Source organism: Marmota marmota, unplaced genomic scaffold (genome assembly GCF_001458135.2).
Source record: "Marmota marmota marmota unplaced genomic scaffold, marMar, whole genome shotgun sequence".
Classification (NCBI taxonomy): domain Eukaryota; kingdom Metazoa; phylum Chordata; class Mammalia; order Rodentia; family Sciuridae; genus Marmota; species Marmota marmota.
The window spans coordinates 1,001,266-1,145,444 of record NW_025999961.1 but is presented as its reverse complement, the minus strand read 5'-3'; the positions used below and the strand labels follow the sequence as shown (position 1 = coordinate 1,145,444).

Sequence of the window (144,179 nt, the reverse complement as noted above, 5' to 3'; positions counted from 1 at the left end):
AATCTGTCACGCACTGTCCCACCTTGGGGTCTCTGCACAGTTGCTTCATCACCTGCCGGTTTTCACTGCATGTATTCAGGGTCCCATGTGGACGCTGGTGGCACACTGAGAACAGGATGGCTTGAGCAGGATTTACTATAAACTATTTACAGTTGGGCTGTTCCCTAACTTGGAAGCAACTGGTTGGAGCCATTAGTGTCTCACATAGCCTCAGCCCCTGGGCTATCCGGACACCTGTCCCTGTGGTAATTCCAAAAGAGGGCTTCATGGTATCTCTAGGATGTTCTTCCAGTTGTCACCTCCACATTCTGCAAGTTTTGAGGGACTCGATGGATCTTGCCAGGTTTTCAGAGAGCAGCTAGGACTCGTATTCCTGCTACCTGTGGTCCTTAGGTGCTCTGGGGCCTGAAACACGAAAAATGGCAGTTGACCAGTCAAATTGTTGGAAATAATACAGTTTTCCTGGTTATCTGCAGGGCACACATTCCAGGACTCCTAGGGATACCCCTGAACCAGTGATAGTACCAAACTCTGCATCTTCAGTGTTTTCATATACTGTGTATACATATCTGTTATTGCAGGGTGACTAGCACCCCACCAGGGTTAAGTTCCTTCTCAGAAGATGTGAACCGCCTGAGAAATGAAAAGTCTGAAATAATTAGTAAGAAATAGAGACAGAGCCAGAAATCAGATAGAAAGGGGAGCTCCTGATAGGTCCTCCAGTCCTGATAGGAGTTGGAAATGGACAACTTAAAAATGGCCCTGATTCTTTATTTAAGGGGGAGTAAGTACATCAAAGGCAGGGGTAAGGTTTCAGTGGGAGGAGTCTTGGCTTGGTGCTTGCTTGGTGCTTGCTTCTCTGCGTGGCAGAGGCCTTGCAGTAAACAGGTTGATTGGCATTTTGGCAAGCCACATCCATCTCCAAGAAGCTGTGTGGCTCCAGAAGGTCACCCCATCTCCCTTGCTGTGTTGAACTTGCGATGGAGCTAGGTCAGAAGCCAAATGAACCAAGTGTTCTGCTGGGATTTCCCCATACCAGACTTTCCTGCCTAATGGCTTCAACAGTGTTTTAGTTCAGTTCACAGTTCACATGGGTGGCCTCTGGTAACCCATGAGAAACTTTAATTTGTATATTAAAACTTGTAAGACATTGACACCAGCAATAATGGAACAGAACAACTGTAACACAAACCATAATCAAAGGTAAAGAATAGAGTTACCTTAGATTAGGTATAGAGGGAAGTGAAGGGAGGGGAGGGGAGGAGACATGGGCATAGGAAGGATAGTACAATGAAACAGATATCATTACTGTATGTATACATGTGACTACATGACCAATGTGATTCTACAACATGTACACTCAGAAAAATGAGAAATTATATCCCATCTATGTATGATATATCAAAGTGCATAAATGCATTCTACTGTCATGTATAACTAATTAAAACATATAAAAATTTTTAAAAGGTATTTAAAACATAAATTATTTATTTCTGGGATTTTCCCTTTCATGTCTTCATACCGTGGTTGACTGTGGGTGACTAAAACTCAGGGATGAGAAACTGCACATAAGGGGGACTACTGTGGGCACTTTGCTCATGGACAGTGTCCACTGCATCACAGGTGCCACCTGCCCAGTGCATGTCAGGATGGATGATAGAGAGAGCAGGGAATGTGAGTGGCTGCTGCAGGCAGCCTGGGATTCACAGCCCAATGGGTATGAGAGAGAGTGGGCATGGTGCCATGGACAAGACTACCCCGAAGATTCCTAGACTCTCCTGTGACACCCAAACCACAGTCATCCATGAATACTCATATTACGCAGGTCTTACATGACAACTTTTATTCATTAATATCTGCTTACCTTTAAATGGTAGGTGGCTTCTGAATTGTACTGTTGAGCACTTCTGCTCCTATAACTGGTTTAATTTTTGTGACATGTGAGTATTTTATTTAATGGGGAAAGTTCAAGCTTTGGGAAATATTTAAAATAATACTTTCATAAAGAGAACATCTGGCAATGTGCACCTCACCCTCTGAATCATTTGCTTTTAAAAGCATGAGCTGCGATTTCCTCCCACGGTGGCCCCTGTGCTCCTCAGATGGTGTGTATGTGAGGAGGATGGGACAGAGGGATAGGAGAGAGGTGGAAATGAACTGCTCAATGGGTTCCAGGTTCTTTACTCTGAGCATTTACCTTTGCTTTCCCCTTGATTTTGAGCAGAAATTATGTCCTCCTGAATTGATCTGGACTCTGACTTTGATATTTGTTTATACCAGGAACTATTCAAAATTTTAAGTAGAGATTTGGGGGAGGTACGAATTGATGTGTTTGCCAAAATTAAAAGGTAGCAGGAGGTAGTGCTAAAGGAACATGAGCAAGCCCTGTGCTTTACAGGTCTTTGCTACTGTGTCAGATGGACTCACCCCTAAGAGGTTTGATCACTTTGGGGTAATTTATTGGTGTGGTTTACCCTATTTCCTGCCTTTATTTTTTTTGCATTTATCTCTAAAATACTAATTTAAAAAAAGAGAGAGTGTGGGCAGTGAAAATTGATGCTCTAGCTTACTGTGTTTCTAGCTTTTGATGAAATCCAGGTGGCTGGACAGAGGTAAAAATTGGATTACAATGATTTGTTTCATGCTGCTCTGCTGAGTCAGTTTGCAGAAGAAAAGTGAAATTTAATGCTTCCCCTGACTAATACATTTATTATAAAATTAAGACCAGATTAGCCTTTTTGAGGTCATCCAGGCTCACTCTTCATGCCCTCAGATTGTCCTGTGATCAAAGTGCCTGATGAATCAGTGAAGCTCAGTGGCCTGTAATTTACAGCCCTCTTCTAAGGCAGGAAGAACCGGAAATTATGTTGAACAATGAAACACTGACTGTCTCCTGATAGAATGTGCTAACTTTTCTTGGGTTGAATTTTAACAAGGGGGAATAGGGAAGAATGGAAATGCTCCTCTACAGAAAAATAATTTAAATTCAGCTCCTTTGAAATTGTGGTATTTGTTCTCTTCCTAATCAGAGGCTGTTTTTCATATTTAACTCCTGTTTTTCTTCTTTACCCTTCTTTTAAAAATTATTTATTGGTATTTTTAAAAATGTATTGGCTATTTTTAGTTATACAAAACATTAGGATTCGTTTTGACACAATTATAATAAAGAAACATGGTATATAATTTGTTCCAATTCAGTCTCTGAGACTTCTCCTTTCCCTCCTGTCTTCCCCACTCCTGTTCCCTTCCCTTGAGTCTACTGATCTTTCTGCTATTTACTTAGAGTGTGTTTTTAAAATTAGTGCCTTGTGGATATGCATAAAGGTGAGATTCACTGTGGTATAGTCATATATGCACATAGGAAAGTTAGGTCAGATTCATTCCACTGTATCCAAAAATCTAAAATCAGCATACTACAATAATGCAGCCACATCAATGTTTACAGCAGCACAATTCACAATAGTCAAGCTATGTAACCAGTTGAGGTGTCCTTCAACAAATGATAGATAAAGAAAATGTTTGTACACACACACACACACACACACAGTGGAGTATTACTCACCATAAGAAGGATGAATCATGGCATTTGCTGATAAATGGATAGAATTGGAAACCATCATGCTAAGAGAAATAAGCCAGACCTAGGACATCAAAGGTTGAATGCTTTATCCTTTTTATCAACCTTTGCTTGTTTTGAGTGAATTAAAGAAACTGACTGATCAGTTATCCATTGCCACTAAGCCTCACACAACATTAAGTTTTCATGGCTGTTACACCTGGGGTCACTGGCTCTGGGCTGGGGCTGACCAGCTTCAGGCTGTGTAGGCTGGCCTCAGCTGGAGCAACTGAGAGGACTCTGCTCCACTCCCTTCATCGCTCATTCTCCTGGCTTCATTAGGGCACAGAAATGCTCTCTTCATGTCAAAGGTAGAAACACAGAGCAAGCAGAAACACACCAGGGCTCTGGAGGCCCAGCCTCCTAAGAGGCACACTATCAATTGTGCCTTATTCACAGGCAAAAAAAAAAAAGAAAAGTTTAATGAGATGGGGGCATGTGTGTTCTTCCTCTGTTGAGGGGGCTCCAACGTCATCTGACAAGAAATGAGGATCCAAGGTGGGGGAAAAATGGGAGCCTTTAATGACACCATCTACCACGATGGGCTCTAAGAGACCTCTTGTTGTTAAAGTAAATAAAATCTCCCTTCTTGGTAATTTATCTTTTTCAGGATACCTGGACCTATGGCTCTCTTTGCCATCTTTCAGAAAACATTCCTCTTGTCATTGCTGTCCTGGAGAACTTACCAGAGTGAAGGTAAGAAGTGGAAAGAACAGTAAGGAAACAGGTCACTTAGAAAAGATGAGGTCACTGGTGTTTTGGAGAAAAGCAGTTTTCCCCCCACCTTTAGGAATTACCTGCAGATGATATGTAGTTCACAAGAAGTGATGTGTCAGTATCTCAAAGCAACAGTTGCCTTGGTCTTCCTTCCTCTTCCTGTGGCTCATTGCAATGCCTTAATCCTAACTTCCTGATCAATGCCTTGGTCACTAGCACAGTTGTGACCAGACCCAATCTGGGTGAAGTTCATGATCAATGTATTTACCAAGGCCATTGCCAAAGTAGTTCCTTCTCACCTTACTGGGCACGGAAATGGAGTGTGCCAGACCAGTACTGGTTTCTGAGTCAGAACATGCTGTGGTCCTTCAGCCATATTTATTCAGAAGCTGTCAGCTTTGTAAAATATAGGTGAAAGCAACAAAATTTCATGAATCAAAGGAACCCAGTCAAATCTCTGCAAGATATTAAACTTCATGCTGAAAAGCTGTTTATAGATAAAGAAATAAAATTTGTCCATTTACTACTTGCCAATAGAGGGTATTTTGAGATAAATCGATTTTGTAAATCAGGTCAAGAAAAATTCAACACTTCTCAAAAGTTTACGGACTTTGAACTTGTTTAAAAGGAGATCGACTTGAGAGAGTTTCTGTTGGTTCCTAAATTTCCATTGCCTTCATCCCTATTTTCCGAGACTTTACATTTCCTCTTCCTCTGTTTATTCTGTGCTGGCTTTGTAACAGAGAGTACAGCTCTCTCCTCTTAGGAATCACCCACCCAATTCCTGTCCGTGGATCCTGGAAAATGATACTTCTAAGGAATGTGCACAGAATTTCTCATCATTTCTTAAAACTTCCAAATAAAAAGCTGTTTGGGAAAAGGAGATTTTGTTCTGATAATAAATAGCTCCGTTCTCTGCCTGATGTGCTTCAGATCTCATTTGTTTTCAGTCCACGACACAAGGGGAGATACTACTTCTTATGACTTCTTAAAAATAATTATCTGTTGATTTCTCCTGTGATCTGGGCTATGAGGTGGCAAGAGGATTTCTCATTTGGAGCACCTTGACCTCTCTCTCGAGAGCAGGCTGAGATTTGCCAACTGAGTGGGGAGCCTGCCCAGTGAGAATGCTTTGTCCTCCGTGCACCTGATTCTGAGACAGTCCCACCACCCCAACTCCAGGCTTTCCAGGCCACCCCCGCCATCAGCCCCAGGTTTTTGGCACAGCTTTTTTCTCTAGAGAAGTCTCACTACCTGATTCACTATTCACTATTGACGCTGGGCCTTCGGCTCAGACCCTCTGCTCTCAGAGCAGGCCCTGCTGCCCACTCTTCCAGCTTCTTTTGTTAGATCAGTCCTGCATTTCCCTGTATTCCTACTGGTCAGGCTTCGCTTCTACTGCCTGCTCGTCTGCCAAGCAGGACTTCTTTGGTCAGCTGGTCTGGTCTTTGTCCTCACCTGTATGGTTTGGATTTCTTGTTTTGATTTCTGCGACATTTGCCCAAGCACCTACTAAACCTTCACTCAAATGAGTGGGGTTCCCACTCAACCATCCAGGTGCAGGTCTGAGAATCTCCTTCAGATAACCTGGCCAAGCTACCCGCAGTGAGACAGCACAAAGACTCTCTTCAGTTAAGCCTGGGCACATGTTTCCATCCACCAGAGGTTATGACTGCAGCATTTTGGTGTATTTTCCTCCACTTCTGTGTCTATATTCCGTAGAGATGCACATATGTAGTTTATAAAATAAAAGTTACATATATTAACATGTTTGTATATATATATGTGTGTACACACACACACACACACACACACACACACACATATACATATATATCTTGGGGGTGTTTTGGTTAGTTACACAATGAATACAGCTTGGGTGAGTGCTTCACTTTGATACTAAATTGCCATCTAGAAATAACACCCTACTTCAGTGCTACATGGCATCCCACCTTGTGAATGGACTGCAGCTTCTTTCCTCAAGCAGTTCCAGGCCAGCCAGGGAAACAGTGGGAAAGCAGGAGGAGAATCAAGTCCAGGTCTGATTCACAAGTCTGGCTCCATTCCAGTGTGATGCAATGGGAGCCGGAGCTGGGAACCAGGAGCCCTGGGTCTGGCCTGGTGTTTGACCTTGGCAAAGTCACTTCCTGATTTTTAACCTCACCTCCCTCATCTGAAGAACCAATAGGATTGGATTTAATAATTTTTATGGTTCTTTTAGCTCTCAGACTTTACCTGGCATTTTATTGCTTTTGACCAAATTATTTCCGATTGACGCTACCGAACAACCCGAGTACTGCTGGTTGCCTAATTTAAATTATGAAGCTTTCCGTATGTCAAAAGCAACATGTCAGAATTTTCTAGAGCCTTTGGAAATAAAGTCTGTAATGGTAATTGACCCACTCATTCTGCAACCAATCACAGAATGTCTATACTGGTATGGTATTAGTCTCTGTTTTCCTGAGCTGAGTAAGTCTTAGTCACACCCTAATTTATGTCATAGCCTACTGAAGACAAACACAGAGGGTAGCCTATGATGACATGCTGTTATCAGTGCTCCAAACAAGGGGTGTGAAAAACCATGGCACAATGATGTATTCTGAAGTACCATTATAAAAGAGCAAACCTGGTGTTTTAAAACAATATTTATTTTCAAATATAACATATTATGTGATTATTAAACTAATACATATTTCCAAAGAACATTTGCCAAAACATTTGAAGAAATGTGCAAAGAAGAAAATTAAAATCACTCAACCTCATCATTTAGAAATAATGACTGTTAACATTTTAGTTTTACTTTCCTTTGTAAGTTAAAAAATAACTTATCTATTTTTTAAAAAAAATTCAAGATGGGGTGCCTAATCCAATTTTTTTAGAAGTATGTTTGTATTAGTCCATTTCTGTTGATAAAAGAAAATACCTGAGACTGGGTACTTTTTTAAGAAAAGAGGTTTAATTAGTTTACAGTTTGGAAGCTAAAAAGTCCAAGATCAGGAAGACCCATGATGTAGGTGTGGAGAGAGAGAGATTATATAGTATGACAGAAAACCAAAGAGATTCAGGGAAAAGGCTCACACCTTCTCCCACAAGGCCACACCTCTTCAAGGTTTCACCACTTCTTAACATTACCAACCTGGATATCAAGCTTTCAATACAAGACCCTTTGCTGGACATCCTCAAACCATAGCAGTATGGAAAAGTTTGAGAAAAACATGATTTAAACTTGGTGACAGAGTGAGAATGGAGTTGGTGGGATTATAGGGAAGGGGCTCAACTCCTATAGTATTTCAACATTTTATCATGATTATGTGTATTTAACATTTTTGAGGTTATATTCATATAACATAAAATTAACCATTTAATAATTAAAGTGAGTAAATTATTGACATTTAATATATTCACAATATTATATAAACATAACATTTAGTTTCAACACAAATCCGTTGCCTCAAAAGGAAACCCTATGAAACAGTTACTGATTCCTCTCTCCCCAGCCTTTGGAAACTACCAGTCTTCTTTCTTCTCTACGGATTTACATATTTTGGATATTGCATATAAGTTGAATCATACAATCTGAAACCTTTTGTGACTGGCTTCCTACACTTAGCATGTTTTTTGAATTTCATCTAATTTGTAGCATTATTCATTTTCCTTCCTATGGATGAGAGTCCTTTGTATGGACATGATCCAGTTTATTCATTCATCCATCCACTGATGCACCTTTGATTTATTTCTACCTTTTGGCTGTTATTAATGATGCTACTACAAACATCCACAGGCAAGTATTTGTTTGAATCCCTACTTTTAATTCTTTGGAATATAGTCCTAAGATTGGAATTGCTGAATCATACTATAATTCTCTTTTAATTTTCTGAAGAGCTGGCAAATATTTCCCATAATGATGAGCCATTTTACATTCCCATCAGCAATGTACAAGGGTTGCAAGTTTCTCCATATTTTCTGCCAACAATTGTTATTTCCACTTTCTTCTTCTTCTTCAAACCATTCTGTGGGTGTGAAATGGTATTTCCCTGTGGTTTTGATTTACCTTGCCTTCATGACTAATGATGTTGAGCATATTTTCATGAGCTTGTTGGCAATTTGTATATCTTCTTTGGAGAACTGACCATTCATGTCTTATGCCCACTTTTAAACTGAGTTCTTAATCTTTTTGTTGCTGATTTCTAAGGGTTGTTTATATTATGTAGATGCTAGAACCTAAGCAAATATGTTATTTGCAATTATTTTCTCCCATGTGTAAGTCACCCCTTTACTTTCTTGATAATGCCCTTTGATGCACATTTTTTTTTAATTTTAAGGTAGGTCAATTTGTATGCTTTTCTTCTGTTGTTCGTGCTTTTAATATCACATCTAGGACTCACTGCCAAATCCAAGATTGTGGAGTCCACCTTGAGCACTCCCACCCTCCCCATCTCCTCACCTTTACAAAATGTCCCAAGGGATGGGTTACTTTCTGTGAAAGTAGCTGTTGATGACTAATGTCCTTCGTTTTATGGTTATTCTTCTTAATTTTACTTCCCTAGAATCTCTTGTCTGGAGTTTTCTCCCACATTCTGATGGTAATTCCTTGTCTGGATCTGAAGCTTTGTGCCAAGTGGACCAGTCAATGAAGGAGCTTCCTTCTTGTCTCAGCTCCTCAGCTTATCTGGCTCCATCCAGAGCCCCATCCTGTCGTCTGTTTCCTGAGTGTGGGAGTGTGGCAGGACATTGGTGGAGCCATGAAGTATCCCTCTCAGACATTCCAAACCATGAGACCTTTGATTGGACAAATTTTCCTGTCTTGACTGTTGGGGGACAGTAGAGCAAAGGGCAGCACAGGTGCAGCATTAAACTGATCACGGTTTAAATTCCATATAAATTTTTTGAAGTTGTTTAACCTCATGGAGCTTCAGTTTTCTTAGTATTGTCAGCTGGGTGCAGGGGCACATGCCAGTAATCAGAGTGACTTGGGAGGCTGAGGCAAGAGGATCTCAAGTTCAAGGCCAGCCTGCATGACTTAGCAAAACCCTGTCTCAAAAATAAATAAATAAATAAAAAGTGCTGGAGGTGTAATTCAGCAGTAGAGCCCTCCTGGGTTCAATTACCAGTACCTCAAAACAAAAACAAAATTTAAAAAAAGTTCCTGCCTTACAGTTTTACAGTATTACATGAGACCACATAATATAAAGCAGTAGCGTTGTGCCTGGCAAATAGTACATGTTCAATTGTGTTATTATGTTTCCTTTCCAGTTTTTTTAAAAAAAAAGCATATCACAAAAATTTGGGGACTCTCTTCAGTATTGGAGATAGTGTCCATTTTTGTTGTACAAAGAGACACTCTCCTCAGTTTTTTTTTTAAGGGAGCAGATGCTGAGAATTAAACTCAGAGCCTTCCTCATGCTGAGCACATATTCAACCACTGAGCTATCCCCTCCCCAGTCCCTCTCTTGCCTTTTAAACTACATGCCAGAGCGTTTCATTTCACTAGAGCAAATTCTTAAGGTTCTAGAAAAATGAATGCCTAGCAGGTGGTACCTGTTATACCATCGGTGATCAGACACCAGCTGATTTTGTCAAGTCTTTATCTTTTCAATTCCTTCCCACCATTCCCAGCTTACCTCAGATCCTTTCAGTCCAACGATTGAAATAGTTGAACCAGCAACACACAATTCTTTTCAAATCTATATGGCATGCCCTCCTCCTGAGTGGAAAGCCATGTTTTGCTGCTCTAAGAATGAGCAGCAACTTAACTCACTCAGGGCTCATCTTTTCTCTGCTACCAGAGTGGTCACTGCCAGTGGTGCCAATAATGGTTTAAAGACAGTCAGTTTGAGAACTATTGGGCCGCTTCCCAAGGTTAATGACCTCCACAAATCTGTTCAAATTTGAATTTTTTTTTAATTCTATGCTGGGGATCAAACCCAGGGCCTCACAAATAGTAGGCAAGCACTATACCACTAGGTTATATCCCCAAGCCTGAATTTCCTATTTTTTTACAAACTCTATCATACCACCAACTACCCTAAACTATAGTGTCTAATCTTTCATGTGAATTTGTCTTTTCTTTCCACCGAAGTTCTTCCTGCAAGCTAGGAACCTTATCATAAGTATTTTGTTTCATACCAAGTGCCTCATATACTGCTGGTCTCATCCAAAGAGTTCAGTAAATTCTTTCTAGAGGGCTTTTAAATTCAATACACCAAAATGCAAGGGTCCATGTCTAGAGATAGGCTATGCATCCACTTTATAGCTTTTTTGTAAACATTTTAATTCTGGAAATATGAAGTTTATAGCAACATATTCTCTTTCTTTATTTAGCCCTGTTATGAATTTCAAACCAATTATATTGTCCAATTTAGATTCTCTTGTTTTGTCTGTTTATTAGTTTATTAACTTGCTGTGTACAGCTAAGCAAGTTATTTCATTCATCGAAATCTTAATTTCTTCCTCTGCTAAGTGGTTTCTAAATTTCTTCCCAACTTTTCAAGGTACCTGATTCTAGGTTGCCCAAGTGAGGAATATTTTTCTAGACCAAACAATGGTGATATGGAACAGTTTAACTATCTATGATTATTCACCATGCTGCTATTAAATGTCATTTTGTACCTTTCTTTGTACTTTCAGTCTTGGCTGAATATTTATCATTGACTCCTGAATCACTTAAAGTCTTCCCCAATTCTGCATGTCAGTGTTTGCAGTTACAATGGAATGTCCACGGAATTCCTTATCATCAGGAATTGAAAATGGTATTTCAGATGGAGATCAGTAGAATTAGACCATCCAATGTCATCTGGGTGGTAAGTATTTTTCTTGGGGGCTCAATATTTTTAATATCCTTCCATGATTTATCTTTATAACATCTACAAAGTCTGCAAACACATTAACAGCTCCAAACAGTTTTTCTAAACAGTTGCATTTCTGTGTTTTTGGTTCAGAGAATATCCAGGACAAAGTAACAATGGCCACTTTGGTTTGATGGGATGTTTTATAAAAACAGATTGTTTTCCCAGTTCTGTTCTTTCCCATAAGAAGGCTATTAGGCCCATTCTTGTGAGTACTAGATTCCTAAGATCCATGAAGATCATTCATCTTTCTTCCCTTTTTTCTTCTTTGTCCACCACAGATTTTCATGAATGTTTTATTTTGGTAACATTTTTCTTGCCAGTGTGGCTTCCTGTCACTTTCGTTGCTTATACCATGTTGAAATGCAAAGAAAAGTAAGTAACAGTGCTTCATGTTCGAGCCAGCAAAGAGGTTCTCTATGGGCCCAGTTGGAAAATAACTTAGTGTTTTTTGTCTCCTTCCCTGTGGGTTTTCTACCAAAAAATTAAGTTAAGAAAATCTTAATTTCACTCCTTTTCTCTTTGGATTATTTGGAGTAGATTTTCACTCAACGTGGTTCAAATTAGGGTCATGTCTGTTGTGCCTGACACTTCTAGTGCTTTGGGACACACTACCATTTCTGCTCTGGGAAACCTTAATAACAGAAGGGTCTGCTATTATCATGGAAGGTTTAAGGACAGTGGGATGTTCTCTTGTTGAAGGAACCTGAGATTTTCCCTGGAAGCACAAGACTGCTTGGGACCTTCCTTAGCCCAGTAGAGGTCCACCTTCTCTCAGGCAGAGGAAACCTTGGGTGCAGGGATCCAGGATGTTAGTTCCTTTAGTAAAGCCCAGAGGTTACCATGTTCCAAGGCTTCAGCTGCTTTCTTTCTCCATTGTTGTATTTGACATCCAAGCAAGTAGCCTGTGATAAGTAAAATCCACATAGGACTCATACCAGGTCTATAACCGACCACTCCAAAGTCAATTTCCTCCAATGGGAGTTGTTTAGTGTGCTGATTTTAAACAGTGGTAATGCTGCGTAGCTGTCCACTTCCACCATCAGCTCGCCTTCCCACCACTCCCCTCACATTCAAGTCTGTTTTTTTTTTTTTTTTTGTGGTTTTAATGCATAAACTGGTTGTTGATTTGGACTGGAAAAACATTGAACAAGGGTCTTATTTAGGCTAAGAATGGTCCAAGAAAAAGAAATGTGGGGGGAGTCCTGGAGGGATTTTAAAAAACTATCCCTTATTGCTGTTAACAATAATAACATTGACCCTGAAGCAAGTGTATCTTATGCTGTACTTTTCTAAAGGACAGTTCCTATCTGTTGTCATGTCAGTTGCAGTGTTGGCCGACCGGATCCCCCCTTTTCCCCCACAGCAGTTTTTCATGTCTGTTTTCACATTAGATCCATGCAGTAGTCTCTTTGCAAGGTAGAGCAGCTTGTGGAACCAACTTCTCTAACTTATTAGGATTCAAGATCTTTAAGACAAGATTTTCCTTGTCTGTTGTGTTGTTCTCACAACACCCAGCCCAGCCTGATGACCACAGAGGAGAAAGTCACAGTCCAGAGAGATTTGCTGTGTTCCTCAAGGTGACAGAGACAGGGTGGTGTCATCATGTGTCTACCCAACAGGGGGCACAGCCACATCCCCGGGCCATCAGTGGATAACAGAATAACAGATGTTGCCATGAGAAGCCTTTGTCTGACTCTCTCATGCCTCAAGTTGAGGTAAGACATAGGATTCTTCCCCAGTTACAGAAGAGGAAGAAAGCCAACCAAGCCAGAGAGGCTGCTTCCATATGGACAGTATTCTCCTCCCCTTAGGGCAGATTCCACAACACAGGCCTGACAGAGCACCCTCACTCATGCTGAGAGGAGCACTGTTTCAGATTACTGTGTTCCCAAATGAGACAGAAGAAAGGCATCTTGATCCAGGTGCCTAGAGCAGGACCAGGGCCACCTCCTGGACAGTGCTGGCCATGCAGAGCCCTGCTGGCAGACTCACTACATCACCCTGCCCTGGGCCAATGTTCTGCCCTTCCCTTCCAGCCAGTTGCCATGTGATTTTGTCAACAGCAGGAATAGGCAGAGTGACAGACAGCTTAAGCTTGGAAGGAGGCCCAGAGTGTGAGTCAGGGATAGAGCGCATGCTTCAGCAATGAATCAGGGACCTCAGTGAGACTTCTGTGTCAATGTGTGTCTACCCATTACTAATGGCACCCAGTGCCAAATTAAACTTGCCCCTTCAATGAATAAAAGTGGCCCAAAGGCAGTTCATTATACCCAGTCTGCCCAGTTGTCCAGTCTGGTCTTGAACTTGTGATCCTCCTGCCTCAGCCTCCCAAGTCACTGGGAATTCACACATGCATCACCACATCCAGCCATCATATTTTTTACAAATCACTGCATTGGAGCTGGGGATATAGGTCAGTGGTGGAATGCTTGCCTGGCATGTGTTTGATTCTCAGAACTGTGTTTGATTCCCAGCACTGCATATAAATAAATCAAATAAAGGTTCATTGACAATTAAAAAAAAATCACTGAATTTCTGTATCCAAGGATTGTTTTATCCTTTACTTACAAGTCTGTAAAGACCACAAAGCACAAGTTGAGATGACAAACAATCCACACAAAGTCTCTTGGAGAAACACAACACTGCAAATTAATGATGTAACTAAATCACTCATTACACAGTATTTATAAACTCTGGGTCCAGGTAGAGCATTGTGCAAGGTGGGGCATACCGGTGCTGAGCATGCCAGCAGAGAAAAGGGGATGCACATACAAATAGACTGTTCTAAATGTGGGGTGTGCGTGCAGGTCATTGACAGGCACTGTGGGACTGGGGTTGACCTCCTGCAACTTGGATGTAGGGTTGTTTGAGCCAAAATATGAAAGAGATCTGGAAGTAATTTGGTGGGGAATGTGGAGAAAGACTGTCTGGGAAAATCTGATGAGTGGGATCAGAGGCCTTAAAGTGGGGTGGCGGCTGGAGAACTGCCAGGCCTGGATTCAGGGTGCTGTGTGGGAGCTCTGACCATGTGGGGACAGGCCAGGACAGGTGGGACTGGGGCCTCACTGCACAGAGCCATGGGAGACACTCAGGTTTTGCTTCTTATCCAAGAGCAATAAATATAAGGGCAGTGGCAAGATCTGATTTGAGTTTTTTAAAAGCCCGCTCAGCCGCACAGTGGAGAACAATTAAGAGAAGCAGGAGAAGTAGCTGGGAGGAGTGGGCTTCAGGGTTGGGCCAGGGACAAGAGAAGGGGCTGAATTTGAGGGAGTTGCAGGAGGTAAAATCCAGTCTGTGACTTGTTGACATTTAAAGGACTATTGGTATCATTAACATAATTCTTTAAAGTTCTTTTCTTTCTTTCTTTTTCTCTCTTTCTTCCTGTATTTGCTTTTATATTAAACATGTGTCTTATGATCTAAGAATAAAATCATTCAATAAAGTGAAATAAGCACTTAAAAAATCACAGTTTGTTACAGAGTAAAAAAGAAGTATACAATTCAGTGCCACTGAGTGGGCCAGGGTGTCCTGATTCCAGAAAAACTCCCAGAGAAAGATTCCAGAGAAAGTCCCAGCTGCTGTCTCCAGGTGGTATGTGAAATGCAGGTCACCCCAGCCTGTCCATTGAGAGTTATTTTCCCTTAGATATGTGGGTGCAGATGCAGATTCAGGTTCCCCAAGGAAGTGCAAAGTATGTATTGCTTCTATTCCCAGTTGTGGGAGCAGAAAGCAGAAGTCATGAGAGAGGTACACTGAGAAGAATGAGTGCTGAAAGCCATGGGGGACACAAACAATAAGGAAGCATAGTCCCTGCTGTTTCAGGACCATCCTAGAGTCACAAATCAATACCAAGACCCAAACACAATTTTCTTGAGGGCTTCAAGGAAGTGGAGGTTGGAGGAATTAAGAAGAAAGAGCAAGAAAGGTATAACCCAATAGTAGAATGCTTGCTTAGCATGAGCAAGGCTCTGGGTTCCATGTCCAGCACCACTGGAAAAAGAAAATCTCATCAAGGAGATAGGGCATGACCTGGAAGTCAAGAATGACACTGATTCTTAATGCAGAGGGAAGTAGGGTAAACTAATCCAGAAACACTGCATGAACAAAGAGCAAACACCGAGTTGTCAAGGAACAAAGCATATCCCAGATATGTTGGAATATGGTTCCAGAGAGAAGATTCTTGAGAGAGAGAGAGAGACAGACAGACAGAGAGAGAGAGAGAGAGAGAGAGAGAGAGATTGGTGGATCCGGTTTGTAGACGACCTTGAATGGCAGGATAAGATGTAATGGAGCCATTGGAGCTGTTGAACTTGAGAACAGAGACGCCAATGTCTTGGAAAGATTAAGACCAAGGGCTGTGCCAAAAGACCAAGTTACAGTTCAACCTGGACAAGCTTCTCAAAGAACAGTGTAAGACATTCTATGTGATTGACATCTCTAGGAACAAAGATTCTGACAGATGAAGTTCATCTTGGGGTTATTGGTCCACACATCCACCATATCTGAAAGACAGAGAAAATCAAGGGTGACATGGAGAGGTATCTGTTGACTTCTGGAGACAATGAAACTTCTAGGGTGCCATGAAGGACTGTTCTTTCTACTGAGATTTGGCCAATATTAATCTAATCCTGGTTAAAAATGAATACTTAAAAACAACTCAGTGACAAAAAAATGACTCAATTCTCTAGTTTTCGGGAATCTTCTTTGCACGTTCTCTAACTGGCTCTAAGAACACCTTCTGTTGCTAATCTTCTCCCCAAGACTTGAGTGATTTCTGTTTCCTCTCCACTTGCTTCACATGGTCCCCTGGAGTTGGAAAGCCATAGGGATTGAGAGCTGAGTTTTCAAGAGGCAGGAGGCCAGTTTCCCACTGCTGAAGCATCAGGGTCAGGGAGATTGACGGATTGGGAACAGACTTCATTTGTACATGTGGTGGAGTTGTAATGGGGTATAAGTTTGTGCTTTGGGGTAAGTCAGGTTGAGCTCCTTTTCAGAACAGGATGGCTATATGATTCCAAATATTTCCTTTACTTTCAGGGGAATTATAGCACCACAGTGAAGCGGGACCAAGTTCTGCACTGGAGATGGGAATCCGAACTCCCTTTGGAATGTGCAACACATTTTGCAAGAATACAGAGTATGGTGGACGATGACAAGTTCCCCAAACTGAGTATCTGGAGCAACTGGAGCTCATGGGAGGAAGTTCATGGTAAGAAGTGAGGTGGTTTTTGAGCTGGGCATAGTGGCACATGCCTGTAATCCCAGAGGCTTGGGAGGCTCAGGCAGGAGGATCATGAGTTCAAAGTCAGCTTCAGCAATGGTAGGCAGTAAGCAACTCAGTGAGACCCAAAATACAAAATAGGGCTAGGGAAATGGCTCAGTTGTCAAGTGCCCCTGATTCAATCCCTGGTACCAAAAAAATAAAAATAAAAAATAAAGCTAAAGCAACATCAACAAAAACCTCAGATATCTGTCTCTCCACAGCAAACTTTACAACCTTGCTTTTAGTTCTAATATAAGCCAATCTTCCCACCCCGTTGTTTTAAGGTAGCAAGAATAGCATGAAGTAAGATGCAGATACACTCGACTCTGGGCCTCCCACACGGCTGCTCTCTATAGAGCTATTATGTTCACTTAAAAATGGCAATAATACAGGAGTTGGCAGTGGCACTGGTAATGTGCCATCTTTGGCAATAAAGGCAACAATGGTGGTTTTAGTGTGACAATAGGAGCCATGGTGAAAGCATTGCCTTATATGAACCAAAGGATATTGGTTTTGGTGTAGAAATTTAGACTTCTATTTTCCCCAGGAAGTGAAAATAGCTAAAGCCATCTTCTGAGGGTGAGGTAGGAGGGGTTTGTCTCAAGTTCTAAATGAGATTCTAACCAAGCTTTTTTGTCTTGCAGTTCAAGATTATCCTGGACCAAGTACATTGTTAGTATTTCCTAAAAATAAACTGGTAGAAGAAGGCTCCGGTATCACTATCTGTTATATTTCTGGGATTAATCACAATAACATAACCTGCTACTTGCATAATGAACTGATTCATGGAGAACAACTTGATCCAAAGGCTTCTGCATTCAAGTTGAATAATGTTTCTTTTTTTAAGAGATCAGGGACAAATTTCTTTTGTAAAGTGAACCAAACAGACATTCAAAATGGCACCACTTTCTTTGTGTCAAGTAAGTGTACAAATTTTGTTTCCCCCTCTTCTCATTTTCTGTGGAGTGTACTGACTCTCCTTTACCAGAAGACAAGTAAACATTCCCGTGAATGATCTTAGTTTCCTTTTGTTTCCCAAGTCTTCTAGGAGAGATTCTGAAAATGGAATTCCAAAGCAATGTTTCCAGGATTTCCTGTTGTTTCCTTGCCCATACAAACAATTTTATTCCTAGAAACTGACAGCCCTAAAAGAGAGAAAGCTCAGGTCATGACCTGGACTTCTAAGGAAATAGCCGACTCTGCCTCAGCTGGAGTGGAATCAGTTATCTCAGGACCATGGAGGGAGGAGGGGGCTGCACATCATCTGACCACAGCAACACAGTCAGGGTGGTGGCCCAGAAGACGTGTGTCCAAATCGTGCCCTGGCTGGGCCTGTGCTCTTGGCCAAGTTTTCTAGCCTTTCTGAGCCAGTATGGGGGTGATGGTGGTTGGGGGGTTTATGACCATGGGCAGTGCCAGGCCTCATCGCACTGGTGGCATATACCAAAATTTCAACAAATGGTGGCCATTCTTGTTCTAAATTGTGGGGAAAGTTGACTCTGTGGGCTATATCAGTAGAGTGGGGACATGTTGACATTTCTGCAGGTCTCTTGTGTGCCCACTCAGTGGCCTCCTGTGCTTTGTCTTAAGTGCCTCATTTCCTTGTACTGTAGGACAATATCTGTGACAGCTCTCTTCCTCCTTCTATTGTCAAAGTGGATAATTCCAGTGTCTTGGGATTATCTGTGTGCCTTAATGTGGACACTGGGAACAGCAGTGGCTCCAGCATCTGAGAGGTGCTTTGCCATTTCTTGGGACTCTCAGCTCCCAGCTGTTGAGTTTATCCAGGTCACAGAGTCTGACTTTCTAGCATCTTCTGGGCTTTCTGTAAGTCACATCACCCAAAATGAAACACCAAACAGGCACTAGGGACACATCCTCTCAAATGGACATGGTGCCAACCTCTTACATAACACTGACCACCCATTCCCGTGATACCCCAGAAAATCACAGAAGAGGGGCTTCGGAATGATGAGGTGCCTGTGATGTGACTTTATTGGGCTATTGATATGTGGACTTCCACTCTGAGTTTTCTTCATTGTTCTGAGTAACCCTATGGCTTCAGATCCCGAGCAGAGCTTTCCATTTAATCTGTCTTTCAATAAAAGTGTTTAATTAGGTCTTTCATCTGTTTCTTTGTTCGGGTAGAAGTACTTGAGGAACCCAAGAACTTTTCTTGTGAAACTCAGGACTTCGAGACCTTGAAATGTACTTGGTATCCTGGGGTGGACACTGGCTTGGATTGGAATATACAACATTCCCAAAGCTACACTTTATTTGAATCGTAAGTTATCTCTAGTTGTATTGACAGATTCTTCCTTGTTTGTGATGTAGGTGACAACAAGCTACACTTAGATGTTGTATACAAAAATGTTAGAAAGTTGATACAAATGTTTCCAATTACCTGCCAGGGTCAGGAGGAAATCTTTAAGTGATCACAGGTGTATCATACTCTCTACCTGAGGGGTTTCTTTTTCTTCAAAAATATGTACCATAGAAATAAGAAAAATAGTTCATACTATATCTTTATGTGAAAGTAATCCCATCTGATGATCTGTCTCTATCTCATTTTCCAACTTTTTAAGACTGCTTAAATTTAATTGATAGAGTTGCGCATGGTAGTGCACACCTATAACCCCAGCTACTCTGGAAGCCGAGGCAAGAGGATAAAAAAATAAAAAGGGCAGGGAATGTAGCTCAGTGGTAGAGCATCCCTGGCTTAAATCACCAGTAGCACACACAGAAAGCTGATTGATGTTCTCCCCTCTGAATGAATCAGCAATTCATTAATACATTTAATCAAATATAGCAAATACATAGAAACGGTGTTTTCATTACTGGTATCTTAGTGACGGATCAATGCCAATATGTGGAATATTGTTTTAAAGTCACTCCCAAGGGACAGGGAGAGACATCTGCTTTGACAAAGGAGTAAACCCTTTAATTGTTGTTTTGTTTTGTTTTGAAGATTTTCTGGGAAAAAACAAAGTTGCAAACACAAAGACTCGTGCGATTGGAAAATAACTCAAGATTCACAAGAAATGTATAATTTCACGCTCACAGCAGCAAATAACTTAAGGAAGAGAAGTGTTAATATTATTTTTAACCTGAGTCATCGAGGTGAGAATAGATTTGTTACAGCAACTGTGGCCACCAACATACCTGACTGTACGATCGAGTAAATGTGATGTAGGATTTTTGCCTAATACACAGCCTAAGTGAAAGTTATAATTTATACCCTCTGTTCATGCCACACTTACCCTTGAAGATGCATGCACCCCTATTAATTGTTTATTTGGATAATGTTTTAAGCACCTAGTAGCTTACTAACCAACTTAAAAACCAGGACTCTGACATAAACTTATTTCATGATCTATTTCACTGCCTCCCTACTGGTCTCATTCCACCAAGATTATTTTTTGTTTAAATTGTGTATAGGTGTGTTTGTGTGTATTCTTATTTTTTATTTAATTCTAAAAATAATTCAATTTTGTTTGGTTTTAATGTGTATGAAGGATGTCAATCTGTGTGTAAGAATCTAGTAACTGCTTTTTATAGAATATTAAATGGCTAAGATTTGCTCATATTGTTGAGTCTTCCTAGTCCATCCATTTACTACAATATAGCATTTCATGTAAATATACGATATTTTATTCACTTATTTCTTTGGATGGATTTCAAGTTGTCTCCAGGTTTTTACTTTTGAGTACCATTTTAGTTAATGAGCATTTAACACACGTGTTTTAGTATACATATGCAAATGTTTTTCTTGAGTAATGTACCTGAGGATAGAATTGGCAGAGGTATAGAGTATCTGAATGTTCACCTTATATGAGATAATATCAAATTATTTCCAAAGAAATTGTCCCAATGGAACCATCTTAGGGATGCACATATCTCTTCACATTGGTTATTCTTGCTTTTCATTTTTCTTAGGGCTGAGTATCTCTTCCTATGTTTTGAACACATCTGCTTTCTCTTTTATAAAAATATTTATTCATGCTGTTTGTTACTTTTCTATACATTGTTTATGCTTTAATTGACAAATTATCTGTATATTCTTGATGCTGATGCTTTTTGTTCCTATATATTACTAATATCTTCTCCAGTTTGTACCTTTTCATTATCTTATACATGCCTATTGATAGATAAAAGCTCTCAATTTTCACATAATTATCTCAAAATATTTTAAAGAAATCCTTTCCTGTCCTTTGATCAGAAATCTAGTCACCTGTAATACTTTACTAAGAATTTTTAAATTGTTTTTTAAATTAAACCCCTGATTTTTTTCAATTAAATCCATGTGGAACTGATTTTTATATATTAAATAAGGTAGAGATATAACACTGAATTTCTTAAGTTTCAGATGAGTCTCAACTTAAGGTAAATATCTTCCCTCTTCTTGGCCAAATATATCCTCATGATTCTTGGTGCTGTATTCTTCTATATAAACCTGAGAATTGATACATCAAAGTCTATAAAAACCCTGTCGATTTTTTCATTGGATTTATGATTAACCTACAAATGTAGCCTGGATCACTCTCTTTATGTTATTACATCTTCCTATGCATGGAGATGGTATATTTTTACATTTATTTTGGCCTTTGTTAATGTCTGTACATAAGGTTTAAAAATCTTCCCACAAATTACTTCCTGCATGGTTTTTGTGCTACGACCATGAAAACAATTTCTAAAAACAATTTAAACTGTTTTAAACATTTAATCTCCTCATTTTCTTTCCTATAATTTTGATTTTTTTTAAAATTGGGAAACCCCTCCATTTTAAAAAAATAGTTGTTTATTTTCTTTAAAATCCAGTCATTTTACTCTACTCTATCTCCCCCATCAAAGCATATAGATATTACATATTAGATCCATCTCTCTTCTAACCTTTACTGAATCTTTTTGGTCTATAAGTAACTATATATTCTTAATGTTCCACCACCAGTTCTTATGCAAATGCTCATCTATTCAGTTTGGTTATTTGAAGTTCATGCTTGTGGGAACAAGAGTCCAGTGAATTCTTGAATGTCAGTCAAAGTTTGACTCTGGTCTTTGTATTTAAAAGTCAGTTTGAGTGAATACAAAATCCTTTAACTTGCATTTCCTCCCTTGAGTGTCATAAACTGCATTTCTCCATTTTCTCCTGGCATATAGCAATGCAGACAAAGGCCGCATGGTCATGGCAATCTGTTTATTTTCCACTAGAAGCAATGTGATCTTGTTACCTAAATGCCCAAAGGATTTTTTTTTCCTCTTTAAAATTCAGTAATTTTATTATGGTTTGTCTTGATGTTGTCTATTCTAGGTTGATATTTTTGGTAACATGATATGTTCCTTCTGTGTGTAGCTACAAATACTTTGAAAGTATTTGTTGTTTTTTGTTGTTGTTTTGTGTTTGCTAAACTATCTACCATGTTGACAGGCAATAAACGTCAGGCAAAGGTTAAAGGGCAGACCCTAGTCAGTTTGCTTCTTTTGGTTTTCTTTCTCAGAAATTGCTAGTTTCCACTTATTGGGCCTTTTTTTCAATCTTCAATATGTGCCACTTTCCCTTGAATTATTTTTTATCTCTTCGTTTAATTTAGATTATTAAAAGTTGTCTTCTTTTACCTTCTCTCTACTCAAAGGAACGATCGGTTGTGTTCATTTGCTCTTGGGCCTTCTCCCAGTTTAGTTTTCATTTCTAATTCATTTTTAAAATTTTTGTATTTATTTCTTTTTTGAGTTGTCCCTCAGTTATGACTTTTCTAAATCTGAGTTATATTGTTCTTTAATACCTTGCATCACTTTTTCCAAGTCTTTTGGTCTGTTTTGAAATAGTCTGTTATCTCACTGGCTCTTGCATTACCCATGGTTACATCCTCTTTTCCTTACAAGGTGGGGTTTGCCCATGCCCTTGCTATCATTTCTCAATCTGCTAGGAGTTTAAGTATTTGGGCTTTTTTCCCCAAAAAACAAACAAACAAATTTGGCTTTAAAATATTCTTTTAATTGTATCTTTCTTTGCTAATTGAATTTCTTTTTTTTTTAGAGAGAGAGAATTTTTTAATATTTATTTTTTAGTTTTTGGTGGACACAACATCTTTATTTTATTTTTATGTGGTGCTGAGGATTGAACCCAGCGCCCTGCACATGCCAGGCGAGCGCGCTACCGCTTGAGCCACATCCCCAGCCCAGCTAATTGAATTTCTGCTTTTATTTTCATTATCTGTTTTCTTTTGCTTCCTTGGATTTATTCTGATGTTCTTTATATTTTCGTAAGTTGGATACTGGTTCACAAATACAATGCTTAAAGACATAAATCTCCATTGAAATATCAATTTTATCATCTAAAATAATCCAGTAAATGTTGGCACTAGAATTCCTTTTTTATAATGAGCTATATATGATACCGTCTATAATCCATGAATTATGTGTTTTAAATTTTACTAATAGAAGAATGTTTGTCTCTTCATTACTAATTTCTAACAGATTTCACTGTGATCAGTAAAGCTGTCTATGTAATGCAGGTTCATTGAACTGTTGAGCTTTGTTTTGTGGTCTTATACCTTGCCGTCAGCATATGGTCTGTGGATTGAAGTGTCTGTCACCTGGGATCTTTGTGGAAGTGCAGAATTTCAGGCATCATCTAGCATGCATGCATTGTAATTGTTCTGTGGATCTATGAGATGTGTTAGTTGTGTTGCTCAGATCTTTTATATCCTTGAGTTTTGCTAATCAGTCTACCAATAATTGGGAAGTATTTACAAAAATTACCCACTGTTTATAGAATCATTTCTCCTTATAGTAACGGTAAATTTTGTCTTAAGAATTTTGTGGATATTATCAAACTTACATTTTAAAATTGCTATACCATTTGTATGAGACTTCCTATATCTTTAAAAAATACTCATGTTGCTTATTTAAAGTTCTCAGTCTATTTGTTCTAATACCACTTGTCATGGTTTAGATCTGGAATGTCCCTAAAAGTCTCATATTTTGAAGGTATGGTCCCCAAAGAAGCAATGATCAGAGGTGAGGCTTTTAGGAAACAAATAGATCATGAGGGCTTTAACCTCCCTGAGTGGATTAATCCACTTGATGGATTAATAATTTGAATGGATCTCTGGGAGGTGGTGGAAACTATAGACAGGTAGAGCGTGACTGGAGGAAAGAAGTCACTAGGACATGACCTTGGGGACTCTATCTTCTCTCTGGATGCTCACCAACCCCCTCCTTCCTGGATGTCATGATCTGAACCACTTTTCTCTGCCATGCCCTTCTGCCACGATGTTCTGCCTCACTTCAGGTTCAAAACAATGGAGCCAGCCCACGATGGACTAAAGCCTTTGTAACCAGGAGCCAAAATGGACTTTCATCCCTTAAGTTTTTTATATCAGGTATTTTAATCACAGTGATGAAAAGCTGACTAACACCACTGCTACACTGTTGACTGTAGATCAATTGGCTGTATTCCTGTTGCGCAGATCTCTCATTATTTTGGCATGTGAGCCTGACTTCTCCTACAAGTGGTGTCCAACAACTTGGACTTCTCCTAAAAGTGGATGCCATGTTGTCAGGGCACACTTATCAGGGGAAGATGTAATAGCCTGGGCCAAGTCTTGTGGGCAGGTGATGAGCTGAGGATCAGGAGATAGAGGCCCTAGGAAACCAGAATTAAGCACTCCTCCCTGCACCAGACAGCCCTTCAGCTCAGGGTTTCATGCTCATCCCTCAAGCAGCAGCATCAGGAGGTTAGATGGCAATCCACCAGCCTGGGGGTTCAGGGAAGAGGAGTGGGGAAGAGACTCTGCAGGTCTGTTGGCTCCATGGGTTTCCCTCAGCTGCTTTTAGTGTTCTGCCTCCCCTAACCTTACTCCTGGGGATTCCTGCTCCAGTGGTCTGAGTTTCTGCCAGTGTGTGTGGAAGGGAGGGTGTACAGAATTCCTTAGTTTTCTCTGAATCTTTATCCAGTGTTTGGGGGGAGGGAGCCATCATCCTGTCCTGGTTCAGTATTTCATTAGTAAGTCTTCTTTCCTTATCTCCCTTGTCATCTTCTGTCCAACTATTATAGGTTGGCATTTGTGGTGGCCAGACAGGATCTATATTTGATATCATCATACCTGAAGGCTTTCAACTAAGGCAGAATCATCATAGCAACAATTTTGCTATGCTCTCTTAACTAGAATAAAAAACTGGCTTTTTATTGAAGATCCCAAATCAGGTTGTCTTTTGTAGGTAGAGATACCCAAATCCTGGTTTTATTCTTACCTCTCTAGTTCCTGCTTGTCTTCAGAGGCTTAGCCTTCTCTGCCAGACACCAATATTTGCAGTACCTCAAGTCTTGCCCATATGCTTTTTCTCTTACCTAGTGGATAATCTGACATGCTTGTGGCTTTAGTAACTTTCTGTATACAGATGAAGTTCTCTGTCATGATCTGAACCAATGTAATTCTGCATATCTGAGTATATTCTTGACACTTCAAACATGCCTTATACCCTAAGTTTAAAAACTGAACTCATGCTATTGCTTCTTTCTCATACTTGGTTCTATTCTAGCATGTTCCATCTCTGTGAATGACGTGGCCTATAATCTGATTTTCTGCAAGTCAATTGTGGGAATCATCTTTGCACTTTTCTTTCTTTGACCACTCACATTTACTCCACCTACAATTACTATTTATTTTTTGCCTAAATATGTTTTACACCTACTCGCTTTTTTCCATCTGTACCATTACTGTTCATCCAGTCCACTACCCTGCTCACTTGAACCACAGCTATGGCTTCCTCCCAGGTCTAGAAGTATCTTAATGTTCTTCACACCTTGGCAAACTGGTCATCTCAAAACCAGATTTGATCATGTCACCCCTGCCTCCCCGCTTCAAACTCAATGAGGAATTTTTCTCATGATAAAGACAACATCACTTACTGTGACCTTGATGGCCTTACACAGAGCAGCTACTACCTTTTCTTTTCCCTCTGCTATCAATGTGAGGTCATGAACCTTCTCTCTCTTGCAGGTGTCTCACAATCTCTTCTGATGTAGAATTTTTGTTTTCTTAGGATTTTTTTTTTGGTACTGGGGATTGACCTCTGGTGTGCTTTACTGTTGAGTTATATTTCCAGTTCTACTTTTTAAGGGTTTTGCTAAGTTGTTGAGGGTCTCACCAAATTACTGAGGCTGGCCTCAAAGCTTTCTGCCTCAGCCACCCAAGTCACTGGGATTGGAGGTGTATGCCACTACTCCCAGCTTCATTTTACCTTCTGATCTCTTGCCTATCTTGTAGATCAGCTTATTCACTAGGCCACCTTGCAGTACAGAGTGACCAAAACTGAGTAAGCTTCCCTAATAAGCTCAAATGCTAATGTATGTTAAGTGGACCGGTGGTGAGAGTGCGTTTGTTTATATAGGAAACCTATAAACAAGTGAAATAATTTTAAGTATTGATAATTCCTATTCAGAAGATAAAATGCAAATAATGGTGTACAGAAGGCCCAAGATGCTGCTTCATCAGGATAGTTGGGGGAAACTTCTCTGAAGGAGTGGAGTCCTGAAGGATGAGCAGGAGGGAGCCGTCCAGGGTAAAAGCATTTTATGCAAAAAAGAACAGGATTTGAAAAGGTTGTGGAATGGAAAAAGCTTGGGGGTGTTTTGAGGAGCAGTGAGGATGTCCTTATGTCTTTAAGGAAAAAAACAAGGAGACTGGAGTGGCAGACAGTTATGGAACAACAGTTATGGAACTGCATGAGACCTTTGGATTGGAAGGTTTTCATCAGGAGAAAGACATGATGGCATTTATGTGTGGGAAAAAAAAATCCCTCCCACTGGACCATAAGGATAGGGTGGTGGAAGGAGATGGTTAGGGGCTGTTGCAGTAATGGAGTTGGTGGAAAGAGAGCATCTTTTGAGTACAGTTTAGAATGGAATTGATAGGATTTCTGGAGGGAAATCATGTGGATTAAAAGGGAAAGAGAATTTAGGATGGACTCCTAGGATTTGGGCTTCAACAACCCGGCAAACAAGTTTTGGAAAATACTAGCCCACCACAGTTTTGTTGTTGTGGTTGTGATATCTTGCCACAGAGTCCTTGAGTTTAAACAGAGCACCTCCAGCTTCTTTCCAGGTGGTGGGAGCCAGATCCTCACCTGGTAAGGCACGGTTGCTGTTCTTTGGACAAACATTGTGGCATCAGGAATACTGCTGTAGTTTACCATGGGCAGGATGAGAGGGTGGCTCTGCTCTGTGACACACAAGGAGGAGGGTGGCAGATCCAGTGCTTCCTGGTTACCCACAGTGGCCATAGCTGTGGAGAGCCTGATGAAGACATTGTTCTTCCAGGTCTCTGCTGCCATGTCCTTGTGGGGAAAGCAGATGGCAGCTTGCGTCCTATTCCCCTCCCTCCTGGGGTCTTAGGTATTTCTTATCTGGGATTGGACCTAGTTGGTATAGTTGCCCAGTCTGTCTGTCTTCTGGACAGCCATAGCCCTTGTTGCCTGACCCAGATCTCCTGGCCTCAACCAGTCCAGGGAGGAAGACAGTGTCCTATACAAACTTAGAATGTATGATAATGTCCATACAACTGGAAGGACTCTAACTCCTTAGTACTCCTTGGTCCTATTCTCCACCTGCTTGGGATTCCATGGGGGCGGCATATTGGGGAGCTATCACTTCCACATTAGAGTTGGGGGGAAATTGTTGTAGTACTATGGTGCCTGAACCACAGACCACTCCATGTGCACTAATGGGATAAAGGAGAAATAATGACTGGGAACTCTGAGATTAGGATTTTGTAGATGTAGCCTAATAGCAGCTGCCTGGTCCACCTCCACCCCTCCATGCTCAGTGTTTCCCAGCATGCACTGCAGAGGCATGTTACCCCTTTTACTAGAGTGCTTTGTGCCCATATTGCCGTAGTCAGATAGAGTTGCCATCCAGTAGTAACTGTCTTGATGGATATTTTTTCTTCAGTGTTGTGTGAGTTGGCTTAATGGCTCAATCAGCCTATGGATAACAAATGGAAAATCTGATGAGGTTGTTTCTTGGTCAGAGTAAAGTCTCAGGGTATCCTAAAAGATGCCATCAGTTCCTCTTAAGGGTTGCTTTGGTACTACCAGGTCCACATAAGCAACACACATTTATCCCTTCTAGGCAGAAGGTGATTGCCATAGGTTTTGTCCCCACACAGTGGATTCTTTAATCACTCCATTGTATTTTCTGGAGCAGATGGTGAGGCTCTTGGCAATGGCCCATGAGGTTGGTGCAAAGGTATCAAGATATGGTGGTGGGGGTGGCCAGTATGGCCATTGCCATGTGTGAAGTTTGGCTTCTTGGGAAGAACATCCATATCCAGATTCAATCAAAAGATTGCCATTCACTGGCCAAATGGCAGCTACGGCTCACATACTGGTTGCTTTTACATTACAAAGTTATCGGTATACTATGCATAGGCATGGTTTTCGATTTTGGGTTCCATGTAGTTATGGGAAGAGCCAAAACAGACCTTACAGGTCACTTGGTCCTGAAAGTTAGTTGTTTACGGCACCCATGGGTCTCTTGAGTTCCCAGTGGGGCTGGATCTTAAATGTTCCAGTTTTACTCTGTTGAACGTGCTCAGTGTTATTGGTGGGATTTGCATGTACCCGCATGAGAATGCACAGTTCGTGTTTTAGCTCCACAAGTAGCAACTCTGGCTATAAAATGCTAAGTCTCCAAAGAGGATCATCCAACAGCAAGTGAGGTTGGCTCGCTCTGCTTGCAGTTTTCTCTTGCTACATTCTATAATCAGGAAGTCTGGAAGTTTGGGACATCTGTGATTCCATCTGACTAGCAGACTCCAAAGGTTTGAAAAGCAATGGCCAGACCCCTCCTCACTGAATGGCTTTCCAAACTTCCTATTGCAAAGATCCCATTTGAAGACAATGGCCTTGTTGGTCACCTTGAATAAAGGGAGCAAAAGGACACCCAGGTTGGGTACATGCTGTGTCCATTACTCAAAGAAACCTATTAGCAGCTCTTGGTCTTCCTTTTTATTAGTGGGTACAGTCAGGGCGAGCTATTTTTTGCTTGACTGTATCATATATTTCTTTGGCTATCAGCCCAAATGGCTTTGGCAATTAGCCTCCAATAATCCCTGGATAGTCTCTAAGCCCAGGAGATCTTTTTGTTCAATGAGACTAGGCTGTTACATGGTGACATTTCTGTGTTAAGTCCCATATTAACAAAGTAACTACCTCTCTTCTGCTGAGTACCAGTTTTGCTTTTGAGGAATAACCCACTAGGACTCTGGTAGTTTAGATGGAGGCAGAAGTGGACACAACCTCTGTTATTGCTGGAATTCTCAGCTGTGAAGGAGCTACCACTCTGGTAGAGGAAGCATTCTGTGCTACAACAAATAAAATTCTAATGTCTGTAATATACCCAGTGACCCAAGGGTCCTTCCCCACAAGCAGATAAGTGTCATGGATCATTGTGTCTGTCTCCAAACCTCCCAATGTCTTCAATTTAATTTTTCCTGTAAGGGGACTGGAAGTATTGTCATGTGAGCTCTAATATCCAAGAACCTCTGAAAAGTCAGAATTTTGTACTCTTCCTTTTGATCTTGACAGGAATAGAGGGCCGTTGGATCCTCATGGGGAACCCAGAAACTTTGGCCCCATCCCTAACTATGCAATTCGGTGTGAGACATGGGTCTGCAATGCCCCTTTATTAAGCAGACATGCCAACAAGGCTGCATGAGACTCCCCTGGCTTTTTTCTACATCTGTCCTTTAGATCATGAGTGCCCCTTTCTATGCAGGTTGCAGTGCTCATGTTAGCTCCCTCCCACATGTCTTGAGGATCATTGGAGGACTTCTTATTAATTCCCTTTCAGATGCTGTGTTAGTCAGTTTTTCATCACTGTAACAAAAATACCTTGCAATAACAACTTAGAGAAGGAAAACTTTATTTTGGCTCATGGTTTCAGAGACCCCCTTCATGGACAACTCCCTTGCCCTGAGCCCAAGGTAAGGCAGAGAGCCTCATGGCAGAAGAGCATGTCAGAGGAGCACAGCTCTGCTCTTGGGGCCAGGAAGCAGAGAGAGAGGGATGGGAAGGGGCTGTGGGGAAGATATACCCTTCCAGGACATACCCCAGTGATCCACCTCCTGTAATCACAGCCCACCAGGCTACAGTTACCACCCACTTATTCCATTCACAATCCAATCTTTTCACCTCTAAATGTTCTTTTATTAATGTAGGAGCTTTGGGGGGATATTTTATATCCAAACCATAACAGATGCCTAAGAGTCCATCTAAATATTTACTACCCAGGCTTTCCAGGGATGAAAGATCACATAAGTGCCTGATAGTCAGGGAATTGTGAATGAGCTTATCTATTCCCATTTTTTTTTCTGTCTCAATCCATGCAACACATGCTTGTGTGTGTGTGTGTGTGTGTGCATGTGCGTGTGCTAGAGAGAGAAACTTATGTCCCCCTCAGTATCCTTCTTTCCTCATAAATCATTCAGCTGCATGACCATCCCTTGCACCACCAGGCTGACATTTCTACCTGGGCCAGGTATGAGAGGGAATGTTGCTCCTCCCACTTAGCCAGTAAACCATGTTTCTGTCAGACTGTATCCTGCTCACTCATTGGTTATATACTAGTTATGTGAAGTAGATTTGTTACTTAAAGACAAGCAGAAAAAAGATAATGAGAGTCTTGGAATTCATGGCTAGTTAGTCCCCGCAGGGCTCAGGAAAGCTGCCTAGGACAGCTGGAATATCATCTTTTGAGTTTTCTCACTTGCCTTACTGCTGCAGGACCTCAGAAAGTAGCCTGCCCTGGATTTTATACCCTGGGGACATATGAACTCACTTATCAGGACATCTTGTTTTTAGAAGGGACTGGAAGAGAGCCCACACTGTTCCAACCAGCACTGCCCCCAGCTTCCTTATCTCAGAATTTTATATTCCCAGAATATTCTTCCCAGAGTATTCTAGTTATTCTTGATAATTATAAACAAGAACTGGCAGCGTAGGAGGTGGAGTATATGTCAGTATATGTCTTCTAGAGAATTGATCTTGTATCTTCAACTTACTATTCCACTGTTTCGTGTAAAAATGTAGGGCTTCTTATTAATTCCCTCTCAGACGCTGTGTTAGTCAGTTTTTCATCACTCTGACAAAAATACCTTACAATAACAACTTAGAGGAGGAAAACTTTATTTTGGCTCATGGTTTCAGAGCTATCTATCTACTCCTTTATACTATTCTACTATGGCAGGGTATAGTTATCATATGTGTTACACTTACATACAGTGGAAACCCGACCAGACAGTGTTTCACTTTTTGCTTTAACATTCATACATACTTCAAAAAACTTGAGAAGAAAATAGTCTTCTATTGTATTTACCCAAATAGCTACAAGTTCTGTTGTTATTCCTTCCCTATCTGAAGGTGCACGTTTCCCTCTCATATCTTTACCATTCAACCTGAAGCTCTCCATTTAGCATTTCTGCATTCCATTTAGGGCAGTTCTGCTAGTAAAACATTCTTGGTCTTGCTTCTCTGATAATGTCTATTTGCCTTCTTTCCTGAAACTGACTGTTTCTGGGTATTGAATTCTAGGCTGAGACTTTTCTTCTGCAATTTAAAGATGTTCCACCACCTTCTGCCCTCCATGGCTTCTCATATAAAATGTGAAATCCCTTGAATGATTCTGTACATAATGAATGTTGTTTATCCAGATGCTTAATTTTTTTCTGTATCTTTGGTTTTCAAGAAAATTATTTTAGTTCTATAAAATTATTATTAGTCTAGGTGTAATTTTCCTTGACTATATCATTCTCCAAACTTCTTGAATAGGTAACTTTATGCAGCTTACCAACCAACTTTGGGAGTTTTCCACCATTATTTATTCAATTATTACTTTGGACTTATCTCTTTCTTCTGTACTTCTGGTACTTCTGACATTGTTGTAACATTTTTTTTTTAATTGGGCTGGGGATGTAGCTCAGTGGTAGAGTATATGCTTAGCATGTGTAGGGTCCTGAATTCAATCCCCAATGTGCACACATGCACACACAAATCACTTAATTGTTTAAGGACCTTGAGACCCTTCATTTTTTTTCAGTCTTTTTTTATGGCCTTTGAGTTGAATAATTTCTGTTGATATATCCTCAAAACTTTCTTGAGTCTAATGTGTTTAGGATAGACTTTAGTTTTACTCCATTTGTGGTTTTAATCCTGAGCTTCTTGAATCTGTAGATTTATGTCTTGCACCAAATTTAGGGAGTTTTTAGCCATTATTTACTCAGCATTGCATTTTTTTTTCTCCTCCCACTCTGGGTACTCTGACTAATATTGGAGACTTTTGCTGTTATAATCCCACATCTTCTGAGGCCTGGTTTACTTCTCAACAACTCTTTTTCTTCCCACTTATTTGGTTGGGTCATTTCTACTGATCTGCTTTCAGGTTCATGGACTTACCCATGTCTTCTCTCTTTGGCTGCTGTTCCTCTAAAATGAGTTTTTTATTTCTATGATTATATTTTTCAGGTCTAAAATTTCCCTTTTATCTTTTACATTTTTACTCAGGCTTTCGGTTTTTCTATTTGTTTTGAGAATGTTCATGATTGCTTGTTGAACAGATTATAATTGTTTAAAAGTGTTTAAACATTCCTGGCACATGCCTGGAATCCCAGTGGCTGAGAGGCTGAGGCAGAAGAATTATGACTTCAAGCCAGCCTCAGCAATGGCAAGGCCCTAAGCAATTCAGTGAGACTTGTCTCTAAATAAAATGCAAAATAAGGATGTGGCTCAGTGGTTGAGTGCCCTGAGTTCAATCCCTGGTAAATCCCACGCCCCCCCCCAAAAAAAAGTGTTTGGTAGAAAATTCCAACTCCTGGGTCACCTTTTTACTAGAATTGGTCAGCTGTATTTTCTCCTATGAGCTGAAATTTTCTTGGTTCTTTACATACTGGATTATTTTGGTTTTTATACTGTGCATTTTGACTATTATGTTATAAGACCCCAGATGTTTAGATCCTCTGGGGATTATTGATAGTTTTTAGTTAACAGTTGACCTGGATGGGTTTGGGCTGCATTTTTAACCAGCCCAATGTCAGTTCAGTTTTCAAGGGCTTTGCAGTGGCTTTAAAAATCTATTCCGCCCATGTGTCTGTCTCCCAGTGACATCTGGGACCTAGACAGTGGTATGTTAACTAATACTCAGATTCTTTGGTATGCTGCATAAGATTAAATCTAGGCATGTACATTAGAGGTAAGCATGGGAGTTCCTCAACAATTTCATGAAATCACATTCTCCAGCACCTTCCCTTCCATGATTTCTCTGTGCTTTCTGGTTTCCTGGAACTCTCTGTTTTGATTCTCCAGTCAGAAATCTGGGACTTTAATTAGCCCACTCTGGTACTTCCTCTTCTGTGCCTTCATCTAAGGCCAAGTATTATGAGGACTGATGGAAAAAAAAAAAAAGAAAGTGAAAAAAAAAAAAAAAGGAAGCAGCAGATGAACCCCCTGCCAGTTCAAGCAGTACTTCTAATTCTGGTTTCCAGGATCTTTGCTGCTATTTGCCTTTCAAATTTCTTCGAGAGCTCTCTGTGAATTATACCCACTGCATTCAGTGGGATAGACAGGACAAAGGTGCTTCCTTCCTTTTTTTTCACAACTGAATTTCATCCAGTCAGTTTGTAATTTTAGATATTATATTTTCAGTCCTCTTTCTCCTCCTTCTCCTTCCCTTCTCCTCTTCTCCTTCAGTCCTCCTCCTTCTCCTCTTCCTCCTTCCCCTCCTTCTCCTCCTCCTTTTCCTTCTCCTTTTCTTCTTCTTCTTCTTGCTCCTCCTCCTCCTTCTCCTCTCCTTCTTCTTCTCTCCCTCTCTCCTCCCTCTCATTTTCCTTTTCTTGGGTACCAGGGATTGAACTCAGGGGCACTCAACCTCTGAGCCCCAGCCCCAGCCCTATTTTGTATTTTATTTAGAGACAGGTCTCACTGAGTTACTTGGCACCTTGCTGTTGCTGAGGCTGGCTTTGAACTAGAGTTCCCTCCTGCCTCAGCCTCCCAAGCCACTGGGATTACAGGCGTGTGCCACCACACCCAGCCCCCACCAACCATTTTAATATTTCTCATTTTTTTCTAAATATTCTCACCTTTACCTCATGGAGCTCTTTTGAAATCTTTGTCTAACAGTTCCTCATATGGGTCATCTGGAAATTGTCACCTGTTGGTTATCTTTTCTCTTGGGAATTGGTGACATTTTTCCAGAATATTGTTATACATTGACTATTTGGGATTATATTCCTGACATTGTTAATATTGTTTTTATTAGACTCTGAGTTCTGTTATAAAATTCTTCCATGGGCTTTCTTCTTTAAGTTTTAACTCCCCTCCACAATCTGCCTAATTATGTTTAATTTTAAGAATACTTAGGTTATTTCTTTTTATGTTTTTCAAGTGTCTAATACAGTCAATAAAAGAGAAAAGCTGTGTAGTTGGCATACTATATTTTGTCAGTAAGTCCGGTTTTGTTGACCATGTTCTTAAACAAAAAATACTCTTTAAATGGAAAGATGAACTGCCAATTTACCAAAGTTCTTTTGGATCTGTGCTTAAATTCTTTTCTTTGTTTATTTAAAAAAAATTGTTTTCATTTTTTGGCAGTTCATCCAATGGCTCCCCATAGTGTCCACTTTGAAAATAGAGGCGCCACAACCGTCCTGATGAGCTGGAAGGTGCATGTCCTTGGGAATTACTTGACACTTCAGTGTCAGGTTGAACTGGAAGGCAATGGGAAAGTGATACAAGTAAGAATCCTGCTTAACCTCCTGTTTTTCATATTTCTCTATGTTCTGAACAGAGAGGTGGTGAATAAAATCACTTCAAACTCTGATTCATCTGTGAGTTCAGTGATGTGGATCATCTGTTTAAAAAGGAACTTGACATTAATCATAAATTTTTACTGGAGGGAAGAAAACTTTAGGGATTATTTTTTTTTTTCCCCCTGAAGAAGAGCTGGTCTTACTCCAAACCAGGATTGACTGTGTTCTGGTTTGGCTCTGCAATCTGAGCTCACCAACACTTCTGCCTTGTCTTTTTTCCTTTCTTCTCTTTTTTGATCAAGCAGCACAGGGTTGATATGAAGGTGAATGGGGAGCACCTCTTTGGGGAGCTGGTGCCTGATACACAGTACGTGGCCCGTATACGCTGTGCTAATGCCAAACACTTCTGGAAGTGGAGTGAATGGACGGTTGAAAACTTCACCACCCCTGAAGCTGGTATGTTCAGCTCCCTGGCATTTAACCCATGGAACTAAACCCCAGAGACGGGCTGGCTTCTCTAAGAGCTTTTAGTTGTAAAAGAGGCAAGTATAAACAGGATACCATCTTTTAAAATTGGGTCAATGCCTAATGAGAGGGAGACATCGATCTCAAACATTAGACATCAGTATTATTTCTAGTATACATTTTCTTTCTTACCTTTCATTTTTTCTAAAATAGTTTCTAAGCCACTGCTATTGCTGAATGCACATTGGATCCAGGACTGCGTAAATTAGTATAGATCTTTAAATCAGGACTGGGGTCAAATAAAAGTATTAATGCCACGGAGAGCACTGGTCTCATACTGAACAGCTTCAGTTTGTTTTTGGAAATGTACTCTTGATATTTGGGGCCTTAATCTTTATTAGTAAGTCATTAGCTCCAGTGGTGGTGCTCTGGGAGCCTCTGCATGCTCTAAGTGGCAGTGTTTTCTGAATATTCATGGCACAGGGCTTTCTCCCCAGATAACTATGTCCCAGAACTCAAATGGACCTGAAGAGATGAGATGGCCTGGCCTTGCATCCAGCTCTTTCCAATTTATCATAATAAAGTATTACCACGGCCCATTTTCCAGATGAGGGAACTTGCACCCAGGGATTCAAGAGACTTACCCAGTCTGCAACATTCGTGAATGGCAGACACAAGAATAACACAGCAGTTCAATCTATCCTATGCCAGACACTGCTCTGTGTGCCCACAGTTGTTCTCTTTTAATCCTGGCTACATGTGCAAGTGCTATTAATAGGTAAGGACACTGAGGCACAGAGTGGTGAAGTGATCTCACTAGCCCAGCCAGTAAGTGACTGAGCTGTGACTCACACCCGGGCAGCCTGGCTGCAGAGCTCCACCCTGACCAGAACCAGGTTTCCAGTGTCCTCTCTTGGCATTGTGATCACAGCTTTGTGATCATGTCTATTCAAGCCCTGGCTGTTTACAGCCAAGGGAAGGATTACACTATGTGTTTCATCCCGTCTTCTTGTTTGTGTGTAGCTTGGCAGAGCTCAGTCTGCCGCATTCTACAAGAGCCGTTTTAAAGCAGTGGCTCTAATTTGGGCAGAGTGAGGGCAGCTGGTCAGAATCTACAGATGGAGATGACCATTAGTGAGTTCTGCATCCTTCCCACCCCCTCCAGGGTTCTCGACCACCAAGACTCCAGTAATTCTTCCAAGGAGGCAAACTCTCCGTGAATCCCCCTGCTGTGGGAAGGCATGTTTCTGACTGGATGGGGTGTATTTCTCAGCTGTGTTTCATTAAGGAATTTTTACTTCAGTGATGCTGTTTTGCTTTGGGGTTTTTGTTTGCTGCAAATTGATTCTAACATTATAATTATAATTTTGCACAAAAAGGAAAATGGCAAAAGGGGAGAGGGACTTTAGATTGTGGTATAATAAACCAGAAAATACTTTTATTTGCTTTTGATAATGATAAACTGAGATGAATCTGTGACTCTAGATTCATCCAGAGTGACTCTATGGATATTTACTTCTAATAGCACTTTGCTTAATCCTGGAAAGCTCAGTGTTTGGTGGATTGCAATAATAAGAAAAAACACAGTGATTACACACACAGTTAATGACATTGCAGTAGAAACTGTCTTACATGTAAATGTATAGTGCTATCAACCATGTTACAGCACTGTTTGATTTTTGAGTAGTAATTTACAAGCCAGCTAAAGATTGTGCATTGAGCTTGGAGTCCAATATTATAAATATTAGCTGTTTTTCCTTTTTTTTTTTTGTAAGAATGAGATTCCCCTGAAATAACTTTATTCACAGGTATCAAGCGTTGGTGTGGATTAAAAGACTGGTTCCTTCTCATGCTAAGTTGAATAAGCAATGATAAAGCCAATACAAAATGAACAACTAGTCAATCAACCAATTAGATGAGGGAGGGATGAGGACAAAAAAATATTGGTACATTTAAGCAGGTTGTTTTCTGTGTTCCTTCTTAGTTTGCGTTTTATTCATTCAAACTGTGCACATAAAACTTTCATTAAGTACCAGGACCTGATCCTGATACTAGGGTCTTTTTTTTTTAATTTTTAAATTTTGCAATGCCTTTCTTTATTTAAATTGTTTATTTTTTATGTGGTGCTGAGAATTAAACCCAGTGCCTCACACATGCTAGGCAAGTGCTCTAGGGTCTTAAAGTCAAATGAGCCAAGGCCCCTGGCCCCAGGGATCTCACAGTTTATTGATAGAGAGACAAGGAATCAAAGTATTCCCAAACAGTGTGGCAAGTCATGATAGAGGGACCAGGGCGGCAGGTGCCCTGCATGCCCTTAGGCAGCTGAATGGTGCTGGGGCTGTGAATGGGGCTGTGACTCCGGTGAGGGCCCAGCCAGGTGGAATCAGGAAGGCAAAGAAGAGCTCTGTGCTTCCTACCCCTAGGGGGCCATCTGTGAGTACTCCTCAACTGCAGCCTTTGCAAAAGGCACAAGGAAGTAGTAATGATCCCTACCTGGAAAGTCAAAACTGGCAAAATTTACCCAACTCACCTCCTAGAATTGATCTAGAAATGATTGTAGAATTCTTTGGCAGTTTCCAAAAGCTCTGAGGCTTGATGTTTAAAAAGGCGTCTGGTTTGGTGTCACATTCAGGGCCAGCTGATGCTTTTTTAAAAGTCCCTACTGTGTGCACCTAGTGAGGAGTGAACAGCGTGGTTGTGGATAATTGGGTAGAGGTCACAGGGACTGAAGAAGTGGGAGGCAGGCCTCAGGAGGGCGGGCACTCATTATGGACTTAGAAAGCAGTTGGTCTACACACACATTATGACCTGGGAACTTTGCTTTGGTTAATTTCAGCTCCCTCTGAGGCTCCTGATGTCTGGAGAATAGTGAAGTCAGAGAAAGGAAGTCATATTGTGAGCTTATTCTGGAAGGTAAGATGTGCACCTTCAAAAAAGCCAGATTTGCTTGTACTGTGTCCTTCACAGTGAAATTGGTGCAGCCTCCCAACAGGGAGCCATCTCAGTACTGGTCCTAGGGAACTGTGTCCCCAGCCAAGGAATCCCACTCTTCTTTCACTTCCTGACACTAGCACTACTACTTTCCTGGCAGCCCATGCTACTGAGGGCCAATCCTGATTGCTAGAACCTTCTTCTCTGTAAGTTCTACTCAGGCCAACCCCTAACTTTGCAAAGCCCAGGGCAAGGGAACATGTGGAAAACCACACACCATATTTTTAAATTATGAATACTGAAATATTAATATTGTTTGTATTTAAAATTTATAAACAGGCTATAAAACTGTAATGTAAAATAGCATGGTTTTATTGCTTAACATACTTCCTGACCACCTGGAAGACCAGCCTTCTTTTTATAACTTTGAGTGAGAGAGTGTTTTGTACCAAAGCATGGTAATGCTGAGAGGGTCAGCCCCCAGCCATGGCCCAGCCTGCCTTTCTTCTCACCTCTAGTTTCCATGTTCTGCAAGGACCTCTGTGTTCACACACATGGATCTGCCAGTCCTACATCCAGGTGCTGCCCATATCCCAAGCAGAAAGCCACTTTCTTGTCTCAGGTCTAGGGATGCGCACACCCCAGTCTGTCCTGGGGAGGATGAGCCCAAGGAACAGACCCTGGACCTTGGCCTGGGGCTGTGTTGGCTGATTCTCTGTAACCTGAAGGATCTTTTAGAAGCATGAATGCAGGCTCTGAGTAAGGGGACTGTGAACTGGACAAGGGATGGGACCAGAGCCCAGGCTCCTCTGCACAGGCTGCAGGGTACTACTATTTCTATTTATGGGTCTTCTCCTCTCCACTGCTTTCCCAAATCTCTCCAGCACCCAAGCTAAAGAATCTCCCTTTCTCTTGATTGCTGACTTAGAACCTCCTCTCTGGACATATTACATCTTGAGGATCAGATGCAAATGACTGCCTTCTCTGCTCATGTTATAGAATAGAATGTCTGATTTTAAGTTGAAGACAATATTTTCTCTATTAAGCTGTTGGAATTTGCTGGTGTGTGTGTGTGTGTGTCTGTGTGTGCATATGCATGTGTGTATGTGTGTGTGTTCTTGCACACATATGTGTCAGGCTATTGAGGGACCAGAAGAGATGAAAAAAATTATACAAAGTCCTTTCAAAATAAAGTTCATTTTAAAATAATCATCATTTTTTTTTCAGCCACTCTCAAAATTTCATGCCAATGGCAAGATCCTATTCTATAATGTGGTTGTAGAAAATCTAGACAAACCATCCACATCAGAGCTCTACCCCATTCCTGCAGCCACCAGAGACGCAAATTTAACCCTTGACCTGTGTTCTTACCAAATCCACATCACAGCCAACAACAGTGTGGGCACTTCCCCAGCATCTGTGATTGTCATCTCTGGAGACTCTGGAAATAGTGAGTTGTTTTTTGGTTGGTTTCATTTTCATTCTCTAGGAAAATGTTGGTGATATGACTAAGTATCATTGGATAGATTGAGAAGATATGAACTTGGAAAGACAAAACATCTAGTGGCAAGCACTGTGAGTCATTTCCTTTGGGGCCAGGAGTCTTCACATGCCTCAGTGGGGCACAGCCTCACACTAGCAAGATCTCAGCCAAGGCCAGAGAAGCACATTCAGGAACTTATCCCAGATTTGTTCAAGTAGGTACCACCCCACAGACAGTCTTCCCCCAGAAGTGGGGTCGGCACTTCTGTGCCTTGTGACTTGTGAAATATGAGTTGCATTTATGGTGTTATAAAAAAAAAATGTGGTCAGTCTTTGTCACCTACCAAAATCCCAGGAATATCTCGAGAAGTCATAAGAAGAATTAGCATCTTCTTTGCTAAGGCGCCTTGCCAGTTGCATAGAGTAAACGATGATAACTGGCCACTCCCTCGACCTGTGAAAGAGCAAACAAGGTAGAAATGACCTTGCATGCAGAGTCAATAGTGATATGAATCTCCTTCTTAGGACAGCTGCAGAAAAGGTTGGAAATAGTAAGCCATGGTGACACAGCATGGCTCAATGCACATGGGGGTATAAGGCAATGGGTAGTTGACATCCTAAGGTCATTCATGAGCCTTGTAATAATAACATCCTTCAGTTCTTGCTGTTAAACTCTCCAGGCTGTGCTTATGAGGGGTGGCAGTTTGTGTTGTACCAATGATTCAAGTTTGTTGTAAATTAGGGTTAAGTGGATTGGATTACAGCGTGGTGTTGTTTCATTTTTTGACTTTTAAAGAACTATTCAGTATGTGTCAGATACGAAAAAGAAATTAGTATTGTGCTCCAGAAGAGAAACTCTGGGAGTGTTCAGGGTGACTTTGCTTTGTGAAGAGCTATGGAGAGGAGATGAATAGTTGCATTCTGAGCTCATTAAGGCCAGAAGAGAAAAGTGGGCATTGGATGCAGCTGGTGGGAGCTGGTAGATAAAAGACTGTCTCACGTGCAGCCAGTCCAAACGTGGCTGAGTGCTGTTACCAGTTCAGGGGTCTTCTCTGTCTGTGGGTTCCTACCATAGCTTCCATTCCCATGCCCGCCTTCAGGCTCTGGGACCCTCCATGTTAGGCTCCATCTAGCCTTCCTTAACTGGCCCATGCTCTTACGTCACTAGAGTGTGTAAAGTCACTCATGTGCTATGAGAAAACCCATCAATGTTAATCCAATTCACACCAGGGTGCGAGTAATTAAGAAAAGATTTCCTTTACCTCCCTCTCAAAACATATTTGCAGTTTTCAAGAAGCACCTTGCCTAAGAGTTATAGCCCTAAGTTTGGATTCAGTTTCAGTCAGTATGAATAAGCAAAGTGAAAACTGTCTGCCTCGGGGTGAGAGCGATTTGCTTCTTTGGTGGAGAAGGGAAGGAAGCACATGGGTAGGGTATTTAAAGCCATCTGGGGGCGGGGGGGGGGCGGGGCTTACCTTATACCTATTCATTCCTTTGGGTGAATTTAACAGTTTGGTGGCCTAGAAGTCAGTAGCACCATGCTTCCACACCAGTGTTCAGTAATCAGGACTGCCCGATGACAGGCAGCAGGCCTAGTGAAATTTGAATTGTACATAGACAAATTCGATTTTAGAGGAAGTCAGTGGAAATAGGTGAAACCTTATGCCTCAAGGTCAAAGTGTGGCCTGCTTGAAATCAGTAGAACTGGTAGTTCCTTGAGGCCACATTACTCTTTCTCCAATTGTCAGATGTTGGGAAAACTGACTGGATGTATAAAGTATGTGGAGATGGCAGCCTTTGTCAGAAATGGAATGTTGATCCTTGCTTGGCCCAAGTCAGTACCTTACCTACCTGAGGGTTTTTTCTTTTTTCTTTCTTTCTTTTCTTTTCTTTTTTTTTTGTCCTCTCCGCCATTTCTTTCACTAACAGCTCAGAAGCAGCAGTTTGTACAAGGATAGCTAACATTTTTTTCGGAGGGTGGGGGGACCTGGGGCCAGGGATAAAGCTGCATTGGTTATTCATTCAACAGGTAGTTTTTGAAAACAGATTGAGTACCAGCTATGGGTGTAGGTCAAGGATCAGCAACCATTTTTAGTTAATACTGGAATGGAACACAGGGCCTAGCTCGTGTTGACAATTGTTCTACCACTAAGCTACATCCTCAGCTCTCAGCAACTTTTTGTGGCTAAAGGAGAAGATAATAAGTATTTTAGACTTTGCAGGTCATACAGTGTCTGTCATATATTTTATATTCTTCTTTGTTGGTTTATTTGTCTTTAACTGGACCCTTCTTATCACAAGGGTCATGGTAAAAATTGGCCTCAGAAGCCAGAATCATCCTCTTGGCAATAGTTTGCCAACCCCTGTTCTAGGTGCCAAAGGCTGATTGGATCTGAGTGGGTCAAGTGTATGTGAGATACAGATGTATTTTCTGGGAAGTGAGAAGCCCACTCAAGCCCCTGTGGCCATTAAAGACCTAGGCTCTTACCTGTCATTTATTGTGTTAATCAGTTTTCTGCTACTGTGACAAAATACATGAGACAAGCAACTTATAAGGAGGGAAGGTTTATATTGGCTCACAGAGATTTTACTTTGTGGTCAGTTGGCCCATTGTTTCGGGGCTATACTGAGGCAGCATACCATGGTGGACAGTGTATGGTGGAGCAAAGTTGATCCCTCATGGTGGCCAGGAAGGAGGGAGAGAGAAAAGAGAGAGGAAAGGGCCAGGGTCCTAACAGCTCCTTCAAGGGTGCACCCTCCTAATGATTTAACTTCTTCCAGCTGTGACCCACCTTTTAAAGGTTCATCAGCTCTCAAGAGCAGCATGCTCTGGGGACCAAAGCTTCAGAACACAGCCCTTTGGGGGATATTTTGGATCCAAATTATAGCAGATACATTTCACATGAATATTTATTTTCTTCTTTACTAACTTTTTAAACACTATAATTAATTAAATCAAAAGCACTGCTGTGTTTCTACACAGGAACAGAAGAGGTTGAAGAAGAAAAAATTAACAGCAGAGAGAATGGATTCTTCATGTCTTGGAAACCCCTCTCTGGAGATGTCATAGGCTATGTTGTGGACTGGTGTGAGCATCGTCAGGACCTGTTTTGTAATTTGCAGTGGAAGAAACTGGGTCCTAATACCACAAGTACGCTCATCAGCTCAGGTGAGGAGAACTTCCACATTACCATCCTGTGTATCCACCTCGCAGCGAGTGCACCAGGATTTCTGGTCTACCACACAGATGCTTTGACTCTGCCAGACTAATAGTTTTGAAATCACAAATCCAGCATAGGTGCTAGGAGTTCAGATTTTACAAGAGTATAATCTAAGCTTTGAGCTTTAAATCTATTTTTGCAAAGTGTTGGAGAGCTAAGGTTTGGATCAATTTTAGATTTGATGACCTTGTTCCTCTACATTAGCCCTCTCAAATGAGTGGAAGAGGGACAGAATGACAGTTGTCCGGACAGCATTTACAAAAGCAGAGAAGTATGTGGATTGGGGAGATGATGAAGACAGAGTTGATTTGGAGTCAATTATCTACTTTCAATATAAGTAAACGTGTCGAGGTGGAACGCTCATCTCCACATTGGATTTATAACTTGACAACTGCTACTTTATCAAAGTCAAAGGAGGAGCCCATTTATGGCTTCAGCAGGAGGGTGGGTGCACCATCTAGTAGGCTAAGGGACAATGTGGAAGTTGGCTGGGTTCCCTGCCAGTTTCAGTGCCGTAGCGGGTCTGGAAGCAGACTGCAGCGGTGCAGGTGTGAGGAGAAAGAAAGAAGTGGAACAAGCTTTCCAGGCATTGGGCTTTCATGGGAAGAATGAAGGCAATAACTACAAGGAGATTCAAAGTTGAGGGAGAGTTTGAACTGGCTTTATGTGTCTGGCTTGATTCTCACCCAGTTTTATGCAGATGGATAAGGACATGTTTGAGAGTTGTTACTCAAGAGGACACAGGCCATGTCAATCCCTGCAGGCTTTGTGAGAGACAACACCATGGGGTCAAGGGTTGGCCACACAGGGGACTCCAAGACTCAACAGAAGGAGGGAAGATGGTGGAGAAAAAGGCAGAACTCCTGAGAAGAAAACTATTAGGAGAACACAAATTCATTTTTAATCCGTTTCCTTTACAGAGTAAAAGAGATTGTCATTCTGTGTTACTGAAAGTTATTGGCTTTTCTGCTCTAGATACTTTTAGACCTGGGGTACGATATAACTTCAGAATTCATGGAATTTCTACGAAAAATATTGCATATTTACTAGAGAATAAAACAGGATACTTCCAGGAACTGGGTAAGTTTAAAGGATTTAATATGCCTTCTGTAAAGATTGGTTCAGAACCATACATAGATTCTTAGCTTTGGATTTAGGAAGTTTTTAATCTTCTTAATTATTATGGTTCTATTTGTTCTGGAAATTGGATTTTTAAAATTATTTTTTAATCAAAGAGATGTAAGACATTTTCATTAAAGGTGATTTACAAATTATTTTACAAAATAAGATGAAATCATTGGTGATTTTAACACCCAGAGGCATAAAGCCAGAGTGAATATTTTATGTATATCCTGGTACCCCCTTTCTTTCTACAGATAGACACTTTTAAATACAAATGAGATCTTAATCTGCACAATTTGTAAATTACTTTATTGGGGGTGAGGTACCAGAGATTGATCTCAGGGGCACTCATACACTGAGCCATATCCCCAGCCCTATTTTGTATTCTTATTTAGAGACAGAGTCTCACTGAGTTGCTTAGTGCCTCGCTTTTATTGAGGCTGGCTTTGAACTCGAAATTCTCCTGTTTCAATCTCCCGGGCTGCTGGGATTACAGGTATGTGCTACTGCACCCAGCTGTAAATTACTTTTTTGATTCATGTCACTAAACATTATTGAACCACATCATTTTCATGACTGGAATGTGCCCCACCATATATATATATATATATATATATATATATATATATATATATATATATATATATATATATATATATATNACATATATATATATGTATATATATATATATATATATATATATGTTGGACAATTTAGAATGACTACAGTAATTTTCACAATAAACTGTAAAACTTCAATTTCAGTATCTTATAGCCCAAGTGCCAAGTCTTAACTCTCTTTCTTCCTTGGCTCAATCTCTTGTGCCCTTTCTGAATTAACTTGATTTTGGCAAACCTCATTTGCCCATATCCAAGATAATGGTTTTTATGTGAAGCCCCAGAGGTGAAATACTTACATCTAAGGGTTTGAACTTCTCAAATATTTTTTTCATCTTTTTTATAATTTTTAAGACTTTTCAGACATTTTGTGAAATCACCCCTATGAACTTCCACCACTGTTCCCCAGCAGAGCAGGAAGTTGCTGTCCCTTGAGAGTGCTTATTCACCGCCTCTGGATCCAAGGTCTCAGGCTGCCTGAAAGCTGCACAGGTGGTCCTCATGAGCATCAGACAGTCTCAGGCTCCTTCACTGGGAGTAGATGAGCCACAGATCACAGCTGGCTCTGAGGCAGCAGGTGTGCCCTCTGCCTGTGTGACCACATGTGTGGCTAAGTGTGTGTGGAAGCAGACCCACGAAGGCTTCAGAATAAATGAGCCCAGGGTTTGTTTTTTTTTTCCCTGTGACATTTGGGTAGTTTTTCATTGCCTCAAGCTGGGAGCCAGAGTTCTGCAGATTCCCGCTCTCTCTTTGAGCATAACCCTGCCTCTTCCTCCCCCTCCTCTTCCCTTCAGTAAGTTCTCTGGTTGGGTCTTCTCTCAAACACTACTTAGAATTCAAGGACAGAATCAAGTCTAAGAAAGAGATTTCATCTTTTTTTGTTTTGTTCTTCTTGTGCAAGTTACTTAGTTTGTCTTCTCTCTTAGTCTTTCTGGGTATTTATTTCTCCATCTCTGAAAGGCAAAGCTTAAACAAGAATATTGCTCAACTCCTCATCCCTCACAAGTGATATCCATGCATAAATCCTCTAGGGTAACAGGTAGAACTGTATAAGTTTTTACAGCCGCCACTGGCTTTGGTTTCTTTATTCTGAGACTATTTCCAAATCATGACTTCTTTTATACTCCAACTTCCCTTCCTAGCTCCTTTGGATAGCCCTCAAGTGAACATTACTAACTTGACCTCCCGCTCCTTTGCTATGACTTGGAAGGATTATGCCACCGAGTCCCAGCCTGGTTTTATACAAGGGTACCATGTCTATCTGAAAGCCAGGAACAGACAGTGCCACCCAGGATTTGAAAAGGAGGTCCTTTCAGGTAACATTTATTTTTATTCATTCTCTTAGACTTTTAAGATCTCATTATTCAAAAGCATTACAAAGGCTACCATCCCTGTGGCCAGGCTGAGTACCTTTCCCTCAGGATTTAATGATCCAAAGGAGTATTTAGACCAATGAATGGGCTGAACAAGAGGTTGGGGACCTGATCTTCAGCTCTTTAAGGAATTCTGCCACTCAGGAAACTTATTTACCCTTTTTCCTTCAACTTCGTCAAACATTATTACAACTTATTTTTAAGTCTTTGCAAGCTTCACTGTCTTGTCTGATTTGTATGCTGTACCTGGGTCACCAATGAGGCCTGTTTAGTGATTTTTTTGCTTATTGTGCTCTCTCTTAAAGATCTCCCACAGGGTGATGAAATAATGTGACTTTGGGTTGATTTAAGAATGTCAATAGTGCAGAGGCAACAGGAGTATATGTCCATCTCTGTTATGAGATCTCTACCATGCTCATTAAAAAAATTAATTCTTATTTCTTGAAAAAAATTTCTGACAACCACAGATGATTTAATACGTTGCAAATTCGACATTGATGACCCAAGGAAAAAGACATTCATTATGGAAAACCTTCAGCCGGAATCCTCCTATGAGTTTTTCGTCACTTCGTACACAGGAGTTGGTGAGGGTCCCAATGGTACTTTCACGAAGGTCACAACGTCAGATGAGCCCTGTGAGTTGTTTTCCAGATCAAAAGTCCCTCCTTTGGAGTTTCTGGGAAATTGCAAGTTACAGCCATGTTACCTTAGACTTCTTCTAAATCAGGAATTTTCAAATTTTTCTTCTCCAACCATTTTTCCTCTCCTTCTTTCTTCTTTTTTGTTTCACCCCCCCCCCAACACACAGACACACAAATTATTACACAGAATCCCACTCCAAAAATCAGGAAAGAGTTGGAGTTATTCTGACCAATTTTTGCTTGGAATCTTCCTCTTTCCCCTCTCAGCCAACGCTGAGGTCCTTCTCTGAATCAGTCTCAGAATCCATTGAAAATCACAGTATTTTAGTGTTGCTAGCCAAAGAGCCATGGGGAGCAGGCAGATATTGGTAGTTGGGGCAGAAATGCCAGTCTTCCTTCTGGCTGTTTTCCTGGTGGCAAACTGATAGCTTCCTGCTTCGCCAGGCCTCCATGGGCAATTAGACATCAGTGGGGCAGAGGCCAGGCAGGAGCACGTTCACTAGCTCTACATTTGTGTACTTTTGGTTGGGAAAGGGTGCGATGAAGAGCTGGGTCTTTTCAAGATGCATTTGGCTAGAAGGATGGAGAAAGCAAGAAAGACGAATGAAAGAACTGGTTGATAGAAAAATGTGTCCTTATGGGCAACCCAGATATCCCATGATCCAGTAGGGAGAGAAGACAGACACTGATAGAGGGAGGGGAGAAAAGAATGTCTTTCAATGAACTCAGAGGAAGTTCATTGTTGGAAGGGACCTTGTAAAACAGTCAGGCTCAAAAGTTTGGCCAGAAATCACCAACTCCTTGATGTTTCCAAGGTCTCTTTATTGAAAGCCAAGCTGAAAGGACGGGAAGGTCACATCATGTAGAACTGCTGACCCCAGAGTGCTGACAGGTGATAAGGGCACACACAGCTGCAGTGGGAAGAAAATAACTTGGAAATGAATTTTAAATGAACTTCAACATGACAAAAGTGCTCATATAATGTGAATCATTGGCTCAAATCTTAAACTCATTTGAATTCTGAACTTGGGTTTGGAGACAGAAGATTATGCGATGGTCTAGGAGTGAACTGGCAGGAACCACCACCTGCTTCTCTGTAGCTGTGTGTATCCTCGTAACCAGGTATGGCCCTCTAGGATCAGCAGTTCTATCTGACATGACATCCATCCCTACAGCCTCGCCTCAGTGAAGGAACCTTGAGTCAAAGTACAAGTGCACTAAGAATATTGTGTAACATTACCTTCAGGCTATCAGGTGCACAGGAAACACAAATATCTCATTATGTGTATGCAGTATATAAAGAAATGCAAAAAATATATAAAAATACACTTGAAATACACACAAAAAAATCTGGTGCCAAGTATTTTAAGGAAGAGGTATTCTACCTATATTATGCCTCACTAAAAGATTTAGCAAACTAGTAGAAAATTTGGAAACATTGTTAGGTCCAAGGTTTGCTCTAAACTATATTCATAATTTAACCAAATTTTAAGTTAATTATAGTAGTTAAAAGGGCTGACCCAGAGAGCAAGGTGTTTTTAGTGAAAGATTCAGGAAGAGAGCACGCCCCCGCCTGCCCTGGGGCCAGGTTAATTTGAGACCAGGTGTTGAGGTGCTTGCTTAGGCCTATTATCTTTCTGGGTCCTTTTCTCCAGAACCCTGTGTTGCCTCATTGCTCTGTCTTGGGCATCTGCCCAGGCCAGCTCTTCTTTCCCAACTGCAACATCACCCACAATACTGCTGCCCTCAAACCAAGCTCCACTTTTTCCAGGATAGCCTGGTATAGGGATAGAGTGGGGAGTACAGAGGAAGTGAATGGACTGAACAGAATCCTAAGTACATGGAATAACTGTTAGACTCCAAACTCCTTGAGCTATTTGAATTGTGAGTATTATTTACCAAGAATGGGAACAGGAAGATGGATATTTAAAAAAAAAAAAGCACACAGCTAGGCACTATGGCACCATGCTACGTGGGAGACTGAGGCAGGAGGATCACAAGTCAAGGCCAGCCTGAACAACTTAGTGAGCACCTGTCTCAAAATACAATAAAAAAGGATTGTGGATGTACTTCAGTGGTAGAGATCTTGCTTAGTATGTGTGAGGTCCTGGGTCTTATCCCCAGTACAAAAAAAAAAAAAAAAGAAAAGGAAATAGAAATGGAATGATTCTCCGAGGTTAAGACAATTTCTGCTAATTTTATCTGAGACTAACTAGAAGAGTCGTACATCAGTTTTGGAACTGTATGGAACAGGTCTCAGTGGCAATACCACAACCATTTCTGTTCTGCTCATGGGTTACAGATCAGTTGTGGCCTGGCTGATCTAGGCTGGGCCAAGCTGGACTGCAGCTTCAGTTGGGTTCAAGTTTGTTTCACAGTAGGTCACCTCAGGCTCAGGCTGAATGGGCAGCAGCTGCCTGGGGTGGTTTCAGGAGCACAAGAAGACCAGGCAGACTCTGTCAGCACATATTAAGCTTCTACTTCCTCACATCACAATTACCAACATCTCATTGGCCAAGCCCAGGCACATGTCTGAGTCCCCAGCCAAGGGGCAGAAAGGTACTCTCCACCTGCCAGGAAGTTTGGGGAAGAATGGGAAAAGTATAATTCTAACTCTGGGAGCAACTGAAGAAGTGGGAATCATGGTCTATTTTATCAGAGAGGTAATGAAACAGCCATAAAGTGTTGGCTGATGGCAAAGGGCTCCCTGTGTGGGTTGATTGGTCAGTTACCCCCACCATCAGGTAAAACTCACATTGAAACATGCATAAATGAACATTTGAGGAATAATAAATGTGTAAACTATTCTGGCTCACAAATTTATTTTTATTCTTTTGAGGAGGTAGAAGTACCCATTACAAATGTCTTTTTTCCTTCTCCAGACCATAAGCTGATCCGCATCATACTGCCCATGATTCTCTTTGTCTCGCTCATCATAGTAGCATGCTACTGGAAAAGTGAGTGGTAAGTGTGTGAGGAAGTTTTATCTAGGAAAGTGAGAGAAAGCCTTAGGAGTTCAGTAAGATGGAAATAGCAGGGAATAATATGAGCAAAAGTTCTGAAAAGGAACAGGCGTGGTGGCACACGCTTGTAATCCCAGCAGCTCTGGAGGCTGAGACAGGAGGATCGCAAGTTCAAAGCCATCCTTGGCAGAAGCAAGGTGCTAAGCAACTCAGTGAGGCCCCATCTCTAAATAAAATACAAAAAAATTAGAGTTGGGGATGTGGCTCAGTGGACAAGTGCCCCTGAGTTCAATCCTCGGTACCTTCCCACCAAAAAAAAAAACAAAAAACAAAAAAACAACACAGTTCTGAAAAGGGAAAGGATGAAGGAGGTGTATGTGAGAATATGTAATTTTTGAACAGTTTTGCTTTCCAAGCCAATACATGAGGAAAATAATGACCACTTAAAATTAAGAGATTGCAAATGTTTTTATCAATAGCCATATTTATCCCTATGTGCTTGGTGGTGTTCCAAGTGCTTTATATAGATAACCCACTTCATCCTCACAACAGCCCTGTGAGCACTGCTATTTCCTCCACTTACCCAACCAGGAGGAGCTAAGCAATGGGGGAGCTAAGCAATTTGCTTAATAAGGGACAGGACAAGGATCAGAACCTAGGAATCTGACTTCAGAGTTCTCGATCTTAATGATTCCACTAAATCGTGAAATTCCATCTCATTATCACTGTTTTTCTAGGGTGAAGGAGAAGTGTTATCCCGACATCCCAGACCCTTACAAGAGCAGCATCCTGTCATTAATAAAATCCAAGGTAAGAACTTGTTGTGGATTGGGGCCATAACAATTACACTTTCCTAGACCTCTTCAGGAAAATATGACAAATTAGAGGCACCTCTGCTCCCACAGCCATTAAATAGGTGATTGAAGAGGTTGGGAGTGGAGCTCAATGTTAGAGCACTTGCCTAGAATATGTGCAGCCTCGGGTTCCATCCCAGCATTAGGAGAGAGTAGGGACTTAGGGATAATTATTGAGAAAGGGAAGGAAGAAGAAACATAGAAGTGACTAGAGCTTTGATTTCTTCTGTTGGGGGAAATCCTTGGGTTTTTCAATACCACCTCCAGGTTAATTTGTGACCAGCAAGAGACGTAACAAAATTGAAGCTCAAAGTGCATTTCACGTGCTTAATATACTTTGGTACACATCCCCTGACACACATTTATATTTACATATATTTTGCTTCCTTTCTAGGAGAACCCTCACTTAACAATAATGAATGTCAAAGACTGCATTCCAGATGCTATAGAAGTTATAAATAAACCAGAAGGGACCAAGCCACAACTCCTGGAGACTAGGAAGCCAGTCATAGAAAGTGCATTAATTGAGCCTGTCTACCTTTACCTCCTACAAGAAGAAAAGAAGTCCTCTCACCCTGGCCCTTGCATCTGTTTTGAGAACTTAACCTATAATCAGTCAGCTTCTGACTCTGGTTCCTGTGGCCATGTCCCAGTACTCCCTGAAGACTCGCCATGTCAGCTGGGATTATTGACCTCACCTGATAATTTACTAAAGACACTAGAAAAAAACTACATGAACTCCCTGGGAGAAATACCAGCTGAAGAAACCAATTTGAATTATGTGTCCCAATTGGCTTCACCCATGACTGGAGACAAGGACAGTCTTCCAACAAATCCACCAGTGCCAGCACACTGTTCAGAGTATAAAATGCAAATGGCAGTGCCCCCCATGCCTTGCCTCCCCTCCCCTTAATGAGAATAGCAGCCACTCCTCAACAACCCTTTGAGGTCAAGGTGAACACTACCATTAACCAGCCCAGACCCAGTCCATACACTACACAAATGCTATAGGGAGCAGAGCTGGAACCATTCCATAATCGTCTGTCCTGGCCCTTAGTCCCAATGAACTGTCATTATTTACAGGCTTATTTTCATAAGACCATTACAGTATGGCTAAAGGCCAGAAACTCTTTAACTTAGCAGGCTTACTTTTTTTTTTTTTTTCTTCACTTTTTTACTCCTTTCAGGCATACTCTAGAAATGGCAGAATCATAGGGACATGCTGACCTTGTTGCTTTTTCTTCCAGGCTCACCTCTCTCACAGTAGACCTGAACTTGACATAGGGATAGGCATTAACCACTCACTCCACAGCCCCCTGCCCCCCTCCAGTATTTTACAGGGCGGCTATGGGCCTAGAAGTTCAGTGTTTAGTGAGAAAACATTTCATTAGTGTTTACCTCCATGTTTAATATCTTAAGAGTAAAGCAAATAGATTGAAGGCTTTGATAAAGGCCACAAAAGGTTTAGCACTACAGCATAAATTGGGAATGTTAAGTTGCTGTGTTTAATAAAAAACTTTAGAGAAGTTTGAGATCAAATCACCTTTTAGATTTGACTTGAAATTTTAAGAATTTAGTTCATTGACCCAGTGAAATTAACTCTTTTGGGGACATAGACCTAACTTAATAGGTAAGATGTTTGAAGATCTTTACAACTCTTCCTCTGTCAAGTTTACTTAATACAGTGAAGGAATAGGATTAGTAAAGAACCCCTGACAAGGAAATAGTATTCCTGTTCACTAGACATCAGTCTTCTTCCTTAATTTTTGACTACCTCAAAATATAAAAAAATATCATTGAGTAATTTCACTCACATTATGGCTCCTCCTTTTCTTCTTCATTTTTTCCCCCCAACTATTTGTAAATGACCTGTTTCTACTTAGCATCTTTTGGGCTTTATGATGGGTTCTCTGGGTCAAGAGAATTCTGTCTCATTTTAATTCCTATTATGCTAAAATATTAAATAAAAAGGAACTTCAATGTTGGCTATGAGAAACATAACTGCAAAAAGTTCTACAAGGAGGAAATCTGTGTTGGCATCAGAGCAACTTTTTCACCTTTGAACCAGTACAGTTGGCCCTCCATATCTCTGGGTTCTTCAAACAACCATGGATAGAAAATAGTCAGAAAAAATTTGCATCTATTCTGAACATATTACAGACATTTTTCTTGTCACTATTCCTTAAACAATATAGTATAACAATTATTTACCTTGCATTTACATCAAATTAGGCATTAGAGATGACAAAGTCTGTGGGAGGATACGTGCAAATTATATGCAAATACTATAACAATTTTATATAAGGAACTTGTCATCCACTATTTGTCATCCCCAGGGATCCTGGAACCTATCCCACCAAGAACACCTCAGGATAAATGTATATGCAAAGCACCTCGTACCTAACAGGTGTTCAATACCTGGTAGTTCTTTTCTCTTTCCCCTGCCTGCCAACCAGCCCCATTTGTCATATTTCTAAACAAGTATAAAGAGGGGTTGCTTTAGTATTGTCAACTGCTGTCAGGTGGAAATGACTGCCAATGCACATGACTCTGCCACTGAATGTCAACACTATAGGAAATATCCACATCTCATGTGGCTTTAAAATATACCTATACCAGTGCTGGGTCTGTAGCTCAGTGGCAGAGTGCTTGCCTAGCATGTGAGGCACTGAGTTCAATTCTTAGCACCATAAAAATAAATAAATAAATAAATGCACACACACACAAACCCATACCAGCCGGTTCTGTTGTGTTCAAACTTTCCAACCTTTTCCTTATATATAACATAGACTTTTGCTGGAAATTTTTGTTATGTCCTAACAGAACAAAACAGTATTTTGATGAGTCTAACAGTTGTGAGAAGAATTTGGGGCCAGTATTGTCATCACTTACTCTATTTATGCTCCTTTGTTAATTATGCTTTTCATTTGAATCTTGTATAGAGATTTGTCAACACTGGTTGATTTGTAAATGTTACATTTTATTTATATTGTTTAAAACACAATCCATAAACCTTGAAGTTGCTTTTGCAAAAAGCTTTAATTAAAACATTTCATCATTTTTTGTGTTTATACCCATGAAATAAAAGTCTGCAGATTAGTATAGTCAATAAGCCACCTCACGAACTTATTAAAAGCATATATTTCTGATTACCACTTCAAACCTCCTAATCAGTCTCTTCAGCAAGAGACCTGGAGTCCATATTTCTCATCATTTGCCAGGCATTCAGACTCACACTAAACTTTGACAATCACAGGCCTATGCTGAATGAAGTCTTTCTGAAGTATAGCAACAACCAATAGGAAATGCCTAGAAACATAACTTTGATTATAATACCACTATGACTTATAGTTACATCTGTAAACATTTCTTTTCAATGTTCATAACAACCAAATATATTGGTTTCTAAAAGCTTAGTTTTCAATACTATGTGTCATCTTAGCATTGGCTTAAGAAGTGCTATTCAGAAACTTTGAAGTTTATATTCATGTGTCAGTAGAAGTATCAGGATTAAATAAACACAATAGAGAATTTAAAATATAAAAAGGATAGAATAAAGAACCCTTATAAAGCATCATTAGCTCCAATAGGCACTGTCCATGGTTGTTCTAGCCTCATCCACATCCCACTTTACCTTCTTACATTATTTTTTAAAATTAATTTATTTGTTCTCATCAGTTATACATGACAGCAGAATACTCTTCAATTCATTATACACAAATGGAGCACAATTTTGGCCAATCCAAAGTTCCTCCACTCATCCCATGCCCTCCCCGTACATTGTGGATTAGCATTCAATTACCAGAGAAAACATTTGCCCTTTGGTTTTTTGGGATTGGCTAAATCCACTTAGCATGATATTCTTCAACTCCATCCATTTACCTGCAAATGCCATGATCTTATTTATTGCTGAGTAATATTCCATTGTGTGTATACACCATAGTTTGTTTTATTCATTAGTCTATTGAAGGGCATCTAGGTTGCTTCCAGTTTGGCTGTTGTGAATTGTGCTGCTATAAACATTGATGGGGCTGTGTCATTGCTGTTTTTAAGTCCTTTGGGCATAGACAAAGGAATGGGATAGCTGGGTCAAATGGTGGTTCCATTCCAAGTTTTTTAAGGAATCTGCATACTACTTTCCAGATTGGATACACCAACTTGCAGTCTCACCAGCAATGTATAAGTGTGCCTTTTTCCCACATCCTCGCCAACACTTATGGTTCCTGTATTCTTGGTAACTGTCACTCTGACTGGAGTGAGATGAAATCTTAAAGAGTAGTTTTGATTTACATTTCTCAAATTACTAGAGATGTTGAACATCTTTTCATATATTTGTTGATTGTTTGTATACCTTCTTCTGAGAAGTGTCTGTTCAGTTCCTTAGTCCATTTATTGATGGGGTATTCTTTTTGGTGTTAAGTTTTTTGAGTTCTTTATATATTCTGGAGATTAGTGCTTAAAATTTGCTCCCATACTGTAGGTTTTCTCTTCACCTCATTGATTGTTTCTTTTTCTGAGAGGCTTTTTAGTTTGAATCTATCCCATTTATTGATTCTTAATTTTACTTCTTGTGCTTTAGGAGTCTGTTAAGCAAGTCGGGGCCTAATCCAACATTACAAAGATTTGTGCCTGCTTTTTCTTCTATTAGGTGAAGGGTCTAATTCCTAGGCCCTTGATCCACTTTGAGTTGAGTTTTGTGCATGGAGAGAGACAGGGGCTTAATTTCCTCTAATCCTAAGGTCAATATCATTTTACATGGAGAAAATTTGAAAACATTCCCTATAAAAACTGGAACAAGATAGGGATGCCCTCGTTCACCACTTCTATTTAACATTGACCTTAAAACTCTAGCCAGAGCAATTAGACAAAGAAATTAAAGGAAAAATAGAAAAGGAATAGGAAAATAACTCAAATTACCACTATTTGCTGATGACATGACTCTATACTTAAGAGGATCCGAAAAATTCCATTAGAAAACTTCTAGATTTAATAAATGAATTCAGCAAAGTAGCAGGATATAAAATCAATACCCATAAATCAAATGCATTTCTATATATCATTGAGGAATCCTCTGAAAGAGAAATTAGGAAAACCACCCCATTCACAATAGCCTCAAAAAAAAAAAAAAAAAAACTTGGGAATCAATTTAACAAAAAAGATGAGAGACATCTACAAGGAAAACTACAAAACACTAAAGAAAGAAACTGAAGAAGATGGAAAGATCTCCCATGCTCTTGGATAGGCAGAATTAATATTGTTAAAATGGACATACTACCAAAAGTGCTATACAGATTCAGTACAATTCCAATTAAAATCCCAAAGTCATATTTATAGAAGTAGAAAAAGCAATCATGAAATTCATTTGGAAAAATAAGAGACCCAGAATAGCCAAAGCAATCCTTAGCAAAAAGAGTGAAGCAGGAGGCATCACAATACCAGACCTTTTACTACGGCTCTGTAGTATAGTTTAAGGTCTGTTCACACATGCAGATCAATGGTACAGAATAAAAGACACAGAGACAAACCGACATAAATACAGTTATTTCATACTAGTCAAAGGCACCCAAAACACACACTGGAGAAAAGATAGCCTTTTTAACAAATGATGCTGGGAAAACTGCAAATCCTTCTGTTTCATCCATAAATGTTTGAGTTTCTCTAAATACAGCTCTCCTTTTCCTAACATAGCCATAAAACCTTTTTATAAATTTGCAACTATAACCAAATGAGTAGTAATTCACTGAAAGTATCAGGATATTTTGGTTGTAGGCTAGACTGGCATTCATGACCTATAAATGCTGCATCAGCCTGGACAGCAAAAATCAGTTGTGTGCAGGGAAACACAATATACCTGATTGGGAGCGAGGACCTGTTCACACAATATAGTCACACACATGGTGAAAATGCTTATATTAATCACAGTCAATTTGATTATACTGTAGAATGTATTTAAGAAAATCAAGTTGAATTAGATTAGGCAACATTGCTTCTAAGGACTCTGTTGAAAGATACATTGGCTTCATCTCAAGTAATTTAGAAAACATGTTCATAACATCACATGAAGTAGAACTTTTAAAATACTTTAAAATACGTAAGAAGTATAACAGAAGACAAAATCTTCAGAATTAGCAGTTGAACTGTTACCAAAAAAAAGTGGAACTTACAAAAAAAAAAAAAAAACCCATATATTCAATTTGAAGGTCTAAGCACAGGTTGTTGGCTCAATTCTTTTAAGATAAGCATTTTAAGAAACAAAGTTTTGAAAGAATTTTTTTTAACCAATACTGAAGTAGTATTTTACTTTTATATACAACTATTTTTGAAATAAAACTTTTTTCCTTTTTAGCATTCAGAATTGAAGCCAGAACTTTGTACACGCTAAGCATGTGCTCTACTACTGTACTACATTCCCAGCCTCACGAACCAACATTTAAAATGTTCAGCTATACTGTGACTTTTCCTAAAGATCAGCAGAATGGTGACAACATAGATTATTCTTTTAAAAGTGTGTTTTGGGACCAATTACATTTATGATACTCAGTGGAGGGCAAAGGGAAAAATAATATGCAGAAACCTGCTTAAAAGCCAAACTACCTGGAATTTGTTTCTTAAAGATATATGTTTTACTATATATATATATACACATACATACATACACACACACAAAATAAATATATATACAATAAAATTTAAAAATATGTATATGTACACATATATATTTATATTTTATTGGTTCTTTCTAGTTATACATGACAGTAGAGTCCATTTTAATATAACAGCATGGCATATACTTATTCTAATTAGGACCCAAGTCTTGTGGATGTCCATGATGGTGAGCTTCACTGTGGTGTATTAATATATGTACATAGGAAAGTTATGCCAGATTCATTCCACTGTATTTTTCCATATTTTATCAACTATAATAGACCTTAACTTTGACACTGAATTTTTTTCTCCAGAATAATAAGAAGTTAGGCTATTTGGTGATTCCAGTTCATGTGTGAGAGGTTTTCATACATACAAGTCAATATCTTCACATTATCATTATTTATATATAACTTCCTCAAAAAATTCAGAGCAGTTTCTAAAAATATTTCTGTTTCCCAACCCTTTATATTGACTTAAAACATAAAAAATTGCAAAGGTGCTTGTTTAAATTATGAAGGAAGTTTTAAAAAGTGTAAACAGTTATTTTTAATTGTTTGGAAGAGACACTCTACCTGTTACTGAACCAGCCTCCTGCCTGTGGTACAGAAAAGTCACTTTTACTGGGAATCCCATGTTTAAATCAAAGTTGTATGACCACAGATTGTTTTAAATTTTCAAATAAAACAATACAACCTCAAGTTTAAGAATTTTAAGTACATTTTATTAACAATGCATCCCTTTGATAAGATTATGCTTCAGGTGGCTTGTAATGCCCTTGACATAAACTGTACACATTATACAAAAACAAGAAAACCACAACAACAAAAAAAATCAAGGTGAGCAAAACCATTTGGTGACAAATCTTATTTAAATTATACACAACTCAATGAAATATTCTTACGGAAAATATATAAATACTTTTCTTTCTATGTTACAGTTATACAATATAAATCAGATTTCAATGTCTGTTCAGTGACCTACAAACACCAGAACCTCCAAATATGTAGCAGCGTATTACTAAATAAAAAAAAAAAAAAAGAAAGAAAATCATGTGGTTAGAGAGCATTAAGTCTGAATTTTTTTTTTCACAATCCCTTACCACTTTTCAAAACATCATTTGTTTTATAATGCATCTTTAGGGTTTCCAAGAGACCAGTAATGAAACATTTTTCAACAATCATCTATAATTTTCACTTCCCTTCTCCTCCCCAAGACTTTGCATTTTGTGCTAAATCAACCTAGTTAAGTGGCAAAATTGTAAGATATACTTTTTTTTGCATAAATTATATTTTTCAAATTAAGTATTTTATAAAGAAAGTCAAACAAAATGTGCAATTTATGCATGCTGTGTCATAGTTATTCACCTATATTACAAAAATACTCCAAAGGGGGTAAAATTCAACATTCTGGGAGTCATATAAATCTATAATGAATGAAAACTACCATGGGAACCTGGAACTTGAAACAAAAAAGAAAGAAAGAAAATGTTTCTGGAAAGATTCTTACAGATTTACCTGTTTCAATGTTCTATGACAAGCACTGCTATTGATTTCACTGGGTATGCTTTTAAGTGAAACTCTCTCTGTAGAGAAACTCTAGATGGTAACAAAGTATTTCATAAATGTAGAGAAAATGGATATCTTTCCCAACATATGTTTTAGAAACTCTGAAATGTTCATTCATTCTAAGCAGTTCTTATTAAAGTCTCTCAATTAATTTTATCTTTTCTTTCTTCCCAAGTTTTAATGGATTGTGAGTTTGAGACGAAAGAGGAAGCAAAACACTATAGGGGGGAAAAAATCTAACTTTCAAAGAACGTTTCCCAAAGTAGTTTACAAGTTCTTCTCACACAATAGCACCTCACTCTTACCATGCAAAAAATAACTGTAGTTATAATTTGAATGACAGACAATTTGGTTTTTATTGCTTAATGATCTGTGCTTTAATATGGGGATAAAAGGCATTCTCTGAATGGAATGAAATAAAATTTTATATAAATAGCAATAGACAAATCTAAATAAGCACTGACATCTCATTGTTGTACACTCTTGCCACTGTGACATGCCTTGAAACATTCAGCTTTAATGATCTCAAGCTCTAGACAAAAGAGCTGAAAACTACTAAAGCCACCATTTCTACAGGACTTGTATACATTATAATAATAATGTATGTACTTCTGAAAAGCCTCTTTTAATGTCACTGTCTTACAAAATGTCCTTATGTTTATTAATCTTAGAAAAAAAATTAATTAGGGAGAACACACTTATCCTCCCTTCAAATAAACCTAAGCACAAATAGGAAACAAGAGTATAAGAAATTTTAGAGCATATTTAATTATGAACACTAAATTTCTAATTTCTTTATTATCCATATTTACTTAGTGAAGCAGAAATCTGTTCTTGAAAAAAAGTCAATTAGAAATGACAATTCACTTTACATAAGAAATTCACAGTTTACAACCAGTCTAACTGTTCAAATTCTTCCAAGTTATTCAATAATTACCAAGAATACAAATTTATGTGGACTAAGATTAATTCTAAAATCTTGAAAAACTACAGTGTTGATATTATTTTGGTATTCTATAGTCTGGTAATATCTATTAGTTATAGATGAATTTCTCATTTCTATTACCACTGACACCATTCCTAATCTTTTCTGCTATAATTTAATATTAACACCTATGTTAATCACTTGGCACTGCATGTATTTTTCATCATAAAAGTCTATTTTTATACAAACAAGTACTCAAAAAAGATGTATTAGACCTGCCTGTCAGTAAAACCATGGATAAACCAAATAGCAATATAAATTTAAGTATAGACTTTTTTCTTAGTATACTGATAATCACAAAGCTCTGAGTGTCTTCCCAAAGTAAGTGCTACAGGCTGACATGATAATATACACAAACATGTCTTTCAAAGTAACAGTCAAAAAATCTGCTCAGGCTAATAGAAACAGCCTTAATTTCAGGATGGATGACTTAGGTGGGCAAAGGGATGGTCTTGTGTATGTGACAAAAAAAAAAAAATTACTGTTAATTTTTTAAGGGATTAAACCACAGAGTTTATAGTCTAAATTAACTGAGGTAGTATTTAAAATGAATGTCTAAAATCTTATTCCCATTTTTAACAAGATTACTACACTATTTCCTTTGGAGTTTTTAACCACTATTTGGTTAAGTATCTCTGACATCTGGTTCTCTGGAAAGGCAGTTTAAAAATCCAGGACCAAAGACCAAGGTGACAGGCAACTCTCTTAGAAGTACTATTGACATTTAAATAAACATTTGGGTTCAGTGAAGTTAAATTTTGTTTTGTTTTGTTTTACCTTCATAGAATTTTATGAGAGAAAATTTGAAGAACCACTTTTTAATACAAGCAGCAGCTTACAGCCCTTATCTGCTTTGTTATAATGTAAAGTTGCTACACAGTGCACATAAGAACAATTCACTGAAGTGCAGTTGAAGAGGTTTAGGAAGGAAGTGAGATGAAATGCTTCATCCCAATGGGAACTTTCAGTGCCAGTAAATTTAAAAACAAAAAAACAAAAAAAACAAAAAAACAAATCCAAACAACCAAACAAACAATCTGTGAATTATGTCTTCTAGTTCACAGGATTCTTTAACAGAGATCTCAAAGAATAGACACATTACAAAAAGGATCTGCAACTTGGGAAAATATTAACCAATGTTCTATGACTGTGTCAAAGCTGATGTGTAACTGTAAAAATGGTCTACACAAAAAAGGGTCCTAATCAGTCCAGCTGGATTTTTTTTCTATTTCCATTTATATACAGATTTCAAAAAAGATCATCCTTTCATTTACAAGCATTCTAACGATGATGGCCATGCTATTTTTATATACAAATTTGCATATATGTTTAATTCCTGTAAAGATTTCCAAATATCTTTATACATATAGAAATTAGACAAACAAATACAACCTTGCCCTCATCAACTTAACAACTTCACAAAGGTGATAAAGGCAAAATCACTGCATTTATTTAGTTTGTGCAAAACAAGAACACTGATATAAAAATTAAGTTACTGCTGCTTTAAAATTTAGGACTTAAGGCTTTTCACTACAAGTTCTAATCTTAATAATGAGTTTTGTTAACGATTTTTTTAAAAGGGAAATATGGCTCTTCTTTTCCCATGGAATGTGTAAATTGCAGGCAAACTTAACTTCTACAGGAGATCCAAAATATTATTTAATGCTTTCCTTTGCTCTGGGTCTAAAGTAATAGTGCTTGCTCATGTTCCTCTTTAAAATGATGATACAGAAGTTGATGAAAATGGAAGTCCACTGGAAATATATGCATTCTATACATGGGAAATATTTTCAATTGACCTATCAAATGATTTTAAAATTTTAATCAGGAACTGTAGTGAAAAACCTTAACGGGTTCAAATAGCCTATAATAATAACACATTGCAACAAAAGAGGTGGAAAACAAATAAGAATCTTTATGTAGTCTAATAACATAAAAATAACTTACAAGTCCTGGGTTGTTGAGGCTCTTCATTTGCTTTGAGGTTATAAACCTCTGAAGTAGTGTTACAAATATTAAGAAAATGTGGAAGGGCTAAAGTTCCCCTCTAATACCAGCAGTTACAGCACACCCCATTGTGGTAACAGGATGCAGACTTAGAGACACTGATTCCTGGTTTCCACGAATTAGTTAACAAACAAGGCATCTTTATATTTACTCTAAAACAAAAAAATTCAGAAATAACATGTGAAGAGTGCTTCTGCATATCCTATTATTATTCCACTGTCATTATGCTTTTAAAATGAAAAAATAGAAAACCTATGTAGGTATTCAGTGCTTGGCTCTTGCATATGATGGTAACTGAAATTTTCAAAATTGTGTAATGAATCAAGAACCCTTCAAAGGGCTCAACAGGGGAGAGAAGGAAGTTGTTTTGGTTAGGGAAGTCAGCAGTTCCAACTGTTCATGTACCAGTAACTGCTGGAACAGTGTGCAGAAGATACTCCTGTGTTTGCTGCCCAGTCAGTCAGTATTTTCTGAGGCTTTCAGGAAATCCACAAATATGAATATATATAGTATATAAATCTATATACATCATAAATATGAGGTCAGGATTCAGCAGATGTATCAATTATAGGTTGCTTTGGTGGTATTGCCAACACAGCCTCTGCTTCTTCATGCATCTAGAGAAACATGATAAATTATTAATGACCTTTCACACAAATTGTCCATAATGTAGCTATATTAATTCAACAGAATTATTCTTGGAAGACAAATTTCAATAGTACAGATATTACTTACTTGTAAAAACTGTACATCTTGAAATAATTCTTGTATAAATCTCCGACAAGGAAGTCTAAATGTGCAGTGTGACAGCAAATGAGAAACCTCAGAGTAAAGGCATATGTCATCAAATGTTTGAGGATATTTCTCCTTGATTCTGAAATAAAAGAAAAGACTGTGGTGTGATAAAAACTATAATCAATATTTACCTTTTTACCTCCAAAGTATCACTGACTTTTAAAATAGTTTTTTCTCCCGATATTGATTAGATGTCATATTTGGGGTGACAGTTTGAAGACTATAGTCAATATTCCTTTCTAACACTTATATTAGATACTCTGAATTTTAGATTTGTTTTGAAGCTAGGTTTGTTTATTTGTGTTTTCAGTCAGGTCTATGTTGCCTAGGCTGGCCTGCTGGCCTGGAACTTGCCATTCTCCTGCTTCAGCCTCTGAGTAGCTGATTTTTGTTTTATTTTTTAAGATTATCAAAACCTGAAAGGATCCTGTAAAATTAGAAATAGTCTTTTTCACTAACATGAGAAATTGCAATATTTATTTATCAGCCTAGGATGACTTAAATATTTTAAAAATCAAATTTTAAAATAGAGATTTGGGGCTGGGGCTCAGTAGTAGAGCGCTCGCCCAGCATGTGTGAGGCCCTGGGTTCGATCCTCAGCACCACATAAAAGTTAAAAAAAAAAACAAAAACAAATAAAATAAAGACATTTCTGTCCATCTAAAACTTTAAAAATATATATAGCTTTATAAAAAAAAAGAAATTTTATTAGATTCAAGTTTATTAACATCTTTGACTGGATTATTTATATCTTCTAACACTTCAAACAGTGGCTTTTAGCTGGAACACTCAGAATCAGCTGAGGGATGGGGCAGGAGATACATACTCCTAGAGTGCTCAGCTCAGGGGTCCATAGGGGACCCTGGCACCTGTACTGACTTTTAAAAAGCCCTGGAGGAAACCATGAGATACATTTCTTTTGAGAACCACTATTTAAAATAGTTCAAATAAAGATGCTAAAGAGTTTCAATTTGAATTTTCTTTTACCGTGCTGTTGTAATTGTAATGCAGAAAAACAACAAAACCCTATAACTTTTTATTAAGAGAAAAAGTAGAAAAAAATTAAATCAAGAATATAGAAGGTTTTTTTGTTTTTTTTTTTTTTTAACTTTCTGGTCTTAGGACTTCCTCATCTTCTTAAAAATTACTGAGGACCCACAAAAGCTTATCTATTTTTTGTGGGGTATAGCTATCAGTAACTACCACATCAGAGGTTCAAAAATATTAACTCATTTAGAAAAACCTTTACATGATATCATAAATATATTTCAATAGAAAATCTAAGTTTTTCTACAACTAAAAAAAAAAGAATAGCATTGTTTTCTATAAATATTTTTTTAAATAGTCGATATTTGTCTGGATATTTATTTATTTATGGTGCTGAGAATCAAACACAGTGCCTCACACAGACCAGGCAAGTGTTTTATCACTGAGCCACAATTCCAGCATTGTTTTTATGGTTTTACATTTTTGCAGATCTTTTATAAAGTATGGCTTAACAAAACAGTGTAATTCTCATGCTGCCTTTTGCATTCTCTGCTACAATACATTGTTGTGAGGAGCACATAAAGAAATAAGTATAAGAAAATCCACCGTTGGATATGCAATGTAGTTTATAACTTATTGATGTTAATTTGTCTAACTTTTGAAGTACTTCAAGCATCTTTTCTAACTTTAAAAAGCAGAATAACATTCATGAACATAATTTACTCACGTTAAAAGTCCAGTTTCATGACATTTAGTTGAAACTGAACTACTCAAATTAACGACTAGTCTTAGAACCTCTTTGCGAAGGAGTATGCGGCACATTGGTGTATCATCTGGAATTGTTTTGACACCTGAAAAGAAAATTTCAGTGTGAAGTTATTTTATCATAATATAAAATGATTACAATTCTGTTTTTGAACTTAATACTTGAAATCTAAAACTGTAATTAATTGCACATGATCTGCAGACATGTAAGTGGTAGATACAGGAACAATATTTAAGTCTGTTAAACTACATAACTACAACTGACTCGCTACAGTTTTGAAACAAAGTATTTACAAAAGACAAAATCAAAAGTTTTATTAATAATGCTTGGAAGCGAATCTAAAAACTTACCTAGTAATAATTCTGTGCTTTTGGTGCTGCTAGCTGAGCCTTCTTGAGACACCCCATCACTGCATCCAGAAATCCCTGAAAACTTAGAGGGAACCACTTCTAAAGGATTGTGGATAGTCTGCTCACACCAATCAGAATATGGAATATCTTGAAGGTCTGAAGAAAAAAAAATGGTTTCAATGAAAGCATCATGGTGGCTTAATTCCTGTGTTTATACATTCTAAAAGAGAGGAATCTTTGTAATTTGTTTTCAGTTTTCAATAATTATTCCTCATAATATTTTCAGTGAATCTATATTGCTCAGAATAGTGATTACGCAGGGAACTCTGTTGAAGTCTAAAGAGATTTATAAATAAGGATTTATTTTCCCAAAATAAATAATGTAGCAATATGTGATTATTTTAAAAATTCAAGTAAAGATGTACATAGACTTAAAACTCAAAGTACCTTCTGGACCTTCCACACTCTTCCACCCTTCCTACCCTTATCTAAATGCCATTCTCTACAGTAAATGCCATTAAAAGTTTTGATGTATATAATTCCAGATATTTTGCTATATTATCTTTTTATTCTTAGGTTATATTAGTAGGCTAATACTAATATATTAGTATTCTATGGCTTTCTCCCCCAACATTTATTATTCTATGGCTTGATCCTGCCACATCTTAGTAATATAATTATCACACTTTTCTCGCTTATCTAAAATTCAGTTTATACTTGAGGTTTACATTTACTATACTACCCATCCATAGTAAAGATACTCTAACAAGGGATTTTTAAAGTCAACCACACATCCTAGTTCAAATGCTTTTATTTTAAAAATTTCTTGGGGGAATTACACTAAATGATTAGAGAAAACAGAAATCAGGACATCTTTAGTTATTCTTTTACAAAGTAATACTGGGCAATAAACAATTACACAACCTTAGTGCTATAAGAAATATTGAGGCTATCATGAATGGGATAGTTTTCTTAATTTCTCTTTCAGTAGATTCATCACTGATGTATAGAAATGCACTTGATTTATAAGTGTTGATTTTATATCCTGCTACTTTGCTGAATTCATTTATTAAATCTAGAAGCTGTCTGGTGAAATTTCTTGGATCCTCTAAATATAGAATCCTGCGTCAGCAAATAGTGATAGTTTTGAGTTCTGTTCCTATTTGTATCCCTTTAATTTCTTTCTCCTGTGTAATCGCTCTGGCTAGAGTTTCAAGGACAATGTTGAATAGAAGTGGTGAAACAGCATCCTTGTCTTTTTTAGAAATGTTTTCAATTTTTCTCAGTTTAGAATGTTGGGCTTGGGTTTAGCATATGTAGCTTTCACAATGTTGAGGTTATGTTCCACTATCCCTAGTTTTTCTAGTGTTTTGAACATGAAGGGGTGCTGTATTTTGTCAAATGCTTTTTGTGCATCTATTGAGATGATCATATGATTCTTGTATTTAAGTCTATTGATGTGATGAATTATGTTAATTGATGTCTGTAATGTTGAATCAACTTTGCATCCCTGGGATGAACCCCACTTGATCATGGTCTCTTTTTAATATATTTTTGAATGTAATTTGCAGAATTTTATTGAGAATTTTTGCATCTATATTCATCAGGGATATTGGTCTGAAGTTTTCTTTCTTTGATGTGTCTTTGGTTTTCATATCAGCCTCATAGAATGAATTTGGAAGGGTTCCCTTCTTTTTTATTTGTGAAATAATCTGAAAAGTACTGGTGTTAATTCTTTTTTAAAGGTCTTATAGGCTGAGAATCCATCTGGTCCTGGGCTTTTCTCAGTTGATAGGCTTTTGATGATGTTTTCTATTTCATTGTTTGAAATCTATCTGTTTAAATCATATATGTCCTCCTGACTCAGTTTGAGTAGTTGTCTCTAGAAATTTGTTGATGTCTTCAAGACTGCCTATTTTATGGAGTATACATTTTCAAAATAGTTTCTAATTATCTCCTGTATTTCAGCAGTGTCTATTGTGATACTATACTATTGTTTATTTTCATCAGCATGTATTTTAGTGATTTTTCATCATGTATTATAGTAATTTGAGTTTTCTCTCTTTTCATTAGTGTGGCTAGGGTTTTATCAAGTTTATTTATTTTTTCAAAGAAACAACTTTTAGTTTTGTCAATTTTTTGAACTGTTTCTTTAGTTTCAATTTCACTGATTTCAGCTCTGATTTTAATTATTTCCTGTCTTCTACTGCTATTACTGCTGTTTTGTTCTTCTTTTTCTAGGGCTTTGAGATGTAATGTTAGGTCATTTGTTTGTTGACTTTTATTCTTTTAATGAATGAGTTCAATTCAATGAACTTTCCTTAGTACTGCCTTCATAGTGTCCCAGAGATTTTGATATGTTCTATCAGTATTCTCATTTACTTCTAACTATTTTTTTACTTCATCCTTGATTTAGTCTGCTGTCCATTCATCACTCAATAGTATATTATTTAATCTCCAGGTGTTAGAGTAGCTTCTATTTTTTATTTTATTGTTGGTTTCTGATTTCTAGTTTCATTCCATTATGATCTGATATAATGCAAGGTATTATCTCCATTTTCTTTGTATTTAGTAAGAGTAGCTTTGTAGCATAAGATAGGATCCATGTGCTGCTGAGAAGAAAGCATATTACTTGATGGATGAAATATTTAATAAAAAAATTAAATCAAGAATATAGCACTTGTTTAATATAAGCCTTTTTTTCTTAAACTTTCTGGTCTTAGGACTTCCTCACTTTCTTAAAAATTATTGAGGACCTACACAAGCTTATCTATCTATTTTTTTTTTTTTTTGTGGAGTATAGCCATCAATAACTACAACATCATAGGTTCAAAAATATTAACTCATTTAGAAACCCTTTACCTGTTATTATCAATATACTTCATTAAAAAAACCTAAATTTTTCTAAAACTAAAAAAACTGAGAAGAATAGCATGTCTTTTGATTGTAGCAAGGCTTTCGCCAGATCTAAACTTTAGAACATTCTGCTTATTTCCTCTACCTGTTGATCACAATCACAACAGATTAGAATTAGCTGTGACTGCCCTGTGGACTGGGCAATCAGGGGGCTAGTCCTTCTATTCAGTGAGTAAAACAGTAGAGCAAAGCTCCATATAGTAAGAGTTTTATATGTATTTGTTGAACAAGTAAGTGAAAAGATAATTTGCATGAATAAAATCATAAGCAATACAGCTAAATGATTATAGCCTTTTCTATTGTGCATTACAACGGACAAAGTTTCCCAAACTCATGGAAAATAATTACAAATAAGTAATAACAGAATAATTATAGCATATCAGGAAGCTGGACAGGGCTGTTCATATTGTGAAGGGCAAAGTCCAGGAATCTGTAAAATGCGGGCCCCACTGGGACATGAAACCAATTGAGGGTATCAATAGCCCAGCACAACCTTATCCTTTTGTGCCACATTGGTGTGTCACCCTTAATCAGTTGGGAAGCTCTAAATTAGAGGAGAAATTTGGAAGACAACGACAGAGAACTATAGTCATCACTTGGTTTCTCTGAAGTTGGTTAAAGTAATATTCACTTAAAAAAGGCATATATAGGTCATAATTTAAACGCATATATACTAATTTGAAATTGCTAATATATATCACCTGTTGATTCATATTAAAAATGTGTCAATCTGGGTCTATTTTATTTACTCCCTAAATACACATCAAGGGTGTCCAGTTATACAAAGCTAGGTATTAGAAATATATAAATGAGGGGCTGGGGCTAAAGCTCAGTGGTAGAACATCTGCCTCACACTGGGCTCAATGCTCAGCACCACATTAAAAATAAATAAATTAATTAAATCTGAAACTAAAAAAACATATATATATAAAAAAAGAAATATAAAAATGAAAAAACATAAAAATGAAAAGACATATAAAAATGAAAAGACATAACAGATTGTTTGCCTGGATGGAACTTACTGGGTAGAAGAGAAATAAATACCAAGTAACAATTACCAGAAGAGATCTGTGTGCAAAGGGCAATAAGAGCAAAAGTGGAGTGCAACACCTGACTTCAGAGAGTCAGAGAACAATTTGTAGATATGGTACTGCTCACAAGTAGGATGAGGACCTGCCAGATAGACCAAGTGTGACTGTGTGTGAGCGTGCATCTGTGTGGGAAGGGGAAGATGAAGAGACAAAGAGAAGACAACAGGGAAAACATGTTTTAAAGGCCCAGGAGTTGTTCAGAACTTCAAGTCAGTCAGTAATGGCATGTCAACTTTAAGAGAGAATGATGAAAACCACTAGACAGATCAGAGTCCTGTGTGTAGGGCATGAGTAGCCAGTAAAGTATTATAAACAAATTAATCATAGGCAATAGCATGAGTGATGAATGGGAGGGCATCAAAATTAGCATGTCCTTAAGGAACAGGCTGAGTGAATGGCCTAAGTCTGTAGCAGTAAGAATGGAGTAAGAGGAGGTGATTGACAAGGTTGGTAAATGACTTCTGACTGGAACAGATTCAAATTCAGGTGGATTCACCTCAAAAGACATAATTACTCACTCACCTGAATGACTACATATTGCACTTAGTTGGTTACTGGGCTGGAAACCCAGAATTTCAATACAGACACAATAAAGGCAATTATCATCTGTATGCTCCTGTAGTCCAGTATCTTCTGTACTTTCTAAAAACAAAGAAGCATCTGAATGGATTGAATTCATTATTTCCGTAAGACTCATCTGCTGTCGTAGCAAGTGAAAAGAGTTTTTTACAAGACCTCCAGTTCCAGATGGAAGACCTGTATATAAGTAAATATAAAACAGTCCGATAAAAATAGTATTAACAAGGTACCTTTTTTCAAGGTTCCTTAAACCATGTGAAATTTTCAAAGAAAGGAATCTAGGGATGATAACCAGAACTCTTTTATGACTCAACATTTAATTTTAACTGGGGAGAAAAAAGAACACTTTGCTAAAAATTATGAAAATAACGATTGAACAACATATGTTATTTTTAAAATGGGGTTTTAAATACAAAATGGAAAACTGAGATACTAATTAATGTATCGTATCAAATATCATCAAAATTTGCCCAAATAAAAGTAATAATTCTAAGTTGTTAAAAAAAAGTCAAGATTATGAAGCTAGTGGGATTCTATATCATGTACAATCTGAGGAATGAGAAATTATATTCCATTATATACAATGTATCAAAGTGCATTCTACTGATATATATAACTAATTAGAACAAATACAAAAATAACAACAAAAAAACGAAAAAACAAACAAAACCTGTGGCTTGCCAGGCAGGGTGGCATATGCCTGTAATCCCAGTGGCTTAGAAGGCTGAGGCAGGAGGATCACGAGTTCAAAGCCAGCCTCAGCAACATAACAAGGCCCTAAGCAACTCAGTGAGACCCTACCACCAAATAAAATATAAAAAAGGGTTGAGCACATGGCTCAGTGGTTAAGCACCTCTGGGTTCAATTCCTGGCACCCCCCCACCCCCAAAAAAAACACCTGTGCTTTATATGCAATGTGTTTATAATACATAATAGTTCATAACAAAGAAAGATTATGTAATTAATGAGAACATTTTTATATATCTCTGCATGCCAAAAAAATTTCTTTAACCTATGAGAATTACTGTTATATAAGTTTTATATGTACCACTTTTTTGTTGTTGTAGGTGGACACAATACCTTTATTATTTTACTATTTTTATGTGGTGCTGAGGATTGAACCCAGGACCTCTTTTCTGTTAGGCAAGTACACTACCACTGAGCCACAACCTCAGCCTCCCATGTACCACTTTTTAAAAACAGAAAAAACAAATTTAGTTTTTTCTTTTTGACAGGCTTGGTATTTAGTTGGAAAAACACTTTAAGTCTTTCAAAAAACCAAACCAAACCAATGGTTTAATTTTAGGGTGACTCAGAACAGTTAATTTCAGTGTAATTTTAAAGTGACCCAAAGGTGGATAAACCAGAAGTTTTAATGTCACCCTACAAAAAAAATTAAGAATTTTATTTTTCATATAAAAAGGGAGCCTTATGAGAACTAAGATTAAGCATTACCTCCTGCATCATGGGCAAATACTCTTGCACCTCGATCATCATGTGGAGGTATATTTTTTGTCTGAAAATAAGGAATATCCTTTACCTACAACAGATACAAATCATGTTAAATCCTGTTATAAAAAGAAGCCCACTTTATGAACATTAAGAAAATTAAGTGAAATACAACTATAACTATTATGGTATGTAAACCTGCAATGAAAAGTTTATTAAAAATGTTAAATTGTCAAAACTTGACAGAACAATCCTTAAAGGCTTTTTATTATATTCTTGATAAACTAAATAGATATTCAAATAATTATTTTAGCATTTATTTAAAATGTCTTTAGACTTTTGAGCAAATGTGTATTCTTTAATACTACTATATAACATCTAGAGATTTGTAGGTATCTCATGGGATTGGGGTAACTTTCTATGGCTGGACAGCACATGTGCCTTCTTTAGATGGCAAAAATAGGATCAAAGATGAAAAAAAAGAATAAGTAAAATGAAACTACAAAACAAGGTTAGTAATTTATTAAATTTCTACAGGTAACATACAGATAAACAAATGAAACAAGATGCCAATTTAATTTGAGAAGAAAGAGAATAATCTCCTAGAAACCTGGAGGTGTGAATAAAAGAGTGTGGTGTGAATAAAAGAGTATGACATAGTTGATCAAAGTGAATTTTTATCTTAAAATTTCTTTAGAAGAAACTACCTCCAAAAAAACTAAAAATCATCTTTCCCATAATTAGTGTCTACTCTATAATTTCTAGGAAACAACTTTTACATAGAATATGAAAATATAGGAAGCCAACTCATAGACTGGAAGCGAACTCATAGGGAAATAATAAAAATCATAATGATACCTGGAATATATCATTAATGTCTACTGGAAGAGCAAGACCAATGTAGTCATCTGAGCCGCCATATGTAGCACTGGACACCATGGACCTAACTGAGGAGGATCGCTGCAGGGTATTTTGATTAATGGGACTTAATAAATCTTCTTTATCTAATGATGCATAACTTAAAGCTTTCATGAACCTATAATACAAAAAAAAAAAAAAAAAACAACTTACATTAGTTTCTTTTTTTTAAATATTAAAAAAGTAGCTGGTCAAATACTAAGCAGTACCATCTTGTTTACTAAAAATGTATAAACACTTAAAAATATCATCTGTTGTAGGCTGATGTACAAATGGTCACCAGCAATATTTTCTATTACTAAAAGGTAGGTTACTGGAATAAATTAAACATCTAGAAGTTAAAAAAAACTTACCTAGAGATACAGGTATAGTTCATGTATGATTTTTGCAATCACTCGGGACTGCTGAATTTGTTATTATATCGTTAATCATATATTTATTAACATTAAATATTATATTTAGAAAAAATAAGATCAATTATTTATCATTCTTTGTGAGGTTATTGCTTTAGTGGTTTCATTATCAATCTAAGATTTATGTAACACAGAAGGTACATCCAATACAGTGAAGTGGAACCATTCATAAATATTACAAGGGACAGCCTATAAGGCTCTATCATATAATGAAGCACTGATATTTCTACAATGCACTCCTTACTAGTAATTCCATAACAAATATGGCATACTGGCTATAAGATGTGTCTTTGTAATACAGATTCTTTTTTTAAAAAAATTATTTTTTAGTTATAGAAAGACACAATACCTTTATTTTATTTATTTTTATGTGGTGCTAAGGATTGAACCCAGTGTCTCACACATGCTAGGCAAGTGCTCTACCACTGAGCTACAACCTAGTCCCGAGATTCTTACTCATGCAACAGACATGTAAAAATATTTACTTGGTATGTGCTTTATACACACAAGTTTTTATCCCAAAATAAAAATGTGTGTGTGTATGTGTGTGTGTGTGTGTGTGTGTGTATATATATATATATAGTTTTTTTTTTAATTTGGAAACCAAGTCTTTAAAAAATGCTCATGCCATCTCATAGTAAATCAAAGAATTATTTCACAAAACACAAAAAATGCTTCATAAAACGTAGCAAGATTATCAAAACAGAAACCACCTAAAATGACTCTTAAATCTATGATTTTCATAAAAGAGATCAGTGGTTTCCAAACTGTACTGTTACACCTTTCCCAAAAACTCTTCAAAGAATACTGGAGCAGGGGGAAACAATTACTGAATTATTCTTCTTCCCAATACCTATTTCAACTAGCATAGCTCCATTTTTTAATCTTTTGTATGTATTAGGTCTCCACTGGAAACGTTTTTTGTGGGGAGAAAAAAAAAAAAAAAGCTTATCTGCTTAAAAAGCAACACTAAAAAAGCTTAAAACCACTGATCTAGTCCAATCTCTACCAGATGAGGTAACTAAGGCCTAGACATTCCAAACTCATGAGCTATACAGCATATATTTGTAATCATGAGCTGTTGACAAGCATGCCTGCCATTTTTATAAATTGTGAGAGGGCCAAAGCCAGTGAGTTTCAGTTATATCAGACATTACTGTGTAATCTTTATATTCTACACTGGGAACAAAATTCAATACCTACTATCAGGAATCCCCTCCTCTATTAAATGTGTAATTACTGAAAGAAGACTGAGAATATACTTACTGTTATTAATAATTTAATGTAAGAGACAGATGGATTTTATAAAGTCACTGCCAAAGATGATAATAATACTAGCTAACTTTTATTAAAGGCTTACTATGTGTCAGACACTATTTTAAGTATGGACATATACAAATCCATTTAAATCAGTATAAATCAATGATTTAAAGCTGAAGAAAAAGTTGTTTAGAAGCAGCTGGCAACAACAAAAATCAGTTATGGAAAATTTTACAATTAAGTTTAATATTGAATTCTTTTAAAGATAAAAGCTAAACTGTTCATTGTGAACAGTTTATATATGGTAGAAAAATCCATGCTGAGTCCTAAGGAGCAAATAATTCATTTAGTGTTTATTAGGTGTCCACTTAATAATTATAAATATTGAAAATAATTTAACTGAAATATTCAGTTACTTAAAAACAAACAAAGAAACAATAACAACAAAAAAAAAAATCCAAAAAACCAAAAACCAAAACCCCCCCCCCAAAAAAACAGAGGTCAACTTTTGGAGCCTTAAATTGACCTACCTGAAAAGGTTGTTTGTTATTGTAGGTCTTAAGCTCCTGATTCCCCCGACATGCTTCTTTTTAAAATCGATCCTTGCAGAAGCGAGAAATAAATAAAAAAAAGCTCGTGACTTGTGTGTTCTTACAAAGCATGTATGTTTATTTTCAGGGCCTAATGGAATTTTGTATTCCCCCCTCGCAGCTGCAAGAATCCATTTCAAATCATATCGGGTAACAAGGAGCTTATAGCCTACCATAGTAAACAAGTTCTGAGGCTTATGTGGTACTATCAACCTGAATAATATTTTACGTTTAAATCTGTTGAAATACAACCACTATTTCTTCATTTTTAAATATATATTTGCTTACCTGCTTGGCGTTAGTCTGGACTCAAAACTGTTGGCCTTCATGGTGATGGTATCAGTAAACAGCACATCTTTTGCTGGAGATGCCAAAGCTTCAGAGTGAGATAAGGATGGATGCATTCTTTGCTGCTGTAATCTTTTCAATGTAGCATAGCCAAAAGCATCTCTAGAACTTGTGTAACTGAAGTTACAATCTGCTAAACTTTTAATTGTAGCAATAGAAGGTGCTTTGAGGGACTGTGCTCTTCTAGGAAGTGTATGAGAAGAACCAGGAGGCACCAGGGACACTGAATTTGACTTGGAAAGAGACAGATGGTTAGACTGTGGTGTCAAATAGTGGCTTGTTTTAACAGTTTTCGTACTTACCACAGTACTCATACTTCCACAGTCTGTGTCCATAGTTGTAGCATCTACACCTACTGTCTCTCGTGAAGGACTTGAGCTCATTGAACTTATGCCACTTGTTGTGGTATCTGTATTAAAACTTTGGCTACGAATCTTCATATGTGAACTTGTTGAACTTTCTACAACTAACCTTTCTCGGCTGGTGTTTTCTTTGTGATTCTCTGTACCAAAACTCTTGGTGAATTTTAAGTCATTCTCTCCAATACTTGGAGTACTACCAGTGTCATCAATGTGCTTATTCCCAACAAATGAAGTTTCTAATTGTAATGTTTTCCGAACTGTGGATATAGGTGTGAAATCATCACTATGATTAAAGTCAACGCTGGGTTCCGTAAGTGTTCTGATTCGTCTGTTGCTTGTCTTATTTTCAGATGACATTTTTCCTCCTTTTGGATCACTGCTACTACGATGTTTTTTATTAGGCAAAGTAAGCGAATTTAAAATACGATTCTTCACAAGTTTACTAGAAGCAAAGAAAGGAAATGAATTTTTATCCTTGATGGGTCCAGGTCTATCATAAAATGCCGGCTCTGAATCTTCATTGATGTCAAGGAAAAAGGTACTAGTAGAGCTGCTGCCAAACCGGTCATCCTCCATTATGAACATACCTAGGATTGAAGGGTCAATTAATTAAAGCACATAAAAATAAAAATTTCATTTCACTATTAGTGATACCACGTTTCAAGAAAATTTAAAAATCTATTTTAAATTGTACTAGTTATCTGGGGTAAAAAATTAAAATTGTGTTAAACCATTATGCCACATGAAAAGTGCTTCCTTAAAACTCATTTGGATTTGAATAAAATGTAAAATTATGTCATTATGAGGAACTCCTATTATTCCCAAGAAAAGCTATAAGATTCAGTATGGCACAGCTTACATAAAGTTTCCTTTGACTTTCCAAATACTCAATATGTAATTAAAGGGAAAAAGGATATTTGAGCATGGATGTTTGATCAGCTGGTATAGACTCCATATGCTAGGCAAGCACTCTATCATGGAGGTGTCTTATATAAGACACTCCATAATTTAAAATGTACTGTTTTGCTAAAAATGAAGATGTAGGGCTGAGGTTGCAGCTCAGGGGTAGAGCGCTTGCCTAGCATATGTGAGGCACTGGGTTTGATTCTCAGCATTGCATACAAATAAATAAAGTTTCATTAAAATTTAAAAAAAAATTAAAAAATGAAGATGTTTAAACAGTAAGTAAGTAGCTTAGAAAAAAATAAATTAAGCATGAAACAAATACAGTTAAGTTTTGAAATTACACACAAATGTTAGTATTGGCTAACTTTATGTGAACCTATCACAATACTCACTTGATGGTGCAGATTCACTTTCACTATTATGTCTAGAGCTGGTTGACTCTGAGTTCAAGCTCAAGGTACTTGGAATAGATGAGAGTTCATTACAGAGTTGTTCCACATCATCTGGAACAACTGGCCACAGATGTTTGCGACTATGCCTCACAGCATCCCAGTTGTGACATTTTAGAATATCACAGCCTTGTTTGGTTTTAGCTATTAGCCCAAGTACATATACACAGGTCCTGTATGTAAAAAATGTAATAATGAGAGTTTTCAATTTCTGGTTGAGTGTTCTTGGAGCAACCACAGAACAACCAATTTGCTATATATACATCTGAATTTTCCTTAAAAACTATTAAAAACTGTTTAATTTCTGCAGAATTTATATTAAAACTAGTTAGGAATAAATTAGCAACAAAATCATGCAAATCTTTCTAATGAAAGTAATGATTACAACAAAATTTTAAAAACAACATGTTCTTAGTACAAATATGGAATATCTGGGCATTGAATTACTGGACTTCCTGAAGAGTATTACATACTGCATTTTTCTTGTTTACTTACAAGGTAAACTTTAATATTAAAATAAAAATGGAATAATGATATTACAGAGTTCATTAATCTCTTTGTTAGAATTTATAGTAAACTAACAGTTATGAACTACAAAATACTTTGCTTTATATCTTATTTATGAATAATAATATATGATTTAAAAAGATTTCTGGGTTAAATGACATACCCTCTGATGGAAAGAACTTCACACTGTTTTGCAAGTTTTAGTATATCAGGAATCACATTTTCTTCCTGTAGCAAATTGAGACCCCAATTTGATGAGCCAATATTTCCCTGAAAAAAAGAAAAATACTTAAAGAAAATACAAGGTTGATTATTTTAAGAGATGTGACAAGCTACCAAGAAACAAATTTAAAGCCATGAGAGAGAAAAATCTGAAAAAACTCTCATATAAGAAATGTTAGAAATAAATTAATATTCTATTTATCTTAGCAAGAGAACCAGAGCCATAAAAACTAAAAGTTTAATCATTTATTCTGTCAGTGTAAAAATAATATTTAAACTGGCAGAAAATGTTAGTTTTGGAATATTTAAAAGCAAGTTTTAAAAAAATAATTTTAATATTTTACTATTAATGGGAAACATATAAAAAAATCTAAAAATTGCGAAGATCTTACAGAAGTTTTTATTACAAACCAAGGCCCAAAGAGATGCTTTCAGTTTTTTAATTTCTTCCCATTTATCCAAATCTGGTGTGCGAACATTGTGACACAGTTCTGTAATAATATTCTGGAAAAAAAAAAATCACATAAATGTACTCCTAAGTATACTTCCTTATTGCACTGTTAAATCTAAGATTTGCTTTTAGTCATTTCTGCACATTTAAAATTCTGAAGTAATTTTATGTAAAATATCTTATTAGAAAACATTAGTGCATAGGTTCTGAGTTCATATTCTTATTAGATTGTGTGACTTTGAAAGTCAATTAACCTCTGCCCTCCTTGATGTCCTAATTTCCAAATTAGGGATTATAACAGTATGTATCTCATAAGGTTTCATGATTTAATAATCACATATAAAGTGCTCCACAAAGAACATACATATTGCGTAGTATTATAAAAAGTCATAATTATTACTTCTTTTAAATAGAAACTAATGCTTAGGTTTTATCATATTTTATAAATAATAACATTGAACAATTCATTTAAATTTTTAATAAATTTATTTTCAAATATTAATATAAGGCTATCTTCCTAACAGTCTTCATAGACATAATATAAAAACACATGAAACTATAGAGTATATTTATGCAAAAGTTTGGACTCCTGAGATTTAACACTGATACAAACTGCTAGATCATTATCATTCTCACACATACACATAAATATTTCTACAACTATTTCTTGAATAAAAGAAAAGTTATATTTATTGAAAATACCTAGTTACAAGACATACTATAAACACAGTGAATATACAAACTACACAAAGAACAAATGCTTGTCCAAACCCATTATATTCCATGAAGTATATGAGAATAGGGATGTTCACAAACAGCGATTTTCAATTTGTTGCTAACTGGCAATAACTGAATCTGTTCAGTTTAAATTCCCAATGAGAGCAGGAAAGAAACTTATTTTTTTAATATGTTTTTAAGGAGATTTTAATTTTTCCAATAAATGACAAAGGAAAGCATTTCAGCTCTTTACTGGGTTGCTTATTCTCCATAACAAGTTAGCTTTTCCAAAGGTCACACACAAAACAGAGAAATGCATGCAAGCCAGTAATATTCTTAGGGATTACAAACACAGAATACTTAAGTCAATTATAAGACAGATAACTATAAAAGCAATTAGGCCACTGCCTTTACAGCTTCAAAAAATTTTTTCAAAGATAATATTTAGCAACATTAAGATTTTTTTTAATATGATTATCATTTAAAATTACCTGTACTTCCAATAAATGACAGCCTGTTTTGTGGTGTACCAGTTGTCCATAAAGGTGTACAGGCAGGTAGACATGAGGACGCTGTAATCTAATATAATAAAGATCTTTAAGATAGCCATTGCTTTATTTAAATATGCTAATTAAAACATTAATAATGTACTGGATAAAATACAATTCCCCAACATATATAAAAATATGGAAGTGTGATGGCATGAAGATTTCTCTGGAAAAATAAGAATTTACTAGGTCTCACAATATGGTGAGAGCTGGGACTAGAAAAAAGTGACTCCTATGAAACATGAGTATGTAGAAAACTAAAAAAAAAAAGTTCATTACATTTGGTTTTACAATTTGGTTTTAACTTTGACAATAAGGACTAATAATAAATTATTCCAGACTGGACTACATACCTTTGGTTACTCCGCCGAACATAGTTATCACCATCAATAGGCTTCCGATAAGTAGTAAGTGCTTCATTAAGTTGCTCTTCAATCAAGTCAACATATTTTGAATTATATTCCTAGAAGACAATACTTCTTAAATTGTATACAGTTTCATAATGACATTCACAAAACTTCTGTCAGGTACTTAACAAATTTTAAAAGCATGTTTATGAGAAAAATTAAAAAAATCTGTTTAGAAATTAAAAATTTTTGGAAAGAGGAGAAATGACCACACAGAACAAGTTTCAAGGTACAGGGGTGAAAAAGAAGAGTACTTCTTTCATATCTGAGGCCAGCTTATTCAAAAAACAGACAGTAAAAACATCAAAGACATAAAAAGTAACTATAAGATAAAATGCTTTCAAAAACAATACCACTATAGACATAATTAGCAAGAGTCAAAAACACAGAAGATCCAAAGAATGGTAATACCCAATCACCATCATAATTATGTGACGGTGTCAACAATGATTTATTTATAAGGTTTTGAGTCATGAACTATTTGTCTATATATTTATTGTAAGTCTATTTTTTTCAGTAGTGGGCAAATTTTTTTTCTATAGAAGGCCAGAGAGTGAATATTTTTTGTAGGCCATATATCTGTTAACCCTACCAACTGTCATTTTAGAGAGAAAGAAGCTATAGGCAATACAGAAATAAGAATATATGCATTTTAAATAAACTTTATGAACACTGAAATATAAATTTCATAAATTTTCACTTGTCACAAAATACTACTATTCTTTTGATTTTTTTCAATCATTTAAAGATAGAAAAACTATGCTCAGAAGGTCACACTAAAACAGGCAGTGGACTCTATTTGGCTGGGAGGTGGGTCAAAATTTGCCAACCTCTGACTAAATAATGATCTCAGATAAAAACTGTCTCAATAAAATAGGAGTAAACTAAAGGAAGAGTCATGTTTAACCAAATTTCTGAAACCAATCAATCTCTAATTGGTACTATGAATGATAGTGTTTCTCTTAACTCTAGAAAAAATTTCATCTTAGATACTTTATTACTGTGATTACACAAGCATCTATAGGACACTTACATGTGGCTAAATGCACTAAAATCACCACAGTCCATTAAGTAACCAACCTAAAAAGTTGACAGCTACCCTAAAAGTCAGCTCTCTGAGTTAGTTGACAGACGGTACGCAAAAGTGACTTCCTCCCACTTGTCTTCAAATTTACTTTCACAGTCCTCTACACAATCTTCAAACTTTCTCACAGGAAGAGTTTTCTCTACTTTTTACAGACAACTCTCTTCACACCTGTACTTTTGATACATTCTATTCTTTGCCAAGAATCCATTTCATCAACTATGTCCCCTTTCCTACCGTTAGTCTCTCCTCTCACTAGGTCAAAAAAATTCTAACTTCCTCACTCCTTAAAACAAAAATTAAGATTTAAACAGTCTGCCTACTTTATGACCTGCTCTAAACTACTGAAGGAAATCAAAAGTAGAAAGAGTATAATGTTCAAGCTTGGGGATCTAGGATTAATTAGCATATTCTTGTCAGCTTCAACATTTTCATTCACAAATCAGAAATGATAGAATGTATTTCATAGGACTGTTGTGAGGACTGCATAAAATACTTAAAAAGTGTTCAGTCCAATGGTAAACAATGTTTTCTTTCCTTTCTCTAATTAGAGAGTAAATTACATTGAACTATGGTTTTATACTTTCCATTACTGCTTAAACTAAATGTTTCTACAATGCAGCACATTTACAATTTTTACTAAAACTGCTATAATAAAATTCACCAATGATCTAATAATCTAATTTAACATCCTGCTTTACAATTTTCATCTAATGTGACTTCATTGGGCCTCTCCTCCCTGAATCATCCTTTACTGATACCATTCTTTTTTTGAGGAGATGGGGTACCAAGGATTGAACCCAGGGGCACTCAGCCACTGAGCCATATCCTCAGACCTATTTTGTATTTTATTTAAATACAGGATCTCACTGAGTTACTTAGCTCCTTGTTTTTGTTGGGACTGGCTTTGAACTCGTGATGCTCCTGCCTCAGTCTCCGGAGCCACTGGGATTACAAGTATGCATCACGCTATAACCCTTCTTCCTAATAATTTCTTCCCATTGTCCCTTTCTTTCCCTATTAAGCCAGGGTGTTCTCTAGGGGAAAATGTCTTCTCTCCTTTGTGCTCTGATGCTTTCTCTAGTGACCTCATTCATTTCGTGTTTTAACTACTACTATATACTGTCATCTTCTATACATATCTAAATTCCAGACCCATATTTTCAAATATATCCTGGATACCATCACTGGGTCATCCCACAGAAAACAATTCAACATATTCAAAATTCACTATCCTTTTGCTACAAACCACTTTTTGTAATCATGATCTCTTGATGATCCATTATAATTCTGTCATTAAATTAGAAACCTTGTAAGTCAAACTGGAATCCTCACTCACTTATATACAATCCATCTACAAATCCAATCTACCTTATTTTTAAAATGTCTAGAAAATGTATCCTTGCCTATCAACCTCACTATGAAGTTTAGACACTCATCAATTCTTGCTTATACACTAGTGTCAATATTCCTAGACCTTTCCTTTGATAATCAGACTTCCATTTCTATGCTGCAACCCATCATGTTTATAAAGCACAGTTCTGACCGTGGTAACTATTTAAAGACTTACATGATTCCCCACTAGTAGAAAACTGAATCCCTTACTATGATTTAATGTAGCTTGAAAAATTCTACAAACTAGTTCTAATTTACCATTCTAGCCTCATCTTACCATTACCCACTGGTTCTAGCCCCGACTACACTGGAATATGGTTTTCTTCACAAGCTTATGAAGTTTCAATAACCTATACAGATTTATTCTGTCTCCTCTTCTTGAGTACTCTTTTTATAATTTGTTTGCCTACTTACTCCTCAAGACTATTTAAAATATCACATTCTCCACTGAGCCTGTCCAACTTTTGTTTTGCTAGTCCCTAGTGCAGAATCATTAATCTCTTCTTTGTATTCCCTTGTACACTTGCATGTGCCTTTATTATGCCCCTGCTACCTGAAAGCATCACACCAAATTTGCTAAATAATTTCCTAATTTGTCTAATATGGCAATCAATTTCATCATGTTAATAGGTTTAAATGTCTTCTATTTAAAACATAAAATTATCACGTGTTATTTCAGCTCCTTAATTCATCGATTATTGAGACTTCATACCTGAAACTGAATGCTTTAAAGTTTTAGGACTTTTCATTTCTTTTTTTTTCTTTTTTACTCATACTAGGGATTGAACCCAAAGGAACTCTCCCACTGAGCTACATTCCAAGCTCTTTTAATTTTTTCTTTTGAAAAAGGGTCTCATTTAGTTGCCCAAGTTGGCTTTAAACTTGAGATCCTCCTGCCTCCAGCCTTTGGAGTCACTGGGAACACAGGCATGCACCATCATGCCTGTCTACTTTAGTACTCTTAATAAATAAAAATCTATGAAATATGGATCAACACAGACAATGTAATAAGCTAAAACTATTTAAACAAAGGAGAGGAAAGAAATGATAAATAGTTTTAAATGATGAAAATCTAAAAATGTTTACAATGGTCCAGATTATTTTGTTCATGGGTTTTCTAAGATGCTTTAACAATTTATAATGCTACAAACAAAATAATGAAGCCACAGGGATAACCAGCTAAAGAAAAGCTAGGAAGTTGTCTTATACCTTCAAGCTACCCCGTTCTTACCTGGTTTCCCTACTACCTATGACAACAACAACTTTGTTCTGATTCATGTAAAGTAACCTCCTAAAATAAAGCTTAATTAGATGATTACATCTGCTTAACTAGAATAGTTTTCAATCTTCCTTCATTTGGAAAATTGTTTTAGTTTTAGCATAAAAGCACACATGCAAAGTTGTAGTCTGTATAAAGGACCCAAGGAATAAAAGAAATAATGGTAAAATATTGTTGACAAATTACAAGTAATACATAAAATCAAATGAATTTAAAGCAAAATTTCAATAAGATACATAAGGTCAACATTTCACTATAAAAGAAATAACTACACTTATAAATGGCTAAATACATAGGACTAGAACTTGACTTTATATGAATATTTAAATATTTAATCTCATTAGTTTTAAAACACTGATGATATTTTAAAACCCTCTAAATTTACAAATGCATTTCTCAGGATGAAAACTTTATTCAATAAGAAGTTACCTTATGCCACTTTTCCAACTGTTTTGCTACATAACCTCTTTCATTCAAGTAGGAAAACCCTTTTGGAATGGAGAGAAATCTGTAAATTAAAACAAGACATAATTTAATAAAGGGTCCAGTAAAATATTTTTAAAGAGCTAAAATAACTCAAACAAAAAATGTGATTAAAGAGATAAAGGATTTTAGGAAAAGCTACCCTTTAAAGTGAAAAGATCAACTATAATTTACCAAAATATCAATTACAAATGTTTTTTCAATCTTTGAAATACATATAAACCTAATCACAAAGACGATGTCATGAAAAGCATGAGAAAAATAGAAAACAAAACATCAAGAATAAAAATGAACAGAGTTTTAATATTAAAGAATGGGTACAATTAAAATAGGTGTATTTCAGAAGATAAAAGGTAAACTCTTTCAGAGTACTGTTCCTATTCAGATTTGAATCCAGCTTTAACATACACTACCAAAGAGAAGACAACAGAAAATATAACCACAAAAGATTTACTTAAAATTTACCTTAGGAGGAGAAGCAAACCCTTGTCCCCAAGGTGAGATAAAGCTGGCTTCATCTGAATAAGAGCATGAAGATTAGCCTAAAAGAGAATATTATGTGACAAATTAACATTTATATAAAGATACCCCATTCTTTTTTCCAAAATGTATGTATTATATATTTTCATAAAACTGTCAATTAAAATCAAATATTTTAATAGAAATTCATGTCCAAGTATTTCATTATTTAAAACTGAACCTTCACCTTGTCTTCACAAGCTTCGTCAAGGATATCCAGGGCTTCAGAAGAAATTGTTTTGTTTTTATCATGTAGCTGAGTTACTAGTAACTCAATCCCCCAATTATTGAAGAATTCCACATTAGCTCTCAATAATACCCTCAAGTGTTTTGTTGCATATAACCTGCAGGCCTATAAAGATAAAAGGTTAGAAAGAATGAAATTGATAGTCTAATCCTTAACATCAATATTTATTTATTACTAGTAAAATAACATACTTTTCTTTCCATCTAAGAGCTTTATACTATTTGATTTAAAAAATATATAATGTGTGTATACACACACACACACACACACACACAAATGTGGAGTTCTTCAGAGGAACTAAAATTTTAAAGTACACTGAATTCACATCCCGTATTCTTAGAATCTATAATTTTAGTTAGTCTAAAATTTACAAAGTATCTGTTATAAAAAATACAGTTTTATTGCCTATGTACTCACATCAGTAGCTGCTGTTAGGATTTTCGATAGAATGACTCTAGCTAATCCATCTCTGCTATAGTCCAAGCTAGAAACAGTCAGTTTTAGCAAGTGATCTTGGTTTTTCAAGGAGCAAAGATTTAAGAGGCTAAAAAACGGAAGAAAATAATGAAGGTTACTAGAAATTACTATACTGACTCACTAATTTAACAAATTTTTACAGCTTTATTGAAATGTAGTTGAAAAATAAAGTATATATAATTCATATATTCAGGTATACAATGTGATGACGTGATATTATATATTCCTTGTGAAATGATTACTACAATGAAATTAATTAATACATGCATCATTATAATTCCATTTTTTTATGTGTGGGTAAAGAGGTATAAATGCAAGTCAACAAATATTTTAAAATTCCTAATATCAATAAGCATTTGTAAAAGAAAACATTTAATGTCAAATATCATATAAAGCTAATTTATAATTTATTAAAACATTTTGATTTTTAAAAATAAAACCAAACACATGTATACAGACTAAAAAGAATAACATATATTCAAATTAAAAATAAAGTTTAGGGTCAGGCTTGGTGGCGTAAGCACACAATTCCAGCAGCTCGGGAGGCTGCAGAAGGAGGATCAGGAGTTCAAAGCCAATCTCAGCAAAAGCAAGGCATTAAACAACTCAGTGAGACCCTGTCTTTGAATAAGAATACAAAAACACGCTGGGGATATGGCTCAGTGGTTAAGTGCCCCTGAGTTCAATCCCTGGTACTCAAAAATAAATAAAAGTTTAGGTACATGCTATAACAAAATCTAGGGATGCTCACCACTGAAATACACTGCATTTTTCTAGCATTTTGACTCCATGAGGGTGACAAGAAAGTGTTCCAATAAATAAAAAGTAGTGTTGACTAAGAGTAGTCAATAGACCATTATTTTGAAGACTTCTTTCAGGTTTCATTCCAGATGAGGCATTGAGCCATTGAACAATATCCTTTACAAGATCTTCTAAATATCCTTGCCCATCCTACAACCAAAAAAATAAAAAATAATCAAGTACAAAAATTTAATAACAACCATGAGTTTCTAATAACAGATAATAATCACTGGGCACTTGTTGTTTTCAATCCCATTTGACACAACATTACCTATAAATGGATATATTCTCCATTTTACAAAAGAGTAAATAAAACAAATCTCATAGAGGGCAGATAACTTGTTCAAAGTCTCATTTCCAGCTAATTATTAAGTTGGAATTCAAATCTAGGTCTGATCTGGACCAATTTCTTATGTTTCTAAATATATCCTTATGTCTACCAAGAAATAAAGCCAAAACAGAGGGTGGTAATAGTGAGAGAAGAGGGACAAATTCAATTAAAAAAAAAAAATTGCTCTGAGAATATTCAGAGTGCTTACCTCTTCAGACTCAAGAAGAAATTCTGTAAACTGGCAACCAACAACTGTGAGCTGCTTGGACTTGGCAAAATCTAAATCCAGGTTGGCATACAATTTACTGCTGGGCTTATAAAAATAAAGAAGTCTTCTTACAAACCTAAAGATCAAAATAAAATTAGCAAGAAAGTGAGAAACCAAAAAAAATTTTAGAATTTTCACCAAAGGTCATGCAGAATATATTTTGTCTCAACTACTGGGGCAAATCGTTAAAAAATTTAATAAACACATTTGGTACATTTCATCAAAAAAATCTTCAAAGTAAAGAATGTCTTTAAGGAATAAAAATTTCACAGGCAACTGAACTTATGGACATAATTTGTAATGTTTCAATAACTTTCAATACTGGGTTGGTTGTACTCTCCCTTCTAGTTTAACTCATTTTAATTTCATGCACTACAATCTAATCCAATAGTGGCAGCCAGGTCCAGGAGTTAGGAAAACAAATTTCAAAAAGACATCATATCTGTTCTCAAGGAGTATGAAAAGTTAGTACTGAGCTTCTCAATTTCAGCGTAATTTTTATGTTCTGTGTATTCCTAAGAACTTGATATAGACATTAAGTTACATATCATGAGAATGTGAACACACTGAAAAAAATGCTAATGACAACTTCTCAAATACAAAGTAAGACCCTCTTATCCAACGATATTAGTATTGGATCAGTTGGTTAGCTGAAATTCTGAAGTAAAAACACATCGAGAGAACAGCCCAGTAGTCTGAAGTGTTCTATATGCTATGACCATTAGCATGTTTTACAAATGGTATGGGTTAAAGAGAGTGTTAAGACCAAGAATATATAACTCTTCAAAGTCTGACATAAGTAAAAGTAGATATTGTATATTATATTGCCCTCATTTGATACCCAGTTAAGACCACTACATGGTCAGTATTAATCCAAGTTAGGAAAATTATCTCAACAAATTCCTTTGGTCCAAAACTAAGAGAATATACATAACTAGAAAAAGAATTAGCTGATGTGTTTTGATTAATTAAAATAAGACCACACATAAAATGCATGTATGTATCTATTAAAAACAAATTATTAAAATGTATGTATCTTTAAAACACTAATTACTACTTTATCCGAGTTCTTTATATAATAGTTTTTACATACCTGTGCAACTGTTCATCTTTATAGTTCCTTAGATTTACATTTGGCCACTAGAAAAAAATAACATGTTACATGTATTTATCAACTCCTAAGCACATAACTGTAATAAATTATAATTAATAATAAAGACAATCAATACTTCACCATGAAGTTTCTTGTCATACCTTAAGAATGGTCCCTATAAGATTCCAATTCCATTCAAGATTCTCTTTATGTTGAAGGACTTGGCTATCTCTAAGGTTCATTAAAAGAGCTTCCTCTGTGTCCTAAAAATCACCACAAAGTAATAGGGATAATTAAGGCCAACTGTCTTCACATCAGAAAACTAAGTTCAAATTTTAAAAATAAAAAGAATTTTTTTCATTGAAGAAGAGATCCTCAAAGTTTTTAATCTTAAAAAGTTATGAATATCCAGTTCTAAACTGTCTAGTCATTGTAAAACTAGAAATCTGAAATCCATTTTTACAAATGAAATAGCAAAACATTTAGTAAGTACAGGGATACTAAACTTCAGGGGTTAAGAATTAGCCAGTACCTTAAGAACAAATATATCTTTCTGAACTCGAAGATACTGATCCCGTTTCTGATGTGTTGCCATGGCTTTTTGAATTATGTGATCTAAATGAAGGCTGTAGGGCTTAGGTCCTCGTTTCTTCATTTCATGGAAGCGTTTTAAACAGTTCAGTGCTGCACTGGCTCGCCTAACAAGAAAAATCAATTAATGCTGCAGGAAGATAGGCATATTTTTAAAGCAATCATTTTGATAACTGTTATAGTTTGGATATCCACTTGAAAGTGATTTTAGGGTTACCTAAAAACCTCACGAAGGCTTGCTCCCCAATGCACTAATAGTTGGAGGTGAGGCTTTTAAGAAATGACTGGATCACAAAAGCTCCAAACTGATCACTGGATTTATTCATTTGATGGACTAATACTCTGAATGAACTATTGAGAGGCCATGGAAACTACAGGCGGTGGGACCTATTTGGAGGAAATAGGTCACTGAGAGCATGTTCTGAAAGGGTATTTCCTGCGCATGGCTCCCAGAGTCTCTATTTGTGTTTCCTTGCTGCCATGAGCTTAGTAGCTTTCCTCTGCCATGCCCTTCCTTCATGATGTTCTGTTTCATCTCAGCCCAAAGCAATGGAGGCAGTAGACAATGGACAGAAACCTCTATTAACTGGGCGCACAAAATCCTCTTCCAAGTTGTCTTTCTCAGGTATTTTTTACAGTAACAAGAAACTGACTCATTAAAACTTGCATAATTCAGGGATAGGTTATTGGTAAAAGTGTGAAATACTAGGTCAAATTTGAAACACAAAAGATTGACTTATATAAAGAAACACTGATTACTTAGACTCAAACATGTACTTATTAATCTCTTCTTCTGAGGTGATAGGCCCCTCTTACATAATGGTTTTAAGACTTCCTTTTGCAAAGTCAAAAATTTAGTTCTCTATATTTTCTTATAAAAGTTTTAAAACTTTTGTTTTTTATGTATAAGTCCTTAATCCACTTTACAGTGATTTTTTTGCTTATCGGGTGAGGATGCAATATAATTTCACTGTATTTAATATAATAAATGATCCAGTAAATCAAGTGAACAGTCTCTATTTTCTGTATTTATTTGTAATTATACATAGTATCTTTGTAACCATAATTTGATCTATAGTATAGGTCTACCAAATTTTAAGAAAGCACATTTTTCCATAATGAAACTACATTGTGTACAACCAGAGAAATGAAAAGTTGTGCTCCATTTATGTACAATGAATCAAAATGCATTCTGTTGTCATGTATAACTAATTTGAACAACAACAAAAAGACAGCTATATTTTCAGATTGCTGCTATCTCTTATGAATGTAATCTTTAGTCCCTAAGGAGTTTTCTATTCTGATTGGTTATTTTACTTAATAATATGTTCCCCTGATAACATCTAAATTGGCACAGCATCTTCAGAAAAATATAAATGCAAATGAGTTTTCTATATAAAGTCAAAAGAACACCATGAACACTTTGAAAGGTACCATTACTGACATTAGCCTAAAGTCAGAGCCGAGATCATCCTTAATGTTTACAATACAGTTATAACATAACTTCAGTTTACTAAGTAATAGTATTTTCATTGACAAAATTAATAATTTATTATTTATTTATAGAAAGGTCCATATGTGTACTTTTATATTAATACAGCTAAACTATTTAAACTTCTGAAGAATGTATTATAACTATTAATACAAATCTATAGTCTGACTAGCTAATGAACTACATTTCACTATTATCAAGAAAAAATATCTACATTTAATAACAAAACACATAAAGACATACCTATTAGACATATCTTCACCAAAAATTTAAAGTAAAAATCCTATTAGCACTTCCCATTTAGATCCTGTACCTTTTATACTATTACTAGCACTAAAATTCTAATACAGCTGTCGTTATATCACCATTCTATTTGCAATATCTCTTTCTATATTAAGAGGTCAATTGACTGCTATGCTTGTAATAGGGGATACTAAATTTCAACATTTTTAACCACACAAGTAAAAGAGTATACTGGTAGACTTTGTGATTTAAAAATTTGAAATAATTCATATACATTTTAAAAAGAGCTTAAATTGCTGCTTGAAACATAAAATAACTGAAAAAATTCTCAAATAACATCATGTGGTAATAAGTTCCATATCTAGAAATATAAGGGAAAAAAGGTGATTTTACTACACTATTAATACTTTGTATTTTAAAATACAAATTATTAAATATTTGAGAACTATTATTAAATATTTACCCCATATTTATAAGGCTTCTCTAAAGAAATCCAAACATAACCTACCTATACCACATTTTTTAAACAAAAGAACAGACGGTAACCTAAGTGAAGATAAAATACACCAAACATAAGCTTTGCAGGAGCTCTGATACTTACAGTCTCTTTTCCTTGGGGATATCAAAGGATGCAGCCATATTCATCAGAGTTGGCAAGCAGTGCAAATGATGGCTATGTGAATGCGGAAGAATTGTGTTTGCCTGAAATAAAACATGAGATTTTTGGAAAAAGAAATAGTTTACATTATAAGTTACTTGCAGATACTATATTCAAAACCATTGAAAACTATAAGGTTTTTAATTAAATTAACAATTATTTTCGAAATACTTATCATTTTATCTTATCTACTTTTATTAACAATGAAATACAAAAATATACAGAAAAATATTAATAAAATAACTGATTTTCATTGATTCTTTATTAAATTATGGCTTTTAAGTGGTAGTCAATTAAACTCCATTGTTAAGTGATCTGAAAGGACTATATATCAAAAAATTTTAGAACTGTACTTAATTTATGTTAAAAATAACATTTAAAATGCTACATGCAATATCAAAACTTATGAGTTGACTTCTTAAGTTTTAAATAACACTTCTCAGAATAGGTTTGTCTCAATCGTTAAATAAGAAACTTACTAACGTCTGCTTTCCAAACAAAATCTCACACCCAACCTGCTTTCTAGCAATGAGGATAGGTAAGTTAATTAAATATGGAAGAGAAAAGATGTAAGAATGATACAGAATGAACTAGTACTGCTATATTTAAAACTAGCCAGCTTTTATATTTCAAGAGAATCACAGAATTCTGGAATATGACCAAAAGGAAAGAGATAAAATTTATAAAAGCAAATAATTCTGGATATTGATTCCTTACAGGAAATGATTTCATAAGAAATAGTATTTAATTCTTTCATAGTTTGAAGGAGAAGAAAACAAGTAGCTAAATAATTCACTGATCAAAAAAGAAAAAAAAAGAATATTAACCTCTGTTTAATTCTCTTTTGTTTTACTCACATACATAGGCTAGTTGCTATGGGGAAAAAATGTGGCAGCAGAGAGGAAACAAGGGAACACAAGCCAAAACAAAACAAATCTCTGCCAATAAAAGCAAGTCATAATTTTTAAAAGATTTGTCACTGGATCACTTTTGTGATGAATTTGAAGTGATTTTTTTTAATTACTATTTTACTAAGGGGTGGGTGACCTAGAAATACAAATTAATATTATATATAGCATGCAAATGAGCAGAGTTCCCTCCTTGCTTAATTTGTTGAAAGAATGATCATATTATTTTTCTAGCTTCTAATAATACATAGCAGTAGTAGTAGTAGTACTAGTGGTAGCTAGTATCAGAAAATCATAGTGCCTCCCAGCCCCAACTAAAAGGATTCTCTGAATCTCAGATTATAAATTTACCAGAAACACTGATGTCCAAACAAGGAAATTATAGAATATTTTTGCAAAAAGGATTCTAAAATTCAGGCATTGGCTATAATGTACTGATTACATTTCTACATGACTGAAATAATATTTATAGATTTTTAATTTCAATTTCTTGCTTTTTGGGTAGGAAATCTTTCTGAAAGCAACCTAGTTTTTTAAAGGACTAAAATATCCATATCAAAAATGAGTATAAAAATATTAACATTCAGTACTTGGTATTTTCTATATTTGTTCCATTTATAAAATCAGGTGATATACTTTATTTTTTGAGTTAATATAAAGCAAATGATTGATTTTATAAATTATAATATTAAAAGTATGAAACATCGAGCTAGGGTTGTGGCTCAGTGGTAGAGTGCTTGCCTAGCAAGTGTGAGGCCCTGGGTTCGATTCTCAGAACCGCATATAAAAAAAGGCCCATTAACAACTAAAACAAAAGTATATTTAAAAAAAAAGAATGAACTATATAATCAGAAGTTGCTAAACTTACCATATGTAAAAGCTCTCCTAGAAGGATGGTAGCTCTAACTGAGATATGATCATCACTGTTTGTTATCACTTCGACCAAACCCTATGAAAATTAAAATACTTTTGTAAATTAATATACATGAACATATTCATGCATCAGATATGCTTTTCACTCGGAAATAATTCTGGTACAAAAAATAAAATAAACAAAATAGAATAAAATAAGTGTCTAAGTCTTACTTCTAAAAGTCCATTACGAATAAATGCAGAGAGTACCAACGCCAAATAATTATCCATGAGATCTGGCCTGGACAAAAAACAGCATAGAATTAATTTAAAGAATGTTTCATATACTACACAGTCTTATATAAAAACAGTAGTAGTAATAAGTTTATATTTAAATTCTACCTGGATCTGGCACGATGAGGAAGAATGGTTTTTGCCTCAGCTGCTACAAAGCCATCTGAAAGCCTCCAACTGTCTTGGAATCTTCCTGGATCTAAAGTTGTTAAAATGACATAGTTAAAGAAGATTAGATAACACTGAAGTACTTCAGGTAACTGTAGAATCATCAGTCAACCAGACTATATCAAGAATTTCAAGGAGTTCTCTGGTTAAGAAATAATACACTCAAAAAGATATACCAAAAAAACTATTTATGTAAAGTGTGAACACCTAACTTCCTTTATTTTGGAACTTAGTTGTCATTTGGCTAAAATAAGATAAAAATTAGATAATCTAAGAATTACATAGGTTTCTGTCTTTTTTAAAAAAAAAATTTCTCGGCCTATCTTTCTATTAAGTTCATTGCTCACTTATAAGAGATAGGATGGTAAAGAAGAAATTAAAAATTTCGTGGTTTTAGGAATCTGAGGTTTCATTTTTATGTTATTTTCAAGCCACAATTATGCACTAACAAAAAAAAATCATGTTCAATATTAGTATTTCACCTTTTAGGTATTTCATCTCCATTAGATAAGTCACTTTAAAGATTACAATAAATAGGTACAAATGCTCTTCAATACTTACCTACACTGAGAAGTGCTTCTATAAACTCCTCTGTTACAGCAGGTAGAGGAAGACGAAATATATCATAAAGCACTTCAAGTAGACCTCGCTATAAGAGCAAACAAATATGGTTACTTATTTTTATGAAATAAATCTTTATTCAAAGACTTAAAAAAATCCTGTTCACAGAATTAAAAAATAAATAAATAAAAACAGAACTATTGTTATTTTGGAAAATTAGTGTATCAAGCCTATATTAGAGACGTGATAACTACTGAATTCTTACTACATACATCATTTAAACTTTTCAAAAAAAATCTTTCCCTATTGTACAATGAAAACAGATTCCATGTTCTTTCCCACCTATAGGGCAAGAAGTTAACTGATGGGCTGGTGTGTGGTTCAGTGGTGAGCACTTGCTTAGCCCTGGGTTTGAGTTATGATGATGACAACAACAACAAAGAAGAAGAAAAAAAAGAAAGAAAGAAAAGAAAAAGAAAAAAAGTTAACCAAATAACCCCACTTTTTGGTTCCTTGCTCAGAGATTTCTCCATTTACAATCATATCTTTTCATTTTTATTATCTAAATGCTTTTTATTTCATAGTTTAAACAAGGCACAACTGAACAAAATTTTCTAATATTTTGCAATTCCAGGTTTGGTTCATACAAAGAAAAAAAAAAAAAAAAAGAAAGAGGCAAAAAGAAGGAATAAAATAAAAAAATAAAAACAAAAACATTTTAAGAGGAAATGAAAGGAATCATTTGAGTTAATTATTTTCTCTTCTAAATTCAATGTGCTTTTAGCTGTTTAATACAAATTCCCTACAAGTCAATAATTTACAGATATGTCAAATAAATCAATATATAAACAACTCAATTTCAATCGAAATCACCATCTTCAAAATAAAAACTCGTAGTATAAATACCTAATATAAATTTCAAGGCAGATAAATACACATTTGCTTTTTGCTAAATGTATTTCTGTAGTGTTTGAACATTTTATAATAAGAATACCTTTTTTATTTGCTTTCATTATTAATGAATAAAGCATAATTAAATATCAATTTTTAATGTAATCATCATTCCTAACAGTAGTATTTTCAGTGATTGCTATGGTACTTAGGGTTTAACTAAGTATTAAATACTCATGTATTTTTAAAATGCTCTATGATACAAATTAACAGTGAGGAAAAAACATCACCTGAAATAAAAAAAAAAAAATAATCAATTTCCTCTATTAAAGGTCCAGGAATAAAACAATCACAATAACTTTTACCAACCCTTATTTCCATATTTGGTATGCAAAGTACTCCAATTAGAGACTGGATTCCAGAGTTTCCAGGTTTACATAAATTAATAATACCTAAGGATGATAAAAAGAAAAAAATCAGACATAAATTTCAAAAATAATCCTATAGTGATGTGTCTTAACAAAATATGCAACATTTTTCCAAGCTAAATTATACTATTATAATTAAAACCATGTAAGTGAAATCCACTATAATCATTCTGTTATTTCCCTACTAATTAGAGACTACCAATAACTTTGTACACTTAAATTCCTTCTTCAATTTCTTTTTCATATCCAGAAATTGATAAAAGTCCTGTTGGCTGAGGACTCCTTCTTTGGGAGTAAGACCTTAGGAGAGAATAAGACAATATTGTCTGTCTATATTTAATATGCCCCAGTCTAAAGTCAAAAACTGTATGACATTTGTTAAAGTTTAATTCTAAAATCTATTGAATAAACAGAAGAGTGTAAGCAACAGTTTACATAATATGAATAAAAAGTTTTAAGTTACAGAACTAAAACAATTTTGAACAAATTAAAATTATTTATCACAAAAGATATGTAGGAGCCAGCATGCTGGCACAGGCCTGAAATCCTAGCAAATTGGGAGGCTGAGGCAGGAGGATTGCAAATTTGAGGCCAGCCTCAGCAACTCAGTAAGGCCCTAGGCAACTAAGGGTAACTCTATCTCAAAATAAAAAAAATAAAAAGGGTTGGGTGTGGCTCAGGGTTTGAGCACCACTGTGTTCAATTCCTGGTACCACAAAAAAAATTAAAAAGTGACCAGCCAACAAATGCCGATCATTAGTCATCAGAGAAATTCAAGTAAGATAGTACTTGTTATGGTTTGGATGTGAGGTGTCTCCTCAAAAGCTTACATTGAAGACAATGCAGGAAGGGTCACAGGAGAAATAAATGGCTTGTAAGTGTCTTGTCCCAAACAGTGAATTAATCCCCTCAGGGATTAACTAAATGGTAATTGAAGGGGTAGGGTGTGGCCGGAGGAGGCTGGAATTGGGGCAAGGCTTTGGGGTATATATTTTATCTGGCAAGTGGAGACCTCTCCCTCTGCTTTCTGATCATCATGTAAACTACTTCCCTCTGCCACATTCTCCTGCCATGATGTTCTGCCTTACCTCAAGCCCCGAGGAATGGAACCTGCTGTCTGTGGATTGAGACCTCTGAAATCATGAGCCTCCAAATAAACTTTTCTTCCTCTATGATTGTTCTAGTCTGATCCTTTGGTCATACCAGTGAAAAAGCTGACTGAAACAGTACTACACACCTACTTACTAAACTTGCTAAAATTAAAGATAATACCACATGATAATGAGGATGCCAAGCAACTGCAACTCATAAATATCACTAATGGGAATATAAAACAGTATTTTATACTGAAGAGCTAATAGTGTACATGCTAAAATATTTAGACGTGAAAAGTATTTAAGATGGACTGATGAAGGCACAGAGGAATGAAAACAGACATGTAATAAAACAAATACATGGAATGCATACATGTGTGATCACTGTAAAATTTTAAAAAAATTTTTTTTCAAGGTTTTTGTAATAAAATAAAACATGTTTTGGAAAAAGTCATATAGGATTGTAAAGTTCCCTGTAACTTCTAGTTAAGCATATACACATTGAATATCTTTTATCTGAAATACTTAGAATCAGAAGGGTTTCAGATTTTAGAAATATTTGGACTTCTGAATATTTGCATATATTTAATGAAGTATCTTAGATATGAGACTCAAGTCTAATCATGAAATTCATTTGTTTTATTCACATAGCATGAAGGTCATTTAATATGGTATTCTTAGTATACTATTGTTTTGACTATGACTCATCACATGAGGACAGTTATGAAATGTTCCACTTGTGGTGTCATGTAGGTACTCAAAATCTTTGGGTTGTGGGGCACTTCCGACTTTGTGTTAAGGATGTTCAATCTTAATGTACATGTTTATGAATAATCTATGTTCTCTTTGGATTCAGAATCAAAATTCAAATTAAAACATAATATGTAAAATTATTTGTTTAAATCATCAACATGGTATTTCTCAAACTCTAAGAGATGATAAAGGATAATGATTTAACTACAAAAAAAACAAAGTTATACTGAGTTTTGGAGTAAGACAAAGTTAAGCTTGGCAGGATGACTGAGTTGGTTTCTATGTTGAATGTGTCTGCCAAAGGTTCATGTGTCAGAAACCTAATCCCCAACTTTATATTGAGTATCTGGAGGCAGGGTCTTTGTGAGGTAATTAGGATTACTATGAGGTTACGATGGTGAAGTCCCACAATGACTTTATGAGAAGAGGAAGAGAGACCCATGTTAGCACACTCACTGTCTCACAATGTGATGGCAATACCATGCTCTTGGACTTCTCAGTCTTCAGAAATGGTGAACTAAATAAACCTCAACTTTTTTACATATTACTCAGTCTCAGTATTTTGTTATAGCAACAGAAAACAAGTTAAAATAAATATAAAAAATATATATAACTATTAGATCCTTATAAAATCCTATATCTATAAATATAAAGGCAATGAAAATAGGCAGCTTTGAAAAATAGCAAGGCACAGCTTTTTACCAAGGTATTTAGAGGACAGAAGTCCCTGGAAATATACTGGTAAGGGGCTAAATCTATGGCTGGAATAAACATTTGGATGGAAAAAATATTTTTGTCAGGTACAGTTACTGAAGTACATAGAAATGTTTAGGTAAATTGCTTAATTCCTTTCTAGGCTATTACATCAATTATTCTATGAAACCAAGAAGGAAGAGGTAATCGTTAATAGAAAATAATGCAATGGTGGTATTATTTCATGAAAAAAACATTTGCCTTTTATTCCACAGAAATTGATAAAATTGGTAAAATGCCTATTCTCAAACTTCTTAAAGAACTTATTTGGATATTTATAACATGACATTATTATTTATTATTATTTTTAAATATATGGCAGCAGAATGCATTACAATTCTTATTACATATATAGAACACAATTTTTCGTGTCTGTATACATAGTATATTCACACCAATTTGTGTCTTCATATCTGTACTTTGGATAATAATGATCATTACATTCCACCATCATTAATTACCCCATGCTCCCTCTCTCTCTCCCTCCAATACCTCTGCCCTATCTAGAGTTCATCTATTTCTCCCATGCTCCCTCTCCCTATCCCACTATGAATCAGCCTCCTTATATCAAAGAAAACATTCAGCATTTGTTTTTTGGGGATTGGCTAACTTCACTTGACATTATCTTCTCTAATTCCATCCGTTTACCTGCAAATGCCATGATTGCATTCTCTTTTATTGCTAAGTAATATTCCATTTTGTATATATGCCACATTTTTTTATCCATTCATCTATTGAAGGGCATCTAGGTTGGTTCCACAGTTTAGCTATTATAAATTGTCTCAGAAGATGATGTACAATCAATCAACAAATACATGAAAAAATGTTCATCATCATTACCAATTAGAGAAATGCAAATCAAAACCATTCTAAGATTTCATCTCACTCCAGTCAGAATGGCAGCTATTATGCATACAAATAACAATAAGTGTTGGGGAGGATGCGTGGGGGGAGGGGATGGTACTCATACACTCCTGTGGGACTGCAAATTGGTGCAGCCAATATGGAAAGCAGTATTGAGATTTCTTGGAAAATTGGGAATGGGACCACCATTTGACCCAGCTATCCCTCTCCTGGGTCTATACCCAAATGACTACATTATTTTTAAGTAACAAATTTTAGTTACATATCTAGCTAACAAGAAAGTTTTGCTTTTTTGAGGGGTGTGTGTTTTGATGAGTGGGTAATACACCATGCTTAATTTTTCTTGAATTGCCTCTTAATTTTTCTTGAACTAGCACAGTGACTTGTTTCCTATTCACTGTTACCAATTTTCCCCACTATATTTTAATTATTTTATATGAATTCTTTGGTTCTAATAACAATGTGTAAAGTAAGACAACATTAAAATTTAAATCAGATGCAGCAATAATAACTTAACTTTTGAAAAACCAGTCAAGTTTCTCTTCTTGGATGTTACGGACTAGTAATGTGGAGTAACATACCTGCCCATGACCGGAATGTTGCAATGATTCCCATTTTACTGGCTAGAAACCGTGCTTCTCTGTCTTCTCTATTTAAAAGTGGGGAAGAGTATCAAAGACATACAATGTTAAAATAAAATGAGTTTTTGATGCTTCTTTATCAGAATAAGAGCTATCTATCACTGATGTTTAGATATTTACATATGAAATTAAAAAAGATGTTAAGAGAAAAGTTATCTACCCCAAAGCCAATTACCCAACTATAAACTGTACTTCTATTAAAATTCAGTACATAGTTTAAAATAAACTAAAAATTTTGCTGTTCCTATTCAGTTCCATATTCCCTGCCTTTCTGAAAATTATTTTTAGATGAGCTTTATTTTAGCGTTAGAAATCTACTTAATAAGCATCTGTCTTGCAAGGCTGCCCCTTAACAAAGAAAACTACCTAGGAAATCTCTTTTATTGCATTCTCTTATTCAAAATTCAAAGTTCTTGCCCCAAACTTATTTGAGCATTTCCAATGAGCAAGATGAATAATCTATATAGTCATTAAAATGTTATTAAATAACTAGATGATATTATTACCAACCACTTCCTACAATTATGTAACCAACTGTCTAACAATAGTTAAGACAATTAAGCAACAGATCTATTTATATTTGTTAAACATTTTTCATGGTAGACTTATGGTCGGTTTCAATGATTTACAACAATCTGATAACTCTTAATTTATGCTCCTCCAAATATCCAGATAGACATTGGCCTACTATTATTTCATTCTCTAAGAGATGATAAAGTAATTAAGCTAAAAATACATACAATACAAAAACAAAGATCTAGGTTTTACATTGAATTGTCTTATTTTTTAAATAAGAAATTAATCTTTAAATTTCCAAAGATTTCTTTTACTTTTTATAGTAATCATGAGAAAAAAGCCGTATAATTCAATGAAATAGGAAATTCATTTAAATTCACACTTCTCTAGTTCTATATGAAATCAGGCAAATATAAAAGCTTTAATATTAACACATAACATTTCATAAATTATTAGGAACCAGTGGTACTTACTTGAGCTGTCCTTCAGCAGTATCTGGACTATGTCTGTAGTGAAAATCAGTATAGGGTGCTAAAATTCGCTAATTAAAAAAAAAAAGAAAGAGAAAAAGGTAACAAAAGAGCATGAAGTCTTTTATTATAAACAGCATTCAACCTATAAAAAGCCTAAATTAATTTTTCTATCTCTTTAATTGGGGTTTTCATTTAAACTTCCTTCTTAAAATTCATCAAGATATGATAGGTGACTTTTCTAAGTAAAAACTGAATTTCTGAACATTTAAATTGAGGTATAACGTAGATCAAAAACAGTACACAAAAAGTTGAATAAAAACAGTATTTTATCTAGGCTGACTTGGTAATTACTTTGTTTCAGCACTGTAAAGATGCCACTCAACCACAGCTAGTTGACTTTCTCCTTTGAAGGAAATTACTTTTTTTTTCCCTCCAGCGATTTTTCACTGTCTTGAGTTTCATTAAGAGGATAAACTCAATTTTTCTCCACAAGTTTAATCAATTATCCTAACATGNTCCATGTGTAGCTCCTTCCTGATTCCTTTTCCAAAGATATATATATATATATATATATATATATGTATATATATATATATATTTACATACAGCAATAATAATGTCTATTTTATTCTGCTGTCCTTCCTTTCCACCCATCCCCTCCCCTCCCATCACTTCTCTCTACCCAATCTAATGTGACACACTTTTTTTTTCCCCTTACATCATCATACATGTATTCTATATAATAATGAGGGTCTCGTCTCCTTCCATCTTCCGTGCAATTCCCCTTCTCCCTTCTTTTCCCTCCCACCACTCTTCCCTATTTAGTGGTAATCTTCTTCTCATGCTTTTCCTCCCTACCCCATTTTGAGTCACCCCACTTATATCAGAGAAGACATATGGCATTTATTTTTTAGGGACTGGCTAATTTCATTTAGCATAATCTGCTCTAATGCCATCCGTTTCCCCGCAAATGCCATGATCTTGTTATTTTTTAGTGCTGAGTGATATTTCATTGTGTATAAATGCCACATGTTTTTTTATCCATTCATCTATTGAAGGGCATCTAGGTTGGTTCCACAGCCTAGCTATTGTGAATTGTGCTGCTATAAACATTGATGTGGCTGTGTCCCTGTGGTATGCTGTTTTTAGATCTTTTGGGTATAGTCCGAGAAGAGGAATAGCTGGGTCAAATGGTGGTTCTATTCCCAGCTTTCCAAGAAATCTCCATATTGCTTTCCAAATTGGCTGCACCAATTTGCAGTCCCACCAGCAATGTATGAGTGTTCCTTTTTCCCTGCATCCTCACCAAAGACTATTTTTATTCCTTTCACTATGTTTATTTACTTTCCTTTTTTTTCTGTTTTACTCTAGATATTTACTCATCTTTCGTTCAGTTTACTATCCAAATATCCTTGTTCAAAATGAGTGTTTAATTTCACTGAATTTTGAATTCTAGGTATTATAATTTTCACGACTAGAATTTCATTTGATTATTTTTATAGATACAATTATATCATGAAGTTCTTCATTATTTCATCTTTTTCTTCTTCCTGAACAAATTGCCATAGTTGTCTTAAAGTCTTTCTTCTAACCTGAATTACCTTTATCTTCTAACTTGAATTATGTATTGTCTATGGAATGTTTTCTCTTTGGGGTTTTCAATCTCTATGGTCCTGTCTTTTCGTAGTACTACACATTTTTGACTATCTGACACTGCATTTTTATAATAGAATCCTCCTAGTGATGCTATACTCCACCAAAAAGGATTTATCCTTTCCTGCCAGATAGTAGATTAAAACAGCTGATCACTTTATACTAATGACCAACTGAGTTAAAATTAAGCTATGCTCTCTACGGCAATTTTGTTAAGATTAAGTATTAACTTTGGCCTTCCTGTGTTTCTAATTATGTCCCTTCAGTGCTTACGATAGAGCTTATTGAGTACTTTTCTCCTCAGAAGTAAGAGATTGGGATTTTTTAAAACATATTTCAAAAATTATAAACTGAGATCTTCATCTAATCACTCAGACAGCATCAAGAATCTGGTGAATATCAAGAACAGAAAATTAGCCATGAAATATCCAGTTTTGTCATTTTAGCACCATACTTTGCTTTCTCTGATTCCACCAAGAGCCTACCTGGATTTTCAGTGTCCAACTACACCCTAAACAACAAGTAACTCTAGGGAAAAAAAAGCTCTTGTATATTAAGTGTAAATTCACTAGAAACAGAATAAACTTAAAAAGGGATATTAAAAAATATTTAAGTTAATTAAAATCTATTTTTAACAGGAAGACCATCAGAGTCTACCAACAGAGTCAACAGTACTGCAAAATGGTTATTCTGCCGTTAGTAAAATTTTATTAATTTAGAATGAAAATAAAACTGATAAAATTCAAATGATATTAAAAATAGGATCATATTATCAATAGCAAATGCAATGACAAAGATAATAAAAGTGGAAGATGATGATAAATAATATCCAAAGTAACCAGCCTTCACTGAATATTTATGATGCTCCAGTACTATGTAAGGCATTTTAGGCAAATTAGAATTAATATAGATAAAGTACCTAGAATACACTCTTACTAATTATAAACTTTACATGAGTTCTACCTGCTGTTACTATTATTATTATTTATAGCATTTAATTATTATTACTTATAGTATTTAATCATCACAACAATTTTTTAAGGTTGAAAACCTTAACTTTCATTTTACCTATGAAGAAAGCAGGTCCAAGACAAGCTAAGTAACTTGCCTAAGGTCATAAAGCTAGTAGGGCACAGAGCAAAAAAATAAAACCTGATATGTATATCCTAAAATCTGTCCTCTTGGTTTTAGTTGGGTCATGTTAAGGAGAAAAAAATGATATTTGTGGTTTTACAGAAGAAGATATAAGCAAAGACAGTAATGTATTTAAAAATCAACAAAATATTTAAAGTTTATTTCATTTATATAAGGGCTTTGCTAATTTGTTATGTAATACATAGGACTAAAAACAGCCTATACATATTATCATCTTTTATTATAGTCATCTTCAATTTTAATAATACAGCTTTTCTACAGGAAAAAGAGAAAAGATTAAACAAACTACAAAATATCAACAATTCCAGTGTATTCTTATGGAACTATAAATAATGTGTTTGAAATCACTTATTAAGGAGACTATTTTGCTTACATGTTAGTTAATGACACGGGCTAATATCAATTTTATACTATGAAGTGTTTCTAAAAATAGTTTTTAAAGCTGGGCACAGCAAATGCTTGTATTCCCAGCTACTTGAGAAGCAGAGGCAGGAAGATTACTTGAGCCAGGCTGGGTAACATAGTAAGACCCCCATCTCAAAAAAAATAAATAAATAAAAGACATACAATAAAAGGAAGAAAGCAAGGAAGGAAAGCAGATCCTAATAAGACCATAACATTTAAGATAAGTTTCCTAAAATGATTTATAAAGACTAAGTAGGGTATAACAAATCTTTTATACCTTACATACTTTCATACCCAAACACAAATAAATCTTGATTTAAATTTACTGTGAATACTACCTGTAATGGGCAATGTAGTACATTCAGATGAATAAACTAAAAATATAGTGATAATTCTTATTCCAATCGCCACTACATATTTTTAAGAGTACACAGTATCTTATTAGACTAATTGTAAAAAATACTATGTGAATTAGTAAAAACTTAAAAATAAGAGTACTATGAAAAAAAAAATGAACATACTTTCTTTCAAGTTGTATGATAGTTGCTAAAAACATGCTTCCAAATTCTGAGAATTTTAGTATGGTTTAATAAATAAATAGTATATACTCAAACTCTGTCAACATACTAAAATTCTTAAAAACAAATAGTACTCCTGAATAGGTAAATGTCTTAATGTAACCTTATTTATTCTTTTTTTAATTAACTTTTTAAATTTATATATGACAGTGGAATGCATTACAATTCTTATTACACATATAGAGCACTATTTTTCATATCTCTGGTTGTATACAAAGTACATTCACACCAATTCGTATCTTCATACATGTAGTTTGGATAATAATGTCCTTACTTATTCTTAATTTGCTCAGCAAACTTTTCATGGATAATACAAAAATAAAATTTGTTTTGCATGTCAATGAAATATTCCTGAGAATAATATATTCAATTCATTCCAAATAAAGAAGTTATAAAATAAGGGTGGGAATCAACAAGTTTTGGTTAACACAGGTTGGAAGAGTAACGTTGTTCTTACTATTAACTTCAGATTTTCAAAGTAGAAGTATGCATTTAAAATCATTTTTTAAAACTAGGAAGGAATATTGAAGTTCCTACCTCTAATTCTACATCAGCTCGCACATATTGTCGGGTCTTTGGATGATTAAGGAGGTGCAGAATTGTAGTAATGAGTGCCTCATTAATTCGACTTAATTGACAATCAATCACATTTTTTAAGATGGTGTTTAATCCACCTCGAAGTGCCACCACCTCTGGATTCTGAAGTGCTAAAATAAAAGAGAAAAACTTACCCAATTATAATGGGGGTAATAATAAAAAGTTACTTTCAAATCTAGGCTTTTACTTTAAAATTTAATTTTGAATCTGAAAAATTTTCTAAATCACCATATTTAACAATACACACACACACACACACACACACACACGTGAATTCAAACATTCAATACAGTTTAATACACACACTCTTTAATAACTAGGGATGCCCAGAATTCTTATTCAAAAGACTAGGGACGGGGCTGGAGATGTGGCTCAAGCAGTAGCGCGCTCGCCTGGCATGTGTGCGGCCCGGGTTCGATTCTCAGCACCATATACAAACAAAGATGTTCTGTCTGCTGAAAACTAAAAAATAAATATTAAAATTCTCTCTCTCTCTCTCTCTCTCTCTCTCTCTCTCTCTTTAAAAAAAAAAAAGACTAGGGACTTTGTTTTCATGTGCATACACAAATGTGTGTTTTAAATACATTCAGGACTTACATTTTCATTTTCAATCTGTCAGAAAGTTGAGTTTCATTAAGAGGATAAACTCAATTTTTCTCCACAAGTTTAATCAATTATCCTAACATGTTTCTCAAATGCTTTTTTATACTTAACTATATACTAAGGGGTTTTCCCCCACTATATCAGGGTCTGTAACTCTTACTCTTTTTCAGTTTTTCTCTCTTAAAAACTTAGGTTAATGTTTTTTTTTAAAGACATGAAATAACTTTTTTTTCCTTCTTCTTTAAAAACGTTTTTCATGGTTTGTGGTGAATTTTAGAAATATATTTTCTCCTATATTTTCCAAAAGGAGGTATAATTGCATACAATTAAAATACACAAATATTAATAATACAGTTCAATACACAATGTCTATACCTTTGAAACCAATACCCCACTCTAGGATCAGAATTTTCTTTATATATATATTTAGTTGTCGATAGACCTTTATTTTATTAATTTATATGCAGTGCTGAGAATCGAACCCAGTGCCCCACACGTCAGGCAAGTGTGCTACCACTGGGCCCCAGCTCTAGGATCAGAATTTTCATCATCCTATAAAAGTTTCTTTGCACCATTTCTCCCTCTAGTGCAGACAACCATTGCTCTCATTCCTAGACTTAGATTAGCTGTGACTTCGTGAGAATCAATTTGACAAACTCAAAAGAACCACCTAAACACACACAAAAATCATACAAATTTGATATTTCTTAATTTCTTTGTTTTCTACTTTGAAAATAGTACCATTTTCCTATCCCATTTACTTCCAAAATAAATCTATCAAATCTATATTTTCATGATTCCATTGTATTAAAATTACTTAAAAAAGTTCTGTTTTTCACTGGATTCAGTGTTTTCTAGGTATATATACAGTAATACTATCTTCTTTCTAACATACTTTTAATTTATTATTTTGCCTTGCAAATAACTAAAACTTTTTAAACAATGCTAATTAAGAGTAATAAGGATGTAGTATCTGAAGAGATCTACTACTGAGAATAGCATCAAATGTAGGTTAGAGATAAATATTCTAGAATGTTAACAACATAGGCATCTAATTATTTTACTTAAATATATGTATGGATATATGTATATCTGTGTGCATATAAGAATTACTTCTTGTTTTTTTAAAAACAAAGCTATACTGATAAATCTCTTTGGAGGCAATCATTTTATCAGTTTCCAACTACTTCTGTAAATTTTGAGGTAGCCTTTTTTTCTACTTTTGAATAACTGGAAATCAATATTTATCCTGAAAACTCATTTATCTCAATAAGTTTTCAAATACACATATATTTAAAAGTTTTTGTAATTAATAAAACTCATAAATACCTTCTTTCTCGTTTCTTTTTAATCTTCTGTTTTTCTGATCTTTGAGTTTTCCAAACAAAATATAAATGTGTATTTCACTATTTTCTTCTTTCAACTATTATAGGTTAGGTTGAATAATCTATTATTACCTAATCAGAGTTATTTATTTTTTGTTGCTTTCCTTCTGTTTTCTAAGGAAGTATTTTTTTTTCTTCTTTTTCCTGTTCCTTGGCTTTTATTTACTATTTACTTAATTATAAAAAAAGCATTTTATATGATGACACATTAATCCTGAGTATAGCTTTCCAGGGATCCCATATAGTCAGATTTTTATTATGTTGTAAACTTTCTTAATCAAATTTCTAAATTTGTTGCTAAACCAAAAGATACTGTAGAAAGTACTTTAAAATATAGAATGGTAGGATTTGGCTCTTTCTTTAGCTTAAACTTTTTTTTTAATTTATTTATTGTCCCAAGAGGAATGTGACCTACACCATTCCTATTTTAAGTAGCAGAAAACATGTCATCTCTTATTGCCATTAAAAATTACACTTATTTTGGCTGGGACTGTAGCTCAGTGGTTGAGTGCTTGCCTAGCACTTGTGAGATGCTGGTTCAATCCTCAGCATCATATAAAAATAAATAAATAAAATAAAGGTATTGTGTCCATCTATAATTTTAAAAAAATTAAAAATTATTTTAAACTACATTTATTTGCAATAAGTAAGACCGGACTTATATGCTAATTAGCCAGATATTTCTCTAAGGATTATTTGGCTTTCCTATTGATTTGTATTTAATGTTAATTTGTTACATTTACTGTTTGTTTTACTTGCTTATTCTGGCTCTACTTGTTTTCTTGACTTCTTACAGTAAAAATCTATAGGTACTAAAATCCCTGGGTTTTTAAAAAATATTTATATTAGTTATTGATGGACATTCGTTCGTTCGTTCGTTCATTCATTCATTCATTCATTCATTCGTATGTGGTCCTGAGAATCGAACCCAGGGCCTCACACATGCTAGGCAAGCGCTCTACCACTGAGCCACAGCCACAGCCCCTCCCTGCAATTTCTTTTGATTCAAAATTCATTTTCAGAATTCATTTCCTTCACAATGATAAGATAAATATTTACATATGTCTTACCCTCAGGTTCCCTTTGCATTTAGAATTCATTTCTGGTACATGGTGGATTATTTATTATTTTAATCCACATCAGCAAATAGTGTAATTTATGTCAGACTTTCAGACTTCAAGGAGTTTTATTATAATCACTAGATTTTAGACAACTCCTATACCAAACTTCATAATGAGTAAAACTTTTAAGATTCTTACAATTTCAATGTCATTTAGAAACTGCCTGTTAAATAACAACTCTACTTTCCGACCAGAAATGCACTGTTTCATATTTTGTGCCAATAAGTAAAGGACTTATATATTAAAGGCATTAGGAAATGATACATATTCCTTATAAAAAACTGTATTTTTATAACTTGAAGAAAATTCTGACCTAGTTCACAGATAATGGCAATGCATGCTCGGACCATTCTGTCTCTTTCCTGAAGTCCATCATTTCCAACTGCAATTAATGAGTTGGCCACAGAACTAGGAAACAAGGAAGCATTCACAGTAATCATCTGTAACAGAGAGGAATTGGAAAAAGAAATTACTTCTGCATAATACATACTTTAAACTTATTTTGTTAAGACTCAGGTAAAGACCATAGAATCTTTATAAATCCAGCTAGTGATTTCACCCTTCTGTTGCATACTAACATTTCAAAGGATTCCTATAACTAATAATTGATGTAACAAATGTTAGTCATCCTTTCTATGAAAAAACATTTTTGATTTTTTTTAATGGTCCAGACTATAAATTAGTTTCCGAACAAAACTTTAATGTTTCCGAGTGTCCCGGTTACTCTAGAATAGAAACTATATCTTATATAGCTTTTCAGTTCCCAAAGTAAATCAGTGGTGACAACAGTAGTTAACACATTACATCCCTGATTTCTTTCTTTATATATGATTATCACCAAGTCCTACCAATTTACCTCATGAACATCTTTAACCCTAACTCTCCTTTTCCATCAAATTAATTCTGGGGAGCCCTCAATCCTCCTCATTTTGCTGCAAGAAACTTCTCTAATCTCCCTAATCTGTAGGCACACTGTTATATCACAAATATATTGTTACTATGCCAGAAGGAAGAATTAATAATAAAAATTTTTTAACATTTCAAAAATTCTGATGGAAACAGTACATATTTGGTGATAAAACTCTAGATGAATCTCATTAAATGAAGAATATAATTGGCAATAACACGTGGGATATAGAAAACAAGTAACATTTTGATTTGGAAAAGAGAAACAAATGGTTAATTATTATTTAGTAAAGACTATTTGGTAGACAGAGTTATTTCAAAATAACAGGTCCCTAAACTGAGAATAGAGGAGAATGCTTTCTTTGCCTGGTAAGAAAATTCACCTATCCCGCAGATTAGTGGACTCAGAAGCCTGCTGGAAAAATAAAAATGTGCTTTGAAACAATTAGAGAATATAACTAAATGAACATCATACAATTAAAGACTACAGAGGATCAAAGGAAAGATGTATATGAATAGAGTTGCTGTAGACAGTTATCTTCCTTAAGCAGTATTCAGTTCAATTGGAATTATAGACAACATAAAATATTTTTAATCACTATAGGACCTAAAAAAGTTTTCATATCCATTTTGAAATCATTATCTTGCCTTAATCAAAAATTTAAAAAGGTGAGAAGGAAAGCCAGGAGAAAGTGGAAAGGGATATGAGAAACTGATCTCCCTGGGGGGAAAAATTCTAACCTCTTATATCAATTTGTACTTTAATATGGAGCAGTCTATTACTATGTTCATAAGAACTTATAATAAAATTTGTCCAACCAGTGAAATGCATATGATATATCTGAAAAGAACTGGATAAAAGTCAGACAATTTGACTTTAAGAGAAAATATGCTACTAATAAACAACAGTACCTCTACTAAATTAATCCTTTCCTTTTGTGCCTTAGTTTGCTCATTTGGAAAATAAAGATGTGTATAACCAGATGGTTTACAGAATTTCAAGTACAGAATAAAATTTTACCCTATGAATCTCACATGTCTACTAAACATATACTTACTTAATTCAATAAATTCTGCAATGGTACAAATATATAAAATTTAAAATTTTTTACAAATTAATCATTCCTCTTATTTTCCAGGGAAATATATGCAAAGAAGCTTACATTTTTTATAAAGCAGAGAATGCATTCCTCATAAATCAATGAATATTAATTAAGGGAAAAGCCACAGAATGTATTCATCATTTAAGTTTAATTATCTTTTTGACATGATAGGACAAACATATATATAATAAATTAAATAAGGACTAGGTTATAAATTTGTAGAACTGATATGAAATTACAAAAGCACTAAGTTCTCTCAGGGTAACATCTGAAATTTGAGTTTAGTCAGGAAAATGAATACAGTGTGAAAGAGGTGAAAATGAAATGACAGGAGTAGGAAAGAAACAACTGAGGTAGTAGTGGCAGTCTGCCTACACACATGGAGACATAATAAGACAGAAATAGGTGGCTAAACCAAAAATGAGCTCTAAATGTCAGTGTAGGCATGTTCTACTTAATACTCACTACCTATGTCACTTTGAAAATTTGGATACTGGGCTCTTGTTCTGGTGTTGTCACTATCTGGCTGTAAATCAAGGACATAAAATTCTACCAAATCCTTATAGTTGTAATAAGAAATTATATATGAAGAAAATGATGGCTTAAATTAGCTGGATAGAAAAAAGTGTAGAAATAACTGACTAGTAGGAAAAGTACACAGAAAATGTGTAAGAATAAAACAGAAAGGACTGCCTGGATAGAAGGGGGAAAGGGAAAGAAAAAAATTAGAGACACTGAAAGAAACGATCAGATAATCTCCAAATGAATGAGATAAGTAAAAGCTGAGGATAAGTGACATGAGTATTCCTTAATTTCTCTGAGTAAGTTAACTGAAAGCCCTCCCCGCAAAATTTCTGCTTTTCCTTTAAAATGTATCAATTATTTTATAGAAAAAATCAATTTTTTCATACATACATACATACATACAAAAAAAAGTGACCTAGCAATTATAACACTAAACATTGATTCCTAGTAGTTCAATTGCCAAGATGGTATTGGAAAAAATAAACATGTAATATTAGACGCTAAAATTACAAATAAATTTAGTTGGGCTGGGGTTGTGGCTCAGCGGTAGAGCACTTGCCTAGCATGCGTGAGGCCCTGGTTTCAATCCTCAGCACCACATGAAAATAAACAAATAAAATAAAGGTACTGTGTTCAACTAAAAAAATAAATATTTAAAAAAATGAATTTAGTTTCTCTGGCCAATAATGGTCACTATTTATTAGCAAATTTGCTTTATCTTTAACCCTTTTGGCTAAACCAAAGAAAAACCCTTGGTCACAACTCTTCCTCTGAGCCGGTATCTACCGGGAGAGCATGCAATTTTCCTACTCTTGGATTCACAAATAATATCTAACTCAAATTTCTCTATTAGAAGACAAATGATACTTTTATTATGGTACTATTGTTTTTAAGAATGTTTACTTTTATTGAGTGTGCACAAGAAAATTTTGAGGGTCCCTAGGATATTTTCAGAAGTTCTACAAAATTAAAAACTTAGGCAAGGCACAGTGGCACACACCTATGATCCTAGTGGCTCAGAAGGCTGAGGCAAGAGAATCCTGAGTTTCAAGCCAGCCTCAGCAAAACCAAGGTGCAACGCAGTGAGACCCTGTCTCTAAATAAAATATAAAATAGGGCTGGGGATACGGCTCAGCAGCTGAGTGCCTGAGTTGAATCCCTAGTACCCACCCCTCCCCCACCAAAAAAAAAAAAACCTTTCCATAGCAACACAAATCAAAGATATTGTCGTTTAAACTCTTATTATCTCATAAGTATATACTGAAATTTTTTCTAGAGGTTCCAGTGCATATGTTAATACAAAAGACTGAATATAGAAGCAATTATAATAACCTAGGTATCTTCTATCAAGTTTCATTTTAAAAGACTGGCAAAAATCTAAAACAATGAAACTCTTAATTTTCTTTTTCTGGAAAACAATTATTTCCTAAAATTAATGTTATCTACTTGTAATGATTTATTGTTATTTTAACATTAATATTTTAGCCCCCAATATTATAAATATGGAGATATATAACCTCCAAGCCCAAAGAGTTGTTCTGTGTTCTTCAGAAAGAAATTCTGTTTTCTTGACTTGAATACTCATAGTATTAGGAGGGATTATATGAATCGACAAAATTTAGAATTCATTTTTAAATTTAAAATATGAAAAGCCAAACCACAGTCCTGAGATAACAGTTTACCTATAAAAAAAGTTTCAGAATCTATCTCCAATATCACTCTTACTTTTCAAACTTCTTTTAAGACTCAACTTTTCCATTTATTTGTTTCTTACTATGGTCAACTGTGGGTACTATTACTAAGCATAGGGTTCACAACTGGAAGAAAAAGGAAAAGGATGGAACGCAGTTAACAAACTAACTCATCCCATAATTTTGGAGCATTCACTGAATTCAAAGTAGAAAAGTGGTAAAGAACTATAAATTTCAACTGTTAAATAATTTTAGACATTTTTACATAATGAACATAAACTGTACAATTTTTATGAAGGAGGAAATGCCATACTTTTCTCAGGCTGTGTCCCAACAAAATTTACCTTCACTCTATTCCTTGGTCATTAGGGCATAACATTCAATAACAACAAAAAGAATTCTCATGAGCATCTTTATGGATTTAGCACATTCCTAAGAAGTTCAAATTATAACCTTTTATCCTACACAATAGCTTGAGTTGTTTTTGCACTTGCCCATGGACTATATTCAAATTCACCTTCAAAACAACAAACTTGTAATACTTGTGACAACTACTTTGTAGTATTAACTACAAGCATGCAATTAAGAGAAAACCAGGAAGGAGAGCAAGTAATTCTTTCTCTAATAACTTATGAAATATGTAATTACATTTACACTTATAATGCGGGAAAGAAATACTCTTCACAATGAAGATTTTGTAAGAAATATTCTAACTATCCCCCAATCACACAGAATAATTACATAAAATATTTACGCTTACCTCAAAAATTAACACATCTACTTAATTTATATTACTTTAACAAAATTAAAATGTTTAAAGAAAATTTAAGATATGGATATTAATAGAAAGATTTCGCAACCATCTAATCTAAAAACGTAAACAGTTAACACAAAAACCATAAACTTGCCTTTACTCTCACACATAGAGCATACCTTTCTGACTAATCGAAGTGCTTGTGTCCTCTCTACCTCGTTGCTCTGCTGTATGTCAATGCACCTAAATAATACACAAAATATTAATCATTGATAAAATCCTATTACACAACTTTTTTTCTGATAAATCAAAATAATTTTCATAATGTCAATATATATTAAAACTTGAAAACATATTTTTCGAGTACCAGCAAATACTTTAGTTACCCTATGTAGCTCTAGCAATAAAATGTTATTTTAAAAAAACAACCATTTCCTTGAAAACTTTAGGAAAAAAAATGTAGTAAGTTCTTTATAGGACTACCTCTATTTAAAGAAAGGCTCAGACACATAATCTACACCTATAGAATAAACTAACAGAAACCAACTGAAAAAATATTAATACACCTGATAAAATTCATTTTAGAAAAATTATAATGGGGAAATATTTTAATCCTGCTTTAGTTTGTGATTTTAACCAAGGCTTAAATATGTGTCATAACTGTCTTATACAGTATCTATAAAAATTCTATTTTAAAAAAGTATAATTTGAATTCTGATTTCTCCTCAATACCTAATGTTTGATCAAATATTACTTAGCTGACATTTCCTTGTAAAATTTACTAAATTATCCAATTTGAAAGAGTCTTTGTTTAGCATAACAGTATAATTCATTTTTTTGAATTTAGGTTTAGGTAGTAATTCAGTATTCTAATACTTTATATGTAGATAGTTTACTATTTAAAAATTGCTGCTTTTATAGTTCAAGTGAAATTAATCTAAGGCAAATCTATTATAAAGTAGGAGATGGGTGTAGCTGGGGTGTAGCTCAAGGTAGAGAGCTTAGCTCCCAGGTTAGAGCCCCAGCATATGAAACACAATAAAACTAAATAGATATAGAATTCCATTTTTGGCCATTACAGAGAGGCTTAAATAAGACTAATCCTCCAGCTAAAAACAATTGTGAAGGTTGGAAAAAAAAAACAAAACTTGAAAAACCAATTATTAAAAGAGCAATGGAGGCTGGGTCTCATGACACATGCTTGTATTCCCAGCAGCTTGGGAGGCTGTGGCAAGAGGATCACAAGTTCAAAGCCAGCCCCAGCAACTAAGCGAGGCCCTAACCAACTCAGTGAGATCTTGCCTCAAAATAAAAAACATAAAGGGATAGGGATGTTGCTCAGTGGTTAAGCACTCTGGGTTCAAGCTCTAGTACCAAAAAACAAAAACAAACAAATAAAAAGGATAATGGAGAATAATGCCTGAAAAGAAAGCAAAGAAAACTCTATGTTATATATGTATATGTGTGCATGGTTGTGTGTGTGTTTTACTGCGGATTTAATACAGGAACACATTACCAAGCCTTTTTAAATTTTGAGACAAGGTCTCCTAAGTTGCTGGCCTTTTATATGTACATTTTTATATGTAGATATAAATTCTCTTGCCTCAACCGAGTTACTGGGATTACAGAGTACACCACAGCAACTTGCAGGAGCTCTACATTCAACCAGTCTTTTCTCTTGGAGTAAATCTCCAGTCTAAGGGACATAGAGTCCTAAGAGAAAGCAAAAGTCTGTCTGAACTAGAAAGACAGAGGCTTAATTTTGTAGCACCTAAAGTGGCTAGGAGTTGAGGGGCAAAATCCCAAACAGAAGAAAGCACAGGGAAGTAAGTTAAAATACGTATGCAATGTTTTCTTCAAGCCAGTTGCCAGATTCTGTGTTGTACAAAAGCAGGATTAAGACTTGAAGAAACCACACAAGATGCTACTCTCAAAAGTAAAGGTACAGAGCAGAAATGTCAGTAGGTATATAATACTGGAGATCAAATACATAATAAAAAATAAAAAGGCTGGGAATGTATCTTAGTGATAAACCATCCCTGAGTTCAATCCCTGCTACCAAAAAGAAAACCCAATTATGGTTAGCAGGGTGTAATGGCACAAATAGGCTGGGATGATGAGGCAGGAGTATCTCTTAATTTGAGGCCAGGTGGTCAACTAAGGAAGACCCTGTCCCAAAATAAAATAAGAAGAGCTGAGGAGAACCCGTGTTCAATCTCCAGTACTGCCAAAAACAGAACAAAAGAACAAAAAGCCTATGACTGATATATTCAAGAAAGTAAAAGGCAGAGAAATAAAGCAGAAACCTAAACATTTTAAAGGATAAAGAAAATAAAACTTAGTAACTAAAATTAAGAATTCAAGAGACTGTCTACTAGCAGGATAGAATGGAATACATTAAGTAGTAAGCAAGCACCCTGAAGTACAAAAATTAATAACTACCACCAAAAAGGGTTGAAAAATATAAGGGCATCAGACACACAGGGGAATGTGAAAAGATCCAACATGTGCATAGATGGAGTACCAAAAAGTCAAACAACAATAATTCATAAGCACTAAAAAATACTAACTGGTAGCCAAAACAGCTTCAAATAAGAAGGCAAAATAGAGGTATTTATACACAAATTAAACAAGATAATTCACCTCTGGTAGTCCTTCATTACAAAAAGTGGTAAAAGAAGTTCATCAAATAGAAAGCAATTCAAGACAAAAGCACAGAAATAAAAGAAGGAAGACTACTGGAACAGGTGAATAATATGTAAATATACTTGAAATGTAAAACAATGTATGGACTATCTTGTGGGGTTAAGATTCAAGATTAAAATGTAACAACAGATAAAAATCATAAAAGAGAAGACATAAATAGCAATAGATTTTTTTGGACTGTTCTGGTAGTAACAAAAGGGGCAGACCTCAATGTATGAAAGATATATGGCAATCTCTAGGGCAACTACTAAAAGCAAAGACTATAAAAACAAGACACTAACACAAGAGGGGGAAAATTCTTGATTATTAAAAAATGACAACAAAAGAAATATAAAATACAAGAAAATTTTGACCAAAAGGCTATAAATAGCAAGATAACAAACATATATATTCAAAAACTAATAGCAAGATGACAAACTCACAAATAAGTAATTACATTAGATACAGTTAATAAATTATACACATACTAAACCACCCATACTCTGAATACTTTAATTAGAAGGTAGAGATGGTTGAATTAAATATTAAAGTAGAAAAATCTATGATATTTACAGGGCAAAAACTTAGATGTAAGGAGATAAAGCAAAGTGGAAAAAAGATACCACACAAACAATAAATAAAAGAAAGGCATCATTATAAAACATGAACATTTCTTCCTACTAGGAATAAAGAGGGACATTTCATAATTATAAAGGTATTAACCTTTTGAAGACTTAATGAATGCAACATGAAATTTCAAGAAAAAAAAGTCTCAATAGCACTACATTTATTAAACAAATCAGAATTTTTTAAATACCTAAAAACAGAAACTCAGCAAGTGAGATTTAATAGTGAATTCTGTTCATCATGTAGGGGGGAAAAATCAACATACATATTATACAAATTCTTCCAGAGAATAAAAAGAAGGTAATACTTCTCTAGTTATTTCATGAAACATATTCCTAATACCAAAACCAGACAAGTTATTAGTGGAATTAAAAAAAATAAAAGCCTATGCCTCTCATGAAAATAGTTGTCAAAAGTATTATGCAAAATATCAGCAAACCAAATTCAGTTATAAAAAAGTAGAAGACAGCCGGGCACAGTGGCACAAACCTGTAATTCTACTGGCTTGGCAGTAAGTTTGAGGCAAATGGTTCCACTGTTCAAAGCCAGCCACAGCAACTTAGTAAAGCCTTAAGCAACTTAAGGATACTCTGCCTCAAAACTTAAAAAAAACCAAAAAAATGAAAAGAAAAAAGCAGGGCCTATGGATGTGGCTCAATGGTTAAGGGCCTTTGGATTCAATCCCTGGTTTACTAAAAGCATATTGAAAGTACAAACAAAGGCTAAATATTAAATACTTTCTACCTGAGTTCACGAGTAAAACACTAGTATCATTCTAGTAAGTGTTATATTCAAACAACTGCAGTAAAGCAAAAACAAACAAACAAACAAAACAAGGCTAAAAGAATTTGAAAGAAAAAAATAAAATAGTCATCATTTGCAATTAATGCTTATGTGCATAGGAAATCCAATATAACCTATAAACAAGTAGAATTGCATAATGAATTTGGTGTGGTTGCTAAATAAGAGGTCAATTCCCTTTGCCAATGTTTTCCTATATAGTAATAGCTATAAACAGTAAAGAAAAATATTTTAATTACATTAGTACTATTATTCTTTAAAAACCTAATGCATATGAATAAACTTTACCAACAGTTCAAAACCTCTGCAGAGAAAACAACAAAATTTATTGAAAGAAATCAAAATTTCCAAGAAATTAATATTTGGAAGATTCAATTAAAATGTCAATTCATCCCCAATTAAATTACAACTTCAATGCAATCCTTACTAAATTCCCACAAGTTATGCAGAAATGAACAGATGATTCTAAAATTTATATGTAAATGCAAAACCCAAAATAGTATAAGAAGATGGAGGAACTCACATGAACAGATATCAAGATGAATTAAAAAGCTAAAGTAGTGAAAACAGTGAGAAACTAGTGTGAGAATAGACAAAATGACCAACTATAGAGAACAGAGAAAAACATACTTAGTGACCTGATTTATAACACAGGTGAATTTAATCTAGACACAAAATAAAATTTTTTCAATAAATGGATACTCATCAAGATAAAAATGAATCATAACTTGATACCTACCTCATACTTTACCCAAAAATCAAATTTGATCAAGTCAAAACAGATGATTCATAGACTTACATGCATAAGAAAAAAGAAAAAAAAAAAAAACAGAAAACACAGATCTCTTTAAAAGAGACAAAAAGCACTTTGAATTTCATTAATTATAAACTTTTGTTCATCAAAGAGTGAAATGGCAAGACAAACTCAATATAGAATATATTCTAACATATATTCTATAAAAAGACTCATGTCCAAAAAAACTGAAGAACTCCTATATAACCCAAAAGACAATCCAATTTACAAATGGGAAAAAGTTAGGATAACCAAATTGGCAACAAGCAAACAAAAGTTCTCACTTACCAAGGACCTGCAAATTAATACTAAAATAAGAAGCCATAATGAAATCCATTCCAAAAAGCCAGATTTGAAGACAGAAAACATCAAATGCTGATGTGGAGAAACTGAAATTCTCATATATGTGGTGAAGTAGTATTAAGTCAGAGCAAACATTTGGAAAAGTATTTAGCAGTATCTACTAAAGTTAAGCAAGTATATGTCCTCGTAATTCCAGTTCTACATATAACTAAGAGATATAAGAGCATATATGTCCACACAAAGATTTGCACAAGAATATTCAAAGCAGCGTTATTCAAAATAGTTAAGAGCTGAAAATTATTGATTTTTCTGGGTTATTTTCTGTGGTCTAATCATAAAATGAAATACTACACAGTACTAAAAAACAAAAATGAATTAACATGGATAAATTTCAGATACCAGTCAAAGAAAAAAGTAACTACTGTATACTTTCAACTGATACTTAGGAACAGGAAAAAACTAGTGTATGATGAGAAAATTCAGAATAATATTTACTACTGGTTGAATATATAATGGAGCTCTACTGTCATGCTGAAAATATTCAAAGTCTTCTTACTTCCTGTATATGTAATGTAAAAATGGCCAAGCTTTACATAAAAATAAATGTACACTTTACACAAGAATGTTAAAACCTGATATAAAAATTTAAAAACATATAAACTCAAAGAAAATTACCTAGCTATTAAATAGTCCACTTTCAATTTTAGCACCTTCTGCAGAATACTGGAGTCTTGTATAAGATACCGAAGTGCCCGTAGCCCTGCTGCTCGCACTTCTTTTGCTTCATTTAATAAAGCTAAGCGCAAACTGTGTGAAAATAAACAAAAGAATTTTGTTGCATGAGTTTCAAATGCACATAAAATTATACTACAGGCTAAGAAGTATCCTTTATCCAAAACACTTGGGATGAGGAAAGTTTTGGATTCTGCAATTTGGAGGATTTTAGAATTATTTGCGTAGACCATACTAAGTGAGAATTCCTAATCTGCAAATCCAAAGCTTTTGAACACTTCTATGACACTAAGAAACTTTCAAATTTTGGAGTATATTGGATTTCAGACTTTAGGATTAGGTACGCTCAACCTGTATCAAATTCTTCCTCAGTGGAGCTATGTAAAACTTCTAACTATGCATGATTAATTCTACCTCAATTTTGCTTATATAAAAACCATTCACTCCCAACCACAAATTTCACTTAGTGATGGTGGTGTTTTTAATCTTTCCTTCTTGGTACATTCTTATAATCAAACAAATGTTACTGAGTTTTATTCTATCTTCTATGTCTACATTATATAAACAATAGGAAATTAAATATATCTTTTTCAAGCTATATCATATATGCCTCACAATCTATTCTCCTTCGTCTATTTGATTCTATCTGTATAAAAGAATCATTTGTTTAAACCAGAAATAAAAATGCTTTATAATGACAGCACAGACCATTTCTTTCAATTTTAATTCCTAAGAGAACCATAAAGATGAAAATTAAAGTATATTAAATATTATGCCTCTATCAATATGCTTGGGTGAATCAAATTTGCCCTAAGTATACATTCTCTCAGAGATCTAGAGTTATAGATTTCTTTATTCCTGGGCAGAATATGAGAAAAATTCAACCTGGAAATTTTAGATTTAATTTGGAAATTTAAATTATAAAAATCAAGGTGCTTTTGACCATTAGCTTTGGTTCTTCATGTTTAAAAATTACAAAGTATCAACAAAGATTTACAAGATAACAAAACCACTGAAGATCCTGAAAGTTTCTAATGTTCAAGTAGCTTACTTCAAAATAAACTATTAGGGGCTATATTATCTTATTTCTAGTTTAAAATTACTAAAATCTGGAAGAGATGGGGAGGTAAGTGAACAATACTTACCAAATTATGATATCTTCATAGTTAAAGCCCAGTCTTTCTTCACTGTGTCCAATATCACAAAGAAGCTGTCAGACAAACAAAACAAAGTATGTATACATGAGTTGTAAATTTTTATACATTATATTTTTAAGTTAGAAAATAGACATTTTAATAAATGTTATGATTTTTATGATTTTACCATAAAACTATGCAGCTTTATTTCTTTTAAAACATTTTTTATTTGTTCTTTTTAGTTATACATGACAGTAGACTGCATTTTGACACATTATGCATACATGGAGTATAACTTCCCATTCTTGTGGTTGTCCATGATGTGGAGCTTCACTGGCTGTGTATTCACATATGAATATAGGAAAGTTATGTCTGATTGATTCTACCGTCTTTCCCATTTCCATCCCCCTCTCCTTTCTCTTCATTCTCCTTTGTCTAATCCAATAAACTTCTATCCCCCGCTCTTATTGTGTATTAGCATCCACATATCAGAGAGGAAAATTTTGCCTTAGGTTTTTTGGGATTGGCTTATTTCAGTTAGCATGATAGTCTCTAGTTCCATCCATTTACCATCAAATACCGTAATTTCATTCCTCTTTATCGCTGAGTAATATTCTACTTTGTGTGTCTATATGCGCATGTGGGTATATATCACATTTTCTTTATCCATTCATCTGTTGAAGGGCTCCAAGGTTGGTTCCATAGCTTAGCTGTTGTGGATTGAGTTGCTATAAACATTGATGTGGCTGCATCACTATAGTATGTTGATTTTAGGTCCTTGTGTATATGCTGAGGAGTGGGACTAACTGGGACAAATGGTGGTTCCATTTCAAGTTTTCTGAGGAATCACCATACTACTTTCCAGAGTGGTTTATGCAGATTTATTTCTATCATCTGTTTTTTATTTGACCTATCAAATTTAAATTTCTTTAACCCACCTATCCTATTTTCAAAAATCATTTCTATTATTCCATTTCCCCACAGTAATTTTATTGTTTAAAAACTACTTTTTAAGTGTTTACTTTAAAGTTTATAGCATATGTTCCTAGCTTATAAGTCTAACAGAAATTATTTCTATACCATGTTCTCAATAATGCTAAGTCTTAAAATATTCTAACTACATTTATTGTCCTCATATTCCATTTCACTGTTATTTCTTTTTCTACTTCTAAACACCATAAGGCATTATTGTTATTGTTTTAGTTTTTATAGTCAATATTTAATCAATATCAATTTATATTTATGCCCCATTAATCAATTATCAATTTATATTTATCATATATTTAACATCTTCATTCCTTTCTTCATTTTAGTAGTTCCTCCTAACTTGAAAATTGTGTTTGTTGTTGCTACTGACAAATTTTGTTGGTGTTTTGATTTAATGTTAGCCCAGCTTCCTAGTTACAATTCCCTTAATTTTAGTTTGAGAATAATTTTTCATTTTAGCTTTCATTTTTGAAGACTATTTTGCTGGATATATAGAATATTAGGTTAACTGCTATTTTATTCCAACAGTTTCAAGCCATTCTTTCTCTTGAGAAATTCACTGTCAGTGTTACTACTGGCTATTCTGAAATTTATAATCTTTTTTCTCAGGTTCTTTTAAAGACTTTTTTCCTATTTTTTTTTAGTTTTTTGTTCTTTTCTTTTTTATTAGTACATTATAATTATACATTAACAGTGGGATTCATTGTTACATATTTGTACATGCAGACAATATAACAATATTGTTATATTTGACGAAAAAAATTTGGTCAATTTTTTTTTCCCAGTACCTCTCTTGTTCCTCTTATCCCTCACCCTGGTCTTCTTCATTTGTTCTCCTGATCCCCCTTCTATTTTCATGTGATCTCCCCCACATTTTTTCCTTTCTAGATTCCTCAGATGAGAGAAAATATTTGTATGTTTTCTGTGACTTTCTGAGTTTGGTTTATTTTGCTTATCAAAGTGCTCTCAAAATTCTTCAAAAGAATAAAAGTGGAACCATCATATATGACCCAGGTATCCCACTCCTTAAGATTTTTCTAAAAGAACTAAATCAGCATATTGTAGTAATACAGGCAAATAAATGTTTATAGCAGCACATATTTACATAATTATTATTTACATAATTCACTACAGTCAAATTATGTAAACAGCTCAGGTGCCTGTTAATACATGAATGACACCATGAAGTTTTATTTAGTAGCCATAAAGAGGAATGGAATTTAGGCATTTGCTGATAAATGGATGAATCTGGAGAACACTATGCTAAATGAAACAAGCCAGACTCAGAAAGTTAAGGGTCCTATGTTTTCTCTCTTGTGTGGAAGCTAGAGCAAAATAAGGGGATAAAAACAGGGTTGGGAAATCCCATGAAAATATAAGAAAGATGAAGGAGGAGAGAAGGGAGATAAGCAAAGGGAGGAAATGCAGAACAAAATCAACAAAATGATATCATGTACACATACGAATATACCACAGTGAATTCCCCATTTATGTATATCTATAAAGCACCAATTCAAATAAGTAAATAAATAAATAGAATAAAGATAAGTAGAGGAAGAGGAACCAGGGGAGAAAAGAGGGGAAAGAAAGAGGAAGTACTAGAGACCAAAATGAAGCAAATTATATTCCATTCATGTTTGATTATGTCCAAATAAACCCCTGCTAGTATGTGTAACTAAAATGCACTAATAAAAATTGGAAAGGGGTATATATCCCCCAAAGATAAACTTAAAATAACCCTTTTTACTCTAAACTTTTTAAATTTGGATTCATCAGGGCTTAGTGCTGCGGAAACATAAGCCCAAGGTACTTTGGAAGGATATTCTAACAGGACAATGGAAAGGTCCTGACCCAGCGATTGTCTGGAGTCGGAGGTCTGTTTGTGTGTTTCCACAGGGAGAACAGCAGCCGATTTGGATTCCAGAGAGATTAACTAAAGCGATTTCTACAGACCAAAAAGAAGATGATTTGGCTCAAATCCATAACAGCTGATATTCAGAACTCCAGTTTGGCTATTCTTACATTTGCGACAGTGATTCTCCCACACCTGGAGGCTAATGAATAATGAACACCATTAAGGCCTATTTCAAATGTAAGAAACCTTGGGGCTTACTTGTGGGAATACCTTCAGACTCATATGCAAGTTACAGGAAGAAGGATGGGATATCCAAAGAAGAGTCAAACCCAGGTGGTAACCAGGATGCCTTTTTTCAATATCTATTTTATTATTGCCTTTTCCCACATCATGAAGTTTTATTTTATTTTTTTGAGCTCATACAGACCTAGGTTATTGTTTTTCTGATCAGTTCTATTTTTTGACTGTGGAGTTTTTAAATATTGCAATGGAGATTTCACCTGTGAAAAGCTACAAGGCCTTTACTATTATGTTATGTGTTGTATGTATTGTGTTATGTGTGCACACTTCTGTTTTGTGTTGTATGTCTGTATGTGCGTATGTCCATATATCATATATGAGGAGCGCTCATATATATAATATAATATATATAATAGGGGGCTCTAGGATTAGGGCGGATCCTGCTGGGAATGGGGCAGCTCCGGGATTAGGGCGGATCCTGCTGCCTCAGGCGCCTGCTACTTTGGAGTTCCTGTTGAGTTCTCACAGGGGTTCCAGGAAAATTGGTGCTGGGGGGGGGACCCCATTGTATATTTATGTGACATTTTCTGAATGCATTCATGCATTAAGGCTTTTTTCTTTGTCTTTGGTTTTTAGCAATCTTACTATGATGGGTCCAGGTGTGGTTTCCTTTGTACCCAATGCTGCTTAGGGTAAACAAGAATTACTAAATCTGAATTGATATATTTTATTAGTTTTAGAACATTCTGTACGTTATCTCTTCAAACTTATGTCAGCCTAAATCTATTTATTCTCTTACAGTAATTCAATTATAATGTCTGTCAGATCTTTTCATGTATACCACAAATCTCTAAATTCTCTATTTTATTCTTTTTTTTCTTATCTCAATACTTCGGCTGAATATTTCTACTGACCTGAATTTTGATGTGTTTAATCTTATATTATTCTTATCTGATAAGTTTTTTCTTAATGAGATTTCAATTCTAGAAAATATATTATTCTCTTCTTGAATTCTCATTTAATCTTAGATTGTCCAATATTCTTAGGAAAATATTAAACTTTTGTCTATTTTCTCCATAGTTTCCTTGATTTACTTGACATATTAATTACAGTTATTGAAAATGTTATTCTTATTAGCTATTTTCTCTTTTGCTCTAGTCAGGTAATCAGTCCTGTCCTTTGGTGGCTTCTTTGACGTCTGCTCATATACCAAACTTGCAGATTCCCAACAATGTTATCTTTCACTAAATACAGTCAGCCTTCTCTCTGTTAGGACACTGTATAGCGCTGAGTCAAAGTTAGGTGGTTATTCTGGTTAGACTTAGTTGAACTGCTTTTTCCTTGCCCCCTAAGGTTTCAACTGAAAGCTTGTTGGTAAGAGACTTTGTCTTACTAACAAATTTAATTTTTGTCTTACAAATATACTAAAAGCTCTACCCTTGATTTTCAAAGATTTTTCTGCTTAGGTTTTCAGTTTCCCTTTCTAGGCAGCCAGTATTCATGCAAAAAATGTAGTGCAGGGAGAATTTTCTTATGCTTGATGTATCCTATGTCTTCACCAAAAGCTCTGGGCTTTTTTTGTTTGTTTGTTTGTTTTCAGCAATAATAATCCTATGTCTAATGCTATTAAGCCTCAGTTTCCTGCCCTCACTCCATATCAGGAAGTATTCCCTGAGTACAAACTGTTAGAGAATGAAACTCACTTTTGAAGATTCTCTCTTTTTCCTGTACTTCTTGTCCCCTGCCTGTGCAGTTCTCTGCTGCTTTCAAATAGGTTTTCTTAGTAGTTTTCATTGAGAGCGCTGGTCTAAAGCTAGCTACCTAGATTCTCACTTGTATATACAGGGTTTTAACATAGGTAAGAATTTTAAACTTTGATTATAAAGTTACATAAAATTTTCTCTAGTTATATACTGGGGCTAAATGAAACAGATTAAAGAGTAGTTAAACCATTTGTTTAATACTGTAGATGTAGAGAAATCTCCAAAGTGGTATTAATTCTGCCTCAGTATGAAGTTAGAAAAATCATAACCATATAAAAAAGTGGTCATCAAATCTAATAATGTAAGTTCATAACACTTTCAAAATTTCCTAACTTCTTTAGAGGGCAAAACAAAAACAACAAAACAACAACAACACAAAAAAAAAAAAGGGAAGGGAGGGAGGGAGGGAGGGAGGGAGGGAAAGAAAAATATTCCAAGTAGAATAGAGCTGAGGGCAGGAATAGAATACCTGCTCTCATGTATGGCAATATTGCAGATATTGCTTACCAATATTCCTATAAAATCCTTAAAATTTTAAAATACAAACAAAGTATATTCACTTTCCAAAGGGCATGACTTTTTTTGGTCTCATTTTTACTGTTTGATGCACCATGTTGCAAGTACTTAAAAACCGAAAAGAATAAGAACTTTTTATACATACATGTTGACTTAAAACAATAATACAAAATTTTCTGTTTTAAAACCAGAATAAAAAATTTCTATAATTTTTATACCACTAAAAACCCATTTGCACACCTAAAATTGTAAGTAATGTAATAATCAAAAATATCTGCAAGAAGCATGATAGTCAAAAAGTTAAGGCGTATATATGTTTTCTAAGGCTATAGACCGGGTGGCTTAGAAAACATAAATTTACTTCCTTGTGATTCTGGAGGCCAGAAGTCCAAGATCAAAGTGATGGCAGGGTTTTTTTCTTTGCTAAGACTCTCCTTGACTTGCAACTGGCCATTTTTTAAAATGTATCTTCCCATGGTCTTTTCTTTGTGTTTGTCTGTGTCCTAATCTCATCTTGGAAGGACACCTGATATACTGGATTAGGCCTACCTATATTCCTTCATTTTTCCTTAATTATCTTTCTTAAGGGCCCTATCTCCAAATATAATCACATTCTGAGGTAATGGGAGTTAGGACTTCAAGCATTTGGGGGAGACACAATTCAGTCCACAGCACTCCATCCTCTCCTGGAAATTAATACAAATAACTTATAATGTAAAGGGTTCAAACAAACCAGGGGAAGAATTCTAAGTACCCAAAAGAAGATCAGGCAAAGAAAATATGCAAGAAATTTACTGAGGAAATTAAATGGACAAATAAACAAAATGCATTCATGTTTCCTAAATCCTGAATTGAATAAATAAAAAAATCCATTTAGAATAAAATTATTATTCTAAATTCCATAGAGAAAAAAAGCTTATCAAAATAGGAAGAAATCATTTTAAAATGATTGTACCAGATAAAATACATTGCTAATGTGATTATAAACCAAAAATATTTTGTAAAATACATTAGAAAAATGCACCAGGATCAGAACACACTTTTGGAGATTTATATTAGCAAAATAATATAAAATACATAAATAGTGAGTTCAAACACAAGATGCTTATGCCATTATTTACAAATAGTAAAGAACTGGAAACTGAATATTCATAAAGGAGGAAACATACACAATCTATTAATGTTATGTAATTTATAATAATGAGGGAAACTGTAATATTCTGCTTAGTGAGAAAAAGTTTCTAAAAATAAATTTTTTAAAAACACCTAAAAAATTCTATACATAAAAAGTACTTAAAAACAAAAAGGAAAGTGAAATCATATAGATGCTTATATGGTTTAGATATAAGGCATCATTCAAAAGCTCAATGGTAGAGTTTAGCAGTGATATGATTGGGTTATGAAAACCTAAACCTAATCAGTGCATTAATCCACTGCATGGATTGACTGGGAAGAAACTAAAGTCAGGTAAGGTGTACCTAGAGGAGGTAGGTCACTGGGGGCAGAGTACCCACTTTCTCTACTTCCTGATTGCTCTCCACACCCTTCTACCATGATGTACTACCTTACCTCTGACCCAGAGCTATGGATTTGGCCATCTATGGACTGAGACCTCTGAAACTATAAGCCCAACAAACTTTTCCTCCTGTTTCATCAGAAGGAAAATTGCTCACCAGGTCTTTTGGACACAGCAACAAAAAAAATCTGATTAAAATAATGCTATAATTTGGAGGTTAAATATTGCCCCAAAACTCGTGTCAAAGTCTTGGTTCCCTATAGGACCTACTGGGAATTAATGGAATCTTTAGGAGTCAGGGCCTAATGAGCAGTCCTTAGGGACTTGCCCTCAAAGGGGATTCTGGGATCCTCTTCCCTTTTGGTCCCTGGTGCATGATTTAAGTGGTTTATGCTCAACCATGTACTCCCACTATTATGTGCAGCCTTGCCAAAAATGGGGCCAATAATAATCAAAACTCTGCACCAAAATAAACATATTCTCTTTATAAGTAATTGTGTCTGGTACTTTTTTATAGCAAAGAAAAGCTAACACAATAGGTAATTTATTTACATTATTTTTCTCTTTCTTCCTTTTTTTTTTTTTTTTCTTTTTGTAGTAGGGATAGAATCCAGAGGCACTTTACCACTGAGCTACATCCCAACCCTTTATGTTTCGTTTTTTAAAAATTTGAGACAGGATCTCATAAGTTGCTGAGGCTAATATTAAACTTGCTATTCTCCTGCCTCAGCCTCCCAAGTTGCTGGAATTACAGGCATGTGCCACCATGCCCAACTAGGTAATTTATTTTCCTCTTTGCACTATTCTGGATTTTATACATGTTCAAAATGAAGACATATTACTACACAATCTAGGTAAAGTGAGATATATATGGTATTCATAAATAATAACATAAGTCACTGTCAATCTCAAACCTTAGAAAGCAGGTAACATTTTTATAAGCGAAGACAACTGAGGCATAGAGATATTAGTATAACTTCCCAAGGCCATAAAGCTAATTCAGTAGTGGAATCAGGAACCAGACCAAACCAATCGAAGCCCAGAGCTCACTGTAAAAAGTATTAGTGTAATTTTGTATTGAAATTTTTTGCACAGAGGATAGGGAAAGTAGAAATAAAACAAACAAACTGAATATAATCATCTCATCACAAAAAATGGAAGAGTCTAGAGAACTGCACTCTACCTTTATATACATAAATAAGTGAAGTTAAGCAATATTTTCTCCTGAATAACTAGTTTAAAAATGCCATACAAAATAGCCTATTTCAAAGAATTAAAACAAACAAACAAAAAAAAAACTACACTTTTACTGAAAAATAATTTAATATTTATCCATTTGATAGTTCCCTGGTATTACAGATTATTGGTATTTTAATATTGTCACTGTGTAATAGCAAATAGAAATACAAAAAGAAAATAAAGGTTTCTTTTCATGGTGCAATGATTACTTTAACCTAATTCTTCTCCCCTGTGGGTACAAGGAATCAAACCAAGGGGTACTTTACCACTGAGCTACCTCCCCAGAACTTTTTTTTTTTTTTTGAGACAGGGTTTTACTAAGTTGCTGAGACTGTCCTTGAACTGGTGATGTTCCTGCCTAATAGTTAGGACTATAGGCATATGACACCATACCTAGCTAAACTGTGGATATATCGTAATTTTAATGGAAAAATTAATGATGCCTAGAATTTCTTTATATCAACATGAAATTTTGTGCTTTTAAAGTGGGGACGATGTTTCATTATCTATGATTTACACCTATCAACTCAATTTCTGAAGAAGCAATATATCCATTCTTCTGCTACAGTGGGAATAAATGAAAATATTGCTTTTAAATTAAATGAGCTTATTAGGTATAAAATAAATGATCTATATGTAAATAAATTCACATATATCAGGAAAAAGAAATTAGAGAAGTGTTAGCATTTTAAATTCTGGATTATTAAAGAAATATACTTGCAGTATTAGAGTTATCAAGAGTTCTCATATAAGTTTCAAAATATGAGGAATAATTATTTTACTACAAAATTTTTGTGGCAACTTACTCACAACCTTGTCATCTCCTAATTTATATAACCAAGCCCTAAAATACCAATCAAACCCCTTAGCTGTTTTCCTCAATGTAAAGAAATAGTAGAAGAACACTGAGTTGGAGAATTTAAACTATGAGCATCTATCTCATCCTGCCTCTATAACTGACTAAATTAGTAATTAATCTTCAACCATCAGCAGTTTCTTCATTACTGTCTTAGCCATTACTAGTAATATTCTGTCTCTTGTGTTAATGTCATTAAACTATAACTGTCTCCCAATCACACAAGTTATTATATACAATAAATGAATGATTAACTACATTTAGATATTATTAAAGACCTTAGCAAATGTAAGAATTAGCATTATAGTTGGCACATGAAATGCTAAATTACTATTTATCACATTCTCACTGAGGCAGGGACCCAGCATGTCATGCGCTTTTTAAATTGGTTTTATAGGATCAGAGTACATATACAAGATGCTATAAGAGATACACTCTCCTTTTTAAGACTAAAAATTGTAAAGATGATATATCTTAGTCATATGGAAAGTATTTATATGAGAATTAAGTCAACAAAAAAGCAGAAATGAGAATTGAAAATACAATATAATTGATGATGACAATTGTAATATAGCTTAAACGTAGAGCACTTATCTAGTATGCACAAGGTCCCACATTAAATCCCCAGCACCACAAAAAACAAATGAGAATATAATTGATGCTTTCCAGCGCCTGGGTTCTTTTGCTTGAAACTGGGACCCAACATTTGGTTTTCCTAATTATATGGGAAAATAACTTCATTTTACTCCAATTAAGATGAATTAGGTTTACTGAATTTGTTGTCTGTGAAATTAAGCATTCAATATTGTCAGAAATTCAAAATTATTTTATGAAGGTAGCATTTTAAATTTAAATATAAGCAAAACAAGTACTATATCACAAATATTATTTTTAAATGGGACAAAAGGCTAAGAATATGGCTCTGAGGTAGAGTACTTGCCTACTATATGCAAGGCTATGGGCTTATCCCTACCACCACAAAAAATAAAAATAAAATAAAATGGAGTAAAGGTGTTGGTGGTAGAGTACTTGCCTACTATATGCAAGGCTATGGGCTTATCCCTACCACCACAAAAAATAAAATAAAATGGAGTAAAGGTTTTGATAACATGTCATTGGTTTGCCAAAAAGAAATCCATGCCCATCATCAGTGAATGAATTTGTTTTTGTTATAATTAATCTACATGGTGCTATTATACAAACACTAAAATATTCGTAAGAGGTTCTCAACAGTATTATATTCTGAAAAAGTTAGAACTGTAAATCATTTCTAGATAACAGAATTTTTCCTGCAGTACTTATTAAAATGACCAACTTTTAAAAGGTATTGAGTAGTTTTTAATGTTTTTTCAATTTTACTGATATTGCTCCAAAAGTGAAATAAAAAGTTCCCTAAAATAAGCAACAGAGAATAAGCCAAACAAAAAAAGTATTATCACATATATTAAAATTCCATGGCATATTTTTATACAATTTAAATACATAAAAGCCAATTTTAAAAAGTAGATTGATATGTACAGAAAAGGAAAGCATTCTATGGTATATTGAGAAAAGCAAGCTACAAATCAATATGCATACATACTTATATATAACACATATACCTTTATATATAAATACTTATAAGATAGTATGTTCTCGTCTATAAAAATGGTGAATACATGAGTAAATGGTAAATAAAGTGAGCACTACAAAAAACACTTCATTTTGTTTATTTCACTTAATTCTCACAAACCAGTGAAACACAAACACATCTACACCTCTATCAATATGTATCCATCTACACATACACACACACACACACACACACACACACACACAATCTATCTATCTATATTCACTCCTATTTATGTGTATTTATGTCAGAAAAGGATAAGTACCTACTAATAGTTACCTCTGGAAAATGGTATTTTTTGGAGTGGGAAAGAGGGTGGAAAAAGATGTGAGGGAGAACTTTCACTTTTAGTATAAATTCCGCTGTAGCACTTTTTTAGGTTTAGCTTCTACTTCACTTAAAAAAAAAAAACAGCAAAATAAACATTCCTTTGGAGCTTTTACCACAAAAACAGGAAAAAAACAACTTTTATAATATAAACAAGATAAAACATTTTCATCTTTAAAATCAGGATTTTAGATTATGAGCATGCTGTCAGTTTTAAAAACAGAATTCTAAAATTATATTCATCAGCAGTCTGCTATACACATTACTTTATCTAGTGAAATGATGTCAGAAAGCAAGCATGGTGTGTGACATTCACATGATTAAAGGATCACATCACTAGCTGCCTCTCCTCATACCTTAAAAGGAAGTTTTAGAAATAAAGTTCACCCTATACAACATTTTAGCATCACTGGTCTACTTAAGTAACTTAACACTAACAGCTAGGGTTATACTTAATAACAAAATAATTATAATAGTGAACACAAAAGCTCATATTTAAAGGCCAGGGATATAGCTCAGTTGGTAGAGTGCTTGCCTTGCATACACAAGGCCCTGAGTCAATCCCCACACCAAAAAAAAAAAAAAAAAAAGGTGTAAAGTCTTCTCAATCTAAGAGTCTTCTCAATCTGATACAATTAAACAGCTATTATATGACAAGCTTTGGGGTATAAAGTAATGTGACTAGAAAAGTATAACATATTTCTTGTATTTGAGAAACTAAGTTTAAAGCGATAGTAACCTGTAACAAATATCATAGGAGACAGTGACCAAATAACCCCACTAGCCTCCTGGAAGCATCATTATTTTTTTCTTATTCTATAAAGCTATTTTTGGATTTCTGAGAATTTCTAAATTTTACTCAACGATGGAATGAACTTACAGATTTTACAGGAGTAACAACTCAATAAATATTTATAAACCTAGGTCTCTAAGAAAATAAAATTTAGAGACATAATTAAATTCAATAAATGTTTTGTGCTAAATCAGTGAATAATTTTTATAATAAAATCTATAGACATTTATTTACAGCATGGTTCTTAACTAGGGGAAATTCTGTCCCCTAGGGAACATTTGACAACACCTAGAGGTGTTTTTGTTTACTACAACTGGTATGTATGTGTTGAGGAAGGAACTACTGGTATACAGAATATATATATAATAGCAGGATATCAGGCCAGGGATACTGCTAAACACCCTACAATACAAGAACAACTTCCCCAAACAAATAATCATCTGGCCCAATATGTCAAAAGTACTGACATTAAAGATAACCCTGATTTACTCTAACATCTTATCAATCTGCAACTCAAACTATTAAACAGCCTTACTTTCTTTGAGTTCACTAAAAAAACAAGAGAAGTGGCAAAAAGTACAAAACAAAACAAAAAAACAAACTGCAGGTTGAAATACATTGCTATGAAGCATATCTTGCGTGTCAGGCACTACACAAAGACTTCAACTCTAAAGACAAAACATCTCTAAGTAAAGAAATCATCCCATGATTTGCCTTGCTAGTTAGTCAGAGATGGGCTGCAAGTCTCCATCTGTTTGATCTAATGCTCATGCTTTTCCCATTACATCATTAAGCAGCCCAAAGAAATTTTAATCTAGTCTAAAGTTCACAAATGTTATTCATGGGACAGCCTCTCTGACCTCATCTCAGGGTATAGTCCCTTTTAGTGTAGACAATTACTAATAAGGTTGGCTATCTGACTGTTAAATCCATAGATGATTTAAGATCATAAATGCTACTAACTGGCATCACAGCCAAAGGAAAATATGAAAATTATTTTGTTAAAAAAAAAGTACGAATACACAAATGTGTAGTGCCTTCGTTATAGAAATCACTGTATTCTCTACAGTGGCTCAGTGATAGAGAACTTGCCTAGCATGTGCAAGACCCTGGGTTGAATCCCCAACACTGCAAACAACCAAACAAAACATAAAGTGGCACAATGCACTAAGGTAAAAAGAAAGAAAACTGAGAAAGGAGGGAGCAGTCAGAGAAGAAAGAGAAATGGGATAGAGAATGGTGAAGAAGGAGAGAGAGAAAATGAAATGAGTTAAAAAGAAATTGAGAGAATAAAAAGGAAAAAGGGAGCTGGGTATAGGGGTGAACACCTGTAATCCCAGCTACTTAGGAGGCTGAGGCAGGAGAATCAGCATCACAAATTTGAGGCCCAGTCTGGGCCTGTCTCAAAATTAAAAAATTAAAAGGACTGGGGAATGTAGCTCAGTGGTAAAGTGTCCCTGCAATCCCCAATACTGGGTGCAAGATTGGGGCGGGAACTGGATTGTAGACTTAGTAGTCATTTTTTTTTTCTGAACAATATTTTTTATATCAAGGATAAATTTTTATTATTAAAATACATTTTATAATTAAAAAATACATGACATCCAGGTGTGGTGAGGTGTACTTAAGAGTCCCAGCAACTCAGGAGCCTGAGGTAGGAGATCACTTGAGCCGTGGAGCTCAACACCAATTGAAACGACATAGTGAAACCCCATCTCAAAACAAAAACCACACGAAAAAAATCCATGAGAAGAAATGGAGAAAAACACTAACATTAAGTGAATATACAAGAACTTTTTAATGATGATTAGGAAACATCTAGTACTAGGATGGTAAGAAACAAACAATTTTATATGGTAATAATAAAGATTCAAGTTACTTACCTTAGTAAAGTTATTCAGATGGCCTAGCTTTCTCATATTTGATACTCCTTGCAATTTGGCCACATTTTGGAGTATTTCCCTTAAGTTATCAGAAGGTTCTAGAAAAAAAGGACAATTTAACATAATTTTATAAATATTTTCCTCATCAAACATCAAGACATGCAGTATTAAAACTTCACAAAGTTTGCTCAAAATAAATTCACTTAGTAGACTTGAAATACCATAGCATGTGTAAGACCCTGCGTTGAATCCCCAACATGACATCAATTACCTTCACATTTCTATTCTGCTCTTACCTAATGTCCAATTCTGTATATCACCTGGAATTATGCAACCAAAAAATCATAAATCTCAACACAGTAGTCTTTCTTGCTACTATGTGGCAAAAGGGACCAAATATGCTGTTCTGTTTGGATCAATCAAAAGACATTAGCCATCAAGCAGCCCAGATAAATGATTTCCAAAAAAAAAATGACAGAAACATATGTGTGCCCTACAACTACATCAGCTCACTGCCTTAAGAGAGTTTCCAGGCCTTTGTACCAAGAGGAAAAACTAAGCAAACTCTCTTGAGTTAAAGAAACAGAGCTAGAGTTTCAGAACAAGAATTACTGGAGGAAAAAAGCACTGTCTATAAAGAAAACTCTGGCGATCTAGCAAGGAGCCCTGTGAGTATTCAGTAGAATGGTCACTGATACTTGTGAGGAAATTACCCAAGGCTAGGAAAGAATAACTCAAAAGAATTAAAAGGGAAAAAAACTGAGTAATCACTTAGGTCAAGAAATAATAACTCTTACAGCCAGATTGAAAACCTCATGGGGCATTAAATGAGTATTTAGAGAAGACTTGACTCAGTGCAGAACAATTAGACTAAATATTTCTTTGATCCCACCTACCAAATCTTAAAAAGTAAAATAGTAAAGAATCCAACTGCTTCCAAATAACTAAACTGTATTTAGGACCAAAGCTTAAAGATTTTTAAGAACAATAAGAACAAAAAATGTTAAAGACTAACTTTATAATGTTTAGCGTTCACCTGAAAATTACCAGGTATGTTAAGAAGCAAAAAGTAGAATGAAAGCCTATCATTGAATGAGAACAGATTCCATTAAATACAATTATAAGAGATCATGAACAGGTAAATGTTAGTATTTTGTAATACCATTTTGATATAAATTTTATCTGTTTAAAAAATTGAGGGAGAAAATTATTAAGCCAATGATGTTAAATAATTCAATTATATTTGAGAAGTTGATAAGATTTTAAAACAACGCTTAAGGTAATTTAAGACCTATGGTAGTTTGCAAAGGCAAGATTAAGAATCATTAAAGAGCCAGGCACGGTGGCATATGCCTGTAATCCCAGAGGCTTTGGAGGCTGAGGCAAGAGGATCACAACTTCAAATCTAGCCTTAGCAAGGCCCTAAGCAACTTACAAGACCCCATTTCAAAATAAAAAATAAAAAATGGCTGGGCATGTGACTCAGTGGTTTAATCCCTGGTACCAACAAAAAGAGTCATTAAAGGCAGTGTGCAACTCATCTAGTAGACATATATAACCTAAACATTTCACATACAACACTGTTGAGCAGCAAACAAAACCTTTTACTAAACTGATAATATGGTTACTCATTTCTAATGCTCTCACAGAACTAATAGTTAAGAGGAGATATATTCCTCACAAATTTTTTTTTTATCTTTCAATTACTGCCTATTTTCTGGATACAAAATGATCACAGACCCTTTTATAAAATCATAAACTTGTTACAAAAATGAAATATTATATCTGAGTCCATTCATTCCACAAGTATTAACTGAATGCCTGTTATGACAAGGTACTACTTTAGGTACTAAGAATATATCAATGAATAAGACAGATCTCTCTTTAATGCATTTCACATAAAACAAAGAAAACTGACAAGAATATAAAACCTATGCACACTATTTCAAAACTGACGGATCTTGACAAACCAACATCAGGTCAAACGTTTGTCAAATTAAGATGTTATCATTGTCAACACCAATCAAAATGAAACAACTCTTCTACTTTCCTCACCACCTTCTTCTTTAAATAATTAATTACCAAGAAACCCAAATAATGGATTTCAAAGCTTCTTTATAACATAGTTTCTGAAAGATAGAACATGTTTCCCCCAAATGCTATGTTACTTCCCAAACCAATGTAAAACATCATTAAATACATTTTAGACATATGAAATACTAACATTCATGTACTACAATGTTGCTATGAGGAATTTTAACATGAAATAGCATGTTAAAGTTCTACTATAATGAAATGAGAAATTTCTAGTTTCTCTTTTACTTGTTAAATCGTGAGTTGGCAAACTTTTTCTGTAAAGGGCCAGATCAAAAATATTTCAAATACTGCAGGTCATAAGGTCTCTGCTGCAACTATCTGACTGCTGTTGCACCAAAAAGCAAGTGTAGAAAACACATAAATGAATGAATGTAGCTATTAGTCGCAGATGCTATAAAGAAAGTACCACAGACTGAATGTCTTATAAACAACTGAAACTTATTTCTCACAGTTTTGGAAACTTCAAGTCTAGATCAGGGAATCAGGTTGGTGAAGTTCTGGTGATGCCATCTAGGTTGGAGACTTGTCAATGTGTCAAGTGCTCACAGTAGTGAGAGAGCTCTCTAAGGTCCCAAATTTTTATAGAGGCATTACTCTATTTGTGAGGGTTCCACTTTCATGATATAATTATCTCCCAAAGGCACAACCTCCTAATATCAACACACTGGAGGGTTAGGATTTCAAGTATGAATTTTGTAGGGATACATCTGGTCCACTGCAGTCTTTCAACAAAACAGACATAGAGCAAAGTTTGCCAATCCTTATCTAAACAGTCAAAACTTATATCAGAAAGTGATTAAGCTAAAATCAGTGAGACTATTATATGGGAAATAGGAAAAACAGATGGTGGAGTAGCAAAAAGAAATGTAAGGAGAGATTTACCTGTCTTTATTTCTTCATATACGCACTTCGTGTTTCCAACTCAGCTTCTACAAAACTGTCTACTGATAATAGTGCTATATGAGAAGCATAAAGCCTATGGGAGGTAACCTAATTGAATGACAGTCTCTGAAGCTTTTAAACTGAGAAACTCATGGTTGAAGGAGGGAGAAAAGGGAAAATGAAAAGACTTGTAGGGAGTTGGCTAAGATGGCCAGCCACTCAAATGCAAGGAAGCAAAATATAAATGAACTTCTAAAATTATAGTGGTTCTTTTCCTCTTATCATGTAGCTCATAAATCCTATGTGTGTTGCTGATTAACTTCTCTGGAGATAATGAAATAACTGCAGTCAACTCTAAATATCCAGAGACTTCATATCTGGAATGGTAGAGTTAAATACAATCAATTTAAATCATCTTTGATGTGATTCTTATCTTTCTATCTAGGAGTTGTCTACTGATTGTGACACTGAACATTTTGGTGTTTTTTAGTAGAACAGTTAAAAAAATAATGTTGTATCATTACTTTCACATATTAACTACTGTATATGGTTAAAAAATGCAGATTTTGAAGAGAAACCATAATGTCAAGAAATATATTTTCTTGACAGTATTTTGTCTTGTTTTTTGAACTGAACACAGTTATAAACATAAGCAGTGCTGAATAGTGACACAGTTAATTACCTCTGAGCAATTGAAGGGTTTAGATATAAACAAGAATATTTACAAAGAAGTTAATTCTAGGTGGTTAAAAATCAGTGATACATTTTCATTCCTTAGATGGTTATATTTTCTAGGCTCTCTAAATGAACATGAGAAATACATCGAAAAAAATGACTGAAAAAAACTTAATTCAGATTCCATGGCCATGAATAGATTGAAATTAACTGCACATCTACATTGCTTTTGTAAGTAAAAGGGGAAGAAGCAATTTAAAATAATTCAAATATATATTTATATACTTTATAGTATGTACTACACACAAATCATGTTCTGCATGGCATGTATATAGTACAGAATAGAATATTATATATTAGCATCACCAAAAGTCTTATATATTTATGTTGAAGTTTATTTTCTAGAATGCTTCTAAATATAAGAGTAATTCTTTGGTAAAAAAAGAGTTTGGGGAAAAAAAGTTAAAAGAAAATATTAACAACTCCTGTGACAGCTACTTTTATGTGTCCATTTGACTGGATTAAGAAATGCCTAGAGAACTGGTAAATGATTATTTTGGAATGTGGATGTGAAGATGTTTCCATAGAAGACTGGCAGGTGAGTTAGAGTATACTAAGTAGGGAAGATTTGCCCTTCAGTGTGGGCTAGCAATATCCAGTTGGACAGGGACAGAACAAAAACAGAGGAAAGGTGAATTGATCTCTTTCCTGGAGCTGGAATACACTCTTTTCCTGCTGTAGAACATTAAAAAAACCAGGCTCTTCAGCTTTTGGACTCCAGAACATATATCAGCGCCACCCCCACCCACCCCGGGAGCCATGCTATCCCTGCACCGCCAGCTTATATTCATCCTGCCATGGGTCTTCTTCCATAATTATTTGAGACAATTACCCTAATAAATCTCATCTCAAATCTCTCTACATATATCCTATTGGTTTTGTTTCTTTGAAGAACCCTGACTAGTACAATTACAATTCTTAGTTCTTTTACTAAATACGTATCAAAAATAACTACATCTAAAATTAACTATATTAAAAGGTTATCTAATCCTCTCCATAAACTTCTAATATGTGCAAACACTCGTTACACATCTACTCTAAAACTCACATGCTCAAGCTCCCACTATCAAGTGGTACATGTACCAAAAGTCATTTATGGTTGTTTCTATGTCTACTTATGCCAGGTGTATTTCTATTGAGATTACATGTTCAACTTACAACTTTTCAACTTAATCATGGTGTGAAAGCTACACATACTCAGTAGAAACCACACTTCAAATTTTAATCTTTCTCTGGGCTAGTGATATACACTATGATAACAATACTGGGCAGCAGTGATAGGAAGCTACAGCTTCTAGTCAGCTACCCAAACAGAATAAATAGCTCATTCTCCATACAGTATTACTTGCTAAGCTATAATGTTTGGTAAGTTACGTGTATTAAATGCTTCTTTGTTGTTGTTGTTTTTTTTTTAATTGTTCCTTCTTTTGCTGTTGTTCTTGTTTACTTCTTTTTTGGGGGGTGGGGGTGGGTACTAGGGATTGACCTCAGGGGACTTGACCACTGAGCCACATCCCCAGCCCTATTCTGTATTTTACTTAGAGACAGGGTCTCACTGAGTTGCTTAGTGCCTTGCTTTTGCTGAGGCTGGCTTTGAACTCGCCAGCCTCCTGCTTCAGCCTCCTGATCTGCTGGAATTATAGGAGTATACCACCGTGCCCGGCTCTTCTTTCCCTCTTTTACTAGGGATCAAACCTGGGATGTAAGCATCGTAGGCAAGAATGCTACCAATGAGCAGCTGTATCTCCAGACTTCAGTGCACACTGACGTATGACATTTTCATCTTATGACAGGTTTATCGGGACATAATCTCAGCATAAATCAAGGAACATCTGTATTTGGTATAATCAAAGTGAAATTTTTTGCTATTTAAAACTATTAAGAAAATGAATCTAAGCCAGGAGTCGTGGCACATGCCTGTAATTCTAGCAACACAGAAAGCTGAGGCAGGAAGATCACAAGTGTTCGAGGTCAGCCTCAGGAACTTCCCAAGACCCTGTCTCAAACAGATAGATAGATAGTTAGATAGATAGATAAATGAATTAGGGATATAGTTCAATGGTAGAGTATCTCTGGGTTCAAACCCTAGTACAAAACAAAACTAAAAAAGAAAGAGAATACAATCCACAAAATTGGGAGGAAACCATTAGCAGTACATATATCTGACAAGACTTTAATAAAGAATATATATAAGTTGTCTATACATCAACATTACAATTTTAACTTAGTTAAAAATGGTCAAAATATTTGAACAGAAAAGATACAAATACAAAATTAGGTAAATGTGCCCAGGATATGTTATGAGAAAATATACCTAATATCATTAATAAAAACTAATCAAAAATATAATGAGAAATGTAAAATTAAAACCACCAAGGTACCATCTGTAAGAATGATTAATATCAAAAATACAAACACCTCCAAATGTTAAAGAGGATGTGGGGCAACTAGAAGTTGTCTACACTATTGGAGGTGTATAAAATATTAGAACCACTGTACAGAGCTGTTAGCAACACACAGGCTATCTAAATTATGATCCAGCTATTTAATTATCAGAAATATATGTCCAAAAATACACTCATACAATATTTATAATAGCTTAATTCATAATAGCCCCAAACATGAAAAAACTGAAATATCCATTAACAGAAGTGTGGATACACAACGTATATTACACATACACATCAAAGTACCAATCAATAAGAAAAAACATACTGATACAATATGGATCAATCTCCAAAAATGTCAAAAAAAAAAAAAAAGAAGCCAGACAAAAGGGGTACATATTTTTCATTTAATTTACATGTAATTCTAATACAGGCAAAACTAATCTATGATAATAGAAATCAGATACTGATTGCTGGGTGATCAGTAATCAATTATAAATAGGTAGAAGGTTTTAGAGAAAGGGATGAAAATATTATTTTGTTTAGAGGTAGTGTTGACATGGTGTATTTAAGTATCAAATGCATACTTAAATACAAACTTAAAACATGTACATTTTATTTTAATTATAGCTCAACAAAAAGTTAGCATTATAACCATAAAGCTCTTCCTATATCCATAAATACTACAGGTTGAGAATTCCTTATTCAAAATGCTTGGTACCAAATTGTAATGTATTCTGCGGTCGTATATAACAACTTAGAATAAAAAGATAAATTTTAAAAAAAGCTTGGTACCATAAGTGCTTTGATTTTCAGATTTTGGTGGTGGAGGGTGTGGAATATTTGCATACATTTAAAGAGATATCTTGGAGATGGGATACAAATGTAAACGTGAAATTCACTTATGTTTCATATAGACCTTATTCCCATAGCCTGAAGATAATTTTATACATTTTTAATGCAATTGCATTTTGACAAGGACCTATGACATGAGGTCAGATGTGTAATTTTCCACTTGTGGTGTGATGATGATTGAAAATTTCAGATTTTGGAATATTTCAGATTTTTGGATTAGAAATATTCAACCTGTACAAGCAACACCAAAAATAAATTATTTTTTTTATTTTTAATAATATATATGCATACATACAGAGATATAGAAATACATACAGAAAACTATCAGGCTAAAACTATCATAAATAAACCATATTAATTCATTTGTACATTCATTTCCTGTTCAAGTTTCTGTGTATGTGTACTTATTCTCTCTCTCTTTCATATACACACACAAAAACACCACACACACGTGTATGTATATAAACATTTAATTTTAATATGACTTCCATGTCATACATTATAACTTGCAATTAACTATACTATTAATATCTTTACCTATCCATCAATATACAATGAAAATTTATTTTTAAGTAAACTTGAGTTCAAATACAGTAAATTAGTAATAAAAAACTGCTGGCATACAGATGCTATGTGGGAGTAATAGAAAGAACAAGAATTTTGGAATAAAAAAGAACTGCATTTAAATCTAGTTTCTTCATTTGCAAACCACATAGTCTCAACTAAATCACTTAACTTCACAGGCATTCATTTTCTCATATCTATACATTAAAAATATGTAGCTCCCTTAAAAATACTATAGCAAAATATAAAATGTAATTTACCCAGTGCCTAACCTATAACAGCTACTCAATAAATAGTAACTATAATTGAAAGTTTTTGTTTAGCAAGAACAATATTTATGGATCAATCATGTGAAAGTTATATGGTCAGACCAAGCAAATGCTTAACTCACTTTTGTTTAAATTAATGACTTTTTTATTATGGGATGATTTTTATGCACTACTTTCTTAATCCAAGATTTTCTCATTTTTAAAGGAAAAACAATAATTATCTCAGAGATATATTAATGATCAAACTAGATATTCCATATAGAATGAGTCTAACCATAAAGTATTACATAATCATTAAGAAATTATGACCCTCTCTTATATATGACATAAAATCATGTGAATGACATAAAATCTTTTAATAGGTAGTTAGACTTTATTTTGCTTAAATAAAACAATGATATACACAATTCTAAAATTGTTGTTAAACAATAAATTCTCAAACATAGCCCTAAGTAAACTTATTTTTTAGGTCATGCTCTTACAGATATGATACTTCGAAAAACAAGTATATAAATAATTTGTATACATTTAATGATGCCAAACATGGTTAGTGAACATGCTATGATGTTGTCCTAAGTATTCCTAGAACATAATCCCCAATACCTCACGGTCACTTCTAAGACCTCTCAATTCTTAATCCTTTATTCCACCATTTATGTACCCTTTACTTACTTGTTTTTACTGATATGTATTAATTGTATGAATTAATGGAGTTCACTGTTAACATGCCCAATATATTCATATATTATGCATGTATTGATCATGTCCATCCTACCTTCTACCTTCTTGCCCTCTCCTCTCTTCCCCTTTTCTGTTCCTAATAGTCCCTCCTCTACTTTCAGATCATTGTTATATTTTTTTTTAAGTTTCCACATTAGAAAAAACATGTGATACTTGTCTTTCTGTATCTGACTGACGTATTCTGTTAGCATGATGATCTCCAGCTCCATCCATTTTCCTACAAATGACAAGATATCATTCTTTTTATGGGTGAATAATAATCCAATGTGTGTATCTATCACATTTTATTTATTACATTCATCAGTCAACAGGCATCTGGGCTGATTTTATATTTTGGTTTTTGTAAAAAATGCCACAATAAACATAGTTATGCAGGTGTCTCTTCTGTATGATGACTTCATTACCTTCAGATATATACCCAGAAGTGATGCAGTTCTATTTTTATTCTTTGAGGAACTTCCATACTGTTTTCCATAGCGACTACACTAATTTGCATTCCTACCAATAGTGTATAAGGGTTCCTTTTTCTCCATGTCCTTGACAGAATGTTATTTTTTGGTAACAGCCATTCTAACTGGGATGAGGTGGAATGTCAATGTAGTTTTGACTAGATATTGGGTTTTTTCCATATATTTTCTGGCCATGTTTACTTCTTTTTCTAAGTATCTATCTTATCTGTCCATTTTTAAAATTGTATTTCTTGTTTTTGTGTTGAGGTTTTTGAGTTCTTAAGTTCATAAGTAGTTGGCACAGATTTTCTCCTGTTCTATAGGTTGTCTCTTCACTTCCCTGTTTCTTTGGCTTTGAAGCTTTTTAATATGATATAATCCCATTTATCAATTATTGGTTTTGTTACCTGAGTTAGTAGAGTCCTGTCCAATAACTGGGCCAATATTTTAAAGTTTCAAAGTTTCAGGTCTTACATTAGGTCTTTGATCCATTTTGAGTTGATTTTTGTATAGGGTAAGAAAGGGTTTAGTTTCAGTTGTCTACATGTGGATATCCAGTTTTCCCAGAATGATCTGTTGAAGAACTTTCTTTTCTCCAGTGTGTTTTTGGCAACTTTGTCAAAAATCAATTGGCTGCAGATGTGTGATTTTATACTTGAATCATCTATTCTGCTCCACTGGTTTACATGCCTATTGTTTTGGCCAATGCTTTTGTTTTTGTTACCATGGTTCTGTGGTGTGTTTTAAAATAAGATGTTGTGATCCCATCAGCATTTTTTCGCAGGATTGCATTGTTTATTCACATTCAGAGTCTGTTGTCATTCAATGTGAATTTTAGGATTTTTTTTTTTGAGTTCTGTAAAGAATGTTTTTGGTATAAAGATGGGTATTGCACTGAATCTGTAGATTGCTTTGGGGAGTATAGCCATTGTACTTATTTTTTCCGTATTTTTTATCGGTGCATTATAACTATACATAATGATGGGACTTGTTGCATATCCATACATAGTATGGCCATTTTAGCAATATTGATCTGCCCAATCCATGATGAAGGAAAGTAACTTTCCACCTTTTAGTGTCTTTTTCTTTCTTCAGCATTTTGTAGTTTTCATTGTAGAGATCTCTCATACTCAGTTTATCCCTGGATATTGCATTATTTATTTATTTATATTTATTTATGTGGTTGCTATTTTGAATGATATTACTTTCCAGATTTCTTTCTCAGAAATTTCATTATTGGTCTATAGAAAAGAAACAGTTATGTAAATTTTGTATCCTGCTACTTTACTGAATTTGCTTATGAGTTCTAAAAGTCTTCTGGTAGAATCTTTAGGATTTTGTATTTATAGAATTAGCAGCAAACAGGAATAACGTAACTTCTTTCTTATTTGTATACCTTTTATTCTTTCTCTTCCTATTTTCGCTGGCTAAAATACCTAATATCATATTGAATGAGAGTGGTCAGAGTGGACACCCTTGTCTTTTTCCTGATCTTATAGGAAATATTTAAAGTTTCTCCCTATTAAATGTGATGTTGGCTTTAGGTTTATCATATACAGCCTTTATGATGTTGAGATATGATTCTTCTATATCAAATTTATTCAGGACTTTTATCATGAAAAGATGTAGAATCACATCAAAGGCTTTTTCTGCATCTACTAAGACAATCATGTGATTTTCATCCTTGGTTCTATTAGGGTGCTGTGTTATGATTATTGATTTATATATGTTGAAACTTCCTTGCTTGTATCCCTGGAATAAAAACAAACAAGTCACGGTGTATAATTCTGTAAAATGTGCTGATAAATTTGATTTGCAAGTATTTTATTGAGAATTTTTGCATCATATTCATCAGGGATATCTCTAAGTTCTTTTATTGTTGTGCCTTATCTGCATTTTTCTTACCTAAATTCTCATTATTTTGTGACATGTGGTATATAGTAGAGCATTGTCTGTGTATGTCTGTTTAGCCCTATATATCCAATGTTTTCACTCCAAAAATGAGAAAGTAGAAAATTAGGTGAACCTTTATAACATAAACCAAATGAGACAGTTAGAAACTAGGTGAGCATTTACAATATAAACCAAGATTTATTAAGGGTTTTAAGTTCCATGAGGGCAAGAACAACATTTTGTTTATAACTATATCCCAAGAGCCTAGTACTCTCCACCACATAATAGGCTTTCAAAAATTATTTTTCTATGTTAAAGAATAAAATATGTAAGTGAATAAATTGTTTTTAAGAAAGATTAGGTTGTTCCTGCTAAAAGTATTCTAGAAGAAAGAAGCCTAACTATTTTTTATTGAGCAGGAACTGTTATGTCTGGTTACGTACTAATTCTACAAAAGATGTCTTATTGCTTCCAGTAAGCTTATGAAGCAAAGTAGCAAGAGGACAGGAAGAAGAAAAAAAATTTATGAAAGGAATGTATGGAGAAGGGGTGACATACAGCATACCAGGCAGCAGGGACCTAAGTAAAAATAAGTTTTAGTTTCTTCCATTATCTCCATTCCTCAAAGTTTCATATACTCATGAGCTCTTTCTCATTAAAATCTTTAATGTTTTTTTGAAGGACTAGAGACTGACCAGAATCATAAAGCAAGTTTTTAATTCTATCTCCACTTAATTATCTCTATCAATAATTGTTCAAAAACAGTTTTACAGTAAATCACTTACCAAGTTTTTCAATAGAGGCCTTAATGTGGCAGGAAAAAAAAAGGCAATTGTAAACTCTTAGTGGATACATGTCCTTTAAGACATTTTCTACCTATGGGAAAACTTCTCCTTAAAAGTTATCTGAGTTTTTTTTTTCTTCCTAATATTCCATCTTCTGTTTTCCAAAGAGTTGAGTTGTTTACCCCTTTCCAAATTCCCTGACTTCTCCTCCTTCATTTTACCACATTTCAATTTCTCTTTTATCTCACATATAAATTATGGCAAAAGTGGCGAAATGAATCCCAAGTGATTACAGTGTCTTTCCTTCATTTCACCCAGTCTCCAAGCCATTGCGAGATTAACTTTTATCACTCTGCCTTCCTTAAAATTTTCTATGAAATAGTCTGAGAAACCTGGAATAGAAGTAGAATGATTTGTGAGTACACATGAACAAATGCTACATAACATGCTAGAAAAGTTGAATATGTACAATAATTTATTATAGCAAAATTAAACAACCACATAAATCTGAAATGTAATTATGTCTTTAATATTATCTATGATTACTCTACAGAGACATAAATGACTAAAGACATATGGATATTAATATAGTTGGGATTACCTTTATAAAAGCCAAGGGCAAAATCATCTCCTCCACCAGCAGACAATGAGAGTACATATCTTATCCTTATCCATAGGAGCAAAGGCTGAGGAGACATTGCTTTAAACTAGCATTTCTGGAATTCTAATAATTATTATCTCAAAGAGTTATATACTTTAGTAGGGAAAGAATCTATCCCAATGATAGCATCTTGAAGGCCTTCTAGATTATGATAAAATATCTCTAATAAAAGTAAAAACTTTCCAGGAAAGTCTAATCCGTTTTTGGATAGAGTAATAAAACACTTTTTCTTTTACATATGTCAAAATTTACCCCCTTTGTAATTTGTATGTACTTATTCATGTGTAACCATCACGTAGAGCAATTCACATACAAAAAAAAAAAAAAAATTCCTTTCAACCACTGTAGTAGCAATAACCCTTTAATCATTCACATTTTAAATGTAAATATAATAATGGGAATTAGCAAAAAAA

The 144,179-nt window shown here is 35.1% G+C and overlaps 2 protein-coding genes across 5 annotated transcripts in view; one reads left to right on the top strand and one right to left on the bottom strand.

Moving 5' to 3' along the window:
* Osmr (oncostatin M receptor) overlaps positions 1–52,975 on the top strand; it is a 63,353-nt gene extending 10,378 nt beyond the window's left edge. The window contains exons 2-18 of one of the 3 annotated variants that reach the window (XM_015496346.2): positions 4,227–4,312; positions 10,961–11,133; positions 16,219–16,390; positions 17,089–17,364; positions 18,593–18,728; positions 19,413–19,564; positions 34,088–34,230; positions 34,548–34,701; positions 37,547–37,623; positions 38,869–39,091; positions 42,107–42,292; positions 43,320–43,424; positions 45,227–45,400; positions 45,925–46,092; positions 48,981–49,062; positions 49,799–49,871; positions 50,310–52,975. In XM_015496346.2, coding sequence (XP_015351832.1) covers positions 4,240–4,312; positions 10,961–11,133; positions 16,219–16,390; positions 17,089–17,364; positions 18,593–18,728; positions 19,413–19,564; positions 34,088–34,230; positions 34,548–34,701; positions 37,547–37,623; positions 38,869–39,091; positions 42,107–42,292; positions 43,320–43,424; positions 45,227–45,400; positions 45,925–46,092; positions 48,981–49,062; positions 49,799–49,871; positions 50,310–50,828 — 2,886 coding nt within the window. In that variant the 5' untranslated portion in view covers positions 4,227–4,239 and the 3' untranslated portion in view covers positions 50,829–52,975. Of the gene's footprint in view, positions 1–4,226; positions 4,313–10,960; positions 11,134–16,218; positions 16,391–17,088; positions 17,365–18,592; positions 18,729–19,412; positions 19,565–34,087; positions 34,231–34,547; positions 34,702–37,546; positions 37,624–38,868; positions 39,092–42,106; positions 42,293–43,319; positions 43,425–45,226; positions 45,401–45,924; positions 46,093–48,980; positions 49,063–49,798; positions 49,872–50,309 lie in introns of those variants that run through there. The other 2 variants (XM_048802874.1, XR_007347460.1) reach the window with 2 other exon arrangements.
* Positions 52,976–57,262: 4,287 nt separating this feature from the next.
* Positions 57,263–132,513, bottom strand: Rictor (RPTOR independent companion of MTOR complex 2). Of its 2 annotated transcripts, XM_015496408.2 has the most exons (37): positions 131,449–132,513; positions 117,871–117,935; positions 116,669–116,800; positions 110,964–111,027; positions 106,119–106,245; positions 102,637–102,806; positions 98,309–98,376; positions 97,260–97,327; positions 93,156–93,238; positions 91,896–91,983; positions 91,275–91,365; positions 91,107–91,173; positions 90,889–90,969; positions 89,056–89,156; positions 86,661–86,826; positions 86,290–86,391; positions 86,129–86,175; positions 84,976–85,111; positions 84,387–84,586; positions 83,576–83,702; positions 83,099–83,263; positions 82,858–82,934; positions 82,339–82,417; positions 78,098–78,207; positions 77,688–77,775; positions 76,440–76,532; positions 75,970–76,076; positions 75,243–75,472; positions 73,523–74,531; positions 73,175–73,246; positions 70,912–71,089; positions 70,060–70,144; positions 68,548–68,781; positions 64,019–64,174; positions 63,630–63,753; positions 61,856–61,994; positions 57,263–61,737 (listed from the first exon to the last, which is right to left on the bottom strand). In XM_015496408.2, the coding sequence occupies exons 1-37, from the start codon at positions 131,710–131,712 to the stop codon at positions 61,663–61,665; spliced, it is 5,268 nt and encodes a 1,755-aa protein (XP_015351894.2). In that variant the 5' UTR covers positions 131,713–132,513; the 3' UTR covers positions 57,263–61,662. The 2 variants fall into 2 exon arrangements, with proteins under 2 accessions (XP_015351894.2, XP_048658829.1); XM_048802872.1 differs by lacking the exon at positions 73,175–73,246 and having other exon boundaries at positions 131,449–132,511.
* Between the last annotated feature and the right edge of the window lie 11,666 nt (positions 132,514–144,179).

Coding starts and splice junctions, on each gene's coding strand:
- Rictor (XM_015496408.2), bottom strand. CDS start 131,712: ATGTCATGTTGGGGATTCAACGCAGGGTCTTACACATGCTATGGTATT. Junction 102,807..106,118: donor TGCCATTATCTGTGAACTAG/GTCAGAATTTTC, acceptor CTTTTATTTTAG/CACTTCAGAATCCAGAGGTG. Junction 82,935..83,098: donor ACGAAGCTTGTGAAGACAAG/GTGAAGGTTCAG, acceptor ATTCTCTTTTAG/GCTAATCTTCATGCTCTTAT.